Source organism: Symphodus melops (genome assembly GCF_947650265.1).
Source record: "Symphodus melops genome assembly, chromosome: 14".
Taxonomy (NCBI): Eukaryota; Metazoa; Chordata; class Actinopteri; order Labriformes; family Labridae; genus Symphodus; species Symphodus melops.
Genome location: NC_136704.1, coordinates 21,569,628 through 21,671,295, shown reverse-complemented (window position 1 = coordinate 21,671,295; position 101,668 = coordinate 21,569,628). Strand labels below are relative to the sequence as shown.

General features: G+C 40.2%; 5 protein-coding genes across 9 annotated transcripts; all 5 read right to left on the bottom strand.

The window, feature by feature from the left end:
* Nucleotides 1-8,207: 8,207 nt before the first annotated feature.
* LOC306835248 (coiled-coil domain-containing protein 106-like) lies at nt 8,208-13,448 on the bottom strand. 2 transcript variants are annotated; one of them, XM_079361689.1, is made up of 5 exons: nt 13,286-13,448; nt 10,577-10,791; nt 10,015-10,227; nt 9,705-9,911; nt 8,208-9,162 (listed from the first exon to the last, which is right to left on the bottom strand). In XM_079361689.1, exons 2-5 carry the CDS (start codon nt 10,779-10,781, stop codon nt 8,780-8,782), a joined length of 1,008 nt encoding a protein of 335 aa, XP_079217815.1. In that variant the 5' UTR covers nt 10,782-10,791; nt 13,286-13,448; the 3' UTR covers nt 8,208-8,779. The 2 variants fall into 2 exon arrangements, with proteins under 2 accessions (XP_079217815.1, XP_079217816.1); XM_079361690.1 differs by having other exon boundaries at nt 10,015-10,224.
* A 1,059-nt stretch (nt 13,449-14,507) lies between these two features.
* Nucleotides 14,508-20,072, bottom strand: anxa13 (annexin A13). The gene is made up of 11 exons (XM_079361167.1): nt 19,892-20,072; nt 18,801-18,876; nt 18,587-18,681; nt 18,291-18,461; nt 18,137-18,170; nt 17,606-17,685; nt 17,328-17,396; nt 17,142-17,243; nt 16,760-16,835; nt 16,430-16,542; nt 14,508-15,901 (listed from the first exon to the last, which is right to left on the bottom strand). The coding sequence occupies exons 1-11, from the start codon at nt 19,904-19,906 to the stop codon at nt 15,782-15,784; spliced, it is 951 nt and encodes a 316-aa protein (XP_079217293.1). The 5' UTR covers nt 19,907-20,072; the 3' UTR covers nt 14,508-15,781.
* A 2,207-nt stretch (nt 20,073-22,279) lies between these two features.
* Nucleotides 22,280-26,870, bottom strand: LOC306834954 (uncharacterized protein). Of its 3 annotated transcripts, none has more exons than XM_079361290.1 (9): nt 26,673-26,870; nt 26,509-26,564; nt 26,345-26,400; nt 26,124-26,178; nt 24,714-24,787; nt 23,420-23,497; nt 23,223-23,324; nt 23,004-23,126; nt 22,280-22,509 (listed from the first exon to the last, which is right to left on the bottom strand). In XM_079361290.1, exons 1-9 carry the CDS (start codon nt 26,750-26,752, stop codon nt 22,498-22,500), a joined length of 636 nt encoding a protein of 211 aa, XP_079217416.1. In that variant the 5' UTR covers nt 26,753-26,870; the 3' UTR covers nt 22,280-22,497. The 3 variants fall into 3 exon arrangements, with proteins under 3 accessions (XP_079217416.1, XP_079217415.1, XP_079217417.1); XM_079361289.1 differs by having other exon boundaries at nt 26,509-26,588; nt 26,673-26,864; XM_079361291.1 differs by having other exon boundaries at nt 26,509-26,602; nt 26,673-26,772.
* A 7,575-nt stretch (nt 26,871-34,445) lies between these two features.
* On the bottom strand, nt 34,446-92,571 carry gpr158a (G protein-coupled receptor 158a). Of its 2 annotated transcripts, XM_079361423.1 has the most exons (12): nt 91,021-92,571; nt 80,933-81,038; nt 63,762-63,864; nt 59,680-59,906; nt 57,032-57,100; nt 43,914-44,023; nt 42,453-42,691; nt 40,943-41,081; nt 38,636-38,741; nt 38,167-38,313; nt 37,979-38,062; nt 34,446-37,560 (listed from the first exon to the last, which is right to left on the bottom strand). In XM_079361423.1, exons 1-12 carry the CDS (start codon nt 91,896-91,898, stop codon nt 35,680-35,682), a joined length of 4,089 nt encoding a protein of 1,362 aa, XP_079217549.1. In that variant the 5' UTR covers nt 91,899-92,571; the 3' UTR covers nt 34,446-35,679. The 2 variants fall into 2 exon arrangements, with proteins under 2 accessions (XP_079217549.1, XP_079217550.1); XM_079361424.1 differs by lacking the exon at nt 37,979-38,062.
* Nucleotides 92,572-94,392: 1,821 nt separating this feature from the next.
* Nucleotides 94,393-99,106, bottom strand: LOC306835033 (patched domain-containing protein 3-like; the record flags this gene model as incomplete). The annotated part of the gene is made up of 4 exons (XM_079361425.1): nt 94,393-96,016; nt 96,209-96,354; nt 97,387-97,508; nt 98,393-99,106. The coding sequence occupies 4 exons, from the start codon at nt 99,104-99,106 to the stop codon at nt 94,446-94,448; spliced, it is 2,553 nt and encodes an 850-aa protein (XP_079217551.1). The 3' UTR covers nt 94,393-94,445.
* Nucleotides 99,107-101,668: the final 2,562 nt, after the last annotated feature.

Genomic DNA, 101,668 nt, shown 5'->3' with positions numbered 1-101,668 from the left:
AGACAAAATGCAAACAACAAACTGCTTTTGCCCACTCATTTGCCATCCCACATAAGTACAGTCAGGAGGCTTCCTGACCTGCTGCTGAGTAGTCCCAGCAGTGACTCATCATCAAAACGCAGGTCGTCCTTTTCCCCAGTGGAGAAGAGTTGTATAACTTGCTGATGCAAATGCACTCTGTTGCTCATCAGTATTCATTTCTCTCACCAGGTTTACAGAAAGAACATATCTTTGCATCTTTACATCTTTTTAACCCTAGAAGTCTTGGTAAAAATCTACTTGAATAACGGTGACAGAATACAAACAAAAATAGAGGGTACGATCAAAATACTCACGAATTCCCAAGGAGGGCTGCACCTCCATCATCTGGCGAGTGAGGAGTCGTTGATGGAGCAGTCTACTCAAAGCTGCCGGTTTTAAGAGACTGCATATCCGCACAGAGTTAACTGGAGGTGCATGTAGACGGTCTTTCTCAAAATACAGTCTTCCAACCTGAAGGGTATGTGAAATAAAATGAATACATTTATGGTGGTTCAATGTCTGACCTACTGTGTTGAAGTCCAAGGAAGTTTGTGTAAAACATATGCCCATTCCATTTTAATTAAAAAAAAAAGCCATAAGAACCATCAGTAGAAGTTTGTATATAGATTCACCAAACCTTCATTCGGTTGATAAAATCAAGAATTATTAAGTTACAGTATTCTCTAAATGATGTATAAAGCTCAGAAAAAATATTTGCAGACCAACATCCAGCAATCCTGATTTGAAAAAGAGAGAAAGCCTTTACAACTTAAAAGCAACAGAAATCTTTTTTTTTTCTTTAAGACACTCACAAATGGATGGACCTCAGCAGGAGAAATCAGTTTATAGAAGAATCCTATTAAAGCCAGTATGTTGGGGAACTATGATGAAATGTGTTAATTAAGTTTTTGTTCTGTTTTGTGTCATTGTGACGGATAAATCATTTTGTGATCTGCTTTGAATGGTTTAAAACATAATTAATTCTATACTGATTCAGGACTGTATTTGAGGAACTAATAGTGGAATGTGAGTGGCTGTTTTGGCCTGCAGCTGTTTAATTTTAACTGTATTGTGTGTTGTTAATTATTGTCTTGTGAATAAAATTATTCTTTTTTCTGCTCCTTGCATTCAAGATTTGAGATTAATGTTTGTCTGGTTGATGAATGAAATACATGTAAATATAAATATCAATACAATAGTAACAACCACGCAAGTGTATCTTGTAATCCAATTTTAGCAAGTGGTGTTTGAGTAAGTGACGTCGTCACTCAAGATGAACTAATTTCAACGCAAATCAATCCTAACAAATAACTGTAGGCCCGGATTTTTTTTTACTCACGGTTTCTTTTCCACAAGAGATAGTTAGTGGTTTTAAACCCATGTTAAAAACAGGGGCCTACTCAGGAAGCTGTCCTCTCTTCCTGTAGGCTTATTCACCTTTTGCACACCTGCGCTTTTCCGAGGTAGAGCTATGTAAAAACATTTACTCAGTTAGGGTGATAAAGTCTATAGGAAAGCAGCATGACTGGTGCAAATTAGGAATTCTTGTCAGGTATTCTCTCATAGTAAGCTTCTGACCAGGTACATTGGCGGGGTCTTGCACTAAAATGTTCGCATTGTAACATGTCGACGTCAGCTCACTTAGGGAAAAATAATAATTATTTATAATTATAATTAATTTTGACATGACTAGATTGGAAAAATATAATTTTGTAGAACATTATATACTTTGAAAAATGATTGAAACTGCGCATTTAAATATCCTATTCTGCAGTTAAAACCTCCAGTAAAAAAAAAAAGAATTTGAGTTTCACAAACTGCATCTCCTCAAATGGCCACGTGAGGCTGATACACCTGTTTAAAGTACTTTACCTGGTATGCAGACTGTTTTTGTTTATCTGTACTCCCATTAGCTTGTGAATGGCAAGAAGCCATTCTTCCTCTGGTCCGCAGTCTACAATGTGACAATACAGTTTTTTTTAAATCATAATACAAAAACATTATACAACAGCATCCGCCATCACCACCAACAGATTCGTATGAGGAGGTACACGTCACTTCTCTTTTAACCCCCCCAGAGTGGCATAACACACACATCCACAATAAATACAATTAATAAAATCTGTAAATATACAATCAATGAAAACAAAATAAATACTTGTAAAAACAAGTTACCAGTAGAAAATGTGACACTTTTAGTCCCCGAATATATACTGTATATATAGTTGTGAATGTACAAAAGGAAATTTGGAGTTCATGAGCCTTCAATAGGACATTGTGTCATTAAAAATGTGGTCAAACAGGAGAGAAGATAAAGGGGGAAAAACTGCTTCCCTTATATGACAGAAACTCTCTTTCCTGAAACTGTTAGAAAAAGAAAGAAAATACAACCGGACAAGACTTCAGCTATCAGATCTTCTTGCAGAGACATTGTGTGACACAACGTCATCACAATATCTAAAAGCATATCGTTTTCTCAGAGCTCTGACTTCCAGTGGGCAGCATAGACTATCATCAAGGCAGACAGTCAAAGCATTTCCCTTACGGCCAAATCTCCCATCTGTCTGTGTTATCAGATAATATGACAGCTCCATATTGGCCAATGGCTTTTTAGTAATTTCACCCCGACAATTTATCTTTTTTTTCCTTACTTTCAGATTTCCCTGTCATTAACCCTGAAAAAGAGCTATGGCTGAATCAGGAATAAAAAATGTTGAGATACATCAAGAAGACACGACCACTGCGTTAAATCCTGCTCATTAGTACTTTGGTCCACTCTGGACATGACAGGTCATCCCTGGTTATCTTTAAATGTTCAGAATTACATCGTGAAGAAAAACCTTTACGTCCAGAGTTGTGTGTCTGCCTGAATCTATTCCTCTTCAAATATTTTTTTTTTCTTCCTTTTTTTTGTGCCAACAATGTCTGGCTCGTCCTGCGTCACTAAACGGATAACCAACAGGATTTGAAGGTGGGGTTGGGGTTCCTTCATGCTGTCATCTTGCGTATTCATCTACGTCACATCTCCTCTGTGTCCAAATGATGCATTCATGGACGTAGCTGTCACATGAGTCTCCAGTTTGCTGGTTTCAGGGGAGGAGAGAAAAAAAAAAGCATTATTCACGGATAGATGCCTTTGCAGTTCCATTTTGTAAGCGTGTGTTATGGTAGCTTTTTCAGCTATTAAATACATAAAATGACCTTACCACAACATAATATACACAATGAACAGTTAGTCAGACATTATAAAACAACCTTTTTGAGCTTGCAGCATAAAACCATTTATCATTTTCTGTTCTCTCATCTCCCATGAGGCTCTTCTGTCAGTCGGAGGACACCTGGGGGGTTCAAACCCAAAGGAAAAACAGTCAGTGTCTTTGACCCCGAAAATAGGGGCCAGACAAGCTTTGAATTTTCAGGGCAGAGACAAGTGCACGGGCAGTGCAGAGAAATAGATTTACTTCAGTGCAGAACCATGAATGGCTGATTTTTGTACTTTACATGTGCAAGCTATAGGTACCACGTGAGTTTGTGCAGCCATGTTGTCTTTCCATGAATAAAATCACGCTGGAGGCAATCATGACTGTAGCAACATGATGTCCACACCCACCTTCAAACCCCACGTTTACATCCAAGGGGCTGTCTTTTGCCAAAATCTGCTCAGAGGGGGGAGATGATGGTTTGGTTTATGGAGTCCTGTTGGCTAGATTCCCAGAGAATAAATTATATCCCCTTCTCTCCCTCCTCCACCAGCTCTCCTGCTTTAAGCTTGCAAGACTATTATCCAGCAACCCCCAGTAAGTTCTTATCTGCAGCAGCCAGATGGAGAGCACACCAGCAATACCTAAAGACTTGTTGATCAAGCAGTGCTGGCAGAAAAGCTGTCATTGTAGAGAGCTTCTGGTTTCAGATTAGCATCTTTGCTCTTTTTTTCTCTATTTAAAAATTGCCACGAGAAGTCTCATTAATGTCTATCATTGGCTGGATGTATTTTTTCAGTATGGACAGCTTGAAGGGTTTAGAAAGACAAGAAAAACCAACATGAAAAACAAGGATTATCTCTTAGATGGTTTGTTTAAGTGGATGACTTTTTTGTCCGTTAAAAATAATCACATGTTTAATCAAAGTTTTCCTCTGACATCATGGTGGGAGCCATGAACATTGTTAATGGTCATAGAAATGTAGGAAATCTTACCACCTTTTAGCATTTAATTACTTCTCAAATGATCAGCAATTGAAAAGACAATTGCTAGTTAAAATCTGGACAGATATCAAGCCATAGTTAAAGTTAAACAAAACAACTGACAGCCACTGTGGGACAACAGGTAACTTTGGTATACAACAAATGATTAAAATCATTGTTGGCAAGCTCACACTACAATTCAGCTAGGAATTGGCACATTGAACAGACGTCGCCCTTTCAAACTCTGACGTTAGCTCGGAAGTTTTTGAATGCTTAAGTTAACTTTTGGTCTAGTTTAAGTTCTCAAATGTATCGTTTCACGAACATGTAACTCATCATTAAAATCAAACTTATAAAAAACTCTTTGGCTTTATTATTAAAACTGATAAATTACTGTCACATATTTATTCCTGCTCTAAAATGTACATTTTAATATGGGATCTAAAGGGAAGTCCTTGGCTTTTGCAACCAGCCTCAAAATTAGCCTAAATTATAACCGCATTTGAGTTTCCACCATGCTCTTCTAGGAAATGTTTAAATGATTTTGGCTTAATACACATATTTAAAAACAGTTACGAGACTCACACTTCACTGCGGTGGAGGTCATAGTGAGGTAGTGTTTACCCATCAGTCTGAATCTTATCAGCTGCAGCTGAGCACACTGTACATTCAGGGGTGTCTGCATCTGTCTGCAACTAATAATAGAAAATGACAGGACTGTCTTCAAGTGCATCTACCTGCTAGCAGCTGGGTGCAGTATTAGAAGTATTAGACAACAGCTTGCAGAGCGAAAAACATATCCCTGTGTCTTTTACTCCCAGTGAAGAATAATACAGTATGACTGCATGCAAACAAAAGCTGTTGTTGCCTGCTTCACCAGTCATCTGAAGCACTGCAGGAAAAGCACAAGAATAGGCATCACCAGCATGCGCACATCGGCCCCCACCTAAATTCTACCACAGGGGGAAATACCCATAATGCACTTGATGCTTTTGTATTGAATTGGCTTCGCATTGGCGCTCTGACCCACTTTCCTCGCAGCGGGCAGGTTATTTTAAGATTTCATTAGTGAGAGGACCAAGGGCAGAGAAAAGGTGAAGAGGCTCAGACACACTATCAAGCATCAGTTCTGTTCTGCAATTCAAATCAACTTTTTTAAGTGTACGGATTCAATTGCAGGGCTAAATATGAGTAATCCTGATGACTAATGGTATGTTGCAGTCCTCCCATTATGAAGAGCTAATTTGCGCTGAAGCAGAATGCATCATCGGGTTCAAAGGTTGATACTGCCATCACCACTGCTCAAAAACACCAGACGTATGAGTCACTTGGATCTGTGTTAAGGTGTTTAGTTTAAACTTTCAAAGCAGACTATAACCTATTCATTATGTTCTCAAAACATTGAATGAATGAAAATAATGGGGTAGAAATGGAACATTACTTTCCATCTATATGGCAGCGGTTGTAAGAAAACCTTCAAGTGTGTGTAAAAAATACACTTTTTTCACTTTCTTGATAAAAGTTATAAATTGATTCCAGTCTTATGCCTGTATTGTATCAACGTATGGAGAGTCATTAGCTTGGCTTAGCACAAAGAACTGAAACAATGATGACACAGTTCTGGCTCTTTATGTGGAAATTCCTTGTACAACCTTTTAATAATTACATTTGTCACAAAATGTTTTAGATATAGAAAACCTGTTTAGTAATGTAAACTGATTCGGTGACTTTTCGTCAAAGCCAGGCAAACATTTTCATTGAAATACATTATTTACACTAAGCTCGCTTGATAGTCTGTAAACAAGGTGAAACAGCTAGCATGCCACTGAGTGTGAAGTGGCAAGCTCCCTGTGCACAAACCTCATGCTCACTTTCACACATTATATCTCTATTTTTGTTAGCCAGTATAAAAATAACTTTAATAATGATTTGTTTCTTCTCTATTCAGCGATTATGCTAATTTAGCTAACTGTCCTCTGGCCCAAGTTCAACTTCACATTAAATCAGTAATCCAAGGGAGCAGCTAGCATGGCTCTTTATGCGACGAGGAAAACAACTGGCTAATAGGTTGTTTATTGTTTGTTTAAGGAGCCAGACTTAAATCCACTCCTTCAGCTTTATTATAGTTAAGTTCAATCTTCCTGTTTTCCAGTTTTTGTGCCAACCTCAGCTTACTGTCTCAGTTGAGAGACACTTAATCTAAATGTTGACATTTTACTGTGGAGATAGATAAGAGGTAAATAATTGCTTTTTATTTGTGTGAATGTGTGTGTTCCTAACTCTTCTGGCCACCCCTGCAGAAGTTAGTGGCCCGGTTCAGCCTCCCAAGTCAAAAAAGTCTGCTTACGCCACTGTTTGTAAAATATATAGCTGGAAAAAGTAAATGCCGTTTTCTTCTCATTTGTTGGTCTAAAGAGAACACAGCCAAAAATCTGCTGGATGAACAGAAGTCCACACACAAGTGGTTACTCAATATATAATAATATCAATCTTAGTTTTTCAAAAGAGAGACACTATTCAAATGTGTTTTTTAAGCCAAGAACTATTTTCACAAACAAGTATAAAATCAATTGTTCAAGCATAAGATCTTTAGCTCTATTCCAAGCCTTGTAATCCTTTATGTAATTTGTCTGAGGTCCTCATTGTGCAGTAGGTCTTGCACACTTTATGCCAGTATGACAACAAAACATAACCTCAGCCCATTTCAACTCTCTAGTTCAAACACATTTTACTTGCACCATTAAGAGGGTGATTGGTGGTTATTACCAGCTAATCTCAGTGAGAACATCCAGATGCTCTTTTTTGTCAAGGTCAGGATTAGAGCTGGACAAGGAGGAGGAAGGGAGGGGTTGATTTCATACCCATCAGGCACTTGGAGCCCCTGCAATGGCGTGGCACCTGCAACCAGGAAAGACACAAAATGGAGTCCCAGCTGGCCTCACATCTATGTGAGTCAAAAGGCCGGGGGGAAGAGGAGGAGGAGGAGGGGAGCATGCTTCAGGCTCTATTAGGCCTACATCCTATCTCCATCTTCAGCTCTGAGCACCATCACCATGAGTCATTAACACCAAATTCGCAGCTGTCACTCTGGAGTATATGCAGGTGGGGGCGGCATTTTGTTGCCTGCTTATTGGAACAACAGAAGTGTTGTGCAGAAATGAAATAGTCGTAAACCTGAAGAACATCCTGTACCTTACTCGGTCCTTTTTTAAATTTCAGGATAAGCAGAAAAACCTGCCTTCTCATCTTGTGACGGTGACAAGGAGAGCAGAACTGACATTTGCATGCCTCAGGAGGTGGGAAGAGAGACACCCACCCTTTTCCACCTCATGCTGCCGAGCAGACCAGCGTTCACCTGTCCCCTCAGGCTGGGAGGAACTGTAGGCCACTCGCTACTGCCTCCTCCGACTAGAATAGAACCTACACTATTACAAAACTCCTTCAGCTTTCCAGTTTTGGGAGAAAAGCTGTAGTATTTAAAAAAAAAAAAAAAGAAAGAAAGAAGAAAGGATCAATGACTTAATGGGTTTATAAAAGAAGATGGCGCGGTTTAGGGGGAGGGGACAGGCGGATTGGGATGAGAGAGTGAGAGATAAGCAGATAGCTGGGGTGTGAAAATGGGAGTGACAGTGACGGAGTCCCATGCAAAGATAAACAGCCTTGGTGCAGCCCTTGTAATGGCTTTGAACGAGTAATTTGTCACTCCATGTGAAAAACAAACAGCAGGGTGACAGTTGCCATCGCCCAAGGGTGTCTTACCAAGCTTTTTCCATCTGTCTGTACAACCGGTGATGACCATTCCTATGGTCAAGAAACAATTTAAATATGCATGAAATCAGGGACAAATTAAGCACCACTTACAGTTGATGTGCATTTCATTAATTACTGTATAATTTGGAATTTCTGGGACATCAATTTTAACATTTGGGGCCCATAGTAACCGGCGTTACAGATTCAATATCTCAATTAAGGATAAACATCTTAAAAGAAAAGAAACAGTCTGTATGATCAAATAGTGTTTTCATTTTCATTTGTTGGCAGTTTCAGAAACATTGACAAACTTTGAAAGAAATTAACAAATTAAGTTAAAGGCTGTTTTTACAGAATATGTATCACAGGACAGCCAAGTCAAGGTTTTACACGAAGCCCGAGAACATAAAGTTATTTCTCCATCAAAGAATGTAAAAATAGAAATCGACTCTCCACCATTTTGGAGTGACTGACAAGAGGAGTGATTCGTAAAAATGAATATATGTGTGAGCGCTGCCATCTCGTGGGCAGTTTTTAAAACTACACATTAAATTATATAAATATTTTTAAAACAAGTTAATCTCCATTGGAAAAAGCAGCATTGACATTTTTTAAATAGCTATCAGGTATAAAATACACAACCGAAATGTAAACATAATGTACATTGTGGTTCCCCTTAAGGTAAAAATCAACTTTATACATGTAAAAAAAATGCTACAGCAGTTCAGATCAGGGGAGGAAGAAACAAATTAATATATTATTACATATATGAGCATGAGTCCTTTTTTTTTTTTTGTACTCCTAACCCACAAAATGAAAAAATCATTAATTAATCATTAAAATGTTATCTGCAGGGCCACCTAGTGGCTGCATGTGAGAATGCAACAGCCTCTGCCTCTTCCCTGAAATAGGTAGAAGCTCGCAGTTCGCTTTCATCAGGTCTATTCTCCTCGCCAGATCCGGGTCGCTGTCGATGACCAGCGTGCACCTTTGGGCGTAGCTGACCAAAGTCTCTTCTCCTTGACGAAACGTGCCCACCAGGGGCACCATGTCTTTCCCGGCCAGGTGGAGCTCAGCAATGGACGCCGTGTTGGCGATGGTGTTTCGGTCAATTCCGAGACGGCGGAAAGCTTCACTCATGTTTTTCTTTTTGATGAAGGCTGACAGGACTTGTTTGTAGCGGTGGATGACGTACTGGACACCGGTGGCTGGTGAAGTGACAGCAAAAAAAGTGTAAAAATAAATAGTAATATTAAACAGGAAGTTCGTTTAACAGGATAAAAATTAATTAATTTTTCACTTTGTTCAATCTACAAACAGCTTTACTTTCAATGGATACAAGAAGAGTTTCGTCCAATAAGACTGAAGGATGTGCTTATATTCACTGATTAATTGACACTTTATGTTATGAATGCTGAGAGCAGAATATATTTGTATTTTCATTCTTTATTATTTGTAATAGGGACAGTCATTTAACTCAGTGATTTACTTCAACAAACTTCCCACAATATTGTTCCATTTTAATTACTGAGGAACTGTTTTTTTACTTCATTTTTCAAGATGTTCTCCACTTGTTCGTTAACCTTCATGATCGAGGAAGGAGGGTTGTTATTTTTCATACTCTGATGTGCCACATTTTAGCCCTCAAGACGTAGCTATACTGTTAATATTACACACAGAATCTAATTTTTATCTAAAAAAAAAAAAGCTGCTAGAAGTCTCGATGGATATGATTGGATGTGATTATTACCTCTCTTCCTGCTGTAGTCCCTCCCTTTCTTTGATCTTTTCTTGTCTTTGTGGTGTTTTTTCCTCTTGTGTTCACTCGAGGCTGCAGAAACCTCAGAAGAGACGGACGCTTCAGAGTGGCTGTCGCTGCTGTCAGAGGAACTACAGGAAACTTGTTCTCTCTTCCGGGATTTGTTTTCTGAGTGCTGCACTTTGCTGGATTTTGGAGCTGTGGACAAATGATACAAACGATTACGTACTATACAATAAACATGTAAAATACGCATTAGACAACATACAACACAGTTTACTGCTTCACCTCTACGACTGACCTTCTGTCACTGGACTCGGTGATGCAAACGTTGGCATGGCCCGGTTGCTTGTCAGGTTTTCTATCTGGCTCCTCAGGAACTTGCGGTCCTGTATCAGGTCTTCCACCTGTCTCTCCAGAGCAGCGATGCGCTCCTGTTTGCTCTCCAGCATGCACTGGAGCTTGGTGATGGTCAGCAGCACCCTCGGGGGGAGGCTTTCTGCATGTGAGGCTGCTTAAAAAGACAGTGATTTTAAGAAATATATATATATCATACATTTAAACTCCAAAAGTTTTTAAATGTCAAGATTTGACTTTTAGAAATTTGTAGAAACTCCCCTTTAAATTTGACTTTTTTTTAGAGAACATAACCTGTTAGGTGATTACAGACGTTAAAAAAATGATTGACTCTAGGTCATTCAATTTTTAAAACAATTGTGGATGTGGAAAAAACAGTAGCTGACTGCCATTGAGCCCTACGAGTGTCCTTAAACAAGTCGCTTTCTTGTGCCAAATGATGAAAATGTGAGAAACGACGACATGTTTCCAACGGAGCAGCAGGCGGTGCATGAAAGAATTCCTACCTGACATGGCGCTGCTGGGTGTGTTGTCCTGGACGGCATCGGTCGACGTTCCCGTTTGGAAATTCTCCCACTTGATGATGCGGAGTTCATCCTGCTCCTGCTTCAGCCAGACCGGAGAGGCGAGTCTGTCTTTGCACCTCACGGAGCTGGAGTCGATCTCAACGCAGGGGGAATAACCCGACGGCTCCTGCTGCCACACGGACATCTCGTCACACCTGAGAGAGGACCACATGTGTGTTTTTTCAATCACATTTCAATGGATGAGTCGTTTTCGAGATGCCATGTTGGACACAAATAAGACATGAAAACACACTCAGTTACATAAAAACAGCAGCAGAAAAACAGAATTTAAAGGAATCTACTCATCTGCATAACTAATATTTATCAAAAACTACTGCTATGCATTAGATCATAAAAGGTTCCAGAAAGCTCTCCAAGGGGCTACATGATCAATGTATGACTCTCTGCTTGAGTTTAGCATCAACTCGTGCGTGTGAAGCTTGCACACACGAGTGGATAACGACTAATGCCTGATTTTTCACAATACACCAATCAGTGCAAAGAGTGTGTTCACCATTCTGATAACAGGATCTATACTCAGCATGCTGAGGTGGACTTCATTAGCTGTGCTCAGCATCAGCGCTCCATGACGTCATCAGCTTTATGGACCTTAGGTTAATGTGTTAATGATTGACAGCCCAGTGATTTTTATTACAGGACTCAGCTTTGACCTAAATAACCTGAAAAAAGGAAAAAATAAACTGACGGCCACAAATCAGTGTATTAATTCTGAGCACCGTGAGTTCATGCTACATGGACACATTCATTAGAACATGATCATTTATGCATCAGTTCAGCATTAATTAAGAATGAACAGCGAAAGACTGCATGCTTTAGAAGCAGCTTTGTGGATTTATTTTGTGGTTTTAGGAACAAAGAAAGGTCGTTTTACCGATGAGTTTATTTTTAGTTGATCTTTTTCTCATATGGAAGTGAATTGCCTTCACCAAAACGAATAAAGGTGGGATCCTTTATCTCGTAATTACGAGATAAGCATCAGATAATTACAAGATAGGGATCTTGTAATTATGAGATCCTGATCCCGTTATAAAATGACAGTTCAAACGCACAGAGACACAGGAAGTAAGGGTGCAGAGGGTGCTGTAGACGCCCTAGCATCAGACATAATTAAAACGTGAATCTGTTTTTGTGGGACATGTAAAACACAGATACATGGGATTGTTTTTTTTGTCTTGTAACTTCCGACAGAAGGGAATACTTGCAGCAGGTCGGAGCTTTTTCTGTCGTTCTGCGTGCTTTAAGGTGTTTCAGACAGATTTTTATTATCATCAAAGATGTCCGATATCCCTGACAGAGCAGCACGGCTGGATGTTTCCTTAGAGTGTAGAGTTTTAGTTTGATCTCGTTTTAACAACATGAGAAAAACGTCTGAAAGAGACAAAGCGAGAGAGAGAGCCCGTATGGGACGAGTGAGAGCCATTGTGCACAGAAGAGAAGGGACAGAAGACACTAACTTCATTTGATCATCTGCCTCAATGTAACTCAGTCAACCTGTCAAGCACGTGAACAACACTAAAGACTGGAGTCTCTGTTCACAGACTGATCGATGTGCACGCCTCACCTCATCGCCAGAATAAAATCACTGCTGTTGTTAACTCAACAGGTCAGACGTCATGTCTGTGCATACTTGCATCTTAAATTGTTTGTGTCAAAACGACAGAATCCTACATGTCCCACAATGCAATAACAGGATTTATACTCAGCATGCTGAGGTGGACTTCATTAGCTGTGTTCAGCATCAACGCTCCATGACGTCATCAGCTTTATGGACCTTGGGTTAATATGTTAATGATTGACAGCCATGTCTGTGCATACTTGCATCTTAAATTGTTTGTGTCAAAATGACAGAATCCTACATGTCCCACAATGCAATACTCTTAACGCACGTAATCAGGGTCATTTTTCCTATTGTAGTATAAGACACAAGTGTATCAGATGAATGCCACTTTAACAATCCCTAATGGTGAACAACAGGAATTCATGATACATTAAAGACCTTTCCACTTGTGCATTAATCATCATGAGTCATGCATGACTTCCTGTTTTTTTTTTAGCCCTGAAGAGGTCATCGGCTGCAGATTATACAGTAGGTGGTCATCTCTGAATACTGAGTACTGTAAACAGCAGAAAAGATGATGACATTAGACTAGTTTATTTCCTTGTTTCGTTGCAGGAAGTGGACAAGACTTCATGTTGCCATGGTGATGATGATGGACTCCTAAAACAGTGTGCAAGCTGCAGAGCACTGAACACAAGTAAAGAGTGCTGCAGTGATTAATCTAACTTACAAATTACTCAAACAACTGCATCTAGTACCCCTGCACATATGTTGTGCATTTTTTATCTTAACCACAGTGAAAGACACCAGGCGTATTATCTGTTTCCCTACTGATTTATTTCAATATCATCAAAGGAATTTAATGTGCTTTTTATTGGTCTTTCAACGTAGCCTAAATTCTGCATGTCAGATTTTGCAAACCTTACATAAAGGTATGCTGTTAGTTTGCTACAGGGCCACTCATTCCTCCTTGCAGTGCTTTTAATAAGCTCATGCCAAGATGGATGCTAATGACTAAAAAGAGGGAATAAAGGACAAACAAAGCCGGAGAAATACGCTTGAAAACGTACCTCCAAGCGATTCCAGCGGATAAAACCCGTCTCGGAAATGTCCTGTAGTCAATTTGCTGCACGCAGAAACCTCACGTCGTGTAAAATGTCCCAATTTAAAAAATATAAACACAGACGAGACGAGAGTAGGAATACGAGACTACAGCATGGAAAGCGCAGAATGACGACATCACGCTGCGTTCAGGAGAACGACGTAAAATCGAACATCTTGTATCTGCTTTAAAATTTTATCTTTTTTAAAGCTTGTGCAACGATATAACACTGTGAAATAACGATAGTTAGTATTTAATCATTTAAAATATATGCCTCTTATATGTTATACCCAAAGCAGGGTTTAAACATTAACAACAAGAATAATGTTATAATATATTTTATGACTGCAGAACTCTTTTTTGTAGTTTTTTAAAAATCTGATCAGTTACATTTTTCTTGATTTTTTTTGTCGAAAGTTGTCTTTTTAGTAACAGTGATGCTTTTCATGCTCTTTAAAAAATACACAAATAAAGAGCAATTATAACGCCGTTTTGACAACCATAACTGAACATAAGAATCAGAAGATAGAAGAGCCCTGATTATTTTTGTTCATTTTTTTCTTATTACCTCAAAACCTGTTGGTGTTTTTTTTCTTTCCTTTTTTACAGAGTTATTATCTCAGTGTTTCTTCACTATGATGTGGTCTTGAGTGCAGCCTACTTATTGAACAACCTTATTTCCGACAGGAATAAACGCAGCAAATCAGCGACCGACCATAAGCAAGAGAGATGGCGTGTTGTCTGCAAACTGAAGTAATAAAGCGGGTTAAACTGTATTCACTGGAGGTTAAAGCTAAATAAGCAAACATGAACCTCTCGATTTGTAAACCATTTACATATACAGACGTATATATAGACATACAGGACTTCTTAAGAATGTTACATTATTTCTAAACAGTAGGAAATACAGATTGGGATCTATTTTCCTAGCTCCAGTCAGTGGATGTGTTAATGTTATTAGGGGAATAAAGTCGGGCCGAGCACAGAACCTTGTGGAGCGCAATGACTAACTCAGGAATGCATTAAATACATCCTGTCAACTTGAAAAAGTTAAAACTGAACTGATATAAAGCATTGAAATCGGCTTACTGACCTTTAAAGCAGACTGAATGTTCTAAAAGTCATTTTGTGTAATTTTTTCACCCTAATATTAAAGACAGTCAAAGATTAAATACAACATAAACAAACCATGATGATATAGGGACTTTTATTTTGCAATTACACTGGAATTCTTTGGCTATAGAGAGAGACAAACACTCATCCCACAACCCATCTGGTATTCTGGTTTACGTTTTGTCACACATTCGAGTTAGCCTTCAGTGTATACTCAGCTTGTTGCAAAAATGTTTACGCTAGTGGTCATTTTCACAAATCTCAGCTGCCTTATAGTGACACAGATGTCAGACTGTCTGGATGTTACATGATCCCTACATGTTTCTTCACATTAATACCTTCTGACCTACCTAATACAGTCATCTAAATCTCAATATATATTAACTCTCTACTGTGTTAGTTGTAAAATACAAAAAATAAGGAGAGCAAGCTGAGGTGCATTTGGATTTGTCAAGTTTTTCTGGAGGATAAAAAGGCAACGTATTGTAAATGAATATAAAGTTTTCTTCCACAAGAAAATGATAAAATATATTCTCTTTTGCAAATCATCTGTTAGGGAAATTTATCCTATCTTTTTACACAACATTGCATAACCTTCATGACAAACAAACAAACAGATAGCCCTTCAAAACAAACGTTCACATTTCTTCAAAATTCAAGCTTCGGATTGAACGATTGCACGAGTGATAACAGCGGTGAAATAAAACAGTCAGTGAGTTTGGGGGATGGAGGGTGAACGTCAGCGGCCTTGGACAACAAAATCAACTTGAATACAGATGAATTGGATCTAAATCAGTGTAATACTTCTTCATTAGTAATGCTATAACACTTTCAATAACTTCTGTAAATGCAGCAGCAGGTTAAAGCCGACTTTATGCTAAGGTACAAACATCAATTACTTTCACGATGTGATAACCAAGCGTAGATCCATCTGATTGAAACACACATTGCATTGTATTTGGGTTTTTTCTTGGAAGTTTTTGTTAAAAGTTGTTTATGGTGACTAAAACGGACTTTGTAAATGCAAGTAAACACGTTACAAAATGATGCTAGACACTGCCGGAGAAATGGACAGTGATTGACAGAAACTGTACTTTCGGACATATCCAACTTTGTAATTAATGCCTGTTGAAAAAAGTTTAAAAATTGGCGCCACTTAGATAAACATTAACTCAGAGTTCGGACGAATCATGACTCACTTCCGCCCTCCTGCTCCCTGCATAATGCCACATGGAGAGACTGACTGGTGATATTAGTTTGTTAGACAGGAAACAGACGCGCCATCAGTATAAACATCTTCTGCCGTTGCTGCCTTTGTCGTCCACGTCCCCTCGGGATCCCTCTCTGACTCTCAGTGGCAGATCGCCAGGAGGAGACGTTTATAGTCCCCACTGCACTCGTCCTTCAACGCGTCCTTCAGAGACACGTCGTACTTCTCCAGGTACATTTCTTTGATGGTCTCCAAATCGTACTGTGAAAAGCAGAGTATTTTGTCATAATAGGCCCAATTCTTTATCATTGAACGGTTTTTACTCCCTTTCTATCTGACTGAAGTGTATCATGTCTAGGAATTACAATAAAGAAATGTCATGCAGTGTCTTACTGAAACTAGCTTTCCCTTTAGAACCATCATCTTATAGGTCACGTGTAAGTGTAAATAAAACAGAGCACGGTCGAGCTGTGACAAAAGTTCAGCAAAGTGAAAAGAAACAAAAACAAAAGAAACCTTTCCCAAATATCGTTACAGATATCAGGAAGAGCTGTTGAGCATCTCTAAGCTGTCCTTGGTCTCCAGACAAAGCTCAACTGCACCAGGTCTGACAGTGAGTTAACATCACACGTTTAATCCAGTAATTACAGAAATTCAGACACTGTTTATGTGACCACGCCTCCATCTTTTGTTGTTGTTTTGATTGCTACGAGTGTCATTTACCGTGCGATGTCCAAATCCAAGTGTTGAATATGTTGGCTACACCTACTGATCTTTTTCGGCGCTTACCTCGGAGCGACACACAATGATGCGGATGATGGTGTCGTCGTCGGTGCCCGCTCCTTTCATCGCTTTGTTCAGACGCCGGGCGAAGTAGAGCTGCGGGTTCTTAGCGACTCTCACTGAGGAGAGCAGAAGTAAACTAAAATCAATATATTTAAGTTCCTTAAAACACGTTCCAACACAGTCCTCTCATTTTCTCAAATGAAACTCCAATGTGCTGTAAAGTCAATTTAGTGCACTCTTTAAGGTTTAACAAATCTTACACATTGACTTATTGTGTTTGTACAATCTTAAATAAATGCCTAGTGTATTTAAAATGTCGGGTGTCATATCTACCAAGTGCAACGTAGCATTTCTTCAGTGTCCCAGATGTCTCGTTCTCAATGGCGTCCAGGATTTCAGTTCCAGAGAGCTATTTAGACAAAATGACAGGTTGAATGTAAGCGCTGCAGTGGCAATGACTTCATGCAGTGACGGTGCATTTCTTTGGGTCTATAATTTCCTCCAAGTCTCCCCAAAAGGATTAGGTGCTGGGGCCAGTAATTTATATTCAAAGGAAGTATAATTTCAAGTTCCTCGCAAAAGTCTCATGCACTAAAGTTCTCCTCGAGGGTTATGTAAGACAGCGGCTCTGACTAATTCCCATGCTAGCTGAAGATGTCAAGTAACTGATATGTGGTGTCGCTGCAGCTATGCACAGCGTGACACCAGAACCCACCTGCTCATATGCCTTGAATGTGGCCTGGAGCTGCAGGTAGTTTCTGGAAGCCAGGATGTAGCTGAACGTGGACTCATCTGTCCCAAAACAACCCTCACCTGCCTGCAAAGACAAAAAAAAAAAGTTAGTACTGTTTAGGATTAAAGAAGAGATTAGGATAAACGTGTATAAAAATAGAAACTTTACCTCAAACATGGACGTAGCATCTTGTTCAGCCAGATCTTCATCCACCTCGTAACTCTCATCTCTGGTGCCCTGGAAGAACAACAGTCAGATATTCAGATATGTGTGACTGGTGCAACCGTATCTGGCCTCTGTTTTACTAATGAGAGGCTGTCTGGATTGTGTCCTGTGTGTGTGTGTGTGTGTTTAAGAGAGGGCAGAGGGAAAGTGAGCTCGCTTTCAGTGCAACGCCAGAAAAGAATTTGGTTTCGCCCGTGGAGTAGAAACTCAAGAGCACTAACCTCCAGAAGAGCCATGAGCAGGTTTCTAACGTCGCCGCTTGTGTCTCCCTCGATGTCTGCTTCAAGGTCACGTTCATGCACTGAGAGAGGGACACAAAGTGAAAAATGGGTCACACAAATAAAGTCTGAAATGTAGGTTGATTATTAACTTGAATGAAAAAGAAGGTTAAGCAGACATTTCTTTACACATTTTGAAAAAACTGCCATCTGATGGTATAAAGGTGACTCTAAAGTCTGACACCTTTTTTTTTTAAAACCTCAAGTCGAGCTTCTCGGTTTAATACTATGAGTGGGTATATCGGCTCTTCTCTGATTGGTTGAAGATAATTTTGGTTATTGATAAAGAATAGGAAAATTGTAACATTAAGTGATTAGAAAGTTTAACAACACAGACTTGACAAATTGATAAAGGATAATTTGTTGATGTTAATGAATGCTTCCAAATCAAATGTTTAATAGTAATCAAATCATTTTAATTTGATAAGTGTATTAATGAATGCTGTCATTAAGCTCTTCTGCTTATTAGCTTACCTTGAAAGTAGCATTCCTTGAACATGGCGATGTCCTGTAGAAAAACAATAAAAGCCAAATAAACAGGAAGTCAAGGCCATGTAAGTAAAAGTAATTGATGTATTGACTCTTGGTTATTCATTGTTCATTCTGCTGCTTTGAATTTATGACTGACAGCATTGGTGGCGGTGCAGAGGAGCTCCACCAGGACGTCTTCATCGGTGCCCGCTCCCTTCATGGCCTTCCTCAGCTCCTTCACCGCGAAGATGACGGGCGGGTCCAGCATGGCGAGGATAGCGTTCTCGAAGTTACCCGACAACTCGCTCTTCAACACGTCCACCAACTCCTGTCCAGAGAGACACGACGGGGGAAAACACCTTTCATCACACACTGAAAGAGCGACATGTTAGGATGAAGAGTTGAAATGATCAAGTACGGGACATGTGGCGTGTTTCGGTGAACGACACTCACGTCATCGTACTTGTCAAAATAAGCCTGTTTGATTTCCTGACGCTGGAATGAACAACGATTTGCCAGGATGTCGATGATGGCCTTCTCATCGGTTCCTAAAGAGAGATGGACACACACAAAGACATGCAGTTTGTAGTTGTTTTGCAGTCACGTAGTTTTCCAAGTTACACTTTTCACAAACATTAACATAATTAAGACATTCTTCCAAACTTACCAAACCCTTTACAGGCTTTGCGGATGGCCTTAATGTCAGCGATGACATCAAATTCCTCGTAGGGAACGATTGTGGGCTGAAAAGAACAAAGAACATTTTGACTTCAAAGCTTTAAACAGCTTCTCATCACACTCTGCCTTCATCTAACTCATCATTGTCTCTGCAGATGAAGTCACGATAGGCTTGATGCAGGAGCAGCTGGCAGCTGGGGGAGGGGAGGAATGAGGAATTCGGGGCCACAAGTAGTTAAACAAACTTGGTGGGGGCCGCATGAATTGCTCGTGGTCGCCAAAGGGTGCGGTCCGGGGGGGCCATGAAGGGGTCTGATGAGCTCCAAAGTTTTGCAATAAATGGACCTTTATTATCACCAACAAAGATGAGTAAAAGAAGAGTCAAATAGTACTTTATGCCACCATACAAGGACCAATGTTAGACTTCTGGCTCACAGTGTGCTAAGTTTGTATTAGAAAGTATTCACAGAATCAGTAACTTTCCCTGGTTCTGTTTTTTTTTTTAAAGCTTTAAAAAGACACTATTTTATTTTCTCAACATTTGTCAGCGAAGTTAGAAATAAAATAAACTCCCTGTCACCTCTCTTTTCATTCATTCCCTGTTGCGTAACAGTAACACACACACACACACACACACACACTAACGCGTCTAACGGAGCTGTGATGAATTCCGCAGGGGAGTGGCTCTTTCCTCTGCGTAAACCCAGACACGGTGTCAGTTGCGACGTTACATAGACTTCATTTAAAGAAACATAAATATATGGTGTAATATACTCTACATCTAACCCAAATCAACGCGTTTTTACGGGTTATAAAACGTGCACCACACGACAAAAAAAGAAACTCGTCATCGGTTTTTCTTCTTCGTAGAAAATAATTAACAATGACAAAATCAGATAAAGCTCCAACCACGAAATCTGTCGTTAATCTTGTGAATGACTCGACCAAAAATCTTGCTCCTTATCCAAAAACTCTACCCTCTTCCAGCCCGAGCTAAACCCCCTCTGCCGTTTGTGAGATTTTTTTTCGCCCACAATCTGCGCGTCATTAACAGCGAATATTTCGCACTCTGGTACCTACTTGACAGTTGCCCATTTTAAAGGGAGTTTTATCCGGCTGCACTTGGTGAAGGAGAAGAAGAGGTAACCTACAGTAGCCTAGTTTGGGATCTTTCCTTCTCCTGAACAAAACTGTCTGCGGCCCACAGCAGCAGAAACCAGCATGTGACGTCACCACGGACCGCTACACTCGGGTTAACCATTTACATCCAGCGTCACGCGCACGATGCTGTGCCTGCAGACGAAGATCAGTCTTTTTTCATGTGTGTAACTGAAATATTGGAGTGTAACAATGCGCATGTATTCACGTAGCTCTGATGTTCACACTTTTTGAGTTGTCTTGTTAATGATTGGACACGTTTCACACAATTCAGCTGAGGTTTTTTTATTTGGCTTCGCCCAAAGGAGAGTCTGATTGTTGCAGCAGCATAAAAACAAAACCCACAACTTCATTAAAATTTGAAATGCAAACATAAACAAGGTATTACACAAGAGCATTTCAACCAAAAATATCGCATGAACACCGACTGCACAGGCAGCAACAAAGTCAGGAAAGTAAGCGTTTTATGATACCATATATGATAACAGTGTTCACAGTAATACATTATAATAGCCATTATAATACCCTTATTTGGCTCTGTTCTGTTCTGTTGCAAGAAAATATAAAGAAAATGCAATATTTAGTGGCAGACATGAGATACAAAAAAAAGACATGTAATATAATTTTTAGTAAATAAAGCCAACATACAGTAATTTTGCACAGAATATAAAACATTGTCTTAATACATGCTAACATATGCAACTTAAAATGCATTCTCAATGAGTTAATAATTATTGTTAATTATCTGTCTAACAGAAGCACTGAGGCACCTGTTCAACATTGGACTTGGCTGATATCGGACCTGTTGGTTGACAGACATCATCTCGTAGACCTATACTCGACTTCCTGTTCAGAGAAGAGGTTTTTGTTTTTGTTTTTATTGGATTGGGCAGAAGAAGAAGATACCTGTTGGACAACACGTATTGTAAACATCTCTAATGGTTCTGATTTTCACAATGAGTGAAAAACCTAAACTTCTACCACTGTCTAACAGTGGGCAGGGTTTTAGGATCATGCTCGTCTTCAGCGCGTCTTTTAGCCTTACTCTACCTCTCTTATGTTTTAAGGAAAATTCTGATTCCTGTCTGGCTGCAGGCTGGTGTTGAACTACTAGTCATGCCTTTCTGCCTGACCTTTCTCAATGTGGGTTGTTCTAAATTTTCCCAATTACTGCCAGGTCAAATTCAGGCATAATTTTCATCTCTTTCCTCCAGATATTCAGCCAACATTATTATTATTTTTTCTTTTTTTGAAAGGCTCTCAAACTCTCCATATGATCGATGTCCCGCAGTTTCCTCTTATGAAACCGTGTCCTACGGTATAATTACAAACCTCCTCAGCCTACACTCGGACTGTCCCTTTTAACTGCAGTACATCATCATCATTACTGTGGAGAAGAGCTGCTGCCCTCCCCAACAAGGTCGGCCTTTAGCTTATGAAAACTGAATACATGCACACAACGCTGCAGCATCAAATGTTCCAATTAAGAGCAGGCTCAGAACAAAACCATGTAATTAGAGGAGGATGAGTCATCGCTCAACACTGTATAATCATGTGGAAATTAGAAGATATTCATAGAGTACATTTCATACAAAAAAGCAATGTGCTTTACAGGAGCAAACACATGATAAAAAAAATAAAAAGAAGAATATAAACGCAACACAAACAAGTAGATACTGTTTGTGTATTAAACAGTTACAACAGTAACCAAACCTGCTGAAGATAAATTAAAGTAAATGACTTAAAAACGTAGAAAGGTCTGGGAGTAGATAAAATAAAGTAAAATAAACAAGATATATGTAATACCACACATTAAGTGTTTGTGTAATTCTTTTTACTGCCAGAAGAGGGAGACACATTTACAGTAATGAAATGCAGGTTTAAGATGACAGTGTGCAAAAAAAACTTCTTTGCAAGAAAGAAAATAGTTTCAAACAAATGGAGGCTTTTAGAAAGTCAGAGGATCAAATGTTAGAATTTGGTGGGGTGCATGATGGGATTTGTAGGATCCAGTTTGTTTCATGATTAACCAACGCATCCTGATCCAACCAATTATAATCCAACCTGGATGGAGCCTGAACACACAACTAAAAACCAAACACCGAGCTTGACCTACAAAAAACATAAAAAATCAGGGGAGCTCCACATTTTCTGCTGCTTTGTTTTCACCTTTCTATAAAATCTTTCACAGGTCAATGAAGGAAAGAAATTACAATAATCTCTGTATGGAAAGAGGGAATATGCTTTAAAGGCACCTGCACATTTATCAAACCCATAGCTTTAGAATAAATAGGGCTCTGAAAATGTTCATACTCTTTATGTTGGTTTGATTTATTTTGCATTGATCTGTAACCATTGGAATTTGCTGCCAAGAAAGCCCAAATATGATGGCTACAAAAAACAATATTGTGAAGAGAAAAGTCACAGAGTACTTTTTGCCTTGCTGCTCTGAGGTTCTGTGTCATCTCTGTAGAGGGATGTGTTGGTTTTTCATTTCACAGGCGGTGGAAGGGGACCCCAGTGAGGACCTAATCACGGATCTGAGAACAAAGACAGCATTCAGGAACGCCTGGTCAAAGAAACAGGCTGTAATGTCATGCCGGCCCAGAACCCAGCCTGGTGTTATGACCTCAAACACAGAGTCAGACGGGCTCCAACAGTTAATAAACACAGACAGAAGTTTGAGTTTCAGCTGCTGCAAGAGGAATGCAATGTGTGGAAAAGGAGGTCAGGATGGAGTTTCACTTTGAAAAACATTTTTGGGGCAGAGAAACTCTACAGGAGACTCAGCGGGAGGTTTTTAATGCAGAGACAAATAAGAGACGGCACATTTAGTCAGACTTCTACCACCACTTCTATGTTGTTCAGCCAAACTTGTGTTGCAGTACAGAGCTATAGGAGTTTTACAGACTTGTAGATTCTCTTTTGTTTTGTTTTTTTCCTGTAAAAGCCAGCTTGATCAGGAGACCTTCTGACTACAATAGGCTTTTGTTGAAGGGAACAATTCGAAGCTAAAAGGCGAGGCATTGTTCACCTGCTCTTGGGGTAAAATATCGGCCCTGTCGAGGTTCTTGGTCCTTTTCGCTGTCCCCCTGTGGTAGTTTGGAGCCCCGCTTCCTGGCAGCCCCCATGTGGAGTTCAGCATGGTGTCAATGTGCTGCAGAATTGAGATTATTGTCCACGATAAATCTTCAGCAATGTGTGAACAAAAGGCAGATGATTTAAATGAAAGTTAAGTAATAAAGTAAGTCACCTTGTGTTCATCAGCAGCATTTCTACTTCTCTCTTTTTGCTGCTGTTGTTTCCTCTCCTCCACCTGCAGGCAAAGCTCTTTGTAATACTGACTTGTTTTTTCCTAAAGAAAACAAAAAGACATCACTCAGGAACATTATGAAGACTGAAAGTATGGTAATGTCTGGTCACTTTGTGCAGTGGAGGTCATATCATGACCTCTGTGTGGATAATGGAAGGCTTTCTGCTCGATGTGTCGGCTTTGTCCTGTTGAGCAGCTGATACAGAAGCTTCGGCCTGGAAGAAAAGGATTCTCATTGGATAGAGTCATGTGGAAAGGCGCCACAGGTCTGATTTGAAACCTGGGATGAACAAAACAAATGCTAGAGCTGTGACAAAGGGACAGCTATTTCATAACACAAGTGCTGCTTATTATGGCTAAATGCGTTTAAAATGGGTCAATGTCGCCATCTATTGGTCATAACTACACTGTTTTTATCTCACAGGATTGGCTGGTCAAAAATGAAACGGAAAAAAGAAAGAAAGAAAAATGTGTTACTCAGAGATCCATAAAGGTAAATAAAATAAATCATCCTCCTGCTCTGGGAAGTTTAATTTATGTTTGTTTATTTTGACTCATCTACACTCCCACCACTCTGTTGCAGTGATGAAAACTCTCACTGTGGCACAATGTGCTTATCCTCTGCTAAATGTTGCCAGGTTTAAAAGAGTTTGATTTCAATTTTTGATGATTGAAAACACGTTCCCAATGTTGGACTTCTATGTTTGTTTTATCGATAGTTTGATTTTTACTGGTCTTATTATCCAAGTTTCAAATCCTGGTTTCATGACAACCCTACTTGTGAACACCTGTTTGCTTTGTTTGAGTGTGGACAGCGCAAAATGTGTTGAAAATGGTTTCATGTCGCCATCTAGTGGTCATAATGAACAAATGCACAGTTTTTTGTCTCACAGGATTGGCGTGTACAGTTACTCCTACGGTCAAAAATCCAATGAAAAAAATAAAAACAAGGAATGTATGATGTGACTCATCTGTTACTCAGTTCCATAAAGGTTAAAAAATAAAACAAATTGTGCCGCTCTGCTAAGCTCAATTTATTTTGATTTTATTTAGTTTATTTTGACTCCCACCACTCTGTTGCAGTGCTGGACATTGTCACTGTTGCGCAGTGATGTGAATGTGAATCCTCTGCTTAAAATGGTCCACAAATTGAGAAATGTCCTAATTTTGGGCCAAAATAATTTGAACAAAACTTAAGATATAGTATTATAAAAGGAATGATTTGACATGTGTATGAGTGCATTTTTACCTGAGGGCAGAGATTCAGAGAATTTGGAGATGCACAGACGCATTAAGGTTTGTGGTTTTTAGGTGAACTCAAACTACTGATGCAAAGTTTGGTGCCATTATGATAAATGTGACTGGCCTGTTTCCTGAAGGAAAGGAAAAATAAACATGGCAGCACTCGGGTACGTGTGTAATGACACTCACAGTGATGGATGCATGAAGGGAAGCTTTTCCTCTGGGGTCAGCGCTCACAGTCCCTGTTAGGGTTAGCAGAGGAGCTGAGGAGAGACAATGAACAAACAGGAAACACTTACTTTCCACTTCAGTGATATTTAGTGTTATTTGACTTTGTGTATCGTTGTTTAGAAAGCTTAAACAAGAGACAGATAATGTCAGTCAACCAGAAGACGAATTGGTAATGAATTATTGTAGCCCATCCATCTACACTGTTTTCACTGTTTTGGGTTGAGGGGGCTGAGGCCGATCCAATCTGTTACCGCCCAAGAGGCAGGATGCACATAATGTACACATTCTGACCACACAGTGGTCCTCAAGTCATTTGAATCTAAGATAGGGGAAATTATTTTTAAATTCCAGACCTCAACAGGAACTAAATCAGGGAATGAAATCAATAAATGTAGTTCCCCGCCCAGACAGTCTCCTCAGCTGAGAGAGAGAGAGAAAAAAGCTTTCTATTAAAGTCAGATTTATCTATTCAGCTCTCACTGTGGTGAAGCTCACTCATCATGAGTTGTACTATCAGGCTGACTCACTCATGCTTCACATGAGTGGAGGTGTGTGTGTACCGAGGGGTTGCATTGTCATGAAAGCCAGCATTACATCATGAATGAGTCTCAGCCTGAAGTTACAACAAAGTAAGCACTGCTGTACTTTAATGTGGATTTAATCTTCTCCCAGCTCAGAAACATCTTTTGATTTTTTTTCCATTCAAACAGTATAGACTTGATTTTTTTTTATTTTTTAGACTCCTTCCATCCTGATCTTCAATATTCAATCATTGTTTGTTTGAAAAAGACTTCTTTACAACTATCTCAGCACCAACTGGATTAATCGAATTCTAAAATCTTTCCATTTCAAATGTTTCTGGAATCATCTTCAGGGCTTTTTGCCTTTACTTGGGAGACAAACAAATACTTTTGGAGACAGACTAGGGATTACATGCACCGAACATCGTCAGGATTGGGAGAGTTGAAGTTGCGACCAGTGCATTGTGGACTGAATACTGATCATCGGGAGCCCTCTCTGCCAACTTAAGCATTTATATGTTTTTACTTTAGAAACAGGTGTTCAGATATCGGGTGATCTTTAAGAGAAACACTTCTGTTAAAGCTGCTAATCGAACCTTGGAGCGAGATCATTTCTGGTTCACAATTATCAAGCACTTCAACTGAAACCAAAAGGGATATGCTCACACTTTTGGCCACATCTGTTCACATGGTTACACTTGATTGTTGTCTTCTGCGGCCTCTCACTGACCGATGTTTCACGTACCTTGTTTTTCTTCGCGTAATATTATCTTTATTGTAAAAAAATCACACAATCACAGTACGATTCAGATGTTTGCAGAACAGGTGCTGGAATGACTTGTCTCACACTGGTTGCTGAGAGAAGCCACCTCGTCTCCATCAAGCAGCTGCCTGCATGCGACCTGCAGGGAGAAAAACAAAGCAATGATGAAGCACAGTTACCTTCTGGAAATTGCTATAATTGAGTGATTAAGACTGGTGACGTCAACTGAAAGCCTGATTTTTATTTTTACTGAATGATCATTCACTTAGCTTTCATTCATACACGCCAGTGTGACGGTGACTCACCAGCGTCCTGGCCTTGGGCTTTGAGCTCAGCATCTGTGTTTGTGCTGCAGCAGTCCCTGGTGAAAGACAGCGTGATGACGGTGAGACAGAAAAGAAAGAGGTTTTTTTTTTTGTGCAGAAAGCGTGAAATCAAGACAAGTGGCTTATCAGAAAGGTGGACCTGCCTGTGTCGCTTCCACGCTGGATGTCCTTCTGTGATGCATCTGTTATTGTGTAAACACTGCCAGAGCCGCAATGATCGTCACTGAAATGATCACACTAATTTGCAGAGCTTGATTAAAAGCAGATCTATAGTTTTTTTTTTTTTTTACAACAGTACAACACTCACTTGCAGGCTTCACTGTCACTCTCACAAACACTTGTGGAAAGTGTGAGAGACACCGTTTGTTTGGAAGGTTTCACCCCCATTGTCAGCACTACCGTCTCCCTGCTGCCCTCCTCGCCTTTCACCTCGATGTCTCCTGCAGAAATCACACAGACTCTAATAACAAGACGTACTTTTGTACGTGTGTTTAATAACAAATGGCCATATTTCTAAGAGGTTTTGAAAGGATATAATAAATGTGCATAGTATGCAGAAGATATAAGCAAATTTCACAAATCAGCGGATCTAGCTGCCGGACAGTGAGGAAAATAGTGGAGGAGACTCCTATTCACTGTTCATGGTTCACCTTCAACAGACAGATGGATTATCAGACAGATCTTCCAGAAAATGTGAACAGAATGCAAAAAACATTGAGGCACCAAATCTGGCCAAACTAAACTCAGTGAGGGTTTGGAAACTGGGGAGACCAGTGCAGAGATGTTTAAAGTGGAAAGATATCCCACTCACTCAGTGTTTTTAAAGGACAAAAGTAGCAGAAAGCGTTGGTAGCATAACATTTAAAATGGGCATAAAACTCTCCAATTACAACAACATTTTGTCAGTTCATAATAAGACAAACATTAGCATACATTTTCAAAATAGATTGTTCCAAGTAAATGAATAATTTTGCCTTAACGACCAAAATAAGCGAAACAACAGGTGTACGTATTTACCTGGATGTGTCGGTTCGAGGTTTGACTTAAAAAAAAAAAAAAAAGAAAAAGAAAAAGAAAAGAAAAGAAAAAGTGAGACAGGAAGTGAAACGAGGCAGAGAGGCGGTGAATTTAGTTTTGTGCTCATTTAAAATGAACGGATTGGAGCTTGTGATGAAGTGAACGTCAACGTTGCAAAAACGTCGTCACGTAACGCTCTACTGTCACTAGGGGGCGCTGCGTAACCACAGCAACCAACCGGCCGCCTGCTGGCTCTAGCTACATGTACGGCAGGAAATGATTTGTTTCGTTCATATTATTTTGAGCCTCTAAGTAAAATTACGTAAAACAACACCTTTATTTGCAGGGATGCTTTATAATTATTAATTATTACCGTTGTTCTAATATAATTGAAAAATGTTGTTATGATTTAATTATTATTGCATTTAAATATGAAGAGCCTTCATGTTATTGTATGCTTGGTCAATATTGTCACATTCGTGCCAATAAAGCTCACTGAATATTATAGTAAGGATAGCATTTAATGACATGCACCTAGTGCTCATTGTGAATTGACTTTCAGGAGGCTGCGTTCAAGTCCATCAAGGAAAAACACAGACTACAACCACTGCTCCCAATACAAAACACATGCACCTTAACCTTTTGTAGTTGCAAGTTGTGGAATTTTATGTTTAGTACGAATTATGTGTACTATTACAACTACAGACTACTTTTCATGGCTGACTGAAGTAATTGGATAGGCCAATAATTATTTTTCCATCTAGACCCTTAAGAGAAGGTCAACTTGGGGTGCATTCCCAGTAAAATAACGTTAAAAATGGTGGGATACACAGTTTAATATGCTGACACACCAACACATAAACATCAAACATGCAGCACAAATAGTGATAATAATAGACTGAATTCTTGGTGTGACTGTCAAGGGACCCAAGGACACTTTACATGGTGGAGTTGAACAGACAAAAAATTACTCACACACAAAAACACAATTCTACAGCACATTCACAGCTAGAGTGGGCCCCTTGTGTGTGTGTGTGTGTGTGTGTGTGTGTGTGTGTGTGTGTGTGTGTGTGTGTGTGTGTGTGTGTGTGTGTGTGTGTGCTTTCTCTTTGGAATTACAGAGAAGCTTGTTGTCTGACAGGGGCAAGAAGAGGGCGTCCCTAATTGGAGAAAGTGTCAGCCGGCTCTAGCAGCTAATTACAACAATGTGAGGAGAGATTTACAGCAAGGAGGGCTCATCGTTTGGGGGGATCCCTCCTTCCAACAAGGGTGCCTAGAAATGTACAGCCTTATGTCACATAAACAAGGACTGACTGTTTGACACAGACTACAAATAGTCAGAAAACATCATACTGGGAGTTAATTCTGCAGGACTGTGCGTCTGTGATTTGACCCAAAGAAGCAGATACAATGTAATTTGACTCATAAATATCTTATGAAGACAGGTTGTTGAGGGGGAGTCCAGAGATAAATGGCATCTCAGATGTCAGCCTTACTATTGATTGCCATTATTTAGAAAGTTCAGCTCCGAAAATTTAGAGCTTGTTCAAATTCACAAATGAATAATGGATTTACAGTTTTGCAAAAGGTTTAAAGAGTGCAGAAAAGGTATGCACTATATATCTCATATATGTATCAGCAGCAGAGTGACGCAGATTTCAAGGTTTTGATGAGCTTTGTTTCCAGTTTTTTGTGTGGATATTCTGACGAGTACATGAATCATTCATTATTTGACCTGTTCTTTACACATACTCATGCCTGCGTAAGTAATGAGTGAATACCAGCATGCTGATATATTCATGTGTGCATTGTGGGTTTTCTGCCCTGCAGCTGTGGAGGTGGCGAAGGAGGAGCATAACCGTGGCAATGTGTGAGTCATGGGTACTCACATCAGTAGGGGGGAGTCCAGACCAGAGTGTGGCCTCAGAAAAGGAAGGAACACCGGCTGGTGAGTGTCTTTCGGCCCATTGGTGTATATCTCCAACATGTCAGACACAACCACGCTTGGTGTTGCATTAGAGGAGAAAATGGCTCAAAATCTGGAGAAGATCTGAAACTATGACTAGGGTTTGGTTTTTTTTTGCACAAGGAGTTATTCAAAGAGTCAGTCCTCCTATCAAGTTTAAGAAGTCTATTTACAAGCTTCCTTGTAAATTGTAAAGTGTTTTTCAGCTGTCGCACATTCACTTTAAAGTCTAAAAAGCAGGAAAATATAAGGTGGTAAGATGTATAAATATATGAACATGGCATATAGAGCTGCAGGATTTCGCACTTCTGCATTGGCTTAATTTTTCACCACCGGAGGTAGCTGTTTGCTTCCACCAAGGGGAGGTTCACTGCTTGCAAGATGCCACTTAATCATACAAATTGGGCAAGCATGTTGAATGATGACCGGACATGTCACATTTTATTAGTGATGATTGTTTTCAGCTTTTTTCCCTACATATACAGTATACTATACATCTACTGGTGTGTATACAAATCTCTTACTAGTTGCCCCCCCACACACACACACACACATACACACACACACACCCCCTCTCTGTGTGAGTCATGAGTCCACCATAACACACGAGATGTCCTGAGCAACCCGCCCCCTCCCACTCCTCCCCCTCCTCATCATCCCTCCATATGAAAGACAGATGAGTCAGTGACGGAGCATGCAGACTTGTGCCAAGTGATCAGCTTTGTCTCATCTCTTGTCCCTCCTCCTCCTCCTCCTCCTCCTCCCCACCGCCACCTCCTTCTCTACCCACATGGCTCTGCCTCAAAGGGCTGTGATTCATGTACCCATCACTGTCTGATGGTTAAAAATAAGTCCTGGCATGCTGCAGGAAGTGTCCTGCTGTCCTGTACAGACAACAAAGAGGCACATACACCACCTGCTGTGATTCTTACGTGCACCACAGGTGATCCTGAGTTTGGATGGAGTGTTGGATGTGCCTTCTGCAGCTGCATCTTGGCTTCAACAGGGACAGAGGGATTTGTTCTGTGTGTAGAACTTTTTCTTTTGTTAAAGTTGAGCTCTCCAAATGAAAAAGGATCTGATTTATTTAGAAACATGGTGAAGCATCACCCCCCAAGTGACCCCTTTCACATTGATGCTGTTGATGCATGGTACAATAAAAATTCCTAATAGCTATTAAGTACTGTTATATGAGAGTTGATGATTGCTGTCTTAATGATATCAAATATAACTTCATTAGTCCCTGTCTCCTCACATCATAGATTTTTCTCTCAAAGTTAGCTGCTTTCTTCCTTGATGTGTCTTTATTTTAGTTCTTCACAGCAGCCTGTATTGATCTTCAATTTATCACAAAGGCTGCTTAAGTGCTCTTGTAAACAGGAATCAATGCTAACATGTTTGCTTTACACAGTGCCCTTTTACCTTTTTCTGCAGCGTCACTGCCGTAGTCACAGAGACAAGAATAATTGTGAAAGATAGAAGTTCTGTGCTTGTAATGATGCTGAATTTATTATTCTGTACATTCAAGAATGATTGGCCTGTAGCTATTTTGGAATTTGCAAATAACAACACTCAGTTTTTCTGCAGAGGTCTGGAGTCAGCATTTGATACTATCTCATATCGCTCGCTTCCGCCACGGCCTCCATTGATCTCTTTCCAAAAAAGCCCTGCAACAAGCCATAAAAGCATTTCAGGACAGTCGCCAAGACACACATACAGGCTCTCCACCTGAATGTGTGCATGAGGAAAAAGCAAACACACCTGAGAAGGGGATTGTTGCTTCACAAATGCATCATGGGATATGGGAGTGTCTACTATCAAATTGTAGCCCCCCCCCCGACCCCCAAAAAAAAGAAAAAAAAGGAGAAGAGATTTATCTTCACTTAAAAATATTCTGCAGGCACTTTTTTTTGTTTGAAATGCAAATTGTATTACATTTTACCTGCAAGAAAACCTCTTCAGACACGCTTGGTTTTCATATAAATATTTATTGCAGAGGAGGTATCTTTTATTTACATGCTATCACAATATAACACAATATAAATCTACCAAATATTCCCATATATTGATGCTATAAGCTTGTCATAGAGCAATAGTTATAACAAGCACATAATACAGTGGGTTAGGGACAGTATCACTCACTATACAACTTGTAACAGTCCATAAAAGATCAATTTTTTTGTCTTTTTTGTTCTATCAAGGGCAGTGAAACATCGGTCCTAGTATTTTTTTTTTCTTGAATTCATGCAGAAGCCACAAGATTAACAACGTAACAGCATTGAATAGTAGTAGTAGCAATAGTAGTAGTTGTATTTGCCATCAGGTTTGGTTTGGTCACAATAAGAGAGGGGAAGTGAGGTTTGAAATGAAAGCAGCTAACAAACAGATGCAACGATTGTTCGACAGAGAGCTACACGACACAGTATCATCTATGTCAACATAGTACAAGGACAACGGTCTCAATTCGAGGTTCAAACTTTCACGGATTCATCCATGATACAGCAGAAATACATTGAGAATCTCCAGAGAAACAGACAGTAAGACACTGGTTATGTCTACACAATTTAATACACGGACGGCTTCGGACAGACTGAACTGAGAAATGCTACAGCAAACACGCTGAAACTGTGAACGAAACAGATAAATTGACTGAAAATGTAATGTACGCCAAAGCTGGGAGATTGCATTGTTATTTCCTTGACTGTCAATCTCATCGGCTAAGTGTGTACAGTAAAAGTTCGAGACATTAAAAAATAAAGACTTGAGTTTGACATCAGAAGCTTGTGCATGTCATGATCATGATATGTTTCTTGTTCTGGTTATTTTCTGAAGAAATGTTTTGAAATGTGTAAATGTAAAGCTGTGGTAAAGACTGAAAACATAAAATCAAGCTGCTCTTCTGTTTTAAAATTGAACATTTTTAGAAATATACATGTTATTTATCACAGAGGGCAGTGAATCCAAGGCGGCAGTGATTCAGAAGACTAATGTCACTTTTACAAAATGTGGGGATTTGAAATGTTGTTGTCATACTGTACCAGGGTTCACCCCATGTTGTGATATGATCACGCACACAGTACCACAATATAGATAACTGATGACGTCTAACATCTGGTTCATAAATATCAAATAGATCCATCAAAGCATTACAATCAATCCATGCACGCTGACAGTCTTCTCTCAGGCACCATTCCTGAAGGAGCTCATAAAGCGGAGGTACTGACAAATCTCATCCCGTGAGGCAAAACACTCCACTTATGAAATATTTCATGTGAGGCACCCACAGGTCAACGGCTGACATAATTCCTCAGAAGGTATAAGACGTAGCATCAGAATCCTGTTAATAGAGCTTAGCTGTAGAGTCTTGTTGCATGTCTAACACAATTAGCTACACATCAGATTATTGTGACTTCTGCCAAAGAAATTTTGCAACTATTTTCAAACTTTGGAAAATTCTCACTCACAAAAAAGATTTTTTTTTTAACCACAATTGGTAATAAATCCTGCTGAGTTTGGATATTGAAGAATTTGACAGCAATTATAGATAATAACAATCAGTGACAACATTCAGTAATACCGTGTTATTCTCATAATATACTGTAATCTGCTGGAGATGCTATATTGATAAATAGTTTTCCTCACAACTGTGATAATGCCAGGTCTTCAACGGTTAAATATAAGTGGGAGAGTTCTTTTTTTTTTTTTTTTTGCTGTAATCCCAGGATGGATAGTGCATGATGAATATTTCGACATTTTGATACAAAACACTGAACAAATAAAACCTTTAAAAGGTTCAGTCTAATTATTAACTGACAGCCACATCGCAGAGCCTATAGTTCTCTAATGATCAGCTGGATCAATCAACAGGGCATAAGTTGATTTAAGTTTTTTAACTTAAAGAAACATGCATGACACAATTTGAAGTTTTTCTACACAGACAAGAAAACAAAGATTACAGTCCTTCAAAACTTACAAAAATGAAAATAAAGACTGAGCACTATACTGACATCACATAATGGCAGTATAATTAAAGTTTTATTTAAAGAAATAGACTGGTTGTTAATTAAAAAAAAAAAAAAAGACCCAACAACTTTTTTTTCCCCTTAGATTTGCAAAAAAGAGTCAGGACCTGTCTCAGAGTTAGCCATTGACTGTACAGGAGTGGAAGTAGTGAACCCAACGCAGAAAGCCTTAAACCTGCATTCCTACTGACCAGCAGGGGGCGACTCCATGGGTTAGAAAAATAACTCCTTTCATGCAGGAACAGATTAGAAATTGAGCGTTTCCTTTGAGTGTGAGGTCATTTGTTACCTTAAAATCCTCTTCAATATGACATTTGTGTATTATAATGTAACTTAGTGTGGTTTTCTTGAGGGCGTGGCTTCATGTGACATTTGTGTATACTGATGTAATTTGTGTATAATTAAGTAATTTAGTGTAGTTTTCTTTAGCACGTGGCTTCATGTAGCTGACACAGATGCCTTTCAGACATAGCTATGTGTATCTCCTTCTCTGTCCAAATGTGGTAACCTTTCAATCCAAAATACCAAAATGGTGGTGGCCATAATGGAATTAAAGGCTTAAAAATGATGATTCATTGATAAATTGGTGCCTTCCCAGTGGCCAAAATTTCAGACCAAGTAATTAAAGATCAGCATAACTTTTTATCCAGTTAAAGTCCCTATAAAAAGAAAAATACAGTTTCTCGGCTTTAATCCAGCTTTCTGTATTTAATGTTCATTTATCTGCCAAATATAAATAAAATATTATCTGACCTTTTTTGCCAAATAACAGTTGGGGTTTTTTTTTGCTTCTTTTCAAGCATTTGAAATGTCTGAACAACGCAGCAGTAATTACTCTCAAATGTACATTACAATGGGATTTTAATTTCCAGAAGGGACAACAATACCTTCATTAAATAAAGCTTTTTTTGTTGAGGTAATTTACTGGAATGATCAACAAAGTAGAGCTTGTAAGGTTAAGAAACAAACGAAAGTTAAATTGTCGACCTGCTGACCTTCTTACTTATGTTTGAGAAATGTTATACATGAAGCCACTGCCAATGTTTTCTATTATTTACGAGATCAATTCTTTAGGTACTTTTTGACATTTTTAATTGAAATTAATCATTTTGTGTACACAGACACACGGAAACACACATTTTGGTGCAAGTCAACACATAGACCCATGCTGGATAGATAAATAAAGCTGGTGCAAATTATTTCCTTACTTTTTACATCGTACACGTGAGAGGATTTGAAACACATTCATGTTAAAGCTGCTCCTATATAACGCTTACAACCCTTACTAAGCATGTGGAAATATGAAAGCAGGAACATTAGTGCCTCTGAACTTAAAAAAAAAAAAAAGAAAAACATTAATTTCTTGTAAAACATTAACTGCTTTAGTTTAAAAAATGTTCAGGTCCAGCTTCTCTCAATACCTGGCTGTGCATGCTGTTTATATAATTCACCATCACAAAATGCTGAAGAAGAAACCACTAGCTTCACTTCAGACTGGTACAAGACAATGCTAGTTAGTTAGGCACATACAGTTTTTCTCTGCAGACTTGGAAGCATTTTAATCTGCCGAGAACTACAATTAAATAGATCTAACCAAAAAAATAAAACTAAAACATGTCATGTTTGGTCGGTGTTTGATATCCTGTTCAGGTATCATCCTATGATTAAATAAAGAATACGTAAAATGAACAAAAAGAAAAGAGTTTGTCCTCGTAATTGATGGATTTGGCTAAAGTGCAATAGACTTAGTTCCTCACTGTGTTCTTTCTTCAATGCCAAGAGTTGGATACAAATGAATAAATTAACTTCAAACCAACAGCTTTCTTGCAAATATTCACTTATTCTTTGGCTTTCACTTTTGCTGTTTTGCACATAAATCATCCTATTTTATCCAAACACTTTCTATTGCCATGTCATATCCAAGTCCATTAAGTGATTATGTGTATGCACACACATTAAACAATGTACAAACTAAATAAAGAACATGTTAACTGCAAATTTTCAAAATTGCTCATGAGGTGAAAAGACTGAATCAAAAGTTGCATAATTTGTCTAAGATTTAACTTCAGGATTTTCCTGCAATAAACTGGAATGCTCATATTGACATATTTTGTGTTTGTGTACATTTTAAATATTTTCAAAATAGTTAAAACATGAACAAATATCTCGGAAAGAAGGCAACTTGTGGAACTTGATCAACTTTTCTTCCGAGTCACCGCACTAATAGTGAGAGATTATATTTAACAATTTCAAACTGAAAAAAGTATACATCTATAAGTATAATCTCAGTAGTCCGTTTAGGTTTAGTGTCATGCCTTCTTGCCCGATGTGCTGTCGTCAAAGTCCCAGGGACAAACATCTGCCTTTTTAGGAGCACTTACAACCCCACCTTTAGGATTTGGACTGCTCTGTTTCACAACAGAAGCACTTTTGTCTGTACCTTTTTTATCTGACGTATCCTCAAAATCCCAAGGACAGACTTCCGCCGGCTTTGCTTTGGCTGCTCCGACATTCGCACTTCTCCTTTTTTCTACCAACTGCACCTCCTCTTGACTCTCTACATCCCACGGGCATATCTCAACCATTTTTGGTTGGCTCATGTGTTTCTCTGAAGATTTACTTTTGTCCTTAGCTTTTGTTCTACTTTTTTCATCATCAGCGTCTTTTGATTTCTCTTTCTCAACTGTTTTTGTGGAAGTTGAACCCTTCATTTTCGAAGTGGATTCCTTGGTTTTGGGCGCCCGAGATGGACTGGGTGTCCTCTGTCCAGAATTTGGAGAAACTGTAGTACTGTCATAGTCCCAGGGACATACTTCAGCTTTTGCAGGTGGGGGCTGGAGAGAGACTCCTGATTTGGATGATTCTGAAAGGATACTTCTCCCTTTTCCATCAGGAGACGTATCTTGTCTTTGTTTCATCAAATCTGGCGAACGAGCTAACTCTGTTGTCTTTTGCGGTTCTTCAAAGTCCCATGGACAAACTTCTGCCTGATATGTTTTAGAGCTCTCTGTTGAAGAATGAGGCTGCTGGGTCTTAGCTGATTTGCTAGCTTGACTTGTTGGTTGTAGCTTCGAGCCTACTTCTCGACCCCCTTGAATTTCATTCCCATCTTCCCAAGGACATACATCCACTCGTACTGCTGTTGTTTTCTGAATATCTTTTGATGGTTTTCCACTTGTTGGAGATTGATCTGAAGATTTCTGCTTCTGCTGCTGAGACTTGCCTCCCTTGGTGCTACCTCCATGAACTGTTGTTGTTTCTTTTGGTGCAATGGAAACATGCTTTTGAACCTTGTTTTCAGATGGAGTTGGAAGATCCTCCACTTCCCAAGGACACACTTCTGAGAGATCATAAAGATCTTTTCCCTTGGCAGGATCGGAACAGATGGTAGGCTGGCTGCCACTCACTGGCTGCTTCATGATCCTGCCTTTTGTCACAGTCTGTTTGTACTCGACCGACTGGCTGATAATCATCTTGGATTGGCATTCATTTTCTGGCTCTTCATTGACCCTTGCATCTTTGATCTTTGGCTGACTCTTCCTATTGCTGTCCTCTGGGCTCTGGCTCTTTCCGGTCAAACCCAAAGTCTTCTCTTTGGCACTGGCTATGACACTGAGAGACTTCTGCAGCATTGAGGCTTTGGAAGGAATTGGTTTCTTGTCTGCAGTGAGATTATGGGCACTTGCTGACTTGCAGACCAAAGGAACTGATTCCGTAGACTCACTGGGGGCATTTAAATTTTCATCTGACTTCTTCTTGACCAACTTCTTGCCCATCAGTGTATCTAGAAGAGAACCTTCAGCTGTGGTCACTTCCATCTTGTCAGTTGCTGAACTGTTGGAGTCTTCACTCTGGTCCCGAACATGGTCGTAGCTACTGTGGGATTTCTTCAGGGAAAAAACCTTGTTTTTTAGCGTCTCCTCCTTTGGTGGCTTTCCTGGGTTATTCTGATCAAAGGGGTTCTTCTTCAACATGCAGATGCTGTTACGGTTACTACCATGTTCCCCAACCTCCTTGTCTTCGCGGCTGCATTGTCGGTGCACCGATTCTGGGATCTCAGTGATACGCCTCATCAGCGACCGACCCAAACCTTTCTTGGAGCTCCGCTTCTTCTGAAGATGAGGATTGTTTGCCAGCATTTTCTTCCTCTTGTAAATCTCCAATTGGGAGTAGAGTTTCTTCAGCTCCTCCTAGAGATTCATAATAGAACAAATGTAAATGTTTAGTGGCCTGTTTAGAGAAAGTAACATTTTCATAGCTAAAAAGGAGCATTTGTTGTCAAATCAATGTCACAAAAAAAGCAGACGATCTACTGCACAGAGAACATGCAGTACAAATTCAAGACTCGATTACAAACGGTTTTTAAATGATGCACTATGGATTATCACATGCTGAAATAAAGCAAAAACAGGACAGCCTTTGACAGCATCAAATAAGGTGTGTTTAAATGTTAGGTCTGAAACAGCCTCAAAGCTCAGGTCTTGTATCTGTTGTATTTCTGTCTCTATGCCCGTCCCATACAATAAATGTGCTCCAATTGTGAATAGGTTTGACATTTTTTTCTGAGACTTCTTCAGCTCTAACAGACAAACAGAAATCTCTGCTCACGTTGGTACGTTTTTCCCAAACACTGTTGCAAGGCCTTACGCCACAGCCATTAATAGAACTGAGATGGCCCATTTCCTCTGGTGTCTGCAATACAAAACTGCCATGGCTCAGTATTTTTTTTCAAGATTTAAAAAGATTTAACCAGTTTATATAATAGAAAATCAAAGTTGGAAAGAAACACCACTTACCCGAATGTCCTCAGGATCCAGACTGTGTTCACTCCACGCTGACGTGATGCTGCTATTCAGATACGACCCAGAACGACCCATGTCCAGCTCGTCCTCATAGGCCTCAGAGGCGATATCATCTCTCATGTGGGTCCCAGCAAACAAGAACTGGATGAGTGGAATTGAAGATATATATTTTTTTTTTTACCATTTTGCAGGAAAAACTAATCTCTTGTGTAATAATTGTTAAAATTGTAAAATGTTACTGTACAAGAAAGTGCTGCTTTTAATGCCAATATCACATAAGTGCAAAGTGAAATGCAGAATTTGTATTTGAATTTAACACAATTTATTTTGATCCAGTGGTTTCCAAACTTCAATTTCTGTAGGCAGAACTTTAATTTTAATGCAGGAAAGATTAAGCCATACATTTTTCATTTTTTTTCATTTCTTTCTTTTTATGTAAGTAGTGCATCATTCAAAGGTTTACCTTAGGGATAAGAAGTAGACCCAGTGTTACTGTTACTGTTAGGTGGGTGTGGGTGAAGAACAGTAGTAGCATCCAGTCTGGGTGGAGCTCTGGAGCAAGAGTAAACCTGTCCAGTTGTAGAGAAAACAAAGCATATTGAAAACAGTCAGTGATAATCAGGAAAGAGAGAGAAAATAAAGTATTACATCAAAAGCAGCCGACACCCTAACCCCATACATCCAGTGATAGCTAATATTTATAGGATAGTTTACTGGTAGTAGTAGTAGAAGTGTTGGTTATAGAACAGTATATATACCAAGAAACCTTTCATTTAAGCTGCTACACGTCACCATATCCAATGTATTTCTTTGCAATTTCGACAGGACAAGAGTTTTTAAACCTCCCAAACATTGCTTTGACAGCTGATTCAAAATTCCAAATGCACAGACGGTAAATGCAGTGGACTCTGATTGAATTATGATGTGATATTCTTACACATTGCTCCCTCTGCAGTGAACCTCTTAGCTTCATATGGAGCCAATAGAGACACAGACCAGCAGACTGAATGTTTTTCCAGCCAAAGTAGATTTATACACTGTAAGTCTCGGCGTCAATTCCACTGGCCAATAATGTTCCATCCGGGTGATCCTTCTACCGGCAAGGACACAATATTTGTCTAATTCTTTCCTTTGGATGCACATTGAAATGGTTTGACCTTGATCTGGTCACAATATTCAGCCTATTTATACATCAAACGATAATACAGGAGGCTGGCTGTGGCGCAGCAGTTGGTGGAACAGGAGATAATTACTGGCAGAAACAATAGTAGGGAGAGGAGCTTCCTTTTCGATATAAAGAACAAACAGGCTTTGAACACAGTGAGACCTCATGTGCACTGAGGATATGGAGGTATGTCCTGTCAGATGCTAATTCAACCACAAGAGAGGCTCGATCCAAGCGTATGTCATCCAGCAGGCTCATTATGTTGTTGAAGTCGGTAAATGGCTAATTACCGAACAGTTACTGCGGTAATAGCTTCAAGGCATGAATGGAGGTGAAGGTCCAGCACATGAAACGTACCAGAGCTTTGAATCCTTTCCTTCGTGTGTGTGTGTGCAGATGAGGATTTAATAACCTTGGCATATTCTCTCCTGTCACTGAACCACCCATGCTGTGATCTCCAGCTATTTTCTTTCAGCTTCCCTTTCACACCTGGACTTGGCTTAAAGCTGATGACAATCACAGTGAATGAGCTGAGCTTTAACTGGTCACTGTGGGATCAAACAGCAGCTTTTGTGAGAAACACAAAAGGACATGGTATGCCGCTAACAAGCACCAGTGTACAGTGTGGTCTCTGGAGGCATGCAGTCAGAATAACTAGCCACACCAGGAAACTTTCTAATGTATTGGGGGGGGATCTTGTCTGGCAGTTTTCTGCAGAGAACATCCTAATGAGGCTGAAGAGGCAGATTAGAGGCAAAGTAATCACAAATCCAGATGTTCAAATACAATCAGAAATGCAAACCCCCCCTCCCCCCCACCAAAGGAGCTATAAGGTTAAACGTCTATGCCGCACATTTTTCGTTAATGAATGTTAATTAACAACTGGAATATGGCTGCCAATAATTTAGCTATTTATGATCTCCTTAGAAAAAAACATTCTGACATGATTCATTATTTAATAATGTGATGGGGCTGAGCTCTCAATTAGGAGGACTCCAGCTAGGAATGGTTGTGGCGGCGTCAGCTGAAACGTCTCATTTATAAATGCATGGAGCAGCGTTTTGACATGGAGACTTGAGGGAGAGGGACCATCTCACTACAATAAAAAAAACTACTCCCAGATGAATGGAGCCGCTCACGGCCGCCTATATTTGATGGAAATGAGCAACTCTACTGGAGGACGTAAACGTTAAAATGACAGCATAGATCAGTTCAAAGACTTGGAGTAAATGTCAAGAATGTCATTGACAGTAATGTTTGTTGAAGAGAGATGTTGTAGTATTTAATAATTCCCATTTATCCTCCTTCGAGCCTTAGATGAATGGGTGTTTCTGTAGCAGGTCTATTAGATATGAAAGACAATTGATATTTATTGAAAATCTTCCTGTGGCAGCCACTTAATCTGAATTGCACAAATATATGCCATATAGTATGGGATTCACTTTTTGCTTCCTGCAGCTCTGAAAATGACTAAATGTTGCTTGTTTCAGGATAAGCCAAAGAAACTCGGACACCTTTTTGGAATACAAAGCTGTTCTTATTTTCACCGAACACAGCAATATAATCATGAACAAAAAAAAAAACACCATTAGGAGAAGTTGCTACCTGATGACGTAGAATATCGCTGACAGGACAAGTTCATTGTGGACAGCAATGGCCATGTAGCGAGGCTCGTGAAATGCAGATGGCACCGTCCTCACAGCGTAACACAGGTACACCGCCCACAGCAGGAACAGGAACTCAGCTGTGAGGCAAGAATGAGAGGGAAGTGTTGGACACAGTGAAAATACAGTAAAGACCAAGAAATACCTGTATGCAGTGCATTGGCTTTACAGGCTTCAAAAAGGGGACACGAACCCACCGAAACGCTACTGTACAGTTCAGTTTCCTTGACTAACAGCGGTATAAAGATAAATACCCAGTTCAATAGAAGCTATAAGAACCAATAGTAACAGCCGTGGTTGTTCCCTCTTGACAAATGATTCCCTGTGCACCTCCATGGCAACCCCATGTAACGTCTCCTAGGACCTCGGCAGCCACCTGCAGAGCTGCTTTCCCCCCATTTTGTCTTTGACATTTGCTTTGTTGTCTGCTTGAACTGTTAATCTGTCCTGTTTGACTGACCATGATTTCCCTTAACCTGAACCTCACTTAGCATGGACCCTAATATCTGTAACTTGTTGAGGTTGTATGAGGGCTGGTGGTTCGATCCCCAGCTACTGCAGACATGTCGAAGTGACACTGAAGGCACTGTGTGAATGTATGTTGTTTCGAATGGACATCTCACATTGCAGCCTATTCCCTCAGTGTGTGAATGTGACATGTAAAAGCGGCGTTGAGTAGTCAAGAAGACGAGAAAGGCGCTGTACAAAGTCCATGATTGCAATATTTCAGATCAAATAAATCTGTAGCTGTGCATACTCTAATGTTGCAATAAATCCTCATTGGTTTGAGTCTAATTTTCTTTATGGTGGTTTGCATCTTTTAAAACATAACAGACATAACCCCCTGACTGTGAGTGTATGCAGGTGCAGATTTTTATTCAGCGATTCATTGCATCTTGGTGTTTGTGTGTAATTTATGACATCAGAGCTGAACTGCACCTCCCCCTAACCGGCCTATTTTCACTTCCTATAATAAACAGAGAGAAAGTGTGCTTTCAGTATACAGTAGCACAGCATGCAGGCTCTGCTGGGGGTCCATCTGTTTTCCCAGAAGTCAAAAAGGACCACATTTTTTCTTTTGCAGAGGCTGAGTCAGCAGACGTTAAAAACAGCATGCAGATTTCCTCAACTCGAGATATCGCTCCCCACTGGGCAACTTTGATACCTCATCTGTTTTTATCTGCGACTGGTTGCCCCCTCCTTTGAACAAAACACAGGCAAACATCCAAGAGTGAAGCACCAGTGGAGAGGATTGATGTCTACTTCTGGCACTCTAAGATCTTAGCCAAATGTCGATGGATGCAAACTGTGGAACTCATCCGTCACCTCTTCCCTTACGTGCCTAACAAATTATTTCTTGAACACGCACCAAATAAACTTGATGTTGCTGTTGTTCGACCACACAGAGCTCCGTGTACTTGTAATGTGTAATTTATTCACAACACCCTTACCAACAGCCATCATGTAGTCCCAGCGATCCAGCAGGCACATGCTGAACTGCAGCCCGTTGGGCGTGTAGCCCACATCAATGAGAGCCAACTTTCTGTCCGGGTTCTGACAGACGGCAGATGTCCAGGCCACCAGGAACCAGCAGACGATGAGCAGAATGATGCCCAGCAGACGCAGCACTCTCCAGCTGGTCAAATAAGGGATCCTCTGGGCTGTACGGGACAGGAACACTTTCAGCACTCTGTGGTGGAAGAAGAGAAGATCAGTTTATACGAAGAAATACATACATAGTTTTAGATTGTGCTAGAAGTATTTGAAACAGTGAACAGTGGTGCTGTGGTGATGATTCTTTGAAGGTAACCAGCAATTACAGCAACTTTTGTGACTAAGTGGGCAACAGCTGAGGCACTGGTGGCCTAGTGGTTAGCATGAATGCCCCATGTACAGCGGCTGTAGTCCTCAAGGCAGTTGTCCTGGGTTCAACCTACGTCTCTTATTTAATAAAAAAAAAACAAGTTGGTTTCAGCAGCACGCATTATGCTGGTGGGGTATTTCTCTTGAGTAAAAGGGAAATGTTAACGTTGGCGTTTTTTCTTCTTCTATCCCTTCATTTTTGATTTAATGCACCGAGACAGAACGCTGTGAAATGCTTTATTAGTCAATGCAGTTATTGCTTGCGTTTGTACATGACGATTAATACGTTTTAATCAACAGAAACAGACCAACACTGTGAAACAGATTCTGAAATATGCTCAAACACATGACCAGCCATTGGTCTATTCTTAGGCTCTGCCCTTCACACACATTGATGAAGTGTCCAGTGCGCTTGTCACTAATGAGCCCCCCATCAAAAATTGATCTGTGCAATATGTTAACTTGCACCTCTGAGGGTTTACTGGCCTCAGCCACATCCTCTTAATCAGCATCTTCATTGCGCCTTTTTTGACAGATTCAGCTGACAAAAAGCCCCACAGATGACCAACTTTAAATACCCTTCTTTAAATACAGTCCACCCTCTGTCTCATTATCGACTCCTCAGTGCTGCTTGACCCCCCCCCCCAGTTTTTCTCTCTCTCTCTTAATATCCTACAATAGTCCGTCCCCTTTCTCAGATCTCTGACACATTTGTCTCTGTTTGTCTCTCACCAACCATTGTTCAATTCTAGGTTATATCCTGAGATCATTTGGGGCCAAAGCACCACTGTGTTTTCTTAATTACTTTTACTATCCGCCTAATGAGGCAGTGAATCTACCCTGAAACATGTAGCACAGCGTAGTGATGAATTATCCAAGAAACTTGCGCCTCGACATGTCATAAGACTCATACTGTCAAAGGAGTTAGGATGTAACACCAGTGTAATTGCAGTTAAAGAGGTCAATGTGGTCCTCAAGGCATGTCCTGTGATGGATAGTGATGCTGGACAAATGGTTTTGTGTAGATGTGTGTAATGTTTGAGTGGTACCTGTACAACTTCAGAGTTAAAGTCCCGTAGACGGTGGCAAAACCCAGCAGTCGAACCCATCGCAGCAGGATGCAGCGGAAAACACTCGGCTGGAAATAGAGAATCCCGACCTGCAAGAGGACAGACGCAGTTTTGAAACACTTTGCTTTCGTAAACAAAGTAAGGAATAAGAAATAGTGCCATCCGGCTGACACTACTTCTCTCCTGGAAATCTGATCATGTTAAAAAGATTGATTTGTAGTTCTTTCTAAAACCTCCTCAAATGCAGTTTTTTTTCCCATCTCTTGTTCCTCGAGAATGATTCTGCTTTGTCATTAAACGATCAACATGACAGAACACACAGCGCAGTGTCATTTTTTAAAACCAACCTTGGAGCTTGCTTTTAAAAAACGAATCCATCTGAGCTTGCTAACATCATGCAAAACTTGCCCGTGAGACAAGAAGCCAGGCATCCCTCCATGCTTGCAACAAAGACCTCGAAACACGTCGAAATGCTTCCCAACCAGGAGGTTTTCTAACGAGAAACAGCACTAAAACAAACCCACACAAAAAATGGAAGAAACAAACATCTGAGGAAACATAATTATCTGCTGGTTGCAGATGTGCAGCGATTTCCCCTGTGGGATTGTTAATGTTAATCGGATTAGCTGAGGCATTATTGCGTTCCCCCGGGCTGCAGAGAAGACGCAGGCATGTGGATATTTTTTGCTCGCTAGGTCTGAAGTCAGTCAGGGGACACGGAGGACCCCACGGGAGAAAGGGTGGCCCACATACTCTGCTTCGAGAAGCTGGCCGAGCAAACACAAAACTTCTGACTCAAACAAAGCTCACTCCAGTTGACTCAGCTCTGCAAAGAAAAAAAAATGTCGCAGAGCAAACAATGAATAGATGAGCTGTTAATCTTTAATTGATACAGGGTGTTTTAATGCTGCATTCAACTTCAGGGAGGATTAAAACAACTTTGAAGCAACATTTTATGGTGTATAAAATTCAGCAGAGGGCTGAAAGATAATATCTAAATTAGGACGCTTGACTGCTACTTAGTGCATCCTCCCGTATTTTTTTTAATAGAGGGGAGCCGATAAAGAGATATGAGGCCGGGCAGGCGCCGAGCAACTTGCTGACGCACATTTAGGCCCCGCAGGGAGCGAGGAGGGCAGAGGAGGATGAGTAAAACTGCACCAGGGGAACGACACATCTCACGACTCGTTTTTAGGATGAACTACAAAAGAGCAGCTGGATCTCCGTCACGTGGCGGCTCGAGGCAGGTTTCAGGAGGTGTTTTCGTCAGAACCGCTCCCTCGAGGGGAACAGCTCCAACTGCTTCTAATGAGTTGTTGTAAAAAAAAAAAGAAGTTTTTAACACATTTAGCAGTTTAGGATTATCTTTAAATGGTGAGATCTCACCGCTTTGTTCATTTTACTGGCCAAAACAACAATGGAGAAGTTTTCAAAATGAGTTGTTCAAGGGTTTTAATGTCACAACAATGAACCAGACCGACAGTAGTTTGTTATTTCAAACACTGTGATTCATCCCCGCTACAGTTTGAAGATTATTGAGTATTTGTCAGATTTTCTCTTTTGCAGGCAGCATTGCTCCTTGCTCGAAATCTCTTATATTTTTTTCTGTTCAAAAAAGTAAAAAAAAGTAATATTAGGAGCCACATAGAAATGTTGAAGGCTGTGAACTGTCTGGTTAAAGACTTATTTTCTAAACGTTGATCTCTCTGAGCACGAGTTACATTTAGCCATCACATGCCAACACTGGGATCTAAATATCATATTTCAACTTTCAAAATTAAAGCTACAGGAGGCTGACAAAGCTTGCGGGGAATTCTCTGTAGATTTCAGTTTGATGCATGGTTAATAATTCCTGAAAGTGAAAGATATAATATTCAGATTTACATGACAACTTGACACTTTCCAGCCCAGCGATGCTGAAATTAGACACGAGGGACCAGAAACAGATGAGAAACCTCAAAACATGGCACAATGTCACTTTCTCTAAACCGTAAAGCAGCTTGTTTGGAGAGAAACCTTCTCCGAAAACCTTTGTGCTTGGATCTAGTTCAATATTTGGACTGTGTAAAACACACTTCATCATGTTTTTCTAACACTAATATGTGTCTATAGCCCCCAATGATGAGAAAAGTCCATGCTCTCCATCTTCTGTCTCTTCTATTTTGCAGAAAATGTGAGCTCAAACATGCTGTTTAGACTATTTCGTTTCATGACATCACAAAGTGCAGTAACCCCTCTGCTAGGCTACATGTTTGCTCTGCCCTCTTGAGTTTGCCTTATCACTGTAAACAATAGGGCTTGGAGCAAGAAAGCTTAAGACAACAAAGGCCTTCCTGAAGAGCGTGCTCAGGCACAGCTCATTTACATTTAAAGGTACAGACACGGAAACAGCCTGTTTTGAGTAGGATTGAAATAGAGGAGTTTATAGACCTGATAAAATACATGATCAGAGTGGATTCTTAACAAGAAACGTCACATACATGTTTTGGTGAGCTCTAAGACTTATCGAAATGTATTGAAAAGGAGGATAATATGTGACCTTTAATTAAAAATCTGCAGTGTTTGGCCTTGTTGGAAATGTGATATTCACTTTGTTTGAGGGCAGATTTGACCGCTCACTTACATTTCTGACAATCTTAAATTTTGGAGCAATTACCTGAATTTTATGAGGCTTAAAACCTTGCCCTTCTAATTATTGCAAAACAAAATGTTCAATCCACTCTCCCTGGACTCTCAAGCTCTTCTAAATTAATCTGATACACAAAGGTAAATCCCCATCCTCCAGTTTTAATCAATACCGATATTTAAGGCAAAAACAAGCTCAGTCATTGTCCTCAAACGTTGCTTTGACCCTGTGACCAGGCAAAAGTGAGCAGGGATTTATTACACTAGCCATGCATTTTCTATCAGTTGGGTTTCTGGGAAGTGACCGGCCCTCGACCTCAGACAGGTGTCTCTTAACGTCAGCATACCCCCCCCCATCCTTATTTCAAAACCTTCCATTAATAATCAATGCTAAGTGCTGGGAATCTTAGATTCAGCGCTGTGGGAAAGGAGAAGGATCGGGTGTTATCTGCAAGTGAAGGGATTGAGAGGATCAGGGTGCTGTGTATCTATCTAATGGACATCAATATCAAGGAAACAATTATCAACACACTTCTTTTCAGCCGACCTCGTCCTGTTACATCATGAGTAAAGGTTTTAAGAAATGCTGATCGAGCGCTGCAAATAATTTCAATGGATAAGAATATCTTGGCTTTTCTTCATGGTTTCAAACCGACAGGTGAAAAAGCACAAGCTGGATGTCCGCCCTGATCATAATGTTCATCTGCTGACTTGGTCTCCAGCCTCCCCAGACACCTGACTTTACACAAACTGGCTCTGCATCTGCCCTCCGAAACAAAGTCCTATCATGGGGAGACAACGAAAGAGAACTGTGTGTTCTACCAAGTAACCCCTGAGAGGAGTAACATTTAGCTTCCACAGGCAGATAATAGCTTTCTCAGGAGTAGAAGTGCACAATAGCACAATTTTAGGAGTGCTAACTTGCCGAGCACAGCACGATACTTTGTTTTCTCTTCCTGTATCTTTCTAGTTACTAATTGGAGATTATTAATGACCAACATATACCTCACAAAAAGTTAGGCCACATCAGTTGATTTTAATTTTGAGAAGTTTTTACTTTTAACAAACGATACAATTGCTTTTGTTGTAGATATTGGTATTTTACAAATAAGGAAAGATTGGAGTCTCAAAGAATAACCAAACATAACAAGAGCAAGATTCACACACTCACCCACTTACTCATTCAATCAACGCTCAGTCATTTAATTTGTGGTTTTATTTCATTCCTAATCATTCCCCATTTCTGCACCCACCAGCTGGCTCAGAGTCAGTGGGCTGGTTAGCAGCGAGAGAGTGTCCCTGATGATAGGACGGTGACGCAGGGTGGACAGCTGTGGTGTGAGCAGCGGCTTTCCAGGGAGCTGATTTTCGACAGTTTGTTTCTTATATCATAAAATCAGTCTACTTATTGTTAACAGTAAAAACACTGCAGAGGACAAAGGATGGAACAAATCTGTTTCACCAGCCGAGTGAAAGATTGAGTATAAAGTAACTATTGTTGTGTTATAGCTATAGAAGTTTTAAGGAATTTTGTGCAAGACTGAAAGCACCCAAACAAAAACCTGCCATCTCTGGATCCTTAGGTCCTGGCTGTCCTGGTTCCACTTTTAGACTTTATCTAGAAGCTTTAGGTTATGGTTCATAAAATGATATGTATGTATTGTTTATTTACAACCCATCAGAGTGGCCAAATATGGAAGAAATGTCCCATACGGAGTCTAATTTGAGCGATAATGTGATGCAGTACCAAGGCTGAATTAGCATTATGCTTTTACATTTATTCTCACGTAAAAAAACAATTAAAATCTTTGAGAAATGACTGCTGAAAAATGTGCTGTCAACACCAATGGCATGAATTCAAGCTGATATGTGCTGCCTTGGATATTGGTTGATCAGAGACTGTTCAGTTTTTTAGATATTGCACAACCTAGTTCATTAGAAGTGTAAAGTGAACTTGGAATACGAATAATGGAAAAGCATATCCCAATAATTAACACAGTCAGTGTTAGAAGCCTAATTATAATATCACTTAAACTGAAAATATGGCATTCTGCATTCCCAAAAGGCTTCATGTGAGTGTAAACACATCCACAACCAAAATATGATACGCCACACTCGATGCACCTCAGAGCATAGACAAATAATTTGGTGCTAGACCGCTTTGGATAATTAGTACTGCTGTAGGGCAAAGAGGAGATATTCGACAAATACCACACAAAGAAAGTGGGTGGTTTATTTTATTAGACTACTGCATGTTGGCAGAGAAGCTGTGAAAAAACCAGCAGTGTGTGATTAACTTGTAATGTGTAGACAATAAAAATGCAAATGTAAGTGTGCATGGAGGGTCAATGCAGAGAGTGAAAGCTTTAAGGGATTGATCCCCTTCACCGTGAAGGTCAGCGTCCCACAGGGTATCGATCACAGAGGATGTCAGACCTCTCTCTTAATGCTGTGAAATTAGTTTCCCCAGAGAGTCAAAAATACCAAGCTGGTGTGTGTCCTGTATACTTCCACTTTCATTCTCTTATTTTACAAAACGCTGGTTGTTAACCTGTTGAAGTAAAGCTTGAGGAACAAATGAACATATAAAAAGTTGAAAGTCCAAGGATAACAAACGTTGAACACATCTTCTCTGGCAGCTCTTTGGTATCCGATGTTGTAATTTCAAAAGAAAGTGTTTGTTGTGTTTATATTTTATTTTAAACTTGAAGGATTCAGGTTGAAGATCAAAGTTGGATGTTTGTGTTATGAGTATTTACTGAAATTGTTTTGGAAAGTTAAGGGCAGAAAAACAAGCTTAAAACGTTTTATTGGTATACTATTTTCCGTTAAGTATTTACAGTTAAAGCTCCGGTGTGGATATTTCATGTAATATCGCTTTTGGCGCCCTCTGTGGACAAAACTCAAGTCTTTTCTCTCTGATGCCTTACACTTCTCCTTTAGCGGGGATGACATGGAAATAAAATCACCATATAGAAATAATCAATCTCATCCCTGATGGTCTGGTTTTCAATAATAATGTAAAAACAAAAACGGCTTACAACATATTTTCAATGTATTCACACATCCAGTAGACAGAGGAAAACATACTTGTCTATGTACTTGGTCTCCGCCCACTTTAATGTCTCCCTTATCATTACAAGCTAACAAGAACCTTCTTCTTTGTCATATTGAAGCGCATGCTCCAAACTTATTGTACACTTGTGGAAACTCGGGACCCAACTATTGTAATTGACTCGTAAACACAGTAAATGAAGCACTTGTTTGAGATATAAAGCTCCATGGTGATGTATAAATACGTTGATATCCTGCTCTAAAATAATGAGACCTTTTGAAGTCTCTCTGGATCACTTCATAGATGTTTGTTTTTAGAAACAAACCCTGAATTATTCTGCTTCGATGATCAGTCTTCCACACAAGCTTTTATCTTGATTAAACTCATCTTGCTGTTCTGCGCCATAATTATAGGCTGAGGTGATTTGTGATTGCCAATGTTCTCAGAAACTTACATTGTTTATGTAATTCGTTTAATAGCTCAAATTGAAATGGTCAGAACCTGATAACGCTCAGACGCTAATAGGTCAACCCAAATGGATTTAATGCCTCTGTATGACTTTCCAGAAGTTTCAATTATGGTTTAAAAGTTGAAATATTATTATTAGGGTTGGCAGCTCTGATGGTTAGAAAAGCAACCTCATTCTAATGGAGCACTTAACAAAATGAAAATGCCAAAATGAAATATCATTTATTCGTCATCTGTCACTGAAGCAGTATAAACACGTCACATTTTGAGATTTAAAAATGACTGGAGCTAAGAGCGTTAGCCAGTTCCAGTCAAGAGGATAGACTGAGCTGGTTTTTTTTCCCGGCTTTTGTCATCACAGTTTCTTTGTAGACTGCTGCTAACTGAATGGGAGAAAAATGACTTCCTGCCATTTAGTTTGTCTGTCTCCATCTGAGCGGGGAATGGGATGGTGCAGCCTCGGGAATCGTTCTGTCACAACAATGATCTCATACCACTTTTAATGTTTTGACATGACAAAGTGAAAGCCATTCGGTTTTCCCATCTTTTTCTGGTCATCATCTCCGTGTCTCTTCTTTTTTTTTTGTAATCCAAAAAACACCTTCAGATTGAGAGATTGGAAGAAACCACTGGTGGGAGGTGGGAGTCAGAGCAAAGCGTCAGTGTTGTAATAGCAATGGATGCATTTTTGTATGAAAGCCGACACTGGCTGCCACACGGGATGGGCAGCTTTCTGGAGGGAGGTAATGGTTTCTTCTTCTCCTGCTGCTCCCTGAGGTGGGCCGAGTGTAAATTACATCTAGTTCAGCCTCTGAAAAAGCCAAGACTAGAGCTGGCTGAGGCTCGCCACCCACAATTCCCTACCCTCCTCACCACCAGTTAAATCCTACGAGATGCTCTCATTTTACTCTGCCACAAAAAGACTCATAAGAGGGGGAATGTGCTGCCTACATGTTGTGATGCTCTCTTTCGTTTTCCAACATCTCTGTTCATGTAGACAGAAGGAACACTCCAGCTGCAGCAGAGCATCCTCTACTTTGACTTAGCAAGTGTATGTTTTGGGAGACTCCACAGCACTTCGGAGGAGCGTGAAGGGAAGCAGGGTATGAAGCGAAGGCTGGAAGTACAAACAGCAACCCTCCAGATCCACTTAAGTCAGATTGAAAGTGTCAGAACAGCTTGGATGGGAAGCAGAGCAGAGCACGGGAGAGAGGTAGCTGGCAGACAGAGTTTCATGGCCTGTCAGGTCAGGATACATTATCCCCTGGTCGTACTGTTTCTCATTAGCCCCCTGATGTGCTGAGAAGCTCTTCCTTTCTGCCTGCCGTGCATGCAAAAGCCCTAAGTTTGGCTGAGGTGGCACCTTGGCCCAGCTTGGCACCATGACAATGCTGAAATTGGACAGGTGGAAAGACAAGGAACTATGGACGGGGGAATAGTACCCAGAGGCCAATGGTTTAAAAGTTTTCATGAACAAGAAACCCAAAGAAGGTTTGACTCAGTTTGTCATAGAAGTGTTTAATTCTTGGGTATTTTCGTAATTTTTGTCATGATTTAGTTTTGATTTTCAGAGTTTTGGATTCCTGTCTTGTCTTAGTTCTAATTTTTTCCAAGTGCTTTTGTGTGTTAATGTCTCTTACTGTTGATTGTTTCATAGTTAGGTCGTAGTTTGTAATGTTGTGTTTACTTGTTTATTCTTCAGTGTTTCCAGTTTTATTTTATAATGTCTTCACCCTGTGCTTCCCTGTTTTCTTACATCCTTCAGTTCCCTGTTTTTTCAGTTTTCCATGTTTTACTTTGTAGTTCTCAGTGGTCAGACTTGATGACCCTGATTAGTCTCACCTGTCTTATTAGTTTCACCTGTGTCTGATTAACCCATGTCTATTTAGTCTCAGTGTTTCTTCCCCTCTGAGTCAGTTCATCGTCTTTTATACTTTCGGTTTAGTTTGTCGTTTGTCTCCCTGCTCCTGTGGTTTACCTGGTTTTTTCTTCTCGTGGATTTTTCTGTTGGATTTTGATGATATTTGTTTGGACATTTTTGTAAGTAGATTTGTTTGCCGCTCTGAATTTACAAAGTCAGTGTCAGAGCCTGTTAGCCAAAACTTAAAACATTCTACAACCAACTATTAGCCAGAGAGGTGACCTCTTATGTGAACTAAGTCAGCCAAGAGTACATCTGTATGTAAATCAGAACCAAAAAACCCTCAACATGGAGGTTTTATTATGTTATTTAACATTCTGAACTTGGGTTTTGTACTCTCCTTCAGATCAGCTCCAAGACATAGGTGTGACACGGTATTCCTCAAGCCTTAAAGGTTAGGTAAGTCATTGATTTGGGATTGTTTTTTGTTTGTTTTTTTTACAATACTTGCTGACTTTTCCCTCCTCTTGCTCCAGAAAACCAAGAACATATCCAATATGTGACTGATGCAATTGTCAAATGTCCAATGACTGGGTTGCTTGCCTGCCCTATTTCCTCCCATCAAGCTAGTGTTGTGCAAAAATAGATTGATTTGGTTAGTAATGACACATATAATGTCTCTCTGAGCAAGGCAGTGCAAGTCAATAAATCAAGAAAGGGTAGCTTTGTTAATTGCTTGGTTGACTACTTTTCTGTTTAATTTTATTTCCATTTAATTAAATTAATTACAATTGGGTAAGAAACTGCATTTCCCTGAGTGGCCATTGGAGGCGAAGGTAAAAACATGCCCATTTGGGCCCATGTTAAAAAAAAAAATCAAAAAAAATCAGCAGAATGAAAGTGGTTTTCAGCGTGGTACAAAAAGCTCTTCAGGTCTCTTAAGCTCATTTCTTTATTTGTGTAAACAGTAATGGGGGCTGAACACTCTTTTTCTTATCAGGCATCCGTTTTGATTATATGAAGGATAAGTTGTGAAAACATTTGCATAATTGGAGGTGAGATTGGGTTGAGTAATGGGTGGGCCTGTTTGCCAGGATGCTTTAGGCTCCACATCTTTGCCTGTCTCTAACACCTCTTCAGAAACAGATGGGTGTCGTCTATGAGACCACTTCCATGCTAAGTCCAGTCTGGTGTTTGCTCTAGGGCATCCAATTGGGTCATCAGCTTATACTGGTGGCAGGTACTTTGAAAAAATTCTCAGTATAAAGTATTTTTCACAGTCAAATACAGTCTTTGCTCTTCTTTGCATAAATAATAGCCTTACTAGACTACAAGGAAATGTATGTAGGTTGCTTTTTTCAAGAGTATATGTGCTTTGTGTTTTCTTATCGCTGCACAAACTGACATATTTTAACAAGAAAGTATGGAGTAGAAGTTTGCATATTCAGTGAAAGCACACAGCTGGAGAAAGCATCAAGAACAATAGATACTCATTAGCTATTCATTTTTTATCAAAGGTGAATCAAAGTCTAATTAACAAGTCATCTGCATTGCAAGAACAACACAGCGATGAATGTTTTGCAGAAAGGTGATAGAAGAACTATAAAAAGAAGCCTGGAGATTATCACTTTAAAATGTGCATTTACATTTATGAATGCATAAACAGCAGAGCAGGAGGCGTGACACGTCTCACAGGGGAGAACATGCAGGCCAGGAAATAGTGGAGTCTCCAGGGCAGCTTGCACTGCTGCACACACAGATGGGTAGGCATTACCTGAGGGAAAGTCAGCCTCATTCTGTGTTTACATTCTGTTATTGTCAGCTTCATGGGGTGAAGTCGACTTCATCAACATTGAAAAAGAGCGTGTCACCTTTATCAGACTGAAGGCTTGTCAGAAACATAACAGACAGTTTTATATCTGTGAGTTCTTGGACAGGTTTTTACAGACACAGTGGATGTACATATTTTCTTTCTGTACTGCTCTTACAAAGTATAACGAAAGCTGACATGCCAGTTTCCCCAGCTAAACAGACGACTCTTCAAGCCTCAGTATTACACAACTGGGTGATGAATTAAAGAAAAAACAACAACATGAGGTGTCTCGGTAAGACTCCATAAGCCTGCAGAAAAGATTCAGTGCTCCTTGGCATTGATTCTCAAAGTGTGTGGATCTCCAATGGAGGGAGGAAAATGGTATTTCTCCCTCATTTGGTGCTCTATTGATATTTGAAGAGAGAGAGAGCTGAGGCTCCAAATTATCTTGCAGTTGTACAATTGGTTTAAGGTCTGATGTGCACGAAGCCCACTGTGCCCACACTGCCAAGCATAGAAATGCTTGTATTTCCTCGGCCTCTCAACTCATTTGTGCGTGCTTTTCATTTACTTTGTCATCTGCATAGGGTAACTCTCCCAGAATCCTCTTGTGTTTTTTTTTCTCTGTGGTGGACAGTCTTATGCAGGCTTTCCAGTATTTATGTTATTCAAGTAGAGGAGTTTAGGTATTTGTTTGGTCTCGTTGTTACTCAGGGTAAAAAAAATAAATAAATACTGTTCTGTTGTTAAAGCTAACTATTGCAACGAATGGGATGCTAAGCTTGATTGGCTCATGTGGAACACTTCAGGAAAACAATGCAAAGCCAAGCCAATCATCCACAGAAAAAGGATGATAAGCTCCCCTCCTCAAAAATTGAGAAACTTCAGGAACCACTGTTGGCAAACCAGGAGTGCTTTCACCATGCTCTTTATTTAGGGCTTTTCTAAAAGAAGAAAATGGACATTCACCTTTTTAAATAAAATGATGTGTCAAGTTAAATAATAAAACAGCTTCTTTTTTCAGAGGTTTTTCAAAACTCTAAAGCGCCAGTGTCTTTTGATAAGTTCAGGTCAGGTGGACCCTCATTCCTCTTGCTAGCTTGACTAAAGAAGATGTTGGTGTCTGATAAAACCATGTAGCAATAACAATCCAAACTCTGATACTTTCCTTCAATCTAAGCCTCCCCAACAGCATCAATAAGAATCTGCACAGAGGCAAACACAGGACTGGAAAGCTAATCCAGGGATCACATTGTGAATCACAAATGCGTGTCCGCTCTTCTCTTCAATCTCATCCTCACAGTCAGATGGAAATAGCCGACTTTGGCACCACCATAATTTTGCGTGTCTCTCCTTCTGCCTTCACTGTTTCTCTCTTTTCATTTAAAAGCAAGGGAGGGCTGAAGTTATTGCATGTGACACACTCAGAAGGGAAAAGAGAGGGAGGGAAAAATTGCATTGCTCCACAAAGCAGAATGCCACGGGAGCAAGATTAGATGTATCTCATGCTGCTTAATAACAGTGGAATTATTTAAAGTAGAAGCAGCAGCAGCAGTGGCGGCATAATATTTCTGAATCTATATTTAGATTAGGAGTGATGCATCTCAGTTGAAGCTCATGTCGGATTCACAGGGGAGACATGGAGATGCATCAGAATGGAGATCAATCTTGCGTGCTGCACAGAAAGATGCTGTTTCTACATGATTGGGCTTAGGTGTTTTATCAAAGCTGTGCTCATAGTGGCCGTTTCAGCATTAACTGTGACTGAATTCCCCTCGATTTTGCAGCAACACAAGGTAGGATTCATTAACTTGCCCGACAAAGTTCCCTTTGTGGGACCATTTTACAAGCATCTATTTTTAGCATTCAGTATTCAGTTACACACCAGCTGCATGCGGGATTATCATCCACATTTATTCACTTCCCAATAACCCGACTCCCAGCTCTCTTTAACTCTGCAGGACTCAAACATTATTACTTTCTAGAAGCTTGTCGCAGCAAATTGCATTGATTAGCCAACTCTAAATCAGCTGGCTTTAATTACATTTACCGAGCTGTGCTTCGCTAAGCATATAGCTCCACATGATTGCAACTAAATTGCAATTAGCCAATGCCCTGAGCACCCAGGGGGAAGACATGATGGTAGATTCATGTAAATCAATGGTATGTAGGTGTTGGACAGAGTCAGGTCATCTGTAAGAATAATGAGATGCAGAAGACGATGCACATGGACATGGTCATTTATACACTGATATTTACAAATACAAATTGTGCTTATGTTATAATGCAATGCATATACATCCAATTTCAACTCAAAGAACTAATCTGAGTTTTGCATTGAGTGGATATTTTTTTAACAGCACCAAACAGTCATGAAGTGCCAAAGGAAACAATCAAAAAGCAGATGCTACAAGTATCGAAAACTTCCGTCTTCATTTCTTGTTTGCACTATAAGACATCCACAAAGGCCTTGACCGGCCTGCTGGTTGAGCACTTGCATTCAAAGTCTGATAAGTGTTATTGTGTTTTACATAATCAACTATTCAGTACGTCTTAGTTTGTGAACTTGATGCGAACATGTTGTGGAAACTTTAGGCTAACAGAAGTCCTCCCAAACAGAAGAGTAATAGTTCAAAGTTTCATGGACTTTAAAAGTTCATGATCCTAAGAATATGTCTTTAAGGATGCAGAATTAAGTGTAAGATGGTTAAGTAAGGTGGAGTAAAACTTTATTGAGTGTGTTCTGTTTTAATGTCAGTATGAGCTCAGTATGAAGCAGTGTGACTGGCTGGTGAACAGATGGTGGTGTTGACAGGCTGCTGGGTTCATCAGCCCGCTCTGTGTACAGTTTGCAGGGGGTCACCAACAAGCCCAGGGATGTTTGTCACTGCCTGTCCTGTTTTATCACAAGCACACCTTGGCTGTGAAAACCTGCTTATCACAGCTCCATGAGGCGGTCAGAAACACAAACAACCGAGTGCTATGATTTATGGACTCAGGTTTTTGCTATCTGACAAGGCAAACAAACCTGCTCTGTGCTGCTGCAGATACCAAACTTTGTTCTGAGCTCTGATTCTGTTCGTGATGAACGAGCAGCTGAGTGAACTGAAGGTCAAACAGAATGCCAAACTTCAGTCAATGAGAAGATTTTTTGTTTCAGCTCAAAGGACCATGGCGAGGAGCATCAACAAACACGCTGAGAAATGATCATAGAAAATGAAGCAATGTGCATACAACCATAAACACACTGAAACTAGAAGGTGCCTGAGGCTTACCGGAAAGTAGAGAAGCAGAGCTCCACACAGGATGGCCTCCAGTAGAACGAGACCTGATGCTCTGATACTCTGCAAAACAAAACAATGACAAATGCTTGAGTTCCCATGCATGCATATTATAGCTTAACCTGCAGGGATATCTTTTTAACCAGCATACACAGCAATATAAACAGGACATTGGGGTTGGAATTTTAATTGCTTGGCCACCTGGCAAACTATAACATTAATAATCTATTTTTGAGTGCTGGGTTTGATTTCAACAAACCCCACCTGCAAAATGCTACAGTACTGTCGGTCAACTTGTTAGGAGACGTTTCTGGGGAGGTTTATTCATGTTTAGTTATTAAGTAGGTTAAGTGTTTAAGTACCGGCAGGTCACGTCTGATAACTAATCAGAGCCGTAATAGTAAATAAAAAAACTGAGTGCGCTACGATACAAGCAAAACAATGAGCTAAAAGAAGCTAAAATGGGGAGGGAAACTAGGTAGAAAATGATGGAGGTTTGTGATGGTTAAAAAAGATATTTATCAAAATCATGGATTACCACTTTCATATTTGTCTTTAGTTCTCTGCTAATTTGTTTTAACATACGTTTGATCTATAGGAAAAATATGGTTTATTTATACTACATGTCGTAGTTTTTAAAGAGCAGAAGGTAGGTTATGTTCTTCGTTAACTGAATTGTAATGGCTCTAAATTTCACCCAATGTTTTTCCTCTGCATTTTAGACACAAGGCAAATCATATAACATTTAAAATGTGCTTCTTTTTGCAGCAGTTTAAACAAGGCCAAACCAGCAGGATATCATAATATTCCAGGAGGATTTAAGAGGGGAAGGGAGCTTTCTTCTTTGTTGGTACAAAGAAAACAAAGTACAAAGAAAGCTCCCGCCTCAAGGACTTTTTATAGACGGGTTCAACCATTTGAAGCTCTTTGTTTGCCCCTCTTATGTAACATCTTTAGCAACGTATCTTTCTGTAATTGAAAAAGATGCTTGAGGGGGCTTTTAGAGAGAGGAAGACGACCATGCCCCCCATTTAAAACACAGATAAAAGACAATGTGAAATACCAACATCTATTTAGACCAGATGTTTATTCCCTAAGACATATTCATTTAAAAAAAGGAAAGTAAGAAAAGTACAGTTTTTAATTGATCTCAAAGTGTGTGAAGAGCTTGGATGTCAAACTCTTAAACTTAGTTTAATAAGATTTATGGAGATCACATAAATGGGGATTACATAATTACGATGAAGCCCTGGAGTATCTCAAACTTTTATCTGCTTTATTAATAGGAGCAATCCTTTGTTCACCTCTGGATGATAAAGTGCCAGAGTCTTCAGGTGTGTGGGAGATAGAGCAGCGAGACGTTCCCCTGTCAGAGAGGTGCTGAATCTTCTGGCTAATCCTCACAAGCTCAAGACAAAAGCCTTTGAATTAAGCCAATTAATTGACAGTAGCAACTAGAGGCTCAGGGGATCTTATAAGTTTGGAAAAGTTTACACAGGTAGAAAATAGGGATGACCCCAAAAAGTCGAATATTCAACAACTCGTTCAAAAGAGCCTCGTGCGACTGCAAGCCACAGTCGAACATCTGCTTAAGAAACAAGCAGCCTTCAATTCCATACAGAGACTTTCCTGTTGTCTCCAAATAAATCATGACTCATAGCATATCTTGGTATAAATATCACCTCATTAATACTTTATATGCAATTCTGAAAATAACTCGTACTTTTAATCAATCTCCCTCGTGTGCACATGAAGAAATCTCCCCAAAGTACTGATTGAAGTAATGCAGTCGTCACCTCCTTTCAACTCACACTCTCATTGGCTATTAAAGGTTGGGAACAATGAATGGAAGGTTTCAGCTGGCCGTTTGAAAACACTGTGGCAAGATTGGAAAAGCAGCGGCAAATTTAAAGCAATCTGTTGAGCTATCGTCGGGACCCTTGTCGATGCAGCGGGACCATTTTTGTTGGAATATGATGATCGGCAGAGTACAATAAACTCCTAACTCTTAAGGTATATATAGAATAGAGAATATATAATTTTCTGAATTGATTAAAAGTCAGTCACACTAAAACAAACAAAATGGATCAATAGTTCTTCCTGCCTCTGTCCACACGATGAACTTAATCCGAGAGAAAGATTAAGTGCAACATTTTAAAGGTTGATGAAGACATACTGTAGTATCACTGAACTGCGTCCTGCTGTATGAACTGAGCGAGTACATTGGCTCTGGTACTCTTGTTTGCACACGTTGGTTGGTGTCCAGGTTTCTGACATTAACTTGAGCTTCAGTGGCTGAGCTGTTTGAAATGATTTCAAAGCTTTATTGTGACCACCCACATACGGATTCACAGGTTTATTGATCCAAGTGGCTTTGATGACTATACGCCACAGTAAACATCAAACACAGCGCTGATGTGACATTGATATTGAGAATTAAGTATACGTAATTCTCGCCTACTGAGCCTACCTGCTGAGTTTTCAAACTGTTAATCCAAAAGGTGATGGAACAAATTTCCTTTTCACCAAATTATTTGTTAAACGGAAAAACAAAACAAACAAAAAAACGATGTCCCATAGTTTCATGTCATTTCCATTATCGTAACAAAACATTTCAGTTCTGAATGTGTTATGGTGCATACCTTATTCCTGCGAAAGTGGTAGACGACCACCATGCTCACGAAGACAATCAGCAGGCAGAGGCACTGGAAGGACAGCACAGCCATGCGGAGAGCGCCGTCCTCTCGAGCCACACACGGCGTGTCGTCCTTGCAGTAGGCGCAGCCCTGCTGGCACGGCAGGCAGTCGCTGGACGAGCCCTCATCCGCGTTGGGACCACTTTCAGCAGCTTTTCCCTTTCTCCCCGTCCCTGTCAAACACAAGATTAATGTATCAGATTAATACGAGAAGAAAATCTGACCCTGTAATCTCTTTGTCGTTGGTATTGATCAGTGAGATTATCAAGCTTCCACAGATATAATTTTGTGCTCTCTTTTAAACCACAGATACTCGTATACTTTGGAAGGATAGTATGTATGAGAAGGATCGACTGAGGAGCCTATGTGTAAAAAAAGTGGTTCGTAAATCTGAATAGGACGCTTCTTGGCCTCCTGCCTTTGGAGGTCTCACTGGAGGGATTCTGAGGCGTTACCTTCTGACCGGGGAATGCCTCCAAATCCCCAAAGGAGAAGCTAGAAAACGGTGCTGTTGGATGGATGTACATCCAAACTGTAGCGATAAATAACCTCCAGTTAAAATGTAAAGGTAAAAGAACAACTTATTCACCATGCACTTGAGGAAAAAAAAGGGTTTCAAAACATAAATAGGTCATGTTGAGTCATATTTAGATTGTCTTTAAGAAACCTTTTTTTCCAGCGTTATCTGTAAATGTCGGATTCAGACAAGAAGAATCACATTTTGCCATCAAGGTCTTATTGTTAAATGGCGTTAAAGAGGAATTTGTTCATAATGTTTGTGTTACTTTTTACAGTGAAGAGGAGAAGGTTGTGCTTCTTGTCCTTGTCATTTTCAGGTTTTTCTGTTATTGGATTTTCTTCGGGATCTGCTGAGACCGGTATTAAAAGATAAAGGAGATGAGGTGCCTCTGTGACAAACTGAACTCAGTATATATATATATATATATATATATGCTTATCCCTCTCCGACCTTACAAGGATTCATTGACATTGTGTCAACACAAGGGAAATGGATCTATACGTGTGAACATGAAAAGTCAACACTGCTGCACCTTGTTCAGTGGCTGGCATATCATACAGGGCTGATAACAGCGGGGAAGCACACAGAGACATGCCTGTGCTTCGTGACTTTATCCAGGCAAGGACAAAGATGACGGGAAGTCTAAAGACAGGGCATGTTGGCCTGGCTATGGTACTGAACATGTGCAGTGACTGACATAATACTCCCTGTCATGTTTCATCTTGGTTCATGTGTTATCACATTCATGCAACTTAAAATCGAGTCAGACACTGGCCTCGTTGGATTGGCTGTGTGTTTCTGTGTTCTGTGTAATCTGTTGTTTTTCTCTGTGCTTTCATATGTGTCTGTCGATGATAAATCTGTATGTGAAGAACACTTTCCCACTGGGGACAATAAAGTCTAAGTGTAAGACTAATGGACAGCAGTGAATGCTTAAAAACACTCAAATAAAAAGGCTAATGTTCAGAGCAACAGCCAGGACGACTCTGAATCCACCTGTGTTTTCTTAGTCAAGTTTATTTTAATACAATGCATTTGCTCATTCTTTGCATAGTAGGCAGGAAAATATTTAATGTCAGGACAAGAACCAGCACGTTTGGGAAAAAGTTTGAGCACATTACAGCTAAATGAGGTTAAAACAAGTCGGAACATTCGAGGCACCTGTAGCCAAATGACAGAGACTAAAGTCCTCCCACTCTCTCTCTCTCTCTCTTTCATTTCTGACTCTATCCACTGTCCTATCTCTAAATAAACATGTAAAAAGCATCACAAAAAAACCCTTAAAAATCACCTTTGCTTTAAAACTGACATATTCTCTGAGTTAGTTATGGCTCCATATGCCTTCCAGGGTAAACTAAGGTAAAAACCAAAAGAAACCCAGGGGACAAGAGGAAGCTGGAGGTCCGTTGATTTGTATAGAAAACGCCAGAGGGATGCCCATATGGTTGGACAGATAACGAATGGTGGCCTTATATATAGAGCTTTTATGGAGGCTCGATTGGAAACAGCCATTGTCTCAGAGATTTGCAGGGATTTTGCCTTTAAAAAGAAACTGGCCTATTTGTTTCAAAGCTGTGACTCTGCACGTCATTGATCCCTTCAAAAGGTCTACTTATCTCTGTAGCGATGAGTCACATCCTGTTTCGTTTGTTTGATGCTACTACGGTTGACTGGCAGAAAGAGAAAACTCAGCTACAGTTACTCTAAGCATTTCTTTATATGCCAGATCACTGGAAGACAAAGGAAAGCGAGCTGCACTTGTTTCCTCTGTAAGGAGTGACAAGGATGTCCCCATGTGAATTAACAGGCTTGTTATTGGCCCCATGGTGTGCCAGACTGCAGCACAACGCCTCGCTAACAGGCTTGCCTCTCCTCTCTATTATTGTATCCTCAAAGATGCACGCACGCACACACACACACACACACACACACACACACACACACACTAAGCTTTCATGCACGCATGAAAACACCCGGCAAAGTGCACAAACAGGCGGAGGACGACAGCAAAAACATCCAGCTCGCTGAGAAAGAAATCATGGAGCGTTTGAACTTTTTGCGTGCATGAGGAGAATGGTTGAGGCTAAAAATAAGATAGGATGGTGCAGAAACTGAGAGAAGGAGAGAGGTAAAGGGGTGAGGAAGGAGGTAAAATTGGGATAGACACAGAGGAACACGCTGTATGAGGTATGAGTGAGGCAATGCAGGAGGGAAAGTGGATCAAAATGAAAGTACGGGAGAGAGATTGGAGGAGGTCAGGTGCAAACCACCGGGGCTCTTTGTCTGCAAAAGCCTTTTTTAATTAACTCACAGCAGACAGAATCAACTTGGAAAGGTAACTCCCATTAAAAAGATTGTTCCCATCTTGAACCTGATTAGCCTCCCCAGGTACCCGGGCTACTTCAATTTCCACACAGGGTAGGGATGTTCGTCTCCTCACTTTACCATCATTGTAAAGTAAAGATGTTCGACTATGTAAGATGTTGTTCCTGTGCGTTTTGTGCAACTTTAAAACAGAGTCAGGAAACAGCCATTTGAACTCGTCTGCTACATTCACAACAAGAGAATACATGGGGGGAAAAAAAGGTCCCTTCCAAACAGACTGCTTTGCTGTTCTCACCCTTTGCTGACAGGTATTTGAAAAGGGATCTCCTGTTATTTTGTGACAAACTCAAAGTCTAAAACTGAATATGAGGCAGAGAACAGACTGACAAACACAGATAAGTAGTCAAAAGAATCAAAGAAGGGAGAATGAGTTGCAGAAAATGTCTGGGGGGCAAAGTCACATTTTGAGTTGTTTGAGAGGTAAAAGGTGTACACTTTTATGCATGAGGCCTTACTCATGTCCTATAAGTCCTATATTATGTTCCTTATCATGTGCAAAATCACTCTTAAAAAGAAATTAAATTCATTTCCATGCAAAATATTCTTCTGCAATATCAGTGGCTGCATGCAATATTTCACCACCCCTTTTCATGATCATAATATACTATATTATAACTGTATTAAATTAAGTTGACATTAATCAGATTCTATCTTAAATGTATTATCTAGCGCTAGTTTAGTTTCATCAGTATAATGGCTAATACCCAGTAAATGTAATGAAATCACTTTTTTTACTGAGCTTAAGGCTTTTTGGTTTTTAACCTTCATTAACCATGAAAATGATATTTGATGCTCTTTTCTCGAATTCATATTACTGTATGTGCTGTCATTTTGGAGCACTGTGACGTTTTAATTTCCTTTAATATTAACTAAGTTCTATCTTGTGTTATAAGAGCCTCGATCCTCTGGAGTGAAAGAATAAACGTATACGTCTTTCTTTGCAGGAAGTATTAAATACAGGATTTTCATGGTGACAATTTGATAGAGCTAAAAACACCTATTAATAAAACAGACACCATAAAAACTAAAAATACTTTGTCTTTGTTCGATTCTCTCCTAAAAAAAAAAATTAAAAAAAATAAAAATGATTTTCTGATAAATTAAGGAATATAATTTGACTTACTTGAGAAACTGTTGACAGCGACTCGGCTTGGGTGGTAGAAACCTTTCTTGCACTGACACTTGTACTTGTCCAGGACGAAGCCGTGACCATGGATCGGCATACACTGAGAGAGAAAAAACAATATACGAACCCATTAGCCACACAGAAAAGTATACACACAGCATAAATGCTATTAAAATATGTCAATACTAAACTGAAAGCAGAGCCTGCAGCGGAGAATCAATGAACAGGATCGGGGTCTTGTGGGAAAGACAAGGGGGATTTAAGATATTTCAGACGTGAGGTTCTTTTCTCTAACTGTGCCGTCTCAACACTAAATATTAAATTAACAGATCCTCTCGCGTTTGATTAAAAGTCTGAGGCCATCAGGGGGCAACTTTGGCAGACTTGTGTGCTGTTTGCCAAAATTACGAGATGTAATTAATGTCTAAATTAAGAACAGACTTACTCACAAGATTGAAGAAAATTAATTCTGATTCTCATGGGAATGCAATCCTTGTTTTCTCTCTGTGTGAATGTGTTTGAGTCTTATTTCCACAGTAACATGTTTTATCAAGCAAAGACAACAACAAGAGTCCAAGTAAAGCAGATCGGGCCCAGAATAGCTCGAGTTTGTGACCTGACCGTAAGATCTGGAGGCAAGGCCATCATCAGCGTCTAAATGAAAAATCAGTCAATGTGATGCTCTTCACAGCCAAATGGACTTCTTAAGAGGCAGCTATTTCTTACTGTGGCTCAAGGTCCTTGATGAGGTCTGAAGGCTCGAGAGTAGACCCTCAGTCAAAGCCTTGGAGAGGACGAAGCAGGGCTCCGAAGCACAAGGTAATTACCAGGTTACTATTCAGAGAACGATTTCCTCAAATAAATTCCACTGAAGAGACCAAAGTGTTTAAAGTGGCACTACACTAATCTGTGGAAGGCGTCTCCTCCATTTAGAGGTGACAGCCTTGAAAAGGGGTCCTTTATGATCTTTGAATCTTCAACTTGTGTACTGACAGAAACAGGCTCAACAGTCTATTCTGCCCCACTAAACTTAAACGTGAAGTATTTGCTTATTTCAGACTTTTTGGACATGTATTGTGTTTATTCAAAGCAATGAAGTCAGAGATTTTACTTTACTCCTCTGTGGATAAAGGGACAGAAGCAAGCCTGCAACCAACAAGAATCTATCAAAAATGAGCTTCAGGTCACCAAGTAAGAGCAAGAAAAAACAAATATCCAAAAGAACAATAATGAGGAAGGCTGATTATATCTGACAGATCCTTTTAAAGACTTTGGAGGAATGTTTGCATATTGTAAGCAATAACGTTGGATGGCTGCTTTTATTGAACCTGTTACAAAAATGTGTTTCTAAATGTACAGAAGGAGTGAACTGCATTGATTTTAACAACCCTCGTTAGTCTGACAGATTTTTATTTTAAGCCATGAAGTGATATCTGGATTCAGTTAAACAGCCTCTAAATGCTCATTGGCTGCCTGGTGTGACTCCACTAAAACATCCTTAGGACGTCAAAGTGTGAAATCTAATTTTGGCAAATTGGATAAATTGGCAGAATAGATGTTTTACCATGTTAGTGCCAGATTTTGCCTCCTGAGATGTGTATCCGTTGCATAAAATTTTGCCTGTTTCATCTTTAAATGAGCTCTGTGCTGCAACGCGAGTACGGTATCTGATTTCATCTCTGATCCCCCAGCAGCTGTCTCCTCAGGACAGGTGGAGCATGCTGCAGATACTGCTTGCCACTGTTAATATGCCCACCTCAGAAAGACACTAACAGGAACAGCCAGTGACAGGACGGTGTGTGTGTATGACTATGCATTTTTTTTTTTTCCTGTGTAACAGTGAGGATCAGAAATAGCCCTGGCAGTGTATCCCAGTCTTGCCTGCTGCAGTGATTGATGCAGAGGTTCTGCTGTGGATTGTGTTTAACGGGGGGAGCAGCCTGGACTTGACAGTCTGTCTCTGATCAATAAAGTATCTATCTATCTATCTATCTATCTATCTATCTAAGCCCTGTTTCCACACAGCAGTCCGGTACGGATCGGTACAGTTTGGAATGGTTTGGTTTGATTAAGCCTGATTCTGTTTGTGTTTCCACAGCATCAACAAGTACAAAAGCTAACGTTTTTTCTTTCAGAATTTCAGTCAAATTTTTAACCCAAAGCTTTTGTAAGTGGAAGAGGGAGCTCTGTAAAACTGAATAAATACGTTAGCAAGGTATTTGTGCAATTTAGACAGCATTCAGGAGTTTTCCTGCAATTTTGACATGAGCAAACATTTGGTGCCTGTGACATCCAGTTTTGTTGCTGTGATAATAAATTGGGCATCGATATATTTGATAGATGATTGTTTGATTTTGACTGATATCGTAATGGAGTAAAAGCATCTGATACAGTATAAAGTCAATGGTACTTTACTCGGCACCTTTTTTTTTTCATAGATCCATTATTATGTTTTAATAGTGCATTTTGATCATCTCTGCACTTAACAAGATCCCACATGGCTCTGTGAAGTTGTAATTTTGTTTTTGTAATAGGCTAAAGAAGTAACAAGTCAATTAAAATGAATTACAAATAAAAGACAAAGGGAAAGTATATTTCCCTTTGTCTTTAAATCACAGATTTAAATATCTGTAACTACTACATGAATACGACTATTACTGCGGGTCTTGTCCAGGAAACGAGATTTTGAGACTCATTAGTTTTTCTGGTCAAAAAAAGATTTTTTATTTTTTTTAAAAACACTGCAGTAACTGTATAAAATACTATTATTTCCTCTCTATTATAAATAAATGTAAATCTACAGTGTTCTTAGATTGATCCACGTCTTTTCTAATTTCAACACTACATGTTATACTATTTCCAACAGAGCACAAATAAATGACCTACTTTCATAATGCATGACATCTGGTATTTATTGCATGTGATGATGTTCTGTTGATAGGGAGCAACTCAGGCTGAGGCTGCCATATTGTTTTTTTTCTATAATGAGCTGAAGGTATCAACTGAGCTGTCAGTGAGTAGAAGTCACATCACATGAACTAATCATCAATTAATGTAGAGTCTCAACAGTTCTCCTGATCAAATCTGACACAATAAGATTGACGTTTTAACTGAGCAGAAAAAAAAGATAATGAAAGGTAAAGCATCTGTTTTATTGCAGCTATTCCTGTCAGCTACCTGCGGATTCAGTGATAAGTCAATAAGATCTAACTCATTTATTTTTTATGACAGTCGCATGTAAGAGAGACACCGAGAGCTTGTACTGTGTCTCTAACTCCCCCAAGGTTCTCCTGCCAGAACCAACACGTTGTTGTTTTGCATCCCAGCTGTGGCAGCTGTCAATCACACACACACTGACATGTTTATTGCCATGGTGACACGTGTATGACCGCCAGCCTGAGCCTTTTTTTTTTCATGGGTGTGCGTCACACTGTCAGAGGAGTGTGTTCTACCAGGATGCGACAGAGTATTTCTACAAAAGGGCCAGAGGGGTCAAAAATAGACACTCAATAACACACTCATTTCCTCTCTCTTATTTACCTCCCTCTCTCGCTCTTTTTGGTATGTCATTCCTGACATCACAGCTGCATACAACATTGTCATCAATTCTTCTTCTTTCTTTCTTTTTTCATCAAATTCTTCAATGTTGACTTTATATTTTTAAAGTCATGGATAGAAACTAGACTTGCCAATAGAAACCTTTATGACACCTTGAAATATTTCAGCATCTATATGATACCACCTTTGTCCCCCATTGTGTGGCAATGTGCTTTGACGAGCTCAACTAGAGGGCAGTCTTTTAATGTACCATGAGGTTGTTATTGTATGATGCTGAAAATATAATAATATCTGGAATTTCAAAGATCTAATTAATCAAATGTTTAAAATCAGAAGAATCATATTCTACATATTTTGGGTGAATGGATGATATTTTCCCTCAACATTTACTTACTCCTTACTTGTTTAAAACAACAAATTTAGTCAGTAAACCTTAAATAATCACAAACTTTACGATCTGAATATGCAATAAACAATCATCTACTATTTTACTGAACTTGAGAAATACTTATTCTAGTAATGGACAAACATCTGGTTCACCTCCTCACACTTCGTCACCTGACTTTAACGCCTCTCGACTGACTGTATAAAACATGGACGTATCTCAGTGACTTTAACAACTGGTTGGTTGGAGGTGTTAAAAAGCCCAACGGTTGCCATGGCTCAATTGGAAATAATGACTTTAAACATTGCTTTTTGTCAGTCTTATAACTCATGGAGAGGTTGAGTTAAGGTTGGTCTTAGGCCTCCTGGCAAACAGCTGCATCATGTGCCAACCTGTCAATCAAATCAGCCACACCCCTATTCATGCCTTTTTATGCAATTATGCCTTATTTGCCTTATTATAATCAAAATGGGTGAGTTTTTTTTTTGTAGTAACCTGTGAAAACATTTCTGCAGGTACATTGGATTGAATGGGGATTTATTGGGCATTTCTGCTTAATTTTCTTGTTGCAGGTTGCAGCACACAGAATCTTTGAGTTTGAAGAAAGAGAGCGTTCAGAAGTTACGTACGCGTGATACCTCGATAGTCACATTCAGAAGTGCAAGGACACTGACAAGCTGCTGTATTTTACAAGCTATGTGACAAATGGACGTTCTCTTCCTCAAGAGATTAAGATTATGCTTCCAGCATTGAGAGAAATACAAATCTTATTTTATTAGTTTAGTGTTTAAGAACTTGACTGGTCTGCCCTTTAACCGTGACCTCAGCCAACCCCTTCAAACACCTTTGGGACAAACTTTATCTAAGATGGCGAGCTCAGTATCCAACACCACATCCTCACAAATCACAAAGAGTGCCATCGACAAATGATCGTCACTTGCAAATTGCTGATAAATTCGAGAGTCCTGCAGTCCTCTGGTATGCTCAAGCAAGGATCACAAGTACTGCAATCATTTTCATATTTGAAATGTGTCAAAATAAGTGTGAAATTAAATTATCACATGTTGCAGGCTTCAGCTTGCATGTTAAAGAGTTGGTGAAATGAACCCAGGGAGACCACATCATCCAACGTCAGTGCCAAAACAACAATTAATTTCAATGTTTGGAAGTATCTGCGTCTTCTTAAAGTCTTACGTTAATAGTTTTTATATTGTTGGTCACGTACAGTATTATTAGTTTGGAGAAGTTCTGTTCATACATTAACCAGAATGCCTAACTTTGACAATAACAGCAGCAGATGTGTTTAGCGGTGTAGATTTATGACTTTGTGTTGGAATCAAGTTATTGGTTTTCTCTTTCTTTATGGCTTTGGGCTGTTTTAAGACAATGGGATCCTGCACAGTGCGTGACCTCTGAACTACACGTTGACAGGGAGTGTCATCCACTGTAGTGCTGTTGTGTTATTGATCAGCTGGTTTACAGCATTTAAGGTCAATAACTTTCACTACCGCTGGGTATAAATATCCTTTTGACACTTGTTTTTTTTTTTGCGAAATACATTTTCTTGGTTATAATAAACGCTGCACTCGAGTACAGGATGTCAGAATTGTCTTCTGAATTGTTGTTGAAATGATTATTACATTTTTAGACATTTTTCTATATATTTTTTTCAAATGGAAATATAGTGGCTAAATAGACAAATACAGGATTTTACCAAACACTTTATTCATAGTTTCCGTCATGTTGCTGGTGCAGAGGACTGAAGGGCAAACAGAGCTTAGGAGTGAGAGGGCCTTCATTGAACTTTATAGAGCTGCTGCAAGAGCCTATTGTTGACAATGTGTTCAAAACTACGAATGTTTACATCACCCGACAACAAGCCTGTACCCTCAGACAATCAATCCACTCTAACTGTGTATCTACTGCACATCGCTGCATTCATCTACATTACTGCAGCGCTCCCTGGCACACACTCTACATATATCTCCTTTTATTAAACTCAACCGTTCTCCTACATCACCTTTCCATGACATGAAGCGGGGGAATAAAAACCAACCCAAGGAGTAACGCTAATTGATGCAGAGGCCAGGCATCTTCTACCTGACCAGGAAACCAGGAACTAGCTTGATTCTGCCCGCTAATTAGAACCTGCCGAGGACTCTCCATCGCTTTGAAATAAGCCCACGCTCTTCCGGTTCAGAACTGTGTCTAATCAAGCACTAATAGGCCTCTGTAGATATTTGTAATGATCCTGCAGAGTGCAACATAAACCCTGAGGAAAGCTCAACGTCCAATAATTACAGATTGAGCTGTACACTGCTCAGAGAGGAAGTGAAACGGAAAAGACTTGGCTGTGAGGAAATGTACACACTGTAGAAACAGTGCACTGCGTGAGAAGTGTGAAGATGTAAACTGACAGCTCAGGTTTTGTACTAAAGCACGAGGGAAAGCTGTTGTTTTGAAGGAAGAATTTAAAAACATACGTTTTTACGTTCTTTGTTTCACACAGAGTATTTCTGCTGTGAGACTTGACACTTTGCCTAATGAGCTTCATTTAAAAAAAAAAAAAAAGCCCATGCACATACAAACCTTCACAAATTTGATCTATTTTAAATGTCAAAGTTAGAAAGTGAATACGTTCTGTATTGTCTTTCATGACTCTTGTGGAGCTTTTATGAAGTCCAAGAAAATAACTTGGAGATGTCACTGAGGTTATCTTGCCTCTGGCTGTTCAATATATTATTTACCAGGCATGGAGGGTCAAGCTAAGCACTACAAATTGGCACTGGCGATCTGGAGCTGTTACCCAATGGTGCGTCTAAAAGGCAATGTGACTAAGTCCCCGTCTCTTGTAAGTTCCCATTTTTAATGGGTGATTAATAAATGGAATACCTTTTGACTTTTGCTGAAGGTTAATTTTTGATGAAACAGCAAAAACTTCTGCAGGATAAGGGAGGCGCCACACACCCACTCCCCAGTCAATCATAGGGGTAGGACATAGTCTTATTCAAGTCACCCATTCGTTTCTAAAGGCCAGCTTTGGACAAAAGTTTGGATGGTCAAGTTGGAAATGTCTGAAACTAACTTTTGGTCTACCTGAACAGTGACAAAAATGTGGAGATGATCATTATAGTAGAGGCATAAAAAGTTAAACACAGGGGGAATCACTCCTTAAGACAAGGATAAGATATGATAGGATAAGACAAACGTGCCTTATGTGCTGTTTGTGGCCAGTTTTCTACATTTGAATTAAAGGAATCACAATTTAAAGTTTTTAAAAATGACAATATGAAGTCGATATAAAGTCTCTCTACCCCCTCTGGCTCGTTGGCTGTCACCAAGTATAGAAATGCCACTAACTAGCCACTTAGTGCAATAGTGAGTAGTGAACTAAAGTTTGTGTACATCATTGTGTATAAGGGAAAAACGAGGAGAGATGTTTTTGACATTTGCTTCAGCCCTGGTTCATGCTTGTTCAGCTGTCGGGCATGGGCAGGGCTAAACAAATTGGTGCTGGATGTGGCTCAGACCTCAATTTCAGGCCTGGGCATTACTCTAACTCGCACACACTCACATAAAAGGCATCGCCGGTCACAGACACAATGCAGAGAGCTGGCTGTGACTCTGTGCTCAGAGGGACAACTACACAGCCAGCCAGGCCTTCAAACGAGGTCAACTAGCTGGAGTTAGCCGGAGAGGAGCTGCCCAGGCAGCGGGGCCTCGCTTTGGGTGTCATCCAAAGACCAAAGCCTAAACACCAGTGAGATAAACACTGTGGCCTGGAGGGAGCTTAACACTGCCATCCGGCTCGGACTAGTAAACACACAACAAGCAGCACTGGGATATCTCTCCAGTGATCACATTCACAGCTTGTGCAGGTGTCACAGGGAACCAGCTAGGCACATTTATTGCATGTTGTCTAAAAAGCACAGTAATGTTGACGATTGCATTGTGCAGTAGAGAGTCCTGTAAAAAGAGAAACCTCATGTGCAGCACACACAGTGAATGCAATCACGCCCAAATGAAGACAATGAGAAGCGGAAAACGTTCAATCGGGCGTGCACAAAGTTTTTTTGACATCCACACAGCAGCCTCAAGCACAAAACTGTGTCACAGAAGATGAAGAACAGGAAAGTTCGCCGCCGTTGTCCACTCACCCGACACAACTCTCAGAAGAACAGCAATTTCAAGATTTGTTTTTCACAAAGAAATCTCTGTCATTCTACTGTGGAGGGCATTCATTTGTTTCCTTGGTTTCAAGTGGCTTGTTATTTTGTGCCCAAAAGAGACGTAAGGTAGATCTAACTGACCCAAATATTGTCAGAGAAATGATGGTGAAAATCATTTCTTGGTGACAGTGTTGCCTCTTGTGCCTGTTTGTCTCTGAGTAAGCAGAAGAACTGATTTTGATTACACACTATAGATGGAAAATCCACATAAAAGAGTTTGTTTGCCAACATTGTAGGATGAAACCGCCTTTGAATATGATCAAACTGACCGTGTGAGGTTGACAATTAAGACAATTATGTTAGTAATGAAAGAATTTATGAACAAACGAGAGCAGCTAAAAAAGTGAATCTGGAGTAAAGCCTGTAAGAGTAACATCAAGTTTGGAGAATGAACCCCGCTCTGTGTTTAACATATGGACCTCTTTTATTGGCTTACAGCCCGGTCCTTTCAGATACCTCCCTGCTGAGGCCTCCCAAGGAAAGTCCAACTGGGAAGAGACCCTGTGGCAGCCTCAGAACACACTGCAGGGATTCATATATCCCTACTCCTCTGGAGTTGTGTATGTCCCAGAAGGATCAGATGATGTGGTTCAGGAAAAGTGTATGGGGGCTTTATGCCTGATGCAGACTCAGAAACTCACAGAAAATCACAAGATTTTTCAGGGAATCTTTTTTTTCAATATCTTTCAGTCTTTCTTTTTTTTTTTTTTTGCAAACATTCAGCGCTATTCTCATTTCACATCTAATCTCATGGGTCCCTGGACAAATGTTACCTCTGTGCTCCACGTTTTCCCATCCTCCCTCAGTGTTTTTTTTCCTTTTTTAATCGTTTTACTTTGTGCGGGGAATGCTGGGCAGAGTGCAGCAGATATAAGACTGTGCCCAGTGGCAAGTGTACCCATGTCTTCAAAGAGTTTTCATGTAAATTCAGAGTTCAGGCATTTTCCACAGAGCCAATTAGTGCGACAACGGTTAAGGATGGGCTGCAACGCCGAGGGCCGAAGTTGAAACCAGAAGTGGACTGTGATCTCTCATCCCACTGAGTTACTGCCAACAGGACTCAACATTGATGTTTTTCAACATATACTCGAAAGGAGTAAGGACTATAGGACAGAAAGCATTCCCAAACGGTCTCCTATGTGGGGTTTGGACATTCCCTGTAGAATGAAAGAAATTCTTATTCTCTGTGACTTCATAAATTGAATGAAATCAGATACCTGATATCAAATGCTAAAAACGGGGCAAAACTGCAAAAAAAAAAAAACATTAAAGTGTTCTTACTCAGGCTATTTTGGCAAGATTTGTGGGATTGAGTATGCACTTTCATGCAACTCTAAAAACCACATACGGTTTGTTTTTCTTCCTCCACAGCCGAAGACTTTGAAGAACTGTTTCCAAGATGAAGCGCTCCATCCATCTGGCGAGCTGCAGACAAATCTCTGTTCAGCCTTAAATTCCTTCATCTCTGCTTTCTACAGCGGAAGAAACCCACATGTATTGATTCTTTTTTTATTTCTAGGTCTTCGGCTTGACTTGTCTCGCTATTACTTTACTACAACTCTGCTTAATTCACAAGGCACAAAAGGATTTGCTCAAATTAAAGGGTGAATTTAAATCTGCGGGTGCACAGCAGTATTCTATTTCCTTCCTATCAAGCACCCTTATCAACTCTGAAGCATAATCACAGCTTTGGTGAGATCACTGTAGATAATTAGCAATTACCCTATTTATAGGCTCCTGAACATACTCCTAATAGGAAACATAGCGAAGAACGTGGTTAATTAGGACGCTTTAAGGCCTCTCTCTCTGCACACAGACGGCCGAGACAAGATCAGCAGTTTGAAAGGGCCGTGGCCTGGTGTGAAAATACGATGGTCCCTCAAGGGAGTCCCTGTCCCATCCCCCCCTGTCCCATCCCCCCCCCCAAAGGATCCAATGTTTGCAAGAGAGGGGGATGATATCCAAGATACTAGAACAAGGGTTTTTTTGATGTCTCAGTACCCAGCAGGGCCTGCAGTAGACGGGGGTAAGCATTTTTGGTGAATGAGCGTTGAGGGAACGTTTAGCTGGGGGAGCGTTCAGAGAAGTACACAGAAAAACGATACTCCACAATGTTGCACAAAAGGGCTTGGAGCGTGTGTAATGTCAAATGAATAATCAAGCCATAGTATCAGTGTGCATGTATCATATGGGAAATAATTGAACAAGTAATGACTTTTTGCAATTGTTAAACCAGAATTCTTTGTATCTTAAGCACAAGTAGTGTTTTGTTTTTTGTACAATGGAAGAATAGAACTAGCAGGAAACACTGAAAAACAAGATCTTTAATGCAAATCTTTTCTTTTTCTTTGCCTTTCCGTGGTGCGATCTGACGACTTTGTTTAAACTCTATCAACATTTCATGATGGAAATAAGAAAAGATGAGTAACACAAAAATAACTCATCATGGGACAAAATGAGGCCAAAGCCTTTGCATGCAAATAAAGCAACATCTGCATTTATTTTTTTTGGGGGGGGAGGCTGATTAATGACTTTTAGCTGGCAATCAGTTTTCTAAATGAATCCCATTATTTCACTCTACCATACAGAATATACGAAAAAGAAGAAAGGCCAGATCTTCTTTGCCTAATTTATTCAAAACAAATGTGAGATGTGAGGCAAATGTGATCACGGCACAGACGTGTGGCAGGTCCAGTGTTTGAAGGACTAATTATAGCTGCTGATAACAGATGTGGCCTCTGTTGAACCTTTATGAGTTACAGTATAGGCGGCTGTAAAGATTGCAGGAGGAGAGACAATGAGATGTAAATCAAAGGGATGATTCATGACATGGATGGCTCGGCTTGTAAGCCACTGCTGAGGTCAATGCCAATCACCTTTCTTGTCTTTGTTTTTATAATCCAACTAACCCCAACTCAATAAATGATTATGTAATAAAACTTTAGATTTTTGTTCCTTTGATTGTTTACAGGTCGATTACCACCATCATAGAGCACTGACATATATGTTGGGATCAACATGGGGGGAAAGTGGTAAAGATGATAGAAATAGGGGAGTGATGTACATTTGATCTATTAATGTCATATTCCTACTTGAATAGATCTGATATTTTTTCTTCAGCTGTTTCTATGGCTAACTGACTAATGTTTAAACTACATCCTCTGTTTGATGTTCTCATTAGCTCTAAATTAAAGCTAATCTCATCAAGAAGTTTCTCTTGCAAAATGTTCAGCAAACTTAACACTTCCAACATGTCATATTTATGAGCCAGGTTGGCTTTCCAACAGAATTATTTTTGCCAAAATCCAAAAAGCATCTACAAAAGGACAGATTGAAAATGTACTTTGTAAAAAGCTACAAAGAGTCACATTGTGGGAACAAGAATCAGAATATACAAATAAACTATTATAAACTATACTTTAAACTTACATTTGGTTACCTAGTTGTGGTAAGTTTGCTGGCAAAATGAGTCAGAAAGTCCCAAAAATCTGGTCACAGAGAAAAACAATTTTCAGAACAATCTGTGAACTACTTCTCATTCGGGAGGTTAAACAAGAAAAGGACATCTGTGAAATATAATCTGGTTCTTCAAAGGTTGCCAATATATTAGCAAAACAAAAAGTGTTGGCCGTACAGATACAGTAGTCATGGTTTGGGCCTGGTAGCATCCACGGAAGAAATCTCAGTCGGTGTAATTTGCTCACACGAAGACAATGAGGGTGTTCTTGATTTTTTTTTTTTTCCTGTTTGCAAAAAAAAAAGGAGTGGGAGAGTGCGAGACAAACCCGAAAGAGACAGAAGGTGCGAGCAGGAGGGAGGCAGCAGTTGTTTAACACTGATGGCGTTATTAATTCAGCAGCACAAGCTACACGGCGGTGAAATCAGCGTGTGATTGAGATGATAACCGGCTGGGCCAGGACGACCTTGTGAGCCAAGGTCAAGATGTAAAAGTGATTCAACCCATACAGCTGAAACATCCACTTCAGCTTTTTAACATCAGAGGGCACCGCAGCGAGGCAGAAAGAAAACCACACATGCTGTCGAGGGTACAAAACACCGAGACCATCATGAGTCCTCTGCAACATAGATATTAGACACGTAATGTTAAATCTAAAACATATATCACAACCCGTTTTTGGAGGTCTCCCTTAAGTATAAATGGTTTAAACTTATTGTGATTTCCCTCGATTCGACAAAGTCCACAACGTGCAGCTGTGCAGCTCTATCTTCAATTTCAGTCATTTGGAGTTCGCACTCATGCAGTAGTTTAGCTCTAAGTTCTGAAGTACAGACCCACAACCAACAAGTCCCACTGCCCACCTCCACTGGTCTCTTATTGTCTTTAATGGAGGAGTATTGTTTATTAAACCAACGCTCCAGAAGGTTAATTTACAGTATACCACCATTTTATCTAAACGCAGGATTATGATGCATTTATGGAGAAAGCCTGGTCTGCATCACTATATATCCCATTACGTGAATGGGGGACAATTTTCAACTGGGTCAGGTTGGCTGCAATGTGTGGTGGTGGTGGTGGTGGCAGATGCAATTATGGTCAAAACCCTGTGTCAGAATCTCATAATGGTTTATTTGGCAGCTCTGGTATTGAGGATGCAGCAAATCTTTTGCATAAAAAAGTTTTTAGAACTGGTCTCATTCAGCAGAGTCGAGTGAGTATTGTTTTGGACAGTCAAGCCAGTACGATTTTTATCTTATAATACAGGCGTTCTGACGCTATGTATTGTCACAGAGTGGCGTCGGAGGCCATTTTCCGTTCATAAACCTTCATTTCTACCATGTGGCCCTCGCTCCTGTCCCTCAGCAGCTCTCAACACGAAAACAGCGCCAAGTCAGGAGTCCTTGTCATTTCCTGCTGGAGTAATCATTCAGGTTATGTGTCACTGCCTTTCACGGGCTACAGTCGCCCCGGGCTCCAACACTTGTTCTGAGCAATAAGCTAATTGATTAAAACATTCATCATCATCCACGGCCTCGTGCTCGTATGAAAGGTGCCCCCAGGGCGGAAAAGACCTGGACTTTTGAAGAAGGGTGAAACACACTCTAATGGAAGTGCGGTAAGTGAGAGATGAGAGGAAGGACACAAAGAAAACGACAGCCTTAAACAGCATGTGTGTGCCTTTTAAAACAGGAAATTAAGTCATGATGATAATCTTTGGGCTTCATGCTTGGCTATGTAATGACTCATCCAGACTTATAATGATTGGTATTAGTCAGAGATACAATTTGATACTGAATCACAGGAGATGTAAAGTTTGCTCTTCGTTTAACAGAGTCAGTCAGAGTGTATGACGTTTACTGCTGTATATGTTGTGTTCCTTTCCTGCAAGTTTCTATAACTTCACAGGGATATAAGCAGTAAGCAGTGCCCTTCTGTAAAAACAAGTCATTTACGACTTTTTGAAATGCATTTTGTCTTCTTTCTACAATAATGTGTTGTCGAACACACTGCAGCATTTTAATAGGTTCATTTTGTTCCTCCATCTCCAACATGTGCCTCTCGCCTGACATCCTAAGAGATTGATCAGGATTACCTGGTAACAAGGTCTAATCTCTTGGAAAACTATTTGAACATACAGAAGAAATGCCTTCAAACAAGTATATGGTTTTTTTTTGACGTGTTGTTGTATTTTTTGATGTCAACAGTCTGAGCCTCATTTCGTTTCTCCTTCCTCTGCTTGCCTGCTGAATCAGTCATCCATAGCAGCTGCCTCCATCTGAGTTTGGGCTGCCTGCATGCCTGGCTGGGCAAACAGCAGCTTGAGAGGCAGGATGTGAGGGGAGGTTGTGGAGCTGGCTGGCTGGCTGGCTGGGCGGTGCGATTGCATTTTGCCAAATTCAATTGCTGGAATGGAGGCACTTAAAACGCTGCTAAAGAGCAGGGGAACAAGGGTGGACGTGTGAGAAAAAAAAGGAACTTCATAAATGTTGGATAAATGCTTGTCTAGTTGTGCATGTGCAACAGAACGTAGATATCTCTCCAATTAAAAGCAGAAGAACACCAATAGCTGCATATTTGTTGGAACTTAAAATTCAAAAATTGTGAGGCCATAGTGTTAAAGTCTTGGAAAGATTTTGGAATCTAAAATTCCCATTGACATGTGGGTCCAGCCAAGTTTTATGCACATACAAAAATATATAAAATGGGTGAGCTGTTTGAATGCAACAGGTAATAATTAGGAAAATGTCATTGCAATTGAGCAAGCAGGGGAGATGACGTGTATATCACGCAACTAGTGAGCAACCAGTGAGATGGTTGTGTATCTGCTTCATACTCTTTGCTGCTCGCCAGTACGCTCTTTGCCACTCATCCATTGATATTTTCAGTACGTTTGTAGCATCATACCTGCATTTGTGAACGCACAAGTCAGACGATTTCAGTGGCAGCCTGTTCTGAAATGCAATCCACATGTGTAAAAAAAAAAATGCTATATGTTAGTGTAAGTGCAAAGTAAAGAGCATCTGGAAATTGGAAATGTGACCACTACAGTGAAACACTTAAGTAAATAAACCACTCCAACCTCAGCTTAACCAAATTCCACGTTTCCAATAAAGGACAGAAAAGCACTGCTTACATGGCTCCATTGCGCCCTAAAAATGATGTCTTTCTTATTCAAACCACCTGAAAGAAACGCATTAAATGACAATTTGCATTGAGCGTGCGGAGGGAATACCTGCGTGAGGTACAAAACACGGCAATAACACCAAATGAATCCTATTTGCACAAATGGGGCATCCCTCCAAATGCTGTTTTAATCACATTACCACACACAGCTCTACCAGACTTTATTGCACTGCAGCTGAGATTTCTATTCATAGCTGGAGGAAATCAGCCTCCCACGTCACCTCTGATTTACCCTTTGGTGCACTTTAAACCCGGGATGGTAGGTTGTTAAATGTAATAGATACAAGACGACTTGCTGTAATTCCGTCCTGCACAGGACTGCTGTTACATGAGGGGGTCTTATGAGTTACGAGACAAACTCTGGGATACACATTCCCCAGAGATAACAAGGTGGTTAAAATCATTGCTGCACTCCGTGTTTATGTTCCTACCACAATTCTTCTTTTCCTATCTATACTGTTTGTCTCGAAGATGTGACCGTAATGAGACATTCCTGTATGATAAAGCTGCCATGCAAGACAGGACGCATCCTGCAACATATCAAGATCACGCAAGTTTCCATCAATCAGCTGTAAACAAGCACACAAACTCTGCACCTGCACTGTAAGCACACAGAGCTCATTATTCTGCAAGCAACTAAAATCTATAACACTACCATTAAATTTATCTCCATGTAGAAAACCTACACACGTACACACACACACATACACAGACACACACTACGTCAAATGTCTCTGGCATTGACTGTCCACATAGAGGTGGAAGTACTCAGACAAAGAGAGTGATTAATTATTCAAAGAGGCTCACTGCAATCCATTACATCACATGCATTATGAAGCAGTCTGATCTACAGCACCTCTTCAAAATCTATCGCTCTTAACAATGAGGCTGAACTGGCAAGAAAGATCGACCACCAGAGGGTTACCTACTCGCTGGTCGTGAAAGGTTACTGTGTTCGCAGGCAGAAAGGATTAATAACTGAAGGGTAAAAGTAAAAGTTTTCAGCCAAGAATGGTGTCGATTTTTTTGTTTAGCTAAGCTAAGCAAGCTATATGGGCTCAGTTGAAAACAACACAAACTCTCAAGGCGAGTTCATCGTCAAAAAGGATTTTTATTTTTTATATTTTAAAACAACTAAGGAAAAATAATTGTCAAAAGTTGAACATAAGAAATGTGAGAGAGAAAAACAAAAACATTAAGCGATGTCTTTCTTAGCGATACTGTTTAAATATTCCTATTCCAGAAACAGCAGGCACTTTTTTTTCTAAGTAAAACAAAAATAACTGCCCAGCGTCAAGCAGTACATAGAAAGATTAAACAAATAGCTGGTGAGCTATAGCCTGGTATTTCCCCCAGGAGTTGGTGGAGCTCAAAAACAGCGCTAAAATATGTTAAATCATCAGGGACTTTTAAAAGCCACATGGCTTCTCAAATACCTTCAAATGAATGATGATGTTGTATTGCTGGGTGTCTAAATCGACAACCGTTACCAACTTTGAAATACCAACCTAAAATGTGATGAGAAATGTCTTTATCTCTTCCTTCAGCTGTCTGACAAAAAACATATTTACTGGATGGATTTGATCGAGTCTTGCAGAACACACAAGGTTGTACTTTTGCAACGTATCTTGGCTAGCAGTGTTAAAAAATATAAATGGATGAGTTCTCCTTTTTAATAATCAAGGATTTTCATATTTGAAGTCCTTTTTAAAAATAGCAGAGGGTTGAGAGTTTCATCATCTTGTCCAAGAGCTCTACCCACATTTTCCGAGACCTTCAGACACAGATTTTTTATTTTTTTTTATCACATGAGAGTATGAAAAGAGGGGGCTATTTTCTCCTCTTCAAATGCTGAACACTCTCTATTTCCTTACCCATCACTGAATATTTGTTTTAAATATATGAGCTGAACCTGAAACAAAATGTCTCAAAATCATATATTTCTGTCATTTACTTCAAATTCGGTCCATGATTCCACTCTGTGTCATGTAGACTCAGCCCATCTTATACAACATAATCTTGACAAGACAACAAGTTCAGACCTAGAGTTTATTGTGAGTATTTTTAGTTGAAACTAAAAAAGAAAGCCAAGAACTAACAGTATTTTGAGGATAATACAATGAAATGTGTATGTGCCTCATTTGAATAGTGATCCAGTAGCTTTGAGTTCAAGAGTTGACATTTTGTATAGGTATCATTAAAGAAGCACGAGATCAATTTATCATGAAATGTACAGATTTAGTGCTTTTCCATTTAACGCCTGGTGAAGATGTGACTGAGTGCGTGTACGTTACAGATCAGCTATCCGGAACAAATCAATCCTCTGTCTAATCCGCATGTTCTGCACACTCACCTCCATAGTGGTCAGGTTGCATCGATGAGTTCCAGCAAACCAGCCATCAGCGGAGCACTGGTCGATATCAACATCCTGCAGATTAATGTCAACGCGCACCACGCCCCTGCAAGACAGGAGGACACCATTAACCCGGGTATAAAGAATTGAGAATGTCAATGCAAAGTGAGAGATAATGCATTTCTACAGGTTGTATCCTCACAGAGTTCAGACAAATGACAGTTTGTTTGTTTTTTTCTCAGAGAAGAGGGCTGCATATTACCTGTTTCAATAAAATGTGTGATTGAATGATTGGCTGTCAATGATGAGGTATAAAATAGCTTGTTGTTCTGATCTATATGAGTTAAGTCTTGTTTAGCTTTACCAGGACGGACACAAAAATGATTAACATGTTAGATCAAATTCTAGAAAGATCAACTCTCTGATGCTTGCATGTGTGCAACTATGATATCTTTAGGGTTGACTGTTCGTATAATGGTCTGTATTCGAACATGCATGTATCAATAGAAATGCCTCACATTATAAGATGAGTAATATGTGGCATACATGACATGCTGACAACGTCAAAAAAATAAATAAATTGAAAAATAAAACAAAAAGAGTGACATTTAGTCCACAGCTTGCTAACTAACTAACCTGACTCCATGGCAACCTTCCACTTCCTGTTTATAAATAATCTCCTCAGAGTTTACGCTACTTTTTTTCTTTTTTTTTTACAGAAAAAAACGCATAAAATGTCAGGATATAATGCCATTTAAGAAAATTCAGAAATAAAAAGCTACACAGTGACTCAAAAACCCAAGAAAAATGCTTTGGGGAACCAGAAGTGCCAGAGCTAATTCTACTTTGCTGCCCGAGCCGCTGTGAAGAAAAGGTCAGCATTCCTGATGTGAAAGGTCCGTCTCTCTGATTGTGTCTTCATACTCATGTGTCAGATGTCATTTCAAGAGGGCAGCTACAGCCGAGAGGACGAAACAATTGCTGAATTCATCCTATACACAAAAGTAGACGACAGTAAATCCTTGTTTTCTTATATTTTAGACGTATATTCCAACAAGAACTCGACCTCGGCCTACGATCGTCCTACGTCCTCCTGGCGTAGCTTACTTAAAAGTGTTGTTAGATAATATACTTATATATACATGACATCCTGATAATGTTGCGAAATGAAAAATGTAGGGATTTCAGCGTTTGGGAAAATTCTTGATACAGAACAGCCTTGCAATATTTTTTGAAGAAGTATTCTCTCTACAGGGGTAAACTGATAAGGTCACCTCTAGAGTGACAACACATGATTTAGCTCCACAATCTCTCACACTGACGCTCAGTTTAACGGCCGGTTTGATCAGTGCAAATAAAATGCACAACTCTTCTTCAAAACCAGCCGACAAACCAATCCTGTTTAATCAGTCAAAACCTGGAGCGGCTTCACTGGCATAACACAGTTACAGACTATGTTGTAACCTTGAACTGCTGTGTTTGGAAAACTGCATTACAAGAAACAGAAGGTGTACCATATAATTCAGCCAATATTAAGAGAAACACATTCATGTTGACCACTCTTTTTTTATCTGATTGAAATGAGTAACATCATGTGGAAACTGGATAATCAGAATCACTTATGACTTGACGTGCTTGATTCTCACGGCAGAGACTTGCAACTTGCTTGTGACTTGAAGGTTGAGACTCGAGACTTGCTTGTGACGTGTGCATTTGTGACTTAGTCCCATGGCTGCTTTTGACGCTCACCTGGGCATTGATGTGAACATCTGGTCTAGGGATGATCATATAGAGAAGGGAAAAACCCAAGCACTGTCACCACAAACTTTTCATGAAGGTGTTCTGCTTTGTTTCCCAAAAGCACGAGTTGTGTTTAGATTTCTCAGCGCTGTTAGGATAAATGTCATGTTGTGATTCAGACTCATTTCTGGGAGTGATCATTGACTAAAACCCCTTTAATTTGAAAGCTGACTGATTTGTATTAGCATTGTATTTTGCCCCTGGCGCAGTTTTGTTAAAGACACTTTTGTGGTTTCAGAGAGTTATTTATGGAGAACATTATTACCAGGGAAGTAATTTGATTGAGCAACCTTTTAATTTTCTACAGTTTTTTTGCAGTTTTGAGGAACAATAAGGTTTTACACACATACAACGCAAACTTAAACATGTCACTTTCCACTTTCATCCTAATTATTGTCTGAGAGGTGTTTTTGATTGTGTGATTCAGGCAAATGGGCAGAAAGCTGGGTAGTTAGCTAGGCAGATAAAGCTGCCATCTGAGAAAAGAGCATTGCTCGTACAAACTTTAACTTGCTACAACACACCAATCACACGCTCTGCTGTTGGATCATTTCATGTAAAGATAAATAGTCTCTAGAATAAACCGCCTCTGGTGTGGCAGATGTAAATCCCAGGTATTCCAGGTATTAGAATCAATGCCGTTAGAAGCTGTGACAGCGAGGCGTGTAAACATCTTGTCCTGTCTACTGCTCAGTTTTGAGGACACAGAGTGTGGTTTCCATAGTAACGCCTCAGTCAAACCGTCATCTTGTGGTGACAAAAAAAAAAAAAAAGAAGCACTGAGCAGAAAGCAGCGATAGGGTGCTGTCACTGTCGCTTTATCACTTCTGGGATGAGAGGGTTCAAGTTGTCTGTGATTAAAGAAGAGATGGTATAAAGCTCGGAGAAGTGTGAAAAAAAACCCGGTGAAATTACAGACGCAGCAGGAACCAGAGAACAGTTAAAACTCACTTCTGATCTATATTAGGCTCTTTCAACAGCAGACATTTTGACATGTTGCAGAAAAAGCACAGGTGTAATAGGTAACATTAATCACAACGCCCTGATGTATAATAGGGCTATTTTTAGAATTACACACGCTCCCTCTACAACAGTGTCTGCTGTTAGAGTTAAAGAATAAGAGTATTTTATGTGTCCTTTTACAACACAGGGTTGGACAATACAGAGATTTGCATCCATATTTCTGCTCAAATTTATTACAAGACAGTATCGTATCACGTGTTGTGAAAATAAAATAAAATAAAACCTTGTGCTGAAAAACTTTGATTGCATTTGGGAACTTTGTGTATTGGGGTTATCTTTTGCATGTTGCTAAAAAAAAAAGGTTCTGTAGTAAAGATCACTTTTTTTGTTTCCTTTTCACTTCCTCTCTTTTCCTACTGCACATCCTGTGGTGACACTTCCTGGTGTCTCCCCTCCCCTCCCGCTTGATTGGTTTCTGTCTGCACTCTGTCACTGATTAGGGTAGATTGAATTCACCTGCTCACTCCTTATTAAGACAGCACTCTGTCACAATCATGTTTGGAGCTTCACATAGGGCGGCAGTTCAGTATAAAGTGGTTTTTTTTATTTTTTTTAAATTTAAACTACTATTCAAGTTATTAACTAGTCCACTTTAATTTATCTTTTGTACTTTCTTTATTCTTATTTCTTTCAGAAATGCCCATGGTGATAGCTTCTCAACCTTTTCTGAACCCTTCTAAACCGCAACGTTTACATCAAAACATGAGTACATAATTGCTAAGCATCGTGCATAAAGGACAATCATTGACATCACCAGGGGACATTTATTTACTATATCCATTGAGCTTTCATTTAGCCCTTTCTCTTTCTCTCACACACAGAAATACTGCTGGTGTGGCATGTTCTCCAGGTGTACAGGAGCTGGTTTACTATCTCTGTCTCCCTGTGGACAGCAGGCGAGTGCAAGGCTCTCGTTGCCTGTACTTCTGTTATTAATAACTGCTGCTCCGCTCCTGCCTTGGGGCAAACTGACCTCGCTGTTTTCCACTGCACTGCTGGTTGTTTTGCTGAGAAATTACCTCTGTTTCATTTCTCTGTTATGTAATAAGAGTAGGACACAGTCCACTGAAATGCAGTACAGGCAAAGGACCATTTTTTTCGAATGCTCAATACATCAAAAAGTCTTTCTCTGGCAGCTCAAGCATTAACATTAGCCTGGGTTTTCCTCGTGAAATTGAAAGAAAAGCCTGTTTTCTCACATTTTACCACAATAGCCTCCCTCTTTTTCTTCTGCTTCCAACTCTCCAGGCAATCTTTCGTATCCCGGCCAAAGTGGATATATGCTGTTTAAAAAAGCGTGTAGGAAAAAAAGAAAGGAAAACGGGAGTATGTTTGGGAATGCCGGCAGCACAAAGAACTTCTCGTTATTTTACGAGGAGAACGGACAGAGGCATCATGGTGGCCATCAAGGCCCGCGGGCATGGAGACAGGATTATCACAGAGAGCAGGAGATAGTGGTGCCCCAGTAAACTGAGTGCTCTCTCCTTTCATCCTCCATTCTTTGTGGGGCTTAAGGCCAGGCCAGCAAAGAGATGAGCACCCCACCAGCAGACGCTCTGGTCTTTCAAACAGTCAAGTCAGACAGTGCTAATGTTAACCCCAGCTTTGTGAGGTTGACTTGGATATATCTGGGTAATTGCCTCCAGGCTACAATTGGATATCCACTGAAAAACATCTTTGGAATAAAAGCCTCGTGCCAGTGCTCTGTTTGGCACAAATAAGTCGTTGATGTACAGTATTCATAAGTGAACACTGAATGTCCTGCCTATAAGATTTTCACTGTATGTCCCTATTCAAGCCCAGAAAGCAATCTTGCGTATTACTTTGCCCATTTGGCCACAGTAGGCTGAATCTGAATTTATCTAAACACAGAAACAGATTTGAAAAAGACGTACGCAGTAATTTATATCTTCTTGTAGCTTTGAATGTGTAGCAGATGGTTTCCTCTATACTTTTTATTTTGAAATGTCAGAGTCTGAGAGTTTCTTCTGAAGAAAGAACGTATCCACACTGACTGTGTGTCGATAAATCAAGAATAATAGAAAGCAGAGGTGACCATGTATGACTTGCAGGAGCTTAAACATGATCCTTAAGCTTATCCATGTAGACAGAAGACTTGCACGCCCAGATGAACTTGCATGCACATTCCTCCTGCTCCAATGTCTTGACTAGAACACGCTGCTGTCCTTTTAGAAGGGCACAGTTCAAACGTTGTGTTATGGAACAGTCACAATGCAAGAACCGGGCAAACCTCCAAAAGGAAAATGTCTCCTGCGTAATTGAAATGCATTAAGCTCACTGGACGAGAAGCTAATGTGAGTATAGCTGCTGGGCGAGATGTCTTAAAGCATCCTGGGTTATTTCATTGAGATCAGTCGCTGGTTCTTCAGAAAAAAGCTAAAAAGCCTGTGGCGACACAGCTGTCTATGACGGCAAAAATACGTTTTGATGGGGTTTTTTTCCATAACTGACACTTCAGGACTCTTGAAACTCTTGTCATTAAAATAAACCCTTCTTAATGTTTGGTGAGAAGCAACGCAGGAATTGAAAATATTTTTACTTATTCTTATAAATAGACTTCCATTAGAGTGGGGAATGACATGAGGGAAAGGGGCCACAGGACGGAGTCGAGCTTGGGCCGCATGTTTACGTTGCACGTGCACTAATCACTCGGCCACCAGGGTCTCGATGGCCAGTAAATGTGTCTGGAAATTAATGCAAAAAGGAATATTAGACTATCAAAGAATTTCCTGAAACAGAACTTGTGTCCACTTTGCTTATAAAAACTGCTTTCAATTACTGTTGCTCAGTTAGTACAGTCATCGTTTCTCAAAGTCGGTTCGATCCCCAGCTCCTGCAGCTGCATGTCCAATGTGTCCTTGGGTAAGACACTTAAACCTGAGTTGCTCCTGGTGCTTCGTCGGTGGCGAATGAATGCGTATGAATGGGTTTAGTTACGTCTGATGGTGACTTAAAAAAGCAACATCTGCCATCAGTGTGTGAATATTTAGGTGTGAAAGCTCTTTCAGTAGACAGAAGGCTTTAGTCCATTTACCATCTTCTTTTCTAAACTATTGAGTTAATTTGTTGAACTTTAATAGGATATTAAGATGTTAGGCATATCAGTCGGATAAAAGCTTACATTTCATTGTGAAATGTTTTAAAGCAAAATAGTGTAATACTTTTTATTTTTCTTCATTTGTATCTGTCATATATACATTATGACAGATCTGCTGAAACGAACACATAAAAGGGGAATTTGTAGTGCGTGGTTGTTGAAGGTGTGTCAAAGTTTCCCTGAGTTTGACACTTTCCGACTCCTTTTCCAAACAAGAATTTCACAACCTGAAGGAGGACAATATTTTTACTCTTGCAGATTTTTAGACACAACAAAGCACTCTGCGGCCTCCTCTATAATACCAAAGCTCTATTCATCTCACACCAGATTACTGAAGGATAAACCTATGGTAACAACATGACAGGGTTTTAATCCTTAGAAAGGCATCTGAATTACATTCCTGTAATAGTGTAAAAACCACTGAGATTATTCCAGTCATTAGCAGGTTTTTTTTAGGAGTATAATGTTTCTTTAAAGTGAGCCGGAAAGGCAGCGAGTTAAATTCTCTGTAACGATGACATTTACTGGCTGAAGGCATCGTATTGACAGGCCACCTTACTGAGCTGAGGTGTCCCAGTGACGTCAGCCGTGAGAGAAGGAGCACCTTAGGGATCTTTATCCCCAGCTTGCTCTCGGTTTGTCAGTGGAAAATCTGCATGGTTGTACTCATTTCACAGTTATCATTTAAATGTTACATCACTATTAAATTTTATTTTATTAGACTGGATAGTAGATAAAGATGCATACATAATCGGGAGAGAGAGTGAAGGAGGCCACAGGTTCACTGGACATGAACCCAGGCGCCTGGAGGGCTACAGCCGCCGTACATTGAGCCCGACTTAAGCCCGAGGCCATCCGTGCCCCGTGATCTGTAGTTCTGAGGCTATAAACATTTTCTTCTAGTCAGCGTACCATTACATATCATCATGCTCAGCCCCAGGAATTGTGGGGTTTCTTTCCTATTAGTTTCTGGATGTTGTCCATCTAAGCAGATGCTTTTGGCTCCTTCCGGAGTTTGAGGCCTCCCACTCTGTTAGACAGCTGGGCGTCCCATAGCAGCCAGCTTGTACAAACTTGAGCTTGCTTGTACAGAAAAGTGAGGCGCCTAGCCAAGCATAAATGAAGATTATTCTGCCTCCTAATTAAACCGTGTTTGGGCTTTGGAGAAACACACTAAACAATGTTTTGACAGGTCAGTTCAACTTTTTCGCTGCTGCTTTGGAATAGACTGCCTCATCATTGAGCTTTTGCTGCTTAAGTTCCAGCCTGAGAGCAAATCAATCGTGTTGTGAAATGTGAGTTTGAAGAACATTGTGTTGTTGTTTACATTACATGGCCCCCCTTTTTACAATGATGCCATGCTCAAAGTTTGAAGCTCACATACTGTTACAATGAAGTACTGCTGGGTCCCAGGTTGCAAACATAGACTGTATAAACATTGACTTAGTCAAATAATGGTGGCTGCAGTTTCAGAAATAGTGGTTTCTTCAGCACTTGACACTTTTGGAATCGTAGTTTTTTGCACTTCTGCATGGGCTTCATTTTTCAACACTTGCTGCTTAAGTTCCAGCCTGTTGCAGCTTGGTTGCAAGTTGACTAAATTGAGTAAATCTGAGAAATTATTTTCATTTCATTGCCTCAAGAATGAAAATATTTGAATCTCATCAACTACCATTTTACAAAAAAATATTTTTGCTGAAGATCACTTTCTAGCAAACATTTCCATTAACGTCAAATGTCCTCTTTTTTATCATATTATTGCAAAACAATATTAAACAGTAATGTAAGCATTCAGTGTTAGCTTAAAGGTTAGCCGATAATGTTTTACTTTTATATACAGCTCAATATCCCTCCTCATTTTACTATCCTGTCTTTAGATTGATGATAAATCTTGTGTGTTAACATTGAAGTTATTTTTTAATTCCCTATTTTTAAACTGGGATACAAGGGCCCTTTTAAATAAGATCAAATCCCACATTGTGTGTTTATTCACACTAGTTTTCAATTCCAAGTCATCTTCCAATTAAGACAATACTGGAATATCTCTGCTTCTGCAAATGGTCTCCACAAAGATACCCACTCTATCCTTTAAACCAACCGGTCGTCTGTGTGGTCTTAACTGCCTCCCTTGTGACTCAAGTGCAGCTGTAGAGACAGACGGCAAGAGAAGAGACCAAGTATGGGAGGTGTGATTTCTTACACATTCACAGAAACAACAGGTCGATCTATCGCAAACACATGTCCATGCATCTCTGCTCCAACAAGACACATAAGTTGTTTAGCACCTTCATGTTCAGCAAACAAACAGGACAGACACCACCTCAAATCTGTTGTTGCTCCATATGCCAGGTGCATTAAAACTCAAAACGAGTCACCTTGCTTCTTTCAACATCATCATCCCAAACAGGAAGCACTAAGAGGCTGGAATCAAGATGGCCCATGCAGGGTTGTTGTTCTACATCTTTCATTATTAATTCATTGTTGTATTGATTGTGTATTCAACTGGAGAGGAAACGGAGGGGAGCTGCTGTCTGAGGCAGTTATATTATCCCCTGCTCTCCAGTTTCTCATCTGGCCCGGTGCTGAGGGAGGAGACACCCACTACCCTGACATCAGAGCTTGACAAAAAAAAAAAAAAAAAAAAAAACAGAGAGGGAGGAGAGATGACAAAAAAAAAAAACCTTCAGAAGAGCTTTAAATGTTTTCTGGTCGTGCAAAAACGTAGCTGAAACTTCAATAGCGCTCCAGATTAAAAAGAAAATTTTAAAAAATCACAAGCTATTTCCAGTTAGCTTATTTTATCATACAGCCTTTAAAAAACCTGTGAAGTAAACGTGTTGCATGCTGGCAAGCTGTCTATACATTTTGGGAGTTTTTAATTTTAGCTAAGCGATACTGTGGCAGTAGCTTCGTGTTCGCCACACAAACACGAAAAGAGCAACCATTTTCAAATGTTCAAACTAGTCTAGAAAGCTGAAAATCCAAGTACATGACCCTTTATTGTAATCCATGAAAATGTCAATATTATCACTTCTCTGCTTAAAATGATAGCTGGCATGTGTCACACCTTTTACCTTATAGAGGAGGCCACAGAATAAGGTCATTCAAGACACACTGGCTTCTTTGGCTGTGGGAGTAAAGTCAATCATATTTGGCTCTATATATTTATGGTGAACGAGAGTTCTGGTGTAAGGTTTGGAGTGTACAGGATACTGTCCTATCAGATTGCTTCAGTGGGAGAATGACACTAAGTGAATGAAACTGTTCTGGGATAACACTAGGCAGCTGAAAGTACATTACAGTATAATCACTGCAGGTTTTGACTCATTTGCAATCTGCGCCTGCCTGTGAGTGACTTCAGTGTATCAATTAAAGATTCATCCCAGGCAGTACACACACAACTAGTGATCTGGATTAAATATTCATTGGGAAGATGTCGGTCAGGATCATACGGAGCCTTTACACTTGACTATAGGTATCACATTACGTAGATAGGCTGCAGCAGGGGTGGCTTTAGGACATGAACTGTACAAAACACCGAAACGTGAAACACCATTTCATCATTTCCTGTTCTGTTGATGCTGGCTGCTGTGCTTACCTAGAATTTTTTTTTTTGTATGCCTCTCATCAAGAAGGTTCTGACTCATCACAGATTTAGCAGCCGCCCCCCTCTTCAAGAAAAGAAAAGTAAAAGGGCACACGGCATTTCCCGAGTAGTAAAGCATGCAGCAGAGTGAGTTTGAGAAATGAATTAGGGCCTGTAGCCAGAGGTTTCCTACATCCAGTAACATCCAGGGTTATTTTTAGCATCCCCGCCGCCTTGTCAGACTGGAGGAGAGAAGAAAACCCCTCTTGTGTAACAGGCGGGGGAAGCTGCGGTATGTTTGGGGAGGCAAGTGAGGCAGGCATGATCATCTGAGTTCCTAACCAGATTATTGAATGTGGCTTGTGGTTAAACCTACCTGAACTCACCTTTTTTGTTGACAAGAACCTTTCCCTAATCAGTATCTTCATAACACAAACAAAGGCATGCAAGAACAGCATTATGAACAGGCTCTTTTAGTGGTGTTTTGCTGAGCTTGTTGTTCACCAGCCTGTCTATTTATAGCATCATTAGAGCTCAGGTTTCAGCCATCTGTGTGCCTACCTGAATTCAGGAGCCAGGTTGGGCTTCAGGCCATAGAAAGCAGCCGATAAGGTCAAAAGCCAACGTGGAACAAAATTCCCATTTTCACACTCCAGGTAGGGTGCAGACCATTTGACATGCATCTTGTCCGGGATAAAACTCTCTCCTTTCTTTAAAGAATTGTCTGCTGATTTTAAACCTTGGCTCAGCACTTTTTTACGGGAGCTGGGCTTCTTTCTGTCTTTGACATCGTGGTACCACTCTGTTTCTGTTGTGCGGTTGTGCAGATGGTGGTGGGCAACGCTCGAGAGATCTTGGAGGACTATCTCTCCCCCAGCCCTGGTGGCTTGGAGAAGAACCGTGGCCTCTGACACTTCTGAACCCGTGTTGAAAGTGACAACAGCCCGGTGAATCTTTGCGTCTCCCTCCAGTATACTCCTCACTAAAGCATGATACCACTCAATGTCTCGCCGGAGACTGTGCTCCCTGGACCTGTTGGCTTGCAGGATCATGCTGAGGAAGTTTGAGGCGTGCAGCACCGTATCCAGCACGCTGCTCATGGAGTAATGCGGGGTGGTTTGTGACCTTCCCCGCAGAGAGGTGAGCTCATATCTTCGCGAGCAGTTTGCGTGCTTTAAGGTGGTCGAGTCTCCCGTGTGGAGAAAAGCCGTGACCACCCTGGGGAGATGCTCCTCTATTTTCTGCGGTAGCTCTGCCGTCTCCCCGGGTGGATGATGAGGCGCGCGGAGATGCGCCAGCTGCCGACGGTGCGTCTGAGCTCCGCGAATCTCCTCCTGTGCCCTGACATCCTTCCCATGCGCTGACCATTCCGCGTATCTATGGTTTGATCCGATCACAAATCCCACTTGCAGCAGCAACGACAGCCGGAAAACAGCCATCTCCCTGCAGAAAGCGTCCACAGATGTTTGGTGGGGATTGTTTCTCGGTATTACAGTGTCGTTGGGCGGGCGTGTTGTGAGAGAAAAAAAAAATCTGTTCCGCTAAAGCATCGCTTCACCACTTGTAGGATATTCTTGCAAGCTCCACGCCTCTGTTCTTGGATCAAAAAGAGGAGGAGGGGGGAAAACGTAAGAAATCCCCTCGCTTGCCTCGCTCAATCTCTTTATCCTCTACTTCTTCTTCTTCTTCTTGTTTTTCTTCTTCTTCTTCTTTTTCTTCTTCACAGATTCCTCATGCAGCTTGTTGATGGTGAGGATCCGCTTGCAGCTGTTTCCGCACCTCCCTTTCTCTCTCTGTAGACAAGACTGTCTTGGCTTTTGCTGTGCGGCGGATGCTCTCCTCCTGCGTGTAGGCTACACAGACTGAATCAAAAACGAGGAGGAAGGGAGGGGTAAGGGGGCAGGTTGTGATTATATTTATATATTTTTTTGTGGAGGCACCAGTCAGGGAGCCTCTCACTTGGATGACAAACGCACTCCGCCCTCTTCCGACCACTACAAGCATTAAGTAGGCCTTCAGAGGCCACGAAGAGATGCATTAGGAGCTGGTTGTTCTAAAAGCCCGTCTTCTTCATCATCTCATAGGGCTCCGGAGGCGCCATTGATCCGCGTATGGCTGTACACTCTGTCAATCACGGCGCAGTGTGTGGTGGCGCGTCGAGGGAGCTGTCCAGTGCTGAAACTGATGAAGCAGTAAACAAGCTGTCCATGACTGAAACTGATAGAGCGAATTATCGGCTGATTTATCAAAATTAACTTCTAATTAGAATAAATGAATAGGGGTGTTTTTTTCTCCATCACTGTGGCTTTCAGAATTAATTTTCTTAACTGTTCATAACTATACTACTCTACTCTGAAGCATGGGTAATGTTTTTTTAATCTCTAATTCTCCTCTGAATTCATGCCCAGGTTGGGAGGATAAATTCGTTTTCATCTCGTGCTTCTGTTTGGAGATAAATAATAAACTAATAAAAAATATTTGATTAATTTGAGGGAAGTCTGACTGATGAGTTTGTTTCATCCTTTTTTTCTACCCTTCATCATTACATTGTTCCTCAGAATCTTTATTTAGTCGGCTGACTTGTTTTGCATGCATTTATTGAACATCAATGACGTTCCTAGCCATCAGCAAGATTATCCAGTAATTTACTGGATGCTTATGTAAGCAGTTCTTTAACCTTCATATACAGTATGACCTGAATCCCCTCCAAAGTTTCACCGTTCATTTTTGTCAGAAACCCAAAACAACTAGCATCTTCTTTAACCTTGTGAATGTCCCTCCATGAGAGGGTGGCTGCTGCTAAAATAACGTACTCAACTTTGATCTTTACTAATCACATATGGCTATAAGTTCAGGTGACCACATGCTAACTGTTTGGGAGTCCTCATACTTTTGGCTGCAGTTTCTAAACCACAGTTCACCCTTTGGAAAGCTCAGACACAACAGGATGACTACTCTCCAAAACTTCAGGGTGTATTTGTAATGTGAGACAGCTTTGCTTCCCTTTTTCGATTTATACACGTTTTATAGTTAAAGCAAAGTGTTGGTCTTTCCTTGGTGTCTAATCCAATCAACCACACTGAAGGAGCTATACTATCACCAATCTATCAGTCTTTTTTTTTAAATTCTGGGTTCACTTATAGCTCCCTCTCAGTGCAGTGGCATGTCACGTCACGCTGTGTTGGGCTACAGACATCTCTTCCTGTAAGGAGAAGACAGGCTTGACGGAGTGTGACTGAGCTGGGACTTGACCCGCTTGCTGAACAGACCACCGGGCCTGCTGGAAGTCAGAACCTGAAGACCTCATGGATACTTGACCAACCCACTCTAAATGCAGCTGCTTCTGAGTCTGCTTTCCTGTACTCCTTTAAAATCTTCAACAAACATCTGTTGACTGTATATCCATCAGCAGACATTAGTGTACAGAAAAAGGCACAAACTGAGTAGGTATAATTTGATTATTTTGCTTTTAAAATCTTCAAATTAATATCTCTAGTTATAGCATGGTAAACAGGCTAATCTTAAGGCGACTATTTAACCAACTATTTCAATTATGAGTTTCTGAAAGTCAAACTAACACACTTCAACAATGCGATTTGGGATTGATTTACTTTTGCATGCTCAAACCCAACACAGAACCTGGATTGGCATACTGTTGTACAACCGAGTAGCAAAAGTAGCATTTGCACAAAAAGTAAAATCATAAAGTTGTCCATGTTGTCGCCGTTCAACAAAAAGTTTATTGCCATCTGTATAATGTATCTATAAAGTGAGACTTAAACACCCATCTTTTATCATTTGATTTCTAACAAAAATATGTTTGTAAAAACCATAGGTTGAGGAAAAAGGCAAAAAAAAAGATGAACATCAACAATTAAAACAACCAAAAAATAATGTAAACTTTCCAAGTTTTACAATAAATAATTTGACAAGAAAAGGTTTTTAATTGAATGGGATCTTCAAGTACATTCATCATACCTACCAAGTCATAATCTGGTGATTTTATCAAGTTTTTCTTTACTCTCTTCTTTATGCGGTTTTCTTGTTAATAGTGTCAGAATTACAGGAACGAAAATGAGACCGTGCAGCATCCCGAGAAACATGACCAGAAAGAACATCTTAAAAAATGTCCTGAATGTGTTAAACTCAGACCTAGCTAACACTGACACCCCTAGGATGGTCGACAAAGCCCCTTGTAGTATGGGATAGCCTAAATTAGAGAGAGCCTCGATGGCCCTGTCGTCAGGACTTGTTTTTTTACTCGTAACGAAGGCATAGGACACATGAGCCGAGAAATCTACCGTGAAGCCGATGCAGACGGTAAAAATAATCATGGATATTGAATCAAGGCTGACATCCCAAAGCCACATGCAACCAGTTACCCCTGTCGTCACTGAACCGATAGAGAAAGCCACCAACAATGAGCAGAGGGGGTCTGGAATGAGCAGCAGAGAGACAACCAGCATCACCGCTGTGATCACGCCCACGTTTTTAATCGTGCTTTTTACTACGACGTCATACTGGTCGTAAAAGATGAATTTGTGGTGATAGACTAATAAAGATGCAGCATTGCAGTTTTCTGCAGTGGTTGTAAGACCATTCAACATCTGCATTTCCATGCTGCCATCTGAAATGTCGACCGTCTGGATGAAGAAGCGGGATGCATAGATGGTATCTCCAGTGAGGTTCACATCTTGCTTGAAAAATGGGAATGCATCGTAGAAATTTGTTAGATTTCTGAGAAACACGTCTTTGTCATCAAGGTTTAGATGTGACTTTTCTCCATATGCGTAATAAGAATCAAGCCAGGAAGTAACTATATCTTTATCTACAAACTGAAGCCCTTTAAAAGCCTCTATGCAGCCCTGAAGTTGCTGCCTCTTGTCTTCATTCCAATATGGGAATTCCTCACTAACAATAACCATTACAGTGGGACCGTAAGCAGAAAAATACTGCCTCTCCTTGATGTTAAATGTTGTAACGTGGGAGTTATCTTCTGCCAGATCATTGAGCTCAATCCCCTGTTGTACATGAACACAGCCATAAATACTTCCAGCTAAGTATACTACAAAGAGGAAGATTACAGATCCCTTGACCCACGGTTTGATCAAAAACGGGCCGTAGTAATCCTGAAAGAAATTACTCGCTGGTTGTTTCTTCTCTGTCCCAGTGTTGTGGTCGTAGCCACCTCCCACACAGCAGATGTTATATGAATCCGAGTGATGATCGAGTTTGTCTGATGGTATTTTCACACAGGTCAGCCAGTGCCGGTTGTCGGCTTCTCGACTCCCGTTCAGAGCCAGGAAGGAGCCAAAGAAGGTGATTGTGTAGAAGTAGCAGAAGACGAGGGAGACGCTGGTGTACACGCAGAACGACTGCACTGCTGGGAAGTCGGAGGTGACGCCGATGGAGAACTTGAGGAGGTCAGTCAGGAAGGTGATGGTGATGGACATGACAGCTTCTTTGTAAGAGTGAGCCATTCGATGAGGCACTGAATCTTTAACTTTGGTGTGCTGCCAGTCGGACACCAAAACGAACATGTTGTTGAGGCCGATTCCTAGAAAAAAGAAGTTTCATTGTTGATGCAAAATTAGATAAAATTTCTATTTGAGGGACATTTTTATAGTCTACCTGATCTACCTGACAAAATCTGTATCAGTCAAAATACTGTTTATACTATACTAATGTAGAGTATTACTTGGTGGTTATTGGAGTCTAAAGAGAAGGAAAAAGATTGTCTTTTTCTTACCGAGTATCAAGAAAGGAGAATTTGCGACTGTTATCACAAACGGCACTCCAATGTAAAGCAGCAAGCCAAAAGAAGATATAATAGCCAGACCAGAGGAGAAGACGCCAAAGACAGCCACCCACACTTTGTTTCTCACATTGTCCAATCTGTCAACAAGATTTGAAAAAAAAAAAAAACAGGGTCGTTTTGACTTCATAGTTGATATCATGCAACTAATAAAGTTACAATGTAGTGTAAGAAAAGTGGATTTTCAAAAAATTCATCTCGACAATTTTATGCTGAGAAGCCGCAGAATCATCTTTAATTATGCAGTTTTTGCTGTAAAGCCTCTCAAGCAGTATTAATGGTCAAATGTTTTTTGTGTTTCACTGGTTTTTTTTTTTTTTAGCTCAAATTACAAAAGCAAGATTTAAAAGATCCCATATTATCCTCAATATTGCAGTTCTTGTTGTTAGCCTGGGAAAATGTATCTTATTCATCCTCTACAGGCAGATGTAAAAACTCTAATTTCAGCTTTTACCTGAAACAGCTCATTTCAGCTGCTGTCTCTTTAAGGTCTCCCTGTGCACACGCTCAATTTCTTCTGAGTGGCCAGCTCTCTGACAGCTCTCCAGTGGGCTAAACACTGGAGGGCTGCCAGAGGACGGCTTCTCTTCAGTGCTGGCAGAAGAGAGCTGATATGTGACAGGTTTCAATGGCTTACGAGAGGCTTGAAGCTTTCTCTTCATATCGAGAACTATCGCAGAACAAACCATTTCGCTCAATCTGCAGACTGATTTCTCCAACAGTTTACCGATCTGAAACTTTGCTCACTTTAAGCACGGACAAATTCCTCTGCAATTGTTGTTTTAGATGCATTTTTTTAAATCTCCTCCGACGTTTTATTAAATTTCTCCCAGTCCCTTCATGATCCAAATCAAATTATCCTCTTCCAACTACATCGTGAGGAAACTAAATCTGAACTTCAGACTTTGAAAATGGCAGAAATATCCAACATTTTGAATGAGAAGGAACATCTCTAAATTCTAAAGTCATGCTCAAATTGTCATGATGACTCTGTGTAACCTGCCAGTTTATTTCCCTGAATCTGTCACTTTGATAAACAACCACAGCTGTGTCCCGTACTTGGCGTGCATTCAGGAAATCGCTCAGTGTGTGACAGCCACTGATCACCTCACCTCAGGCAGGATATCACGGAGAAGGTGATGGTGCAGGCATAAGTGAAGAGGAATAAAGGGATGCCATCTGTGGTGTGACTGTCAATCTCCTCCTGTTTGGATTTGGAGGTGTAGTAAGACACCTACGACAGAGAGAGTACAAAACCAACATGAACACTCAACCCAAAAAATCACAGTGTTTACACAGGGATGTCACCACTGCAGTAAAAGCTGTGTGACAGCTCAGCTTGTATAGCAGGACAAAACACTGCTTCTGCAACCTTGTTATCACAAAAGGAAACATTAAGACAGAGTGGGAGCAATCAGGCTGTGACTAATAGATTTAGACATATATCTTTATGTTTTTAACTGCACATTACCAGTTCTTATTTTAGATCCTGAGCTAATGTTTCCCTTTGTATCCCATAGCAACAGTATGTTCAACTATGAGACAGTTTAATTTACTTTTACAGTGTTGTATTTAAGGAGTTATTTCAGTATCATGTCCTATATAAGATGCGTCGTCTATCAAGGTCATGCCCTAAGTATTGTTTCCTGAAATTCATTGTTATCCCTTAATGAACTCAGTATTTGACAAAACTACACAGAACTGGGATTTTGAAGTTTATTTTTTAACTTATTGTTGATAAATGTAACTGATGTTGGGTGTCAGCAGCGTAGTGGTTGGTGCTCTATGCGGGGGCCGTAGTCCTACGGGCGGGCAGCCAGGGTTCAGTTCTGACCTGTGACACTTTTCCTGCTTGTCCCCCCCCTCCCCTCTCTCTCTCTCCCCCTTATTTCAGACTCAGTTCACTGTCCTGTCCCTGCAATGAAGGCACAGGATGCTTAAATCTTCAGTAAAGAGTTTTATGAAACTTTTTTTAAGACTTTTATAAAAAATTATTTAAGAGAGAAAAACTTACTTACTAGAATAGATAAAAGAAAGACGTGTTTAAATAAAGGCCACTGAAAGAAAAATGCTTCATGAGGAAATACATTCAATAACCAGAACGAGTGTAATACATACCAAAATACGTTTGCTGTCGGTCTGATCTGATAAGAGTTTTTTAAATCCTAACAGCCATGACGTTGTGGCATCAGCTGTGCTCTCTTGATCTTCTAAGTAGTAGGAGAGTTTTACAGCCTGAGCGCTTATGACTGAGCCATTTTCATTTGTCACAACCCCACCGAGCACAGAGCCCAGAAATACTGGACCGTATCTGGATGGATGGAAAGGGAGAGTGAGGCCGATTTCATCTTTAGACTGAAGAATTTCCAGGATACTGTTTGAGACACATTCGCCGTCTGCCTTCGCGCACAACTCGTTGTATCCAAGGGTCCCATTGTACACAGTGATATCAAGGATCTTATTGTTGAGATTGATGACGTCCTCGAAGGCAGGATTTTCAAGTATGTTTGCATCGTTGGGTGCTGCAACAATGAGGGAAGCAAAGTTTCCCTGGTTGTACAACCTGTCCTCTGAAAACATTGAATCATCGTAGGGGAAGTTTTCCATGATAAAAGCCCTCGTAACCTTCGAGGGTCCTTTTCTGGGAGTGTATTGTCGCTCAAGATCATTGTCCTCCCTGTCTTTGAGAAAAGTGAAGCCTCCGCCTAGTGTTGCTGTTAGTGTGAGAGGAATTACAAAAAAAAAAAAAGGATAGGAGCCGACGAGTGATCCAAGTTTTTCAAACAGGCCCGATAGAGGCCTTGAAAGGCAGTCTGTGCGTCTGCATCCCATCTTTAAGACTGTCGGGATAGATTGCACTTTTAGAGGAAGTGCATTCTTTTATAGGCTTTGTAGATTATAACACTCCTACCACACATCTTTTTTTTTTTGCAGTCGCTCAGTTAAAAAAGGCTCTACATGGTAACCCTTGTACCAGGAAGAAAAGGCAACTGGGGGAAGTATTTAGAATTATTGGAAATCAGGAGGCTATAAAATGATAAAGAGGAAAGAGAGGAAATAGCTAACCTGTGTTAAAAGAAAAACACCTTGGTACAACTCAGAGTTAATAAATTGCAGACTCGACCTCTTGACCTACTTAACAATGCAAAGATGTAAGTGTGCCATTGCTGAGTTAGCAAATAACTTGTCACAAATGTTAGTTTTCCTGCTCTCACGTTAAACATTTACCATCTTGAATTGTTCCAAAGTGAGCCCTGACTGTAAGTTTAAAGATCCCATAATATTCTGTTTTGTAACTTTCATGTTGTCAGTCTGGGAAACCATAAAGAGCAGCTTCGCTCGGTTTGGTAGATTAGAAAGATTCTTTATCTTATACTGGCATCAGACAACCTGCGTGAGCATCGACATTTATGAGCCAATGTTTTGAACGCAACATGTAACAGACACGTACTGCTCCTTTTAATATGGTCATCCAACACTGTAACACTACAGATGGTTTTGAAATGGGTATCAGCATAATAGATCAAGTTTCATTTTAATGGTTGAGTCCACCACAGTAAGAGCTGGACTTCACTGGAGTTAAAAAAATGTTGGGAAAAACTTGAAAATATGGAGTTACCACCAAAACCATCTGCTTCTGCTTAAGGGTCTTGGTATATTTATGCTGTCGTCTCAAAAACCCTTATACGTGACTTACACGTGCTAATAGAAGGCTTATCACAACAACCTCATAAACACCTGGAGTATATTTGTTATAATATAATATGGAGCGTTATAAACCCTCCAGGTGGACTGCTCTTGATGTGGAAGGGCTTAAGAGGAACTGAACCTGTCAGTTCAAAACTTTTTCAAGATGTAACATTTTCAATTCATATTTTTTCATAAATATAAAAATGTTTATGCCTTTATTTGACATGGCACCTTTTTTTCTTTTTCGCAATTATGCAATTTTGGCTTATCTCAATCTTTTCTTCGGGCTTTTCTGACAGGAAATGTGTGGAGAGAGATCAGACAAAACCGCATTAGGTTGGGAGAAGAACCTTGAACCTTGACTTTAATCTCAGAAGATACAACAACAAAAAAAGTCAGAACCAAAAAGTCATTTTTTTCAGCCATATTCCTTTTGTGTAAGATCAACCAATTCTTTATGATACAAAACACAGCATTCTTCTACTACAGGACCAAAGAGTTGTGCCAGTATGTCATGCCGGCATTTTAAGAGAACTCATGGAGCTAATTTTAGCATATTGCGCGTTTATGTTGACCCTCGTTTTTCATTTAAGTTGCATAACATTTTTGTTGCAACTTTCTGCTTTTGTGTCTACCTTTGTCTGAAGTCAGGTTCAGGTGACTTTATCAGGTGTTGATTATGGCACCATTATCTTTGAGTGGGGAAATCTGGCACTGTTGCAGAATTACAAATGTGTACATGAGCAGAAAGTCTGAAAGGTGTCGGAGCACTGAATGATTGGTTTTAACCGATGGTCACTTTTAGGAATACCTTGGGAATCCAGTGACATATATCAACCGTGTCGGCAACATGTAACATTTTAGCCTTTAATTTCACATTTTATTTGAAGTGGGAGTCTGAGAGGGTTAGCTTTACACCTCCGAGCCAGTCGGCCTTTATCTGGCAGTTAACCCCTGTCAGTCAGCTGTCAGTCTGAGAGCCCGCTGAGTTCCACAGAGACAATGCTCATATCTCATTTCACACAGATCCATCTCAAGGTCATTGATTTCTCTTTCTCCGAGTGAGAAATGGATTCTTTTCTTTCATCACAGAGAGGAGAAGATCATGGCAGACTGTCGCCAGAAGCCTGATGGAAGCATCAGTTAATCTCGTTCAGGACCCTTCAGTTATTTCATTCACCTTGAATTGAATCACAGTTTTTTTTTTTTTTTTTTCTCGTGTGCTTATCAAAGGCTGTTAACAGCAGATGAGTATTGTTCAGCCTTGAGCTTACATCAAAATGCAAATGACTTCAGCAATCATCTTCTGGTAGGCTGCTCCTGTTGACACCTTCGTTAGCTCCAGATTCTTCCGTCCTCTTTCCTCACACTTTGCGGAGGGATGCTCGGGGTGAGAATCGATGTTGAAGGTAACAAGCAGCGAAGCCTCGGGTGAACACCATGTCGACATGCGTTGGTTGATTGTTTGGCTCTTGCTTTCAGAAGGAATCCATTGAGCACAGTAAAAAAAGAGTACTTTACCATGCTATAATACACCGTAAAGGACAACAGCCATGACGAAAGGGACTGCAAACCTCAGAAGAAACACATACACTGTTTTCACAGTGTTGTCAATCACATCAGATGACTTGGACAGTTTAAATGAACAAAAACCTTTCCTCAAAGAGACGTATAGTTGGTTTCGAAGATTTTTCGTATTATTAG

Bases quoted from the DNA above. Each gene is read 5' to 3' on its own strand.
- LOC306835248 (XM_079361689.1), bottom strand. From the start codon at position 10,781: ATGTCCGTGTGGCAGCAGGAGCCGTCGGGTTATTCCCCCTGCGTTGAG. The intron at 10,228-10,576 runs GTAGGAATTCTT...TGTCTTTTTAAG, and splicing joins ACCCAGCAGCGCCATGTCAG to CAGCCTCACATGCAGAAAGC. The intron at 9,912-10,014 runs GTCAGTCGTAGA...ATTTGTCCACAG, and splicing joins ACCGAGTCCAGTGACAGAAG to CTCCAAAATCCAGCAAAGTG.
- anxa13 (XM_079361167.1), bottom strand. The intron at 17,686-18,136 runs GTAAGCTAATAA...TCCCTCTCTCAG, and splicing joins CAAGGAATGCTACTTTCAAG to TGCATGAACGTGACCTTGAA. The intron at 15,902-16,429 runs GTAAGCGCCGAA...TGCTTTTCACAG, and splicing joins TCATTGTGTGTCGCTCCGAG to TACGATTTGGAGACCATCAA.
- LOC306834954 (XM_079361289.1), bottom strand. From the start codon at position 26,752: ATGGGGGTGAAACCTTCCAAACAAACGGTGTCTCTCACACTTTCCACA. The intron at 26,401-26,508 runs GCAGGTCCACCT...GTCTTTCACCAG, and splicing joins CCAGCGTGGAAGCGACACAG to GGACTGCTGCAGCACAAACA. The intron at 24,788-26,123 runs GTGAGACAAGTC...GTCTCTCCTCAG, and splicing joins GGCTTCTCTCAGCAACCAGT to CTCCTCTGCTAACCCTAACA.
- gpr158a (XM_079361423.1), bottom strand. From the start codon at position 91,898: ATGGCTGTTTTCCGGCTGTCGTTGCTGCTGCAAGTGGGATTTGTGATC. The intron at 38,314-38,635 runs GTAAACCTTTGA...CCACTCATCCAG, and splicing joins GTCTACTTCTTATCCCTAAG to TTCTTGTTTGCTGGGACCCA. The intron at 37,561-37,978 runs GTGAGCAGAGAT...ATGAATCTCTAG, and splicing joins TTTGGGAAAAACGTACCAAC to GAGGAGCTGAAGAAACTCTA.